At 41.2% G+C, this 144,179-nt stretch overlaps 5 protein-coding genes across 6 annotated transcripts; 4 read left to right on the top strand and 1 right to left on the bottom strand.

Annotated features, from left to right (window-relative positions):
• The first annotated feature begins 13,031 nt into the window (after nt 1-13,031).
• Nucleotides 13,032-29,649, top strand: LOC139301804 (uncharacterized). Its single transcript, XM_070925276.1, has 10 exons — nt 13,032-13,130; nt 13,682-13,927; nt 14,096-14,209; nt 14,752-14,772; nt 14,972-15,051; nt 15,440-15,536; nt 15,658-15,735; nt 18,430-18,672; nt 19,761-19,856; nt 28,605-29,649. Exons 1-9 carry the CDS (start codon nt 13,097-13,099, stop codon nt 19,811-19,813), a joined length of 966 nt encoding a protein of 321 aa, XP_070781377.1. The 5' UTR covers nt 13,032-13,096; the 3' UTR covers nt 19,814-19,856; nt 28,605-29,649.
• A 6,793-nt stretch (nt 29,650-36,442) lies between these two features.
• Nucleotides 36,443-63,406, top strand: frem3 (Fras1 related extracellular matrix 3). The gene is made up of 24 exons (XM_070917992.1): nt 36,443-41,471; nt 41,812-41,901; nt 51,440-51,586; nt 52,590-52,820; nt 52,963-53,088; nt 53,229-53,480; nt 56,276-56,425; nt 56,511-56,720; nt 57,196-57,393; nt 57,480-57,644; nt 57,761-57,943; nt 58,048-58,178; nt 58,683-58,841; nt 58,943-59,246; nt 59,330-59,461; nt 59,563-59,894; nt 60,580-60,772; nt 60,877-60,981; nt 61,315-61,442; nt 61,537-61,671; nt 62,076-62,202; nt 62,319-62,506; nt 62,598-62,744; nt 62,834-63,406. Exons 1-24 carry the CDS (start codon nt 36,443-36,445, stop codon nt 63,404-63,406), a joined length of 9,435 nt encoding a protein of 3,144 aa, XP_070774093.1.
• A 1,156-nt stretch (nt 63,407-64,562) lies between these two features.
• On the bottom strand, nt 64,563-73,187 carry smarca5 (SNF2 related chromatin remodeling ATPase 5). Of its 2 annotated transcripts, none has more exons than XM_070916264.1 (24): nt 73,006-73,187; nt 71,606-71,728; nt 71,357-71,523; nt 71,169-71,269; nt 70,962-71,062; nt 70,679-70,858; nt 69,803-69,958; nt 69,571-69,702; nt 69,373-69,441; nt 69,144-69,253; nt 68,785-69,011; nt 68,228-68,349; nt 67,925-68,077; nt 67,661-67,793; nt 67,360-67,508; nt 67,127-67,249; nt 66,914-67,021; nt 66,660-66,773; nt 66,443-66,565; nt 66,187-66,319; nt 65,970-66,088; nt 65,570-65,782; nt 65,370-65,480; nt 64,563-64,965 (listed from the first exon to the last, which is right to left on the bottom strand). In XM_070916264.1, exons 1-24 carry the CDS (start codon nt 73,075-73,077, stop codon nt 64,900-64,902), a joined length of 3,105 nt encoding a protein of 1,034 aa, XP_070772365.1. In that variant the 5' UTR covers nt 73,078-73,187; the 3' UTR covers nt 64,563-64,899. The 2 variants fall into 2 exon arrangements, with proteins under 2 accessions (XP_070772365.1, XP_070772373.1); XM_070916272.1 differs by having other exon boundaries at nt 71,606-71,722.
• Nucleotides 73,188-75,970: 2,783 nt separating this feature from the next.
• usp38 (ubiquitin specific peptidase 38) lies at nt 75,971-82,528 on the top strand. Its single transcript, XM_070918794.1, has 10 exons — nt 75,971-76,652; nt 77,945-78,080; nt 78,269-78,398; nt 78,627-78,728; nt 79,144-79,302; nt 79,413-79,606; nt 79,726-79,819; nt 79,919-80,025; nt 80,384-81,731; nt 82,361-82,528. The coding sequence occupies exons 1-10, from the start codon at nt 75,971-75,973 to the stop codon at nt 82,526-82,528; spliced, it is 3,120 nt and encodes a 1,039-aa protein (XP_070774895.1).
• Nucleotides 82,529-86,723: 4,195 nt separating this feature from the next.
• gab1 (GRB2-associated binding protein 1) lies at nt 86,724-134,858 on the top strand. Its single transcript, XM_070917608.1, has 14 exons — nt 86,724-87,051; nt 87,150-87,304; nt 117,817-117,945; nt 118,660-118,825; nt 121,878-122,103; nt 122,284-122,376; nt 122,848-123,533; nt 125,082-125,176; nt 126,302-126,602; nt 128,502-128,594; nt 129,868-129,961; nt 130,615-130,738; nt 132,792-132,917; nt 133,002-134,858. Exons 2-14 carry the CDS (start codon nt 87,233-87,235, stop codon nt 133,158-133,160), a joined length of 2,364 nt encoding a protein of 787 aa, XP_070773709.1. The 5' UTR covers nt 86,724-87,051; nt 87,150-87,232; the 3' UTR covers nt 133,161-134,858.
• The last annotated feature ends 9,321 nt before the right edge of the window (nt 134,859-144,179 follow it).

Genomic DNA, 144,179 nt, shown 5'->3' with positions numbered 1-144,179 from the left:
AGACATGGAGATGAATGGGAGAAGCCCTACATCCTCTCTCTGCTTTCTTTTTCCGACAAACTACAGAGGAAGCCCCTGTCTTAAATTCCCAGCCATGATGTTGAGGACTATACCCCCCACCTTACACACACACACACACACACACACACACATGCGCAGGCTCTCCTGGTCCCAGTAATCATGATGCTGGTCGACCCTCTGACCCAAGTGATGTATTTCTGTGCAGTGTGTCAGCTCCCTAAGTGTGTGTTCTGGCTCCAGTCTGGGTCGTGCATTGTCGGGAATGTTGATGAAAAATGACAGGCCATTATTACATGCCATGGCTGTCCCCTCCTCTCTCCCCCTGCCTCACCACTGATAGGGGAATACTTTTGAAAAATGCTCAAGCCCACATCGAAAACCACAGTCGCTACTTAAAAACGAAACTCCCCACAAGGTCCAACTGAGTGTTATGAAGACCCATTTTTCAAGAATTTTACGGAATATAAAATTGAATTGAATTAAAATTGCATCGCTTTTTTTGCTCAGCTACCTCCTTCCTCTCAGCCAGCCTCCTTCATCCTACTCCATTAGGTTTTTATGGACTCAAGTTTCTCTGTGGAGGTCATTGTAGTGCTAATGTTCTGCAGGGTGGGAAACAAAGCGCAGAGCATGTAAAAGAAGCCCTGGTTCCTGAGGGAGGAGATCAGGCAGCTGCAGGCAGGGGGTGTGAAGGTTTAGGTTACCTGCTCGCTGCCTGAACACACTGACTCTTCTCCTCATGGCTCAGGACCACCTGGGTAGCTGGCCCTGCTCCTCGAGGAATCAGATAGTGTGGATACAAGAAGAGAGACACACACAAAGCTAAATGATGATCACACACGCACACACATTGAGGTGATGAACCCACACATCTCCAGCATCCACTGACCCATATCTGCTGAGCACAACTCCCGGGGTCTCGGGTGGATGTCAAGAGGTGTGGTGGCTGTCAGTGACGGCTGACCCTGCACCAGTTCTCTGATATCTCCTGTCACACATCACTGCCCAGGAAGCACTTGCCTTTCTCCTCTGGTCTCTACACACTTCATCATGCTGTCTGACTACAACAAGGCTCAAACCACAGACCACTGACCCGTGTGTGTGCATGTTCATGTGTGTGTGTTGAGCAGCACTTGTGCAGCATGTGGATTATACGTAATCATTGATTTGCTTAATTCAGTGGATGAAGAAAAATCATTTTAGATAATAACAAATATGTCAACTAACATTGAGGTTCAAACTTCATTCTTGACTTTGGAAACACAAACCCAAACAAGATCAAGATCACGTGATATGATCGAAAGCTCCAGAAAGAGCTACTGAAAGGACCTTGACGTGAGATTGTTTTGGCAGCTGCTGTTACCAAGGTCAAGAATGAACTCAACTTTTAAGCCAACATGGACAAGAGGTTCTTTAAGTGTTCATAAAAAAACAAGACACAAGACAACTACAACTCCATGACCACTGGGAAAACTTAACACATTAAGAAAAAATAATAATAATAATAATATAAACATTAAAAAAACAATGTCATATATAAATTAGTACCTGGGAAAAATACAGTAAATTGTTTGGAGGACACCATACCATACATATATTTGCTATAACAGCCATACTCATCGGTACAGTTCAGGGCCTGAAGGCAAGGTAGTACAAATTTGGATTTTGGCTGAATCCATATCATACAAACATGCACTCTAAAATAGCAAACCATATTCTTACAGTAGCATGAGTAGCAGCTTTATGGAGCTTTAGAGCATTTCAGCTCATTGTTTAGCTCTCTGGATGCGACTTTTTTTTGTTTTGTTTTACCCTCACAGGCAGCTGTTTCCCCCCCAAAAAGATCTAAAAACCTACTGTTGGCGACAAGCTGGTAAACACAGTGGAGCATATAGCAGGTAAAGAGCCAGAACCCTCAGGAGTTGGAGACCACCAAAAACAGCGCTAAGAGAGTGAATATTGGACTTACATTCATCAGGTGGCCAGAAACCTCCAAATTAATGATAATGTTGTCACCATAACAACTTAAAAGGTGTTGATATGTCAATGCTGTGTTCACAAGTTGTTTCCACAGTCCACAAGTGGCCAAAAAAATCTGTTTTTGCAGATTTAAGAGTGAAGATATTTCTTGAAAGAAGGCTCAGAGGTGTTCCAAAACCTAAGACAAACCACTCTTTTTGATACATAATGTGTAATTATTTATTAGGTGGGGACATGCATAATTTTTCCCAACTAAATCATAATATTTAAAGTGTTTCTAAACTGAGTAATGTTTCACATAATGAGCAGCTATGACCATAATTGGTTGTAATGAAGAGGAGTATAGGACATGAATGGAGTGGAACACCACAGAGGTGGTATCTGTCCATATTGTAGTCCATATATAGCACTGTGTACATATGAATTACTTTATTTCAGTCAGCCATAATTTCCACCCATTTAAAAGAAGGAGTAGATTTTCAAAAGTCACAGCAGGCTGAGAATAGTTTTTGTCTTAATATCTGGAAGCATTTAGATGTTGTTGTTTTTGCTCAGCAAACACTTTAAAGTGGAACGAGAGCTGCGGTTGACCACAGGGGAATAAATATGGTTTCTGATCAGCTCGCTAATTACCTTCCACAGAGTAAATATGAGCAAAAAAAAACATTGTGAGCCACCCTGGCGTAAATGCTAGCTGTTACACAGAAATGTGGTCTTCAGATGCTTTATAATCTAAAGTGGTGTGTTAGAACTATGTGGGTTACTACACTCTAGTGTTCATAATGCTGCTGCAGCTACATAACCCAGCACTATCATCACCCCTCACTTCCCTCCTTGTTGACTAATGCCTTGTGCACTAAAGTTGATGCAGCCTTTTTTGGTGCTTTACACTGTATCTACATCCAGGATCATGACAGCTTCTGTATGATCTGTCACTGGCCTCAGACACATTTGTCACTCCCACACAGCTTTGAGTCTTCTGTTCCAGATGATTTTTACGTCTTGTTCGACTTTATTCTTCGTGACATGCAAATGCAGCGTTACGTAAAGGAGGTGGTGGTGAGAGACGCCCACACACACACTGTCTGTACTTCTCTGCTTGTCTGCCCACTGCAGTTCAATCACAATCTTGAAGTTTCCTGCCAAACCCCTGCTAATGTTGCTTTTGACCGCAGTCCAGTTTGGAACATGTGGACTGCGGCTTGACATCCACTTGCACACAGGTCAGTATCATGGGTCAGGATGATGATGTGCCTCTCGAGCACCTTCCTCTCCCCGTAATGTAATGTAAACAGATTCAAGTGTATTACACTGGGCTGCTTCCTGCAGCTATGTGTGTGGCATGCTGCGTACGTCAGCTGATGAGACATAAAGTGAGTCTGTTTGCGCAGTTATAAATACATGGACTGTGAATGGAAGCAGCCAAATTACCAAGGACTGTTTTGATTCAGCTGTCGGAGTGTGGCGTGGAAAACCTTGCAGAAATTGATTATGACATGAAGCTGACAATGACATGAAAATCATTTTTGGATACGTTATTGTTTCTTTGAGCATGGACGCCAGGACTGAATATGTATTGCAACATGTTTCCCCTGCAGATTGATTAAATCAACAAAGCACAAAAGTTCTGACAGAAATAAAATGGTATGTGTCAGATACAAATGGACTTCAGGCTTCATTGAATTTCATCCTTCCTTGTTTCCTCTTTATATCTGAAAGCATGAAAGGCTAAGTCAACCAAAAATGGTGGTGTTTGGCACACTTTGTTACATGCCACCCACCAAAGTCTGCCAAGAAAATTCAATGAGGAGCACTACCTGCAGTTTGCTCCTGTGTTTCGACATGAAGCTATCAGACAAACAAGCCCTGACAAACAATATAATACATAGTGTTTTGTCCTGGGATACTGTAATTATAAATATACAGATGAGCTACAAATTAAAAACCAAAGCAAAGTGTGTTAATGAGTTGTTGGGCCACTGCAAGCGGTCAGAACAGCATCAGAGAGAGCTGTCTAGACCACTCCATACCAAGTCCAAATTTACGTGCGAGTGTTTACACAAAGGTAAATTCTTGCACACCAAAGACGTCATTCCATGCGATGAAACAAAACTTTCAAAGTTGTGATCTTTCTTCTGAAAATGTGCTATCAGAAGCAGGACTTAAGCATTGCCCCTCAGTCTAGTCCACATTTTGTTTTGTGAATTATCTGAGTTATCACCACAGACTAAAGGCGCACGTATACCTCATTAAAATTCAGATGTAGATTTTCGCTCCTGCTCAAAACCCCTGGCTGCACATCTGGACATAATTTTTAATGGCAGATGATAATTTAATGATATTTCTATGATGAGAATATGAATAAAACAACGGAAGAAACAGTGTAAACAAAGCCTTGATTCTCTTAAAATCAGTCTTATTTCATCACTTAAGTTAGAGGTGAACGCTGTCAAGCTTCTGCTTTAACCAAAACTACCAAAAACTCAAATTGGTGCTACGATCAATCGTATCTTTGATTTGGAGTCAGCAAAGCCTAAAAACTCATTGAAGTGTATCTGTGGCGAGACAAAGGCAAAGCAAAGAGAGAAAGTGGCAGAGAGCACGGTGCCATGACCTGGAGGTCATTGGCAGTAGATAATCTGGTATGAGAACAACTGATAGCCTGTCAGTAATGATGGGGCCTAATGCTGGAGAAGAAAAAGGAGGAGAGCCGTAGAAGAAAGAAAGAAACCTACTGAGAACTCCCCTATGTTTTTTGTCATCTGTGTGCCAAATTAGGGTGAGAGGGGAGAGGAAAGGGGTTTGGGGGGAGGGGGGGGGGGGGCGAAAGAGAGAGTGCAGATGGACCACACTGACTGACTGGTTGGACTAATGTGGACGTTTTCTCTCCGGGGTCAGATATTTACTCCTAATTAGCTGGAGGAATGCGACGCATGAGAGCGGAACAGATACGTTACCGTTTTGGCCGGAATTTCCTCTCCTTCCGTGGCATGCGCTGCTTTAACCTGATTAGGTATGGCACTTATCAGAGGAGATGAAAGCACTCGGGGGATCGGTGACGCATTGCCGGACACCCCTGCTCCGCTCAAACTTCACCCCCATTTCCACCACGACCCTCCCCGTGGTCATTACTGGTTTTGCCGTGTGTCATGGTACTAGGAAAACTGGGTTGATGATTTACAGTAAGACTGACACCGTGCCCTCAGCGTGGCACTTGTTGCGGGACCGGATCAAAAGGAAGTTGTTGGGAATAAACAGGCAGGGGGACTTTCTATAAAAATGATTTTTATTGAAGGAACTTAAAATGAGATAAACAAGTTTTACGAGGTAGGGAGAGGGGCATGCTGTTGTCAGGAAGTGAGACAATTTCCAGTGTATGCACGTGTTGCAGTGCAAGTATCGAAACCTGGTGGCAGCGAGTCAGAGCAGATTTCGCGGTTGCACTCCAGCGCAGAGAAAAGCTTGTGGCAGCGGCAGGCCTAACTTCCTGTTAATGATGGATTAGAGGGCTTTAAATGGCAGATGAAGCTAGTTGGTACTGGCAGGCTTTGTGTGGTATAGTTTTAATCTGCTACATTTGTGGTTTTCTTGAGAAAAGGGGCAATCCTGACTTTGGCTCTTGGCAGGGATATTGTTTTCCAATGTTTGTTGGTGGAACACAAAGAACGATAATTGCAAGAAAAAACATATTTACTCACTTACCTCCAGTGCTTTGTTGCCGTGCCGATAGTTTTGGTTTTATTTGACCAGGTTTTTAGATATTGGGATTTGAGATTTATTCCACCACCCCTAATTCGTTTGTGGTGTTCACAACATGAAAAGACTGTTTCTAAAAACAAGAGTTTGTGAATTGTCCAGAGTAACAGGGACACAGCTTCTGGAAAGACACGTTGTTGAATTTTTAGCCACACTAGTAGCATGGCTCTGCCGGTCTGTCCACACTCTACATAACGCTTTGGTCCAGACTGAAATATCTCAACAACTACCAAATACCAGAAACGTGGTACAGATATCCGTGGTTCTCAGAGGAATTGCAATGGCTTTGATGATCCTCTGACTTAAGCCAGTAGCACTAATAGGTCAACAATTTCACTTATCCTGTAAAATGTCGCTGCACCTACAAAATTGATTGGCGCCAATTTTGTACAGACGTCATGATTCCCAGATGATGAATCGTCTTCTGCTACAGCCTCACAGAGCTGCTAGCGTAGCTGTAGACTCTTAATATTTCAAGTCTGTGATCACAACAAACACAATTCCATCCACCTCCGTTGTACTGGGGGTGGCAGCAGGGAGATAGATATCTTAAAAGCTACCTGGATGGATAGATACCACTAGGGGTGACAAAATCTATTCTTTTGTTATTTGGGTGAACCAATCCTTTAATGTGCAGACGTGAATACAGTTACTGTTACTGTCTTGATATGTGCGTGCGGAGGACAGAAATGTGTTAACCTTCATGTTGAGGAAGGAGCTGGTGGTCCTCCTACTGATGTGGTCCTGAATTCAGGCTAAACATGCTAAACCCTATTTTTCAGAAATCCCCAACACAAACAAAATCAATCACCAGCTGTCACACAAACCACCAGTGAAGTGGAACTCCATGATTACACACTTTACTTATTAGTGTCCATACGTAACCTTACTTAAAAAACAAAAGATCATGAATATTCCTTCGACACTAAATTGCGTATGTCTCTGGCCGTATGTAAGAATGGAAATGATGTCAGATTTCACTATTACAGCCATATGCCATATGAGAGCTATCACTTCTGAATGCAAGACCTACCTCTGCTTGTAGCCAGCGGCACATCTGTGCACCTTCTGTGGTGGGCTCTGCCTGTGGTGGGCTTTGCTTTGTGTGTATGAAGCAAGCAGATACACGACACACACACACACACACACACACACACACACACACACACACACACACACACACACTAAGAGACAGCCGCAGGTGGGCCCCCAAAGTGATAGCAACAACAAACATATTTTACTCTTTAATGAACGTTCAGAGCATATTCCCAAGTACTGATCATTTGTACCACACCTCCCGTACGTTATGTCCGAGCAGGCTCAGAGCATTATGGGTGCCTCAGTGCTGATGGCTGCGCTAATGACCTGGATGGATAATGTGTAATGTGTGTTACAGTAAATGACAATGAGGTCATACCCTCTAATTTTCATTTTGTACCCCACACAGAGCTTGTTCCCAGCTCCTACTACCACCACTATTTTTCCCTCCCTTTAACTCTCTCTCTACACACACACACATACACACTTACTCGCTGATGGTCTGTATTTGCTCAGGAGTTACTGGAACAGGCCACATTGAAGTCTGGAAGCAGAAGGACATCCAGCCTCACAGCCTCCAGGTCTCACGGTTCCACTGATTGACCTGATGAAGACCAAAGGCTCCAATCACTGAGTGTGTGTGTGTGTGTGTGTGTGCATACGGTATGTGTGTGGGCACGGCTGAGTATGCTTGCGTGTGTGTCAACACCTGACCACACACACTGTTTGGATGAACCATTATCATTTGCACATTAGACTTTTGAAAATGCTCCAGAAAATTCTGGGGCCAAAATCCGTCTCGTCCTTTCCTTCTGCTTCCTGCTGTCTTCTTTCTTTAATCCCACACAAGAAGGCCCACATCAATGGTCTGTCAAGTGTGTGTGCGTGTGCATGTAGGTGTGTGTGCGAGAAGATAGATACCAGTTGGTTTTATCTGCTGCCTAGGTGGCGCAGGACAGTTGATGGGATGCTGAAAGCCCTGGAGTCCTGCCAGTGTGTCTGAATTTAAATACAGCTGGTTGGTAAATGTACACTGTGAGAATGAGACTACTGTTTCTGTCCTGTATCCGCATGTCCTTCCCACAAGTATCTCATCACTGACTTTGGGGCTACACGTAGGCATTATTTTTTGTATTTTATCATTTCACTGGTACCTGAAACAACAAACCCTCCATCAACGCATCCCCTTGTATTTTTTAATACAGGGCTGTTTCCGGCCTTAACACCCACTGAAACCCAAAGATATGCATGTATTTACAGTGACATAAAACTGAAAAAAAGCAGCATTTGTGATGCTGGAACTGGTGAGTGTTTGGCATTTCTGTTTGATACATGACTCAAATCAATAATCGCTTATCAAAATGGTAAACCTTTCATTTTCTGTTCATCAGCTGATCAGTTGAGTTTGAACGTTGATTCTTGATCCTGGATGACTGAACAATCTCCACTCAAGGTCCACTTACTGATTTGTTCTGGAGTTTTTGATAATATCACTTTTTAAAAAAAAACAAAAAAACAAATCACATAATGAAAACTTTTTCTGTAATTGGTGAGATTTTCTTACACAAAATAATTACCATATTAATCAAAAGATTAAGTGATAGTAAAAATAATCATTAGTTGCAGCAATCTCTGTATCCTCTGGCTGACACCACTGTTCACCTCCTGTTTGTATCCCACTGCGCTGCTGACTAACTGGAAGCCAATTTTAGACCTGTCTCTACCACACACAAACATTTCCTCCTCAGCTCTTTATTTTTTACTATATTGCATCAGCACTTTCCTTGGCATTTACATTGCAATTGTTGCCTGCAGGCAACACCTTTGCTCTACTATTCCCATGGCTAATACCTATTTATATAGGAGTTTCTGATGTTTCGCTTCCCCATCAAACAAGGTAACGATGCCAATACTGTAAGCGGCTTTCATTCATCAAGCACACGGGCATCAGCTGAGTGATAAATCCACTCAATAGTGTGTGGGTGGTATGGGCTGCGTTCTCTGGGTGGTCATATTTGGGAAATGTGAAGTCCAATAAAGGTGTATAATTTGGAGGGCATTTTTATCCAGCCTATACCAGATGTACACAAAATGTCCTGAAGTAAACAGTGGGTTCAACTCTCTATGTTATATTTACAGGAATTATCTTTATAGTCCCTTTGGCAGGTAGGTTAAATTTAATTAATTTCCTTGGGAATTATTTCTTCCAGAAAATTACCATTTGGCAGCCCTTTGTGTTACTCAAGCTCGGGAGAAAGTCAAGCTTGTACCACGATGAATTTGTCTTACTTATGTACTCTTGTTGAAAACGCTGGGAAGGCAACGCACTCATTGTTTTGCTCAGGGTATCAGCGTTGGTTTCACTGTACGCAACCGGCTTATGGATCAGAGAGACGCTGAGAGAAGTGAGTGACAGAGGGCAGCAGGGAAGAAAGAAAGGAGCAAAGTGTGTTCTGGCTTCTTGACCTCTTAGCATAAGAAGTCTTCTGAGTTCAAACTCCAGTGATTACAAGCTGAGCTGGTATTTAAAGTACCCCCCTTGCCTCCCCTCCTCTTCTCCCTCCCCCCATTCACTGAGGACTTGTGAGCTGTGTGTGCATGTGTGACAATGTCTACGACTTGAATATAAGAGTACAAACCACATAAACCGGTGTGTGTGTGTGTGTGTGTGTGTGTGTGTGTGTGTGTGTGTGTGTGTGTGTGTGTGTGTGTGTGTGTGTGTGTGTGTCTGTGTGTGTGTGTGTGTGTGTGTGTGTAGGGGTTTAGTAGAGTAGGTGGGCAGGGTCAGGGGTTGCCTAGTGGGGTTCTGGAGCCGGTGGGCCTTCCCCATTGTTCAGGTTGGAGGAGCCAAAGGGGGGCAACAAGTATTGATGCCAAAGGTATTGCCTGCTTACGGTAGGGGGTTAGCAATAAGTGTGTGTGTGTTCTTAAATGTGTGTGTATGCGGACCTTCACTCCAGGAGGAACCCACAGGGGGCGGGAAAGGGAAAGTAATTACAGATGATATAGGACCAAAGGGAGGAAATTGATTAAAGAAAATGGGTGACCAGGAAGTAAGCAGGGATCTTTGTTTCCCCTTCAATTAAACTGAAATGTTTCAGTGGTCTCTCTCTTTGAGCTGCATATGGTGGAGCAGGACTGTGGGGAAAGAGGGCCAAGAGTGTGGGGGTTCTTTCTGAAGGGGGGGTTATAGACGTGATGTTGATGGATGGACGGACTCGCAGCACTCTCTACGGAGGCTGGTGATAGCCTCCATAAGCTACTGTATTCACTGTTTTCATCTGATTAGCTTTCTGCAGCTCACACACTCGAGGAATTAAAGGGTAGTTGCAGTGTATAACAACTTATTTCATGGTTTTGGCCATCAGTGGAGCAAGCATTAGCAAGTATCAGCTTGAAAATCATTAGTTCATTCACAGCTGTGAGACAAAGAACATCCGATCATGTTCAGGTGTACACTGACAATATACACAGCCACTTATCACTGTTGCTTTGCTCATGTCAACAGCTCCTTCCACCACCCCAACCTCCTCCTTATGTGATATTTCGTGTTGTTGATTTAACTAAGATTTAACATTCATGTGTGTTTGTTAAGGGGGATTAGTTATCCAGCAGCATCCTCGTGGTTGTTTGGATTCTTTGAAAGCTCCAGTGAAGAGCACAGCCTTTTCCGCCAAATCTGACTGTATAACCATTTGCTATAAATGGTCAATTCCTTGACTTTAAGTGTCTCTGGCTGAATTGCTTTTGGTAAATGGTAACATTGCGCTCACCAAGTTAATTGCTGAGAAGTAGAAATGTGGTGACATCACTACATTGAAACTTGGATGGGACAGGAAACACAAGCAGTCGGATTGTCATACAAGAGAATACAGCAACCTTTATGCAGAATGTTACTCTGACACTTGCTGATACAATATATTTTTGTATATAGCTCATCAGGGCTCAACATTTTTTTATTATCACCTTTGTCAAAGTTATATGTAGTTGGAATCAGTTGGACAGGTCTACACATGAACAAACTAGTCCATAAGCTTTCAAATTCAAACTGAAATCTAGGTGCTGGTACACTTGATCAACAGACTGTTACTATGTTTTTGTTATGTTTTAATTTTCGTTTTGTTTGTTTGGAGAACAGTATTGACACTGATTGGATTATCCTGATGATATAAAGTCAATTGAATTGGGAAAAAAAAGCGCAGGTTGATGAGCATGTGGAAAAAATATGTAAATGTTTTTTTCCCCAATTCACTGTATCCTCTCTCTCTCATTTACTGATGCTCCTCTGTTACTTGCTTGGCAAATGTGAGTATACAGTATGAATAGTTTTACAAGGCCAAGGGAGAAATAACAGTGAGGGGAGGTGGTGGGGGTGGTGGTGTTGTGTGGGGTGGGGGGATGGGGGGGGGGGCGTAAAGAAAGAGAAAACAGGTTGTCAGTGTGGTTGAACAGCAAAATAGCATTTTCTCCCTCGGGCTCAGCCTCCACAGATGTTTCATTCAGGCCCCATGGCAGGGCCACTCTAAAAAGTGCTCCAGTCCCGACACAATTCAGCCCCTTTGTGCGCTGAAGGAGAGAAGCTCAGCCCACTGTTTACTGCTCGTCCACCCCCCATCCCCCCTTGTCTAACCCCCCTCCTCATGTTAGCAGGCGGAACAATTGGGGAGGGCCTTGCCCAGAGCTGGGGCGGCGTGGCAGGTCAACAGAATGGGCTGTGAATCCTGTGCCTCTGAATCCTCCGGGTGGGTGGTCCAGCTCTCTCCCCTCTCTGTGTCTCTCTCACACACACACACACATAGAAACACACTCTCCTCTCCTCTCCTCTCCTCTCCTCTCCTCTCCTCTCCTCTCAGTGATTAGCTCATCCACCGGGCCAGGCCTGGTGCTGGTGCCTGGGCTCTGTGATGTGGTGATAGGTGGCCCAGAGAGGAAGCCAGGCGGGGGTCTTTCTTCAGGATTAGCGGACTCCCAGTTCCTCGACACTGCGAGCTGGTCCCGGACAGACCCGGTCAGGCCAGTCGGCAGGAGGGGCCTGCGGTGGCCCACGTGGAGCCTGCCAGTGACTGGGTGGCAGTTAACACTAATCCTGCTGCTGATTACCACTGGCATGGGGAAATAAACAGTAATAAATGAACCTACAAGGCTGAGCACACATACACCCTTAAACACAACTCCACCCACACAAGACAAGTAATGCTGACACACTTGACACACACACACACACGCACATTTACAAACATTCAAAAAGCGTCAGCATTAAAGATTAATTAAAGATCATTTTCATGATGGATTAATCTGCAGATAATGGGTCTATAAAATGCCAGAAAACAGTGCATAAAATGCTTGTTGTGATTTCCCAGAGTCTAAGATTCAAATTTTGTTTTATTCAACCGTCAACCAAAAATATTCCAATATGATGAAGAAAAGTATCAAATCCTCGAGAAGCCGCAACCAGTGAAAGTTTGGCATTTTGGTTTGGTAATTGATCTTAATAATATATTAATATCTTCCTCAGCCACCACACAACAAAACATACCATAATGTTCCCTTTTGCCTCAACTATATTATTACAGATCTTTGTATTTTGAAAAAAAAAAAACTAATTTCTTTTACAGTTTATCAGACGGGAAATACATTTCGGTAAAGTTAAAGTTAGTCCTACCTTCAGCAAGTAAAGAGGGCAACTGTCTCGTCCATCTGGCGTCTTTCTCCTTAGTCACAGCGACATCTAGTGAGCAGAAAGTAGTACTGACAACAATGGAAAAATTGCACCAACCTATTTTGTAACACTATCAGTTTCTCAAGAGCAAGACACTCAAATGATGATTATAACTTGCTTAGAGGAAACAAATTGAAAATATAAATTGACACTAAGAGGTAAATATTCCCCCCCGGGGATCAATAAAGTATTTCTGATTCTGATTCTGATTTCTGATTAGATAAAATGTGCTCTCACATGTGTTACAGCGGACACAAATACACCATGTAGTAGAGTTCTGTCAGTAACAATACACATCTGCTACCTCATATTGTTCTGCAGTGAGAGGAGAGTCTGAAGAAATGTTTCCTCTTACTTACACCATTTGAGCAACACTGTTCTCTGATGCACCCTGCTGTGGTCAGAGGCGTTGATCCTCTTTTAGGTTCCTTCAGAGGTATGCAACGCTCTGAAGCATTCAGGAAGAAAAGCAGTGAATGACAGCATCACCCTCGAGCAGAGAGCTTTGATATTTCACTGTATTTACAGTATATTAGATTTTGTAGCCTTTCCCACCTGCTGCTGCCATCAAACAAATTTACAATGCCATCCATCAGTCCTTTCTTCTTTATCCTGGGTGAGACTCTTTATTATTGTATTATTGACATGCACCTGATTACACTGTATCAATCATTCATTTTTATAACTAAAAATGTTTTGTTGTCAATATGAAAGTTTTTTCCTGAAAACCCTTTCTCGAATGTTTTGTCTGGGTTAAGGTGATTAATTGTAGATAGTAAAAATGCAATGAAAATTCAATATAAATGCTTTACTTGCTGCTTTACTAAATGTCATTGCTCATAAATAAAAGCCTGAAGTCAGAGTGTATGAGTAAAAGATCGTAAGGAAAACAGGGCCACACCTTAAAATACAGTATTTACATAGTTGGTTCCTTTTAAGGTTCACCGTAAAGAGAGCTACTGTAAGTCGTGCAGTTTGATTTACTCCACAGTAATGTTTGTTTTTGTGATCAATTCTATATTGTATATACACACAGACACAGAACAAACAGATCAAGAAAAACGTAAAGTAAAGTTAGCTGAATATGAACTTGATGATAACAAAAGTTTTATGCTTAAACTTTGGTCATTTTTGTGCTCACCTCTTGGACCGTATTCTCTCCTGCAGGTTTGGTTGTGGCTTCTGTCACAGCGGAAGAGACATCAACACACAGCGGGCTTTCCACAACTTCAAATGAATTAAACACCCAAACTCTTGGCAGTAACACATTTAATATGTCCACCACTGTAACACCTTCCACCTCCAACTACACAACCTACACCACCACCGGCACCAATATGACCAGTATCTCCAGTACCATGAACATCACCAAAACCAACAGCACCACCACACCCTCAATAACAAAGCCGACTGGTAAGAGCTATTATCTGAACTGTCTATTGCCGCATGCATGTACCCGTACGTGTTGCACTCCCCCAAAAACAGTTATGTCAGAGATTTATGTCTTCTTTGTTTTATGATTGTTCCCTGTCTTTGTCCTCTCTTTGTTTGCTTGAAGAATAACATGCTTCTCTGATTCAGGTGATAAAAATGACAAAGCCTCCCAAAGTACAAGGTCCACAATGCCCCCAGCCACACCTACTAAAAAAACAAGACCACCTGCCACCAAAGCAAAAGACAACCTCTACAACAAAAGTGAGTTGAGATTTCTGGTGAATAAACGATATTTTACAATTTGGTGTAAACCCTGAGTAGCTTGAGGATACATACTCTATGTACAATTACAGTTAAACTCAAGCCAGGCTGGATAAATGAAACAACTCAAATCACATTTATACATTCATAGCTTTGTGCTCTGTAGTAAGAACTGGCTAGTTATAGAAACACAGTTCCCTCCACCTGCGGTACACTTTCATCTGTTAAAATGTATATTACCTTAAAGCTGCATTAATCAATATTTTTAATAAGCAGTGGATCAAAGGACTACGTACTGTGAAAGGTGACGCTCATAGTGACAAACCCACAGAGAATTATCACCAGACTTGTACGGTGCATCTTCTAACTTTTAATCTGTTAATGCAGCTTTAAACCAGTTGAATATGTAATTAATAATGGATTGAAGCATGGAAGCAGCTTTCCCTCCTGATTGTATTATGAATAGAAGGTGACATCTGACTCCTCTTTAGCAGTCGACTTGTTCTCTTTTAAAATGTAATCCTTTTTTGTATTTCTTACAGGCGTCACTGGTGACGGCACTGGTGAGTTACATTTAAATGTGCTCCAGCACATCGTATCAAATGATATCAAACCACAATGTTTCTTTTTTGAGGTTGTAACTACACTGTAAGTTTAGGCATAAACAGTAGATGTATGTTTTTGTCTGGGGCCACATTGCATAGCCACAATGTGAGCAAACGTCTTCCTCTTTATAAACATGAGCTAAATTACCTCCTTCAGGCATTATCATCCTAGTTGTGATCATCTTCGTAGCTCTTGCATTTGGAGTTGCCTGCTACTTCGCACGGAAGAGAGGAAGGGTAAGCAGAGTAGCCCTTTGCATCCACTACCAAACATGGAATACTTCGACATTTCAACAATATGCTTATTTGCTTTCTTCACGAGAGTTAGCTGAGAAGACTGATTCCACTCTCTGGTTTGTTTTCTAAATAGGAAGCTACCGCCAGCAGCCGGATAGCATAGCTTACCATAAAGACTGGACACAGCTTGCTTAAAGCCTACTAATTAACACACTACATCTTGTTTTAATCCATACAAATACTGGAGTACAAGTTGTATTTTTAAAGACTATTTCTTGGCTTACTGCACCAGGTGCCTTGGTAGACAGATTTCTTCTTTGAACAGAGCCAAAGTTGTGGCATTAATGTGTGTTTTTCTATGTGTGTTCTGAATCCCCTCTTCCTGCAGCACTACTCTGTTGACTTCACTAACAGACCAGATGAAGCACACATCCCTCTCAGCACTATGGACCCTGAGTTGCCTGTTGAAACTGTACCTCAGAACGGTTTGTCCAACACTTACATCAACAACAATGTTACAGAGACGATGTCACATTAATCCAAACATATTGTGCCGCTCTGCCGTTGCAGAAGTATTATAAATCATGATCCATGTACACGTTTCAGGTATGCAAACCTTTGAAAGTACAGGAACTACTGCAAAAGAGCCAGAGGTGAAACCTGAAGTGCAGGAGGAGAAGAAAGGTAAGAACAAACCTGTGACTGATGTGTTTTGTGGCTAATTGTGTACTATTTTCCTTCCTCTTTCTTAAGATCAGTTAAACTGAATAAAAGGAAGTAACGTTCGTCAGCTCTCTACACTCTACATTAAAACCAAGATGCTGTGAGATAGTGTGAATGAGTCCTGCAGGCATATATTTAAACCTGAATAGGAAGTGTGTTTTGCTCCAGTATAGGCATTGTTTTGTCAGCCTAATATGAAATAAAAGAATTTTCGATTTACTATATATTATGCAACTTTAAAAACATAAAACCACAACATGTTAATCAATTGATTGTAAGCACAGTTTGTGTGAATTTTATAGGAAGTAAATCTGAAATTTTGCACAGCAGAGTGACTCACATAGTCTTGAGCAAATGAATTCAGATCAGTTAAGGACTTCCACAGTATATTTTGAAATGTCTGTGTCGGAAAGTGCATGCTCAACTGACACTCAACACTTCCTTACTTTGAGGGGAGACAAGCCGGAAAAGTGTCCTGCAGTACTCATGTGTGCCACTTGATGGAAATGGAAGCTAAGTTAACAAAGTGCAAGCTTATTCAGTTTGCCATAACTGCAGCTGACACAAATCCTACAGTGGTTGTTAAGCATGTTGTCATTTCACCATACAAAAGCTGATGAAAACATACCAAAGCTGTTTTATCCACATGCAGCAAGTCAGAAAATAAATAAATAATAATTCGATAATACATAATAAATCGGAAACTTTTAAAATCCAGATATTGGGTAACAAAGCCAAAATGTGTATGAATTCCTATGGATTACATTTATTACATCTTCTATAAATTCTATATTTCATGCAACGTTTTTAATTTGGCATTTGGTGCCATTTAGAGCAATACGTGAATGCTTGTTTTTGACATTTTCATTTGACTGAGAATGAATGAAGTGTTACTGTTTCACTCAAAGACATCTTCCCAGGCTGAATTAGAAAGGTAAAAGGTGCAGCTCATGTCTGGACCTGCCTGTCTGCCCTGGGCCACACTTTGTTTGAATGGACAGTGCTGATGGTCGCTTCGAAAAGCAGCTATACCTTTCTAATGGTTCTCTTCCTCTTTCTTCATGGGAAAGAAATAATGAAACTTGATGGCAAGAAGAACAATCTGATTTGGATGATCGTGACTGCTTGTCCAGTGAACTCAAACTCACTAAAGAAACCAGCCCGACGCTTGGCAACTTGTCAGTTCCACAATTACAAAATCTCTCTGGGGCAAACATTTCCAAGCTAATCGTCTGTAGCATCTACTATAGATGTTTCTATGCAAGATCAGACTGAAAGCAACCACAATTTAGTTTAACACAACAGCAACAACCTCACCCATCCCACACCCTTGACCTCATTCATCAAACCCACACAGTCTCCCCTAGTCACTTTTCCTTTGGGTTGGTATACTTATATATTTTTTTGTCACATTAAGAAGTTGTTTTTGCATCTAAAGTGGAAACTGCTTGAATGTTTGTGACTTACTCGTGTTACTGGAAAACAACAACCAAAACTTCAAGTAACTAGTATAACATAACTGGAAAATGTGACTAATAGTACCCAACCCTGCTTCTTCTCTCACTTCCGCATACTTGGCCAACTGACGTGGGAGTCATTGATGGATTGTCAATTTTTGAAAGTCAATTTCAACGTCGGATCACCAACATGTCTGACCACCAAGTACTTAAGTTGAAGCATACTGCTGACTTAATCGGTACCCAAATAGTAAAGAAACAAGATCTACAGACCACGCTAGCTGTGGGCAGCTCTGTGAGGCTGTACATCAGCGCTTTGAAATGCCAACGTCAGCATGCTAAAATGCTCAAAATGGCAATGCTAACATGCTGGTGTAATGTTTGCCTTGTTCATCATTTTGGTTTAGCGTGTTAGCATCTAGCATGCTAACACGGGTGCATTACATTTTCAGCAATAACTTTTTACACAACAAGTACCAACTATAGATCACATTTCCAGTCTCAGTACACTAAAGGAGAAAGCTAAGCTGACAGTCAGGTCAAGAGTCCACCTTTGATAAAGACTCTAGTCATCCGCCATAAACCAGACAGACATGACGATTCTCTGAAGACTGGAATGATGCCTGAGGAGCCATCCTACTCATGGCAGAATTATGTCTGCAACAACGGCCACCTTCCTCTCCCCTTCATCTCCGCTTTCTATCCACCTAACCCTGGGTCAGATAATGATGGGGCCGCCCTACTTTCCCACAGCCTCCAACAGCTGCATGGCTGTGGCTCATTAGAAACTGGTCAGTAATCAGCTGCCTCATTACCAACGTGGTGGCCCCTTCAAATGACTTCGCCCGGGAGAAACCTCTGACTGTCAGAGAGGGCAAAACCACTTCAGGCTATATGAGTGAAAATACTGTTATTATGTGGGTGCTAAACACACAACGCAAATATCAACTCTGCAATGTCATAGAAGTTTAAATGATGGAGAAATGTCTCAACAACATTACACAATTAATTTATTGCAGCTTAACTTCCTATTAAAAAGACATGACGTAAATGTTGGGTTTTTCCAGTATATTCCACTCTACTTGACTCTACTTGTGTGTTTTAATTCATCCGCATATTGTTTTCACTTACATGTGTCATGCTATAAGAGTATTAATGTTCTTGAAAACCGCTGAACCACTTTTCTCGTCCTCCACAGCTGAGGCAGATGAATCTGTTGTTGATCCCAGCGCTGAGTCTGCAGCTCCGGCGCCATCCCCAGACAGCTCTGAGGACAAACCCAAAGAGGACGTCGTTGAGCAGAGTCCTCCTGCACCTGTGGAGCCGAGTGTGGAGGAGAAAACTGACGATGAAGGCGACGTCTCCAACAAGACCTCAGTAGAGTCGCTGAAGGAGACAAATGAGAACAACAGCAACAATGCTGACGTCAGTCAGAAGAGAGGTTGGCATTTAAAGATTGTCCCCCACAAATGGTCATTGTCATTCCTCACATCTGAGGTGTTAGTTATTTTACAAACCTTTCACAGTCACACAGAGTTTACAGCATACACTCATCTACTGATTATACTATATGTGTTCATCCATTTAACACACAAAGAAGACAGCAGTCCTAAGCTACTCCTCTGTAGTTGTTGAATTTACTGTAGGACTGCATGGTGGTTATGTTGTCAGAATCGAGACAGCTTCTTTGCTACGTTTATATCTCAGTTGTGAGTTACTGCAACATGTCATTTCGACACATTTTCCGCTCATCGGGTGACAAAAAAGAGAACCTACAACTATGCAGTCATTCACTCCAGGTATATTGTGTATGCCCTCTTCAGTTGACTTTCCTGTGCAACACTAAAAGATAGCTTCAAGTCTATCTTAATATATTGCTGACATATCCACAGTGGAGTCATTGGTCGCTGTGTCCTCTCCATACTGGCCGTTAAATGATCCCTTCCTAGCGATGCTATATTGTTAGAGATGGTGTTCAAAATCCACAGTCCTGGATCTGATAAAAGATCAGCTAATATGAGGCTTCAGGAGTTGAGTGAGTAAATCAAATCAAGTGGGTATCTTCTGAAATTAGTCTTTTCATTACAAAACTCCCTCCTTGTGCTTCAGCAGATAATATTTTCTTGCTGAGTTGCAGTGCAGGGATAGTAACACAAAGAGGCAATTTCATACTGAAAAGACTGAAACCCTGGAAGAGAACCACCTGATTTGGCTTTAACTCTGACTGCTGAAGTCTCATATTAGCTTTAGATAAACCGTATAATGCATTTTTGTAAAGAAAGAGGACCCACATCTCTTACACAGGAGTCTAGCATTAGGAAGGGATGGGGTGGCTTCATAGGAGGAGCAATTACACTGTCATGTCAGTATGTCAGTATTGTATTAAGAAAAATTTTGACTCTTCTGTCTAATTTACAGTATAAGAGAGTAATCAGGTCACATTAAAGCAATTGGTTCTTGAGTTAAAATCATGATTCACTTCTCCGAGCCACCCACTGTTAAGCATTTACTTCTTTGTCTTTTGAACAGATTTGAAGTCGAGCAACCTCGTCTGGGACGTTCCTCTCGATTGTCCGGTGTGAGACATATTGCCTCTCTGCCCCTGTGCTGTTCTTCAGGAACTGGGTAAGACCACAGTGGACGGACTGCAGCTGCTTCACGGCTCAGCCAGCTCAGGTGTTAGTACAGGGAAAACCCCCCACCCTCAACTGCAGGTCAACGGACTGCGTACGACCACTGGGAGTGCTCTGTTACAGCTTCCCGTCCTGAATTCAGAAATTAAAAATAGAGAAGTCATAACCATTAAATCTAAAATTATAAAATGTGCTTGTCCCCAAAACTGTAAATCACATTGACAGTCTGACATCCAGTAGTTTATAAATACACACTGGAAGCGGCATCCAAAACTGAGCCTCTCTGCCGGTTGAAAAAGTCGGTATCACAACATACAGTTTATGATTCTTTCAAACTTTTGATTCATTTTCAGATTGATACATTTTGTTGTGTATTAAGTAAATATAGGTCTGTGGACAAAATAGTATTATCTTAAGGTCCAGGTTTTTTTCCAAACTATTAACTGCGTCTGACAGTCTCTCATCATTATGTTCCACACTTAGGTGATGACACATGATGTCAACTGGCCAAACTCAGTCCACTGATGAATACCAAGTAAGCTAGAAAGCTATAAACCTGGACTTTGAGGTTTTGGTTTTTTTTTTAGTTCAGTTCAGACTATTTCCAGGGTCAGAAATTAATCTTCATGCTCATCTATAGGTATATATAATCTAAATAATTATGAGAACAGTTGCTCCTTTACTTTATAAATGCAAAACCAACCGTTTTCTACAAAAATCCCTCTATTTCTGCTAACTTGAAACCACTCTTGGCTTCATTCCTTTTTTCCCTCTGGTTCCTCCTGCTCCATCTTCCACTGATGGATGAGATTCTTCCCACACGAGTACTAACATGGGCCCTCTCAGTCTAATCATCACATGCTTCGGGATGTAAGGCCCACATCTGCACCTGCACCTCCCTGTCTCTCTTCCTATCTGCTTAGAGACACTCAGGGCCGAAGCCTGAGGCCCGAGGAATTCACACTGCTCTTAACAGCTGATGATAAGCTCACATCTGAGACGCTAACCGCTCAGATGCTCGGTGTTAGCGGTCACGGATCATCTCCGTTCTCACAAAAACACCAGCTTCAGAAATCCCAAGCATTTCAATTTCAGCAAAGCCACTCAGTTCTACTTCTATATCTACCTGTTTACACAGTGAGTGGGTGTTCAAGATAAACTAAAGGCAGTAAGGACAACTGTGAAATCTTATAATAGCATTTATATTATAGTCATATCACTTATATTGAGCTTATTAAGCAATGACAGTGAGGACAGCATGCACAACACCAGGACCCTGAAACTGAAGCAGCAAAATGTAATTCAGCCATCATTAATTTGACTATTTACACCTGTGCTTTTACTACTGTGTTAATGTCAAAATGTCATGTCAGACATTCTATCTTTCATGATATTAGTGTAATGTGATTAAAACCTTTTTGCATTTAAAAAATGAGAAAAAATTCTAGATCTGTTGACTATTAGCTAGTCTTTACAGAACCCTTAACAAAGTGCTTTGGTTGTCTCTCACCTCACCACACACAGAAAGAAGTGCGCCCAATTTGTAAGCCCACCATCCATCCCATCAATCTTCCTTTGTCTAGTGTGTAGTACAAAAATGTAGCACTGCATCCATTAAGAAAAAAACCCATTGTCTGTGAACATTATCTAGGCAGCAACTAGGTTTCTCAACACAACGTAATTGGGGCAAGAACAGAACCACATGAACATATTTTCTTGAACGTTACCTTGAACACATTATTTCTTCAGATGAATGGCATCAAGCTTTATTTCTGTTTGACGGTGTAACGTTTACTAAAGATTTACCCAAAATAACTATGACATACAATGATATAGATTGCATGAAGTAAAAAAACAAATCTCACAAAACACAATGTAAGGTTATGGAAAGCAATAACTTGTGTACCTTTGTCTCTGTGATTTGTGGTTTCTAATAATACCTGTACCTGACAGCATGTAACATAATAGTTGTGCAAAACCTGCTGGTAAGCTGTCTCGATATGGTTTCAGTCCTTTTGAAAAATAACTGGAAGTGAAAATGGATCATGTATGAACACTCCCTGTATTCTAAGATTCAAACACGACAAAACTTTTCCCTGCAAACGACCATTCAAATTCCTACACATTTATCTTTAAACCTAAATCTAAGTTTTAGTTTTACTGGAAGTTAATTTAAAGTTAAAACCTGTTGTTCTGGATTCATTTTAGATTTAGATTTATTTGTCTGTAGTCTGGAGGTGATATTTAAACTCAATTCACAGACAACTGAATCATGTCCCTGGTAGACTGTGAGAAACGTACTTTGTGGCTCGCAATTTGAAAAAGAGAAGGGAAAAGGAAAAAGTGAACTCTTCACTCATTCCCACCTGGTCTGGGAAGTGATGAGCAAGCTGGAAACTGAAGTTGAAAGGCTGCTCACCATTCTGCAGTCGTGGATAATGGATATGAGCTGACAGGTCATAAACTAAACCAGCATAATTAGACCTGGGACTTCACTGTTATTTTCCAGTCGGAGCTTAGCTTTCATGTTTGATGGTTTATGTAGGAGGAAACTGTCTGCCCTGAGATGAATATTTCACAGCAAGGAGGAGGCAAGCGAAAGAGAGTGACAGGCTGACAATTAACGGTGCGAGACAAACAAGGCTAGTAGTTAGCTAGAAGCAGCGTATTTTATTTGCAGAGGCTCTTTTTGGAAGGGGCTGCTGGTTCAGAGACAGGTCATGGAGATGAGCAGGGTCAAGGATCTGAAGCTGAAGATTGTATTTCCGTTCTTCGTATGTGGCTTCTTGGTCATAAATGAGTCCTTATACTGTATGTCCTTTCGATTCTCGGGATGAACAAAGACTTGAGAGTTTTAGCTTTTTAGCTATTTGTCTCCTTTTCCTGCTTCCCAGTAATAGCAAAGGTAATTATTTCCTTGGGCAATATTGTGGGTGTAAACACAGATTTATGGTTGGCAGGATGACAATGCAGCTTGTGGTGAATGCAGGATCTTTATCTCAGTAATAACAGTGATGGGAAGCTTCCTGCTTGTGAGGTTTGATGTGGTTCAGATCGTCAGGTCGGCCATTACACCTGGGCAGCTTTACAGGAGGGAGGGACTGTCGGAAAACGCAGACTGACACTCCCTCCACACTAGGAGAAGGAAACAGCTGGTGGAGGCTGGTTCTGCCCCTTCCTCTCTTGACTTCCTACCACAAACCATCAAGTATTGGTCAAGAAATTGAAAACTAAAACTTGCAATTGTAAAGTCGTGAAGATAGCTATTAGACTTGCATCATTAAAGGGCTGCGTCTGGGGTACATGCTGTACATGCAGTTTTGAGGCTGACGACTGTGTGACTTTTTTCATGTGAAGATTTTGGTGATTTCCAAACATAAACTTGAGGATATGACAGGGTGGGTGGAGAAAAGTTTCTAGTGCTTAATGTGAAAACGTGTACTTGCAGTTAAAGTTAAGAGGGGCTCTTTGATAGCACTCTGATAGCATTTTAATCCAGTCCTAACATAATTAAATTATTAAAATTGAATGATTAAAATGACTCAAAAATAAGTCAGTGTCATTCAGCCTTAAGAGAAAAGGAGTGGTCACACAACACTGGACATTGTTTTCTTAAGCAATATTCTTGTGTAAATACAGGCTAATCGCGGCCCATATTGTTTCAGTAAAGTAAATAAGAGCTGAGATGTTATATCCAAAAGGAATTTCCAATAATTAGATAATTATTAGTTTCATATAGCAAGAAATAAAAGCATCAGCACGTAAACGTTCGTTCTCATCATTGTTTTGGGATACACAGCGATGCTCAGACACACTCATCCTGGCAAATATACACCAGCAGGCATTCATAAAAAAAGATGCATTTGGTTCATCAGTGTCAAACTTAAAAGCTTGGTTAGATGATATATGGGGCTGGACCACTAGTGTCAGTACAGACTAGTCAGCTCATTTCTCAGGTTTTTTGACAAGGGTCTTTTTCAAATGACCAAACTCTTTTTTTTCTCTAGAATTCCTAAATATGACAACAAGGTTGAATCTATAGTCAGGTCATTTAAAGGCTTGATTAACTGAATTAAAATGTCCATCATAGCCAATCATTCTATCAAGCATATCTGTTTTTGAGGAATGAACTTCCTTAATATGAACAGTATGGTATGTATTACCGTACAAGTCACAGTTACGGGGAAAAGTATAAAAGAAACTAAAAATTACTCTGTTCTAAAGAGAATGTTTGTGTTCATTGTATGTTTGGAAGTAATATCTGAAGTTGAAGCTCTTAGTTCGACATTTTGGGAAATATACTTATCCGATTTCTTGCTGAGAATTAGATAAGATGATGGAAAGTACTCTCATATTTGTATCTGGGAAATATGAAGCTGAAGCAGCCAGTTAACTTAGCTTAGCATAAAGATGAAGCAAACATTGCAGTTTTACAGAGGGCTTTGTACTAGACTATTTCCTGGCCTTTCTTTTTTCTGAACTTAAACTTTGATTGTTACTTCTTTAGTCATGAATATTTAATGTAGTGGATAAATGCTTAATATATGTGGCCAAGTTTTTAGGGGCTTTAAAGGAAATAAGGTTGTACTTGTAGTTGAATCCCTGAACATCTTTGGTAGAAACAGTTCAACTTGCGCATCCTGTGGCAAAGGTCAAGTTGAATAGGTCAGTTTAACTGTAAAAAATGTTTACTAGTCACTCCAGGCATACAAGTGATGGTTGGTGATGTTTGGCCTGTGACTTATGAGGATGCCATTCCCTTTAACGCCCTGTATAGCGTATTAGAAACTGTGCACTGAACAAAAAGGGGCTGATTGTTTTCCAAACAACTTTGGTGAGTTTGTTTTGAAACTGAGCCTCTCATGAGGTCATGGTGTGTTTTTGTGAGAAAAGCCTCAGACAATGACAAATGAGGTCAACCTGATTGTTTTTTAAACAGAAACCAATGCAGAACTTCTCAGCGTGATGTCATTTCACATGTATGCCTGATTGATACCTTCCTTTGAGTCTGTACGCTAACATTAATACCACAGGTTAGCTTCCTACAGGAAGGAGTTTCATGCCTCTTTCAAAACCAAAAGGTGTGTCTTCTGACTGCTTCGGTTCCTTGACTTGCAGAGGCTTCTAGGTTGAAGTCCTTTCCAAAGGTCATAGGTCAGACAATCCTAATTAAAGGGAACACAGTGACTGCAGGAGAATAATGTGGCCTCAATGTCAGAGTCAACTGGCTCACATTCTTTACCTGTCATTAAGCAAGTCTCTGCAGAATTAGATGTGCAGCGGCTGCTGTTATGTGTAGCCCAAACCAGGAAACATTTCAACAAAGACCACTGCACGTGACTTATTCTACAACATTTGCGAGAAACATAGAGGGACATGTGAAAATTTGCTTTTTGGGTGACCTAAATGCCACCTTAAAGTAGAATAGCACGCAATTTTTAATTCTGAATTCAAGGTGATTTCTATCCCGCTGCAGGAAACACACAAGTCAGGTCTTGCTTTTACTTTCCCTGATGCTCCAACCAACATCCTTTTATTTTAAGAGATCTCAAAGTATGCTAGGCCTTGACCTTCAGTATTTACACCATAGACATTTTACAACAAGAGTGTCACATTTTCTAGATTCTTCCTTTGTATTTCAGTTCAAACTTTGGCAGGTGGCCCACACAACATTTACAGGGCTTAATTTAGTAGTGCATGTTTCACTTCTTTACACCATGCTGCCAGCTCTCAACAAAGGAAAGGAGGGTGGTGGTGGAGGTGGTGGTTAATGAAAACAGTTTGTAGACAACACAGAAATAGTTCTGCAGTCACATGATGTAGAGTCACAGTGGGTTAGTTGTGAATGATCACACGCTTGACATTTTGTGATCTATCGACCATGTTGCCTCCATTCTACCTAGTTACTAATGTTTTGCCCTTTTTTGCAACTCACCAAGAGGAAACAGCTGTCTAGTTTATGTTGAAGTAATGACAACTTACTATAGTTAAGGAATTTGTCATGACCATGTGAACATTATGTTGCAGACCGTGTGTGTACAGGTTTGTAATCCCCATAACAAATCAGTTATTTATAGGTTAATGTGTAAAATAAGGTTGTATGCTTGGTTGTGCATTAACAAACTGAGTAAACTTTAGATATTTAAATTATATATGATTTAAATTCTGGAATTCATAAATCATATAAACCAACATAAAAGGAAACAACCACACTGGCACAGCAGTTCCTTGAGCTAAATGCTGAAGCTAACATGCGCACAATGACAATGATTAGCGTGTTAGTATGCTAACATTTAGCACAAAGTACAGCTGAGGCTGATGGGAATGTCATTAGTTTTGCAGGTGTTTGGTCATAAACCAGAGTACTGGACAAATTAAAATTTTGACCTGATGATGGCAAAGTAATTAGGATTCATTGTCTGAGAACCATGAATATCTGTGCAAAATGTTGCGCCAATTCATCTAGCAGATGAATTTACCCTATAGGGACTCTGAATATCTGCAGCAAATCTGATGGCAATACATCCCATAGTTCACTCTGACCAAAGTGGTGGACGGACGAACTGGTCCACCAACTAACATTGCCATCCCTAGATATCCACATGCCCAGATCCCAATGCAGCTGACTCTTTGAATGACCTGCGACTCCCCCAGAATGCAAACCCCATGAGGTCTACAGTTGTAGCGACAGTTTCCTCTCCTGTTGTCCTTTCCATGGCTGGTTTAAAAATTCCTGGCCTGGCTTTGTGCAGTTGGCAGGGTTGCTGTGATCAGGAGGCCCGCTGACAGACGTTCATTCACCTGCCGGTATCGCCTCCGGCATCGGCTCCACATTCCTCAGGCAGTGTCAAGCTGTCAGAGTCACACCGTGGCTTTATTACATCTCCATCTCTCATCATTCACACACAGTTTAAAGTGAGCTCAGGTGGAATCTCAGATGATGCTGAATGGAAGTTCCTAAAAATGTTAGACCTTTAGTTTCCTTTCATGTGATGCGAGTCGATGTGTGCACATATTTGATGTTGAAACATTCATGTGGAAACAACGAAGAACTGTTATGAAATCAGCACATCAAGCCTGATGAGTATCTGTTCCACGCTCTATTACAGAACCAGACAATGATGAGTCCAAGGTCTCAGATGGCACTGTAATAACCCAATGCTGTTACTCTAAATTTGATGAGGAAGATTATTCACTTTATTCACATTTGCAGTTTTTTTGCATCTCAACAGACTAAGCCACAGACACAGCGAAATTTATCAGCTTGTCTTTGTAAAATATGTGGCTCTAGAAGTTTGGTGACATAGTGCCTACTTGCAGGGCTAATTGGTTAACTGCTTCAGCTGGCTAACCGCTAACATGCTAGCGCTAGTCAGTACCAACAGCTCTCTCAGCCAGAGGAGGGAAAATTTAAAGTAGATGGTGAAACACAGCTAATAAGCTACGATAGCTCCCTCCATTTTGGATTCTCCGGCTCTCAAAGGTCAGTTGTGTCAGGATGTCTTTCTATAGTGCGACGGTGCAGCTGAAGCTGACGTAAAAAATCCACACCGATTTGCAGAGACTTTATTAGAATTAATTGATTTGTCTTTTTTTGAATATTCTAGGATTTTGTCTCTAACATGTTATATATATTTCCATTGAATTGTTTGGACTGATATTCATGTTATTATTCAGGAAACATAACCTTGTAGTAATCAATACATCAGTTTTGATGCATTTTACCGCTCCAGTTGTTGAGACTTATGGTTTTGTGCACGCCCCTTGTTGTGTCAATAGCCCCAATATTCATCACTTCACAAAATACATACAAGTTCAGTTCAGTGACATGATGTAATTTTCAGCTGTAGTTTGTGTCCTGTGTCCACCATCAGCGAAATTAAGATTTTTTTTCTGTCCACAAAGGGCTATTAGGGCCTCTTGTTTGCTTCAGATGCCAAATTTAGTGGAAGGCAGACAAAATAATTTACTTAACCTCAAATACGAGTTTTCATCAAGTGTCATTGTTTTACCTGAATGGCATGCAAGGACGGACACCCTTGCATGGGATTCAGTTGAGCATTTTCTTCAACACTACTAAATCCCTCTTGGAATGCCCGATCTTTCAGCAGCCAGGTTTCACTATAGTGGTCTCCACAGATCCCTATCTATCCCTGTGGCTCAACTCAGAATAGTTGTATAGACTAAGATCAATGTGAAGTCTTACCTGCAACCTGAGCCTCCGTAGTCACATTACTGGTCTAAAACCAAACTGCTTTATATTGGATGCAGTTCAGATTAACTCAAATTTGAGATTGTGGGGTTTGTGAGAACAAAACACCTCTTTGAAATATATGATTGAATGATTGTCAGAGTGCAATAGACCAGTTGAAAGTATCAACAGTTCCTTAAGTGAAGTCTATAAAGAGTAAAAAGAGCAATAACAGAAATAACTAATGATGTATTTATTGAGAGAAATATTTCCTGCTGTCACATCACCTCAGGGACTACACTGTTTTTTGCAGCCGCTTTATGGTTAAGCGTAAATCACATCAATAGATTTGGAGTAGGATTATGTCAGTTATCCTTTCCCTCAAACAGATGTTTCTCCATAGAGGTCAGAGGTCATGGCAAAGGCCACATAAACTTGGCCAAAGCAGAAGTTTCAAGTGGAAAAAGCAGGTGAGAGCTGGACACGTGGGACTGTGGGACAGCATACATTGTTTTCATTGTTCTGTGCCTTTTTTTTTCTCTCTTTCAGCTTGAAGAAAGACTCATAAACTCAAGCGACGGCAGTGGAAAAGGACACTTCTGTTCATACTGTGTGAGAAATCTAGTTGGCTAGCTTTTTCAAAGTTAAACATCAGCTTAGCTTTTTAAGTATTTTACTGATGACTGAATTTGTGTGCTTTACAAACAGTCACCAGTTACTGGATTTATAGACTAAATGTTAATATTTTTACAACGGTAACACTTTATATTAAGCATTTCTAAGCAGTATATAAACATATAATAAATTATTTATAACACCCTATAATGTAATTTTAAGCAGATATCAGTGTTTATTAATATGTTTGTCAACAGTTATAAGTCTAAGAAACACAGTTGTAATAATATAAATATGTCTTCATTGGAGAAATTACAATTGCTATCAAATGCCATACATTAATAAACACTCCAAAAATGTCGCTATAGCGTCTTACAACTACATTATAGTGTGTAATAAACCATTTAATAATGTGTATACTGCTTATAAATACTAAATAGGAGGACTTAAATTAAAGTGTTACCGGTACAACTTTACAATAAGGCACAACAGGGTTTGTAAGTTGTTAAATAAATAATGTAAATTAATAAGTGCTGTTATAATGAAGTGTAAATATCAGCATTGGCTTTTTTTATTTAATTTACAGGGACAATGCACATTGATCGACATCACTGTAAATGCCAGTGTTAATTTTCAACTGTTGTCCCTTGGCCTGATGTTAAATTAGTCATTAGCATTGTATATTCACTGCCGACTCCCCAACCAAAGATATTGTTAAATGTGGGCTCACAACCTGGTAACCTAAAACTGCTCTTTACACGTTCTTTACACTATATAACAAAATATTACAGATTTTTTCCAACAGTATTTTTGGTAAACTTTTGGAAAATACAATAAGAAAAAGAATAATATATAAATAAACAGGACAATATAGGATTGTCAGATTTGAATTAGTGTTTTTTTATTAATTTAGGATGCAATGATATTTTTGTAAACGAGGCGTTTTGCTTTTTCATGCTGTTCCCTATTAAACTTTCCGTTATGCTAAAAAATTGCTATGATGTGAATGTCATTTTAATGTATTAAAGAAAAGTATTTTAACTTTGTCCCATGTGTTTTTGGCATTATTTACCATTAGAAGGCAGTTATTTACAGTTTTTATAGTGGTCTTGATTAATCTTGGCCTCAGAAATAACTAAATCTAACCAACTATGTAGATGAGTGACACCAAAAGCTGTAGCTCTAAGGAGTGAAACAATCTGGACAGAATGAAAGTAAACCAAAATAACCTTTTAAATATCCGCCACATAACCTTCAACAATATATATAGGACTTTATCCACAACTTTATAATATATAAACAGTACATACAGGTACACACTGATGTATTGTCATAACTCACAGGTGCTTCATGTGCTCCTTTGAATTGGGAAAAATACTTATAAGGTCAATTAGCATTTGTTAGGTCCACCACACTGTATCTCTGCTGCTCCCCTGCTGACTTTTACCGGCTGTTCTTTTAGATCGCCCCCGACTCGTTTTACTGTAAGTGCAAACATGAGCTCCAGGTGCAAACACATTTAGTTCAAAGTGACAGTGTTAAAAGATCTGAGAGCTGCCCACATTCCTGGGTCAGTAGCCGGCTTTCTGATTTAGGAACCGGTGTTGTCTAGGAGTAGTAGATGTGCAGCAAGTTCATTAATGGTGCTAATTAAACCTTAAACAGAGACTTGGACAGAGGATGAATCATATTTTTGCGATGCTGTTTGTCAAACATTCAGTTCCATTTCATTCACTGTGGTTAAAGATCAAACAATGATCCGCTATTTAACACACAATAAAGCAGAATTAACTGCTGTGTGTGGTTTGAACTCATCACTGAAGGACTTGCCTATATATATATATATGGATCTAGATTCCTGTTTAATTTCATGAGCCATATAATATTTTTATAATTTCCATCTACAGTGATGTGTTGCCCAGTGTTTGGGTCTGATCCAGCTGCTATATCCAGCCTGTTTCCATGGGCTTCCGCTCTCCTTTAAAGACAAGTGAGAGCAGCGGCCTATATCAATCTGCCCGCAGGATGCTTTAATCCACCATTAAGCAGATGAAATGTTGCACTGAGCCTGCGGTGCAGCAATGACGGCAGGAGCGGATCTAAAATTTGTGCGCGCAACCGTCAAACCTGACCGCAGTCATGGACACCCTGCACCAAATCATCCAGTGCAGCAGAACACAAACCTCTTCCTCCTCGGAACTGGATCCAAATGTCTCAGGTCTCAGTATCCTCTATTTATACACTGTGTATATTTACAACAGGCCGGATGATTAGGATGCTAGCGCGTAGTGAAGAGAATCTTCTTCTTCTGCTATTCTAAGGAGACAAGGAGTTTATCAGGGGTGAGCCACCTCTCTGTCGTCATAGCTTGTTTTCAAAGAATCTGTCCGAGCTGCTTTCCTGAGCTACTTCACACATTCTGCGGTTGATCCTTTAAAATTTTCTCTTGTGTAACCTTTACATAGTCCGGAGTGAGAATGAGATCTCTATTGCAAGAGAGGCTAGCAAAAGTAGAAAACCAGATAGAAGACAAGCAGCAAACATAACACGTACAATCAATGCACATACACAAACAGCATCACATCGAAATAACTCTATATCTGTCTGTAGTTACAAGTTTAAAATCCCCTGATGAGATGAGATCATGCACAGTAGTAGTTCAGTATTCACCTGTGGGGCATCTGAAGTTAAAATTGAGGAGAAATGTAAAATGACTAAATTTCAATGAGAGATCCTTACAAATAAAAAGCACATTGTTATTTTCTTGTTGCTTTCGTGTCCCGGACTACATACATCATATAGTTCACAATGAAGAGGATGATAATTAAACACAAAGCAGAAAGATGAACTGCATCTCCACATTCAAGCACATGGCGTGACATGATGGGCAATTGCATGACGGTTTTCCTGTCCTCAGAGACCCAATACAAGAAAGGATGCAGGAAGATGAGATGAGAAAAACTGTTCAACTCCTCCCTCTGAGTGTCAGACACTCAGGAAGAGACTGGAAATCTGGACCCACTTCACCTGTTCATATACTACCTCACTATTTATTCTTAAATTTATTCTTAAATGTTTCAGTGCAATACATATATAGTCATACACTTCAGTGCTATACACACATACATATACATTGTTATTTTCAATGTATACATTGTATATATTCTTTACTTTATTGTTCACTTAAATATTGTAAATGTTATGTATATATTTTATTTTCTATTTCTTATTTTTATATTTTTTACATACCTTTAGTTCTAAATTATGCTACTATTTACTCTTGAATGGGAGCACGGGTACTGTACAATTCCCCCCCGGGGATCAATAAAGTATTTCTGATTCTGATTCTGATTCTAATTGATAATGATAAGTAATCAAGATAGCGGGGGAGATCTAATGTATGTGTGTGTGTGTGCTCATTCATTTGTACTGTGCTTTAAATGTGTTTAGCGGTTATTTTCCTACGAGCGTGCTGGAATTTATATAGTAGCTCTGATGCTGCAGATCTTTACCTGTAGTTGACCTTCTGTGTCTCTAGGCGCACAGACACACACACACACACACACACACACACACACTGACAGTAATACACAAGTACAAGTGTCCCGCACAGCTGGACTGAGCTGTTCATCAGTTGCATGAAAGAGTTGAGATGCTCTCGAGTGATAAGCGTTATGGACACGCTCAGAATGTGAAGAATGATCATTAAAACTGTTGCTTTTGTGAAAGGAAAACATCAATTAAAGCTTCTGTCAGTGGGCTCAGTCGTGGAATGTAAGTCATATTTTCTGACCCATTTTTTGAAATACATCAACTAGATTGTCTGAATTAAAGTCATATATTTAATTTCAGATTTCAGATTTTCTATGAAAGAAATGATGACAGATATGCAGTGTTTGTACTAACTGATCATAAGATTGTTGTGACTGTATAACCGACTTTGTTTGGTTTTGTGTCATATTTCATTTTCCAGCTGAAAGAAAAAAACAGACAAACAGACGCTAACATGCTCACTATGCAAATGTTTAGCAGGTATAATGTTTATTATGTTCACCATCTTGGTTTCACGTGTTAGCATGCTAACGTTTGCTAATTAAATACAAATTACAGCTGAGGGCCATGAACCAGCGATAAACCAAAATATCTGATAAATTAAAAATTTGACCTGATGATGGCGCTAGATAAAAAGTTAAACCCGGAAACAATTTGTCAACACAACATTGACATATCACCTTTAAGTTGATATGATGAACTTGTTAGTAAACAGGTGCTTATTTACACATCCAGCAGACATGGAGCAACACAATCATTCATTTGGAGTTGTGTTTGTGTCCACCAACTCCTGAGGAAAATATCTGGCTCTGTAGCTGTAGCTCTTTATGCCGCACTATGTTCTCCAGCTAAGCTGCTTGCTGCCGCCAGACAGCTGAACAATGAGCTGAAACTCTCTATAAAGCTCCATAAAGCCGAGGGGAGCTGCCAATTTGGTTGCTAATTCTCTGTAGGTTCGTCATTATGAGCGACCCCTTTCGCATTGCCAAATAGTTTTTACTCATTTGATATTGTTATTATGGAAATATTGCTGCTGTAAGGAATCACAAAAGTTATCACAAATCATCCTGAGGGGCACACAAATGTCTGTGCTACATTTCATGGCAATCCATCCAACAGTTGTTGAGATATTTCCGTCTGGACCAAAGTGAAGGACTGATTGACCAACAAGCATGGCTAGAATATAGCCACATTATTAACATGCTGAAAACATGACACACTATGAGAAAAGAAAAAGGAAACACACGTCTTTACTTAGGTACTTTATTTAAGGAAAACATCTTTCTAAAGAGCTTAATGAAAATGATGGAGATCTGGATCTGAACGTGGCTTCATCTTGACAGACGTAACAACTGCACCAAGAGGAAAGAAAACAAATCCTGTCTTCTCCCTGGGTGGCTGTTAGGGATACATGCAGGGATGGGATCCACTTGGGCTTTGTTTTCCATCTATCATGAGGTCATTACTGCCTGCTGTCATCATTAGCTGCCTCCTGGATGAAGAGTTGATCCCGGGCAGCAGTGCCTGGCCTCGACCCAACTTTCTCTCCATGTTTACCTTAGACGCTCATTAAAGTCATGTCATGCCTTTAATATCTAAATTGGACAAAGGGAAGCTAACGGCATAATGAATGCCATGCTTCTGCTCGAGAACAGACGGATTTCGTGGCTGTTTTACTTTCCTTATCGACCAATCACATATAGCCGGGGAGGTAGTTCCATTTCTCATTTGGCTTACGAATCAATATTAGAATTTTCTTTTTTAAAAGAGATTTTGGATTCATGATCCAGATCTGAATTTTCAGTCCATGGCTCTTGATATTTTGCAGTACACTTATTCACCATGGGAAGAATGTGAGTGAAATCCAGGAGTAAGAGAGTATAAAAAGCTTGGTGTGTTTGTTTCTATAGTTACACCCCGCAGTGTGTGTCCCCTTTTTATTCTTGGCTTGTCAAGTGAGGAGGGCAAGATTTATTTAAGGGATGCAATGAAAAGTGTGATACAGAATGCCTGGATGAATATGGCATCTCTGCTATTTGGCCCACACTTAAGGGAAAGGTTGCTGAGTGGTTCACAGTGTTGTCCTAAAAGCATTATCATGTCCAATAAACAGAGGAACTTTTACAGAATTATATTTTAAATTGTTATAGTTACATTATCAAATTAGACTTCATCTATCAATTTCTTATCCAAATATTTTCCTGCAACAGATTTTCAATCTTACATTCATGTGCTTAGAGAGAGATTGATCACAAGCACTTTTTATCATTCTCACTTGATGGATGTACAGGTGTATTTATCTATTTAAAAAATGTAGCTGGATATAAGATGTTGTCCTGCTATACAGTAATATGTCATCACTGACATCAGTGAGGATAAAACTGTCAAAAGTTTCAAAGATTTCATCCGTTGCGATTGAAAGAACTGTGTGAAAATGTCTCAGCAATGCACACGGGTCACTTCATCGAGTGTCAGGCCCAACTCAAAAGATGATCCATAAAAGGCTACTAGGTATTTTTATCTTAACATGACCTTGTGCACCATACTGAGTACACATTCTCACATTCTCACTGCATCCAGTATGACGGCTTGATTTCTCCATGCTGTGACACTTTTGCAGTGTCACTGCAGTTCTAAGCCTATTCAACATATTTTCTTCATAGAAAATACCTTTTCTTTTGTCATCAGAATCATGTTTCATATTTCATGAATATTCTTGGCAAACAAAAGATAACATCCACCGGCATCAAACATATTTAATTAGACCCTGTCATAATAAAGGAGATTAGATACTGTACGGTTTAAATCCTATATTAAGTGAATGCTTTACTGCGAGTGACCAATATATACTTTTTACAGTATTAACAACTAAGACTCGTAGATAGAGAACTCCCTGGACAAATCTCAAAGTATCTGTGCGGTATTTTGAGCTGTGTTGTGTTTTCTCTGTGTGTGTGAGACCCAACAGTGTCCATACACCTGTCCTGCCAGCTGATGTCAGGTTATTGTCCCTCAGTGTGGGACTAATGGCCACTCCGGTGCCGAGGTGTCCCTCTGACACGACCTCAGAGGCACTCTGCCTCGAGAGCAGAACATAAAAGCATTTAGAGGATAATTTCACGCAGGTAATGTGTATTGTCTGCTTGTGCTGATGGTGATAATAAACTTGGCTCTTTTTTTTATTGAAGCCTGGGTAAGAACTCAAATCCATGCCGAATGTATTACATTCTTTGTATTTAAACTAGATTATTTATAATATAGAACAAACAGGAAAAAATACACCACAATAATTAAATTACATTGTGCATGTTACCCTTTAACTGAGAGTTATAAGAGGTCGAGTTGTGCACTGCAGAATGATTAGAAAGGCTAATGCTGAGATGCCAAATTTGACCTTGACATGGAGACTTTAATGGTACTGTAATTAGTGATTACTTTATTCACATAATTCCCACCCTCAAAGCCCTTCATCCCCCTCTGAAGCAGTGTGTGAAATCATTCAGGTCAATGGTGATACATCAATGATGACTTTCAAACTACTGAATCAACTTCATACTGAGAAAAGTGTTTATTATCCACAAGGATGACTGTTTATAGCTTCATTGCTTGATTCAACTTATATTCACAGCATTTACCCATTAGAGGGCACCGGTGCCATGCACTCCAAAAATACAATCCAACATAAAGTTTCTGTACAATTACATTTTTATGTGCTCAGTAATTTACAAAAGTAAACCTTGAAAAGATCAAGGAATGATCTGTTGTCATATTTTTTTTAAATTTATTCTTAAATAAACTGTGAAGAATTAGAAAATACCACTGAATTAGGTTAAATTAGTTTTAGCACTGGATTTTTTTTTTAGTGAGAGAAGGGGAGGGGGTTGGGTGTTAGTTGGGGGAGCACTTTCACAGTCTTGTCCAATGGTCTTTCTTAAATTAGCCATGGGGGCAGGAGGCTCCCTCCCTGCGCTGACAGAAGGAGGAGCCTGCGCCTGTCACTGTCTACTGTTTCATTATTACCTGCACAGCCCTCCAGCATTCACCACACTTGTGTCTCTGTGTGGCCACATAGAAACAGAGAGAGAGACACAGAGGACACACTCCAAGGCCCAAACCATCACAGAGAGTTTTCTTTTTTGATGCTTTTTCCCCACTTGGGACAGGAATCTGCCTGCTGCTGCTGACTTGTAAAATAAATTGCAAGGCAACGAGCAGTGGATATGGCTGGTTGTCTGCAAAGTTCCCCACTCTGTCAAAAGTGGGAACTTTTGAGATGCCTTCTTGCAACGTTTGTTCTCTGCTTCTGTTTTGCCTCTGTAGACGCAGAGCCGTTTGACCCAGCTCACCTTTATCACCACAGATCTGGACCTAATGAAGACAACATCATCATCGCTAACAATGGGATCAGGGTGCCTTTTGGGAGGTCTGTGTTTCTGGACCCTGTGAATGACTTAGTAACAGAAGTGCAGCCTGGTGACCGTTGCCACATCACAGTTTTGGACAATGACCCACTGGCCCAGAAACCTGGGATGTTGACCCCTAAAAAGTTCCCCTGTTCATTTGGACCAGATGAAGTGAAATACACTCATTTTGGATCTCGGAGCCCCAGCAAGGATCGTGTAAAGCTGCAGCTTCGTTATGACTCTCAGACAGACACAGTTATCATCCCTTTCATGCTGGAAGTGGAGGTGGTTTTTCAGCAGCTTGAGATCCTCACCAGGAATATGCCCCTTAATGTTGAAAAGCTCAGTGGTGACAGCAACGCTATTGACAAAAAGGGTCTGGAGTTCTCCTTTGAGGACGGTGTCACACAGTGTAAGATCGCCACTCTGGTCGGCGCTGGAGGTCTTCCCAGGTATGGCAGTCTTTTGAATAACCCTTCAAATGGCCAAATGATTGACTGTGATGAGTTTGTGAAACAGGGAATTCGCTACAAGCACACAGCTAAGACTAACTCACCAAACAGAGACTATATTCCAATGATGGTAGAGCTGCAGGATAACGAAGGCAACACCATAATGCAAGAGCATTTCCAAATGATGGTTAGAATCAGAGAGGGTGCAGAGAATACCGCTCCTAAACCCAGTTTTGTAGCCATGATGATGATGGAGGTTGATCAGTTTGTGATGACAGCTATTACAAGTGACATGCTGGCTGCTGAAGATGTTGAATCTGACCCAGATGATTTGATCTTCAACATTACTACACCGCTGAGCCCTCAGCAGGGCTACATCATCAGCACAGATGATCAGAACCTGCCAATCACCTCTTTCTATCAGAGAGACATCAAAGATCTTAAAATAGCTTATAAGCCACCTTCAGAGGACTCAGAGGTAGAGAGGATTTTCCAGCTAGAGCTTGAAATTGTAGACACTGATGGTGCTGTGTCTGATACATTTGCTTTTATGATTGTGGTGAAGCCCATGAATACCTTGGCTCCTGTAGCGACCAAAAATACAGGGCAGCTATTGTTTGAAGGGCAGTCCCGAGCTCTCTCCAGCTCCCAGAATTTAGAGATTAGTGATGAGGATAACCTGGAAGATGTCAGAATAACCGTCGTTGATGGCTTAAAGCATGGAGACCTGACCATGCTCGGAGCACGCAGAAAATTCTTTACACCTGCCGATCTAGACGCCGGCATTGTGGTGTACCAGCATGACGGCAGTGATACCTATAGCGACAACATTATTTTTAGAATGACTGATGGCAGTAATGAAGTGGAGTTTTTGTTCCCCATCACTATTGCTCCCACTGATGATGAGCCGCCTATTATCAATGCTAACACCGGCCTGGTCCTATTCAAGAATGAAGTCATGCAGATCTCTCCGTTCATCCTGAGCGCCACAGATATTGATTCAGAAGATTCCACCATTAAGTTTATCTTGGAAGCGCCCTACTCCACTGTAGGGGAGCTTCTGCTAAGGCAAGTGGAGCCTCCCTCTGACCCGTCTCTATGGAAGTTTAGCGAGACAGATGAGATGTTTGAGCAGGTGGTGACTGAATGGTTTCAGCAGGATATTCTTGATGGAAAGCTGTTCTATCGTCACATCGGACCCCATAGCACGACCACTGTGATTGATCAGTTTGTGTTCCGGGTCCAAGATGATAATGACCCTCCTAATCAATCAGGCGAACACATGTTCACCATCAAAATCCATCCTGTCGATGACCTTGTCCCAGAACTTTTTCCTGGCACCACACTTCACATGACAGTCCAGGAATATGAGCTGACACACTTCAAGAAGAAATTCTTGTGTTATACTGATCTAGATTCAGACGACAGGGACCTGAAGTACACCATCATTAAGACCCCAACTGACACAGATGAGAACAATCCAGCCCCCTTAGGTGAAATTGTGCTGACTGACAGTCCTGACACTGTAATTACAGAGTTCACACAGGCCCAGGTTAATCACCACAAAGTAGCTTACAAGCCTCCAGACCAGGAGCTGGGCATCACTCCAAAAGTGGCTCAGTTCACATTCATTGTGGAAGACACTGCTGGTAACACAGCAGATGGACTTTTCACCATTTTCCTACAGCCAGTTGACAACAAACCCCCAGTTATCACCAATACAGGGTTCACTGTTATGGAAAGAAGTGCATATATCATCACAAGGAAAGAACTGCATGCCACAGACACAGATACAGATGATGAAAATATTATCTTCACCGTGACCCAGATTCCTGCATATGGGCAGCTGCAGTACTTGGGAATCGACATGTCAAATGGTGAAACATTCGTGCTTGAAGACATTGCAAATGGTCACCTAACTTACATCCATGGTGGAGAGGAATCCCTCAATGATGTCATTAAGCTTGATGTCACTGACGGTTTTCACGAGGTACCCATCACCATTAAGATCACCATCGAGCCAGTTGATGACGAGACACCCACAATTATGCTCCCAGACGGTCTGCTCGGAGCATCCATTGATGTACTGGAGAGCGGAGCAACGGAGATCACAACTAATGTCATTCAGGGGCGTGATGAAGACACAGATGACCTTGTGCTCACTTTCATTGTTGAAGAGCCTCCCAGGCTGGGTGAAATTCTGGTTAATGGTGCTCCCGCTGAGAGATTCACCCAGGAAGACATCATTAATGGAGCAGTGGTGTACGCTCACACGTCCGGTGAAATTGGACCGGTCAAAGAACATGACTCCTTTAACCTTACTCTGTCCGATATGTCAGATCAGTGGGTTGTTGGCGGCAACAAGGTCCAAGGTGTGACAGTTTATGTCACCATCCTTCCTGTTGACAGCATTCCACCTATAGTCAGTGTTGGAGAGCAGTTTGTTGGAGTGGAAGGGGAGAAGAATGTCATTACTCTGAACCACATCCAAACCGAGGATATCGACACTGACAATGACGATATCCTGTGTACCATCATCGTCCAACCAACATCTGGTTATGTGGAGAACATTTCTCCAGCCGCAGGCTCTGAGAAATCCAGGGCAGGGACAGCCATCACTGCCTTTAGCATTAAAGACGTTGCCCTTGGTCATATCCACTATGTCCAAAGCATCCACAAAGGGGTTGAACCTGTGGAAGATCGTTTCACCTTCCGCTGCTCAGATGGTATTAACTTCTCTGAACGCCACTTCTTCCCCATAGTCATCCTTCCAGCCAATGATGAGAAGCCTGAGATTTTTATCCGTGAGTTTGTGGTAATGGAGGGTATGAGTCTGGTCATTGACACACCAATTCTGAACGCGGCTGATGCTGACATCCCTGGGGATGAGCTGCACTTTGAGATCATCAAAAACCCCAAACATGGTACAATAGTTCAGCAGCTCAGCACTGGCACCATCCCTGTGGAAACATTCAACTTGGAACAGATCAAAGAGGCATCCAACATTGTCTATGAACACGATGACTCAGAGACCAAAGAGGACAGCTTTGAAATCAGGCTCTCAGATGGGAAACATAAAGTGGAAAAAACAGTTCTTATCATGGTTATTCCTGTTGATGATGAGACACCAAGGATGGCTATTAATGATGGCCTTGATGTTGAGATTGGAGAGACAAAAGTAATCAGCAACAGGGTTTTGAAGGCCACAGATCTTGACTCTGAAGACAAAGAGCTAACATATATTGTGCGTTATGGCCCGGGCCAAGGCTACCTTCAGCGTATCAGCAAGTTTGGTGATGTTTTAGGTAATATTACCCTTGGGATGAACTTCACACAGGACGAAATCGACAAACAGCTCATCCAGTATGTACACACAGGCCAGGAGGGAATCCGTGACCTGCTGAAGTTTGATGTCACAGATGGCATCAATCCCCTTATTGACCGTTACTTTTACATCAACATTGGAAGCATTGACATGGTCTTTCCAGATGTTATCAACAAAGGTGTAACGCTAAAAGAAGGAGGCAAAGTAACTCTTACCACTGACCTCCTCAGCACCACTGACATTAACAGTCCAGATGAATACCTCAGCTTTAGCATCACAAGAGCACCTAGTAGAGGCCACTTAGAGAGCACTGACCACCCAGGTGTTCCCATTTCCACCTTCACCCAAATGCAGCTTGCTGGCAACAAGGTCTACTACATCCACACCTCCGATGATGAAATGAAAATGGACAGCTTTGAGTTTGAGGTGACAGATGGTTACAATCCTGTCTTCCGTACCTTCAGAGTGTCCATCACTGACGTAGATAATAAGAAACCTGTCTTGACTATAAACAAACTGGTTGTGGAGGAGGGAGAAAACAAACTCATCACACCATTTGAGTTGACAGCTGAGGATCGGGACACCCCAGACAACCTATTACGATTCATAATCACCCAGGTGCCAGTGCATGGGCAGCTGCTTTTTAACAATACCAAACCCATCACAACCTTTTCCAAGCAGGATCTAAATGAGAACTTTATCAGCTATAAGCACGATGGCACTGAGACCAACGAAGACAGCTTCTCCTTCACTGTCACAGATGGCACTCATACAGATTTTTATGTCTTTCCTGACACTGTGTATGAGACACGCAAGCCCCAGGTGATGACCATCCACATCAACACTGTGGACAATGGTGTGCCCCAGATTGTGGTTAACAAAGCTGCTGCCTCGCTGAAGGTCCTCCAAACAGGCCACCTGGGCTTCCTGATCACCAGCAAGGCACTTCGATCAGAGGACCGCGACAGTGCCCAGAGAGCCCTGAAATACACTGTGTCGGAGGCTCCTCTGCATGGCTTCATCATCAACACTGCCCAGGGCAATGACAGCATCAAGACCTTCACACAAGGTAAGCTGATGTTACATCATTTAATTTCTCAACAGAGTTTTGAAAATGTAAGCTGCACTACATATGTTTATGTATTATAACCATAACTTATAATAATCGTCATAATAACAACTGTAAATTATATTTCTGTAATAGATTTTTCTAACTAATAAAATATTTAGACTTAGACTGTATAAAACAATCCTGAATGCTTCAAAACATGTCTCCTGTTGCCCATATCACTTTAATTGCAGCTTAAGGGCTGTAACTAAAACCTTGTAAAAATGGCTTAGTCGTCACAGTTATCTTACCTAACGTTTTCAGCTAACACTCTATATCTCTATATTTGTCACACTAACAGCTGATATTGATGACATGAAGATCTGTTACGTGCTGTTGGATGGGAGCAACGCCACAAGTGATATCTTCTACTTCACAATTGAAGACAACGGTAGGAATCCTTTAATATTTCATACTGACACCAAACTGGGGCCCATTACCGAGAAATAATTTGCCCGAAGGCTGTCCTCAGACTTTATCTCTCTTTTAATGGCTTCTTAAAATTGAAACTTCCTGCTCTCTGTCAATCTCCCAGGTGTTTGCATCACAAAGACTTAAGGCAGTTGGCCATGACTGACACCCAGTATAGAGCAGCCTTCTCTTTTCGCCCCACTGGAAAGAGTAGCAGGTTTAAAGGACAGGGGTCAGAGGGGACTTTAGCCCTGACTGTGGGTTGGTAAAAGTGAAAGAGGTGGGACTACCTCATGCTCTAAATTTTATTGTTAAAGAACAATAGGAGCCTTTCCCCCAGGGTACTTTTCTGAGTTTTCAAATGCCCCCTTTCATCCTATGCTTCAAGTGACACAATGAAATGTGCTTTGATTCAGTTTATGCTTTCGGTTTAGCCTCGAAAATATTCCATCGTTATTTAGTGAATGTTATGATTGTATGAATACTGGAAATTTCTGCATAATCCATTTAATGCAGTCAATAGACTCATTTACATTTCAAATTAGATCCATTCCTTTCTTTCCCATCTTACTCTTGCACTCCACTCATACGCTTTGGTTTTCAGTCTGTGTCTTTCCTGAATATTAGATTTCCTTATAGTCATACGAGCCTCACTTTTCGAATGTTATTAATACTTACAGGTATAACGTGACAATCTGGTGGTCTTCTCATTTTAAAATATCTGTGAACTTATCCTGTTTATCCTAAAGAATTCTCTTAAATGACCAGATATGCATGGTACAGACATGACGATATACTGTAAAAGCCCTGTGGCCTGTCACTTCTTACTCTTAGGTAGATTTACTCGAACAGCATTACAAATATAGCAAATGCAAAGCAATAAAATGCAACAGTTGGCCTTTGCTATTTTAGCATCAGCTATAAAACACAAAACAAGATTTGGAAATGCAATCAATGCAGCAGGGAAAGTTTAGTCTATAATTATGCTGGATTGAGGGCCATGTTGGTGATTATACCACCATCAACATCAGGGCCATTGAGAAGGCAGGACTGGGAGGATGTGTCTTTTTGTCAAATTACTGTCTTTCCATCAGCAAAGTGAAGCCTCTTATTAGCCTCGACTGGATCCCAGTAATTAACTTTTTCCCCAAACTGTAAGTGAAGTAGGTGATCATTTATTTTTAATGAGGGTCAGTAGTTCTGACATTGATTGCAATAGATCAGAGTCATTATTATTCTTTAATCTAGACTGTTCACCAGTATTGTAATTGATATTTTGTTACCTTACATTTGTGATCTATTAATCTGCTTGAAGCAAAGCTTGGTTGGTGTTTCTGTCTTTAAGTGGAGGTTTAACCACAGGAAGAGAACGCAAGAGCTTCAATTAGCTCAACGGCCCTTTTTGTTTGCTTTCGATCATTGTTTAAGCTTCCAACCAAGTCAGCTGAACCAGGTGCAGTGGTGCAGGCTGGGAGATAAAACAAAAACTGTGTTTCTGCATCACCATGGTTCACATGTAAAGGCCACAGATAGTACCGCCTTCAGCTCACACCACAACATACATGTAATTAATAGCATACACATATATTATTCCTCCTATAGATAAACTAGTAAACATGTCCTCACCTGCACACTCAGCACCACACAAACACACAGGCACATCCGGGAAAAGATCAAATAACAGATAAAAGCAATTTAAGCCACCCGGTGAATCACTAATGTGAAGTGTTGAAGAGGTGACCCCCGGGGGAGATGGCCTTATCCTGGACATGTAGGGACATGCAGGTGGAGAGCATGCTGATGGTCAGCCTATCTGCTTATAAATCTAAGTAGGTGAGCTGTTTGTGTGGGAGGCAAAAGTCCGGGTCATTAGAGATTTGCACCCAGGATTATCCCCTGAAAGTGGTCTCTGTCAGCACACTTTGTTCTAATATTAAAATGTGAATGAACTACTTATATAAATGTTTGCTCCACCATAAAAAATGTGATTCCAGTTCATACTTTTTAAGTTTGGAATGAATCCAAATAGTGGCGATTTCTCTGTTGTTGAGGATGTTTTTTGTAAACACACAGAGACAAGGAGAGACAGACAGAAAAGTAAAATAGTACTGAAGCTTTTTCAAAACTATTTAGCTAAGTAAGTTCTTATGTTTAACACAGCTTCAGTGTGACCTTGCTTTAGGAAATACCCTTTAAATGCACTGATACGGGCAGCTGCTTAAGGGTCTTAGCAGCCTGTAAATGGTACCTGCCACTACATGCACTGCACTGCTCCCTCGCAAATCAAGAATATACATACACACACACACAAATACACACAGTCCAAATCATTAACACATCCTCAATGAGTAGTACAGCAGTTACGCAAAGGCTCAAATGTTGCATGTTACATGTATATTTCTGCAACTGTTTATATGCATCTGCAGATACATTAAGATCTTAATCAGAGGCTTGACAGTGCTGTGTCTGAAGTAGCAATAGCATGTGTGTGGCCCGGCACAGCTGAAGTCGTGACTGTCGTAATAGTGTCTTAGTAAGAGGTCAGGAGTGGACATTCAGTTTCACACCAAGAGGCTCAGTGTGGCCCTGCTGGTCATCAAATTCCAGACTCTGAAGAGAAAGTTAGCGTTGCTCTATCAAGTCAGGACACATCGAGCAGGATTTTTGGCTTATGACCTCCTTGCAGAAATGTGTCGGAGGTGCATAAATCATACACGTGACAGAAACAGAAAAAACGAGTGAACCTGAGGAAGCTGCAATGCAAAATACGATGCTCACAGATTTGTGGGACGTGTACAACAACATAAATGAATTAAGTCAAACATATACTCCCATTGTGATTGAGCCTATATAGATAGAATTGATCATCATTTTATGTCATTATATATACATTTACTGTATCATAACTTGTAGCATGTTTATCATTATCCGGAAGACAAGTCTTTCCCTAATTCTCGCAAAACAGTTAAAATAAAAATAAACTTAAGTGTCTTGTCGTGGTGTGGCAGTGACCTCAAACACAAACTGTAGTTCAACCCAGTTCACTCTGTCTGTCTGCTGGGAATTTCTATTGGAAGAGCAATAACCTGCATGCAAGTGACCAGGTCAGAAACCCCCTACAGCCATTCAAAGTGACTGAGGCAGTAAATACTTGTTTTTACAAGTGGATACACAGCTCGCATATATCCTCGTCCATCAGGCATGGGCCCAGAGAGCCACAGGCTAAGAGAGGAAACCTTTACTTACTGTCAGACATGTTGAGACGTCTGTAGGTTTCTGTTCATTTTTTAGTCTTATGACTAGGGTAATATATTTATGTCAGATCTTTGACTCTCAGACTTTGGAGTCTTGGCCTTTAGAAACACTACTTCCCCTTGCCAATCTTATGTGCAAGATAGCCTGAGATTTCACAATAGTACTAATCAAACTCTACTGATTAACAGAGGAGAAGAAAGAGAGAAGAGAGCCTCTACATGTAGATAAGTTGACTTGGTCTCTGCGCTTTTTCCAATAGCAACAATATAGTCTTCCAGCTCTGGAGAGGGATCATAGACCCTAGTGGGTTTGAGTGTCATGTGATCATTCAGAGCCGGGAGAGGAATGCACTTCCTTGGAGACTCCAGACTTCAGGGCCACAGACAGAGCAGGGCCTGGAAGTGAAGTGGTATCCCGAGCAGACAGGTGTGTACGTGAGAGGGAAGGCTCCGGGGGGATCCCCTTTCAAAGCCATCCGTCACCCCACTCCCAGCTCCGCAGAAATCCAACCCAATCTCAGATAGCCCGATAACCTTCAGACTTCCACTGCGGAGGTGCCTGCTCTGGAGGGGCACTTCCCCAGAGGGTGCAATGATACCAAGAAAGGGAAAATGAACGAAAAAGAGCTTGGAAATGTGTACGTTTGTCTGTACTATAGATAGACTTTTGTGAATTTTCCTCAGTACAGTGGGTGCATCTGTTGTACAGTAGGACTGCGTGCTGACTGACACGGCCAAGTTACACCCCGACTTCCTAACTGTGTTTTGGGATCTTACATGTCACCCGTGTCAACAGTCACCAGGAGATTTACTGGCTAATGGTGCCACAGTCTGGGCCCCCTGTGACTAGAAGCTGAGGCCTCTTAGTCCCCCTCCACCACACCCCAGTCTGTTCTCACTCTCCCTCCTTCCCCTCGTGGCATTACTATTCTTTCGTTCTACTTTTTACCTCTTCTCCATTTCTTTCCCTTCTCTTTCCTCTCTGGGTTTTCCCCTATCCCTTTCACTGAACCGTGGTATCACCTCGTTCTCCGTTGTTCTTTCTCTTTTTGTCCTTTTTCTTCAGCCTTGATTTATGGTGGTTGGAGGGCTGCAGGGGTGGGGAGTTATGATGTATGGCTAGAGCGGTTATTCTTATCTGCTCTCATATGGCAAATCTGTTGCTGCCCCTGTCATTGAGTTACTCGCACTCCTTTCCTCATCCTTTTCTTTTTAGCCATGCTAGCGGCGTGGCTCTAGGGATGGTCGTTCAGTCGGTCCACCACTTGAGTCCAAACTGAAACATCGCAACAAGTTTTGCATGGATTTCCATTAGATTTGTGATCTGCTGATTTTGGTGGTACCATGACTTTTCGTCTTGCGCCATCATGAGATTGACATTTGTGGTTTTGATTGAAATTCCTTGACAGCTGTTGGATGGTTTGTCATGAAATTTGACACAGACATTCATGTCCTCCTTAGGATGAATTGTAATCCCTTAACTTTCCATGTAGTGAAGTTTGTGAAAATCTCTAGCCTTTTTGTTTAAGTCTGCTTTTCTCACATCCTTTTTCATCATTCAACACATGATGGATAAAGATTCCCATTATCACATTTGTTGTGTTATTAAATTTCTGTTGCAAGCATCTGTGTCTTCATGCCAAGTGTGGCAAGCAAGGGTCAAAGATGTGGCTTTCACGCAATGTTAAAATTCTGATTTGCAACATCCTGCAGAGATCACTGCACTGAACTGGAGCAGCAATCGAGCCACTGTGATGTGTCGATTTACAGGACATGCCGCCGCTGTCCGGAAGGGTTGATAAGAGTTATTAATACATTTAAACTTGCAGCATTCCTAACATGAATTATTTGGAACGCAGAGAGGAAGCTATAGCTTTCACTATTTGAAAAATCTCTTTCTATACTGATTAAGATGTTAAAGCATCAAAACAAAGAAGAAAAGTCATTCAAGTCAAAGACATTCTTTCAACTTTTCAACTTTTGACATCTCCATGATTTAATAGACCATACTTAAATACAAAACAGTGGTATTTAAATACCAAACATAGCTGACTGGAACATCCCCAGTATTTATATCAACAGGATGATTAATGAGGAAATGCAATAATGGAGATGCTTGTCACTTGATGAGGATATTCTTAGAAAGTTGCTCTTCCTTGCATCATGCTGGCAAACGTCAAAGCCTCATATTGACCTTCCTCTCCAATGATATCTCCGGGCCTGACCCACTATCCCACTGCATCTATGTATGGTGCAGGCAGCACTGCTGTGTAAATATGAGCTGATGAAGAATGTGCTGTCAGAGGACGCTGGTGTAGGGAAAATCTCAGGCTATAATGTCCTGTGCATGTTTTGGTCTTTTTGCTGAGACAGAATATTGGATACTTTAAATTTTATGAAGTCGCTGAGTCATCCTGTCATGCCTTCATTCAAAATGTTTCAGTTTTACAGCTTTGTGTTTTCTGACTGAGAAGTTCTACTTAAATACTGCACCAAAATACATCCATATGCCCCTTTGAGGCAAGCCACTAAAACAGGAAAACATCACCATACTTCTTTAACGTTCATTCCCCGCCCTTGTCAGTGATTAGCATCAATCACACTGAAGCGAATGTATTAAATAGCTGCTAACAGGGACATTTAGAAACACGTGCAGCCTATAAAACTTTTCATCCCAACAGAAATTATGATGATTGTCAGTTTTAAAAGCTAAGGGAAATGTGAGCTGAGCCAGGCAGCTACTGTATGTATTGGATTGATAGTCAGTCTAATATAGTTTGTGTGTCATAAAAATTGCGATAAATTAGACCATTAATCATGTCTAAAGTCACGTCAGAGCAGCTATTTTGACTTCTGTGTTTGAAGCAATTTTTGTTACGGGTAATTTAATTTGTCATTTTCTATTTTGAGCAAAGTTAAACCATTTTCATCTCTCTCTCTGAAGAACTCTGTCTGTGTTTCCCCAGAAAGTCTGGTATCTTGATTGTTTCTTGATTTGCTGAGACTCATGCCAGCTCCAGCCTCAGTGTCTGACAACATGTACAATAGAAGTCAGAGAAAGGGAGATTCCCCTCTGTAACGCTGGCGTGAACAATGTGGAGGCAGGCAGGGAGGCATGCTGTGGCGGTGGATCTGGCCCACCCAGACTGTGGCCTGCTGTCCCTCTCAGTTGTCCATCCCCTCAGCGAACAAAGCCGGCACAGGGAGGAAGGGGAACATTGGGGGGGGGGGGGGGGTTGTGGAGTACAGCTGTCGCTCTACTCCACATAATCTGGGAATCTGGCGGGAAGGAAGGACAGAGAGAGACTGAGTGAGATCTTTACTTTGACGCTCTTGAGCTCAACCAGAAAACTGTTGTACTTGTTATGTGATTTCATTTAAGTTAACAGTGAATTTGATACTTTGAAATTCCTTGGGAAGGCAGAGGAAGGGCTAGGAGAAAGAGACATATGAAACTGACATTTTGAACAACACTGACGGTAGTTATTCTGGACAAAAGTAGCCACCTGTACCGCTTGTACAGCAAAGAAACAGCACCTGTTGACCACACAGTGTAATAAACCCACTGAATGGACAGGGCGAGAAAAATGGGTCATAAGATGGCTATTCGAGCAATCCCATTACGTCATTTCACATATGTCATGTTACACCTGTGCCTCCAGGTCACATGCACATATCAGGTGGCACTTTTTTTCCAATCGGTCATTGCTTTTTCTTGTTTTGACCATATTGCAAGTCGGGCTAACTATCAGTGCTCATCATCAAAGACTATGAGAAATGAGTGCAACAGTATTGCATTTATCAGTCATTTTGAGTCTCTTTGTGCATGTACTATAGGTGTCTGTTATTCAGCACAACATAGTCTAACAGTCTATGAAATGGCTGTGCAATAGCAGTGTTCTCATTCATAAAAACCCCCCTTTGTTTTACTCCTTGAAGTGATGCAGAAACCTAAAGCTGCCTGATTGCTCAATGCCAAAACAGAGGCAGCTTTTTGTCTCTGCCCGTGTTCATTTGATAATCCTTGATGATAGCCACTGACTAAGCTTCTCCTCATATGAGCTCCAAATAGGGCCAGCTGCCAGGACACACTTTCTCCAGCACAGAAACAATCTGATAATTAAAGTTTGTCAAAGACTTTCCTTTTCATTTTGTTGCAGCTGGACATCAGGCCTCAACAGGGAGGTTTCTAGTTGAAATAAGGATTTGGTTCCTTCTTGGCTTAACAGGTTCATGACATGTGAAGCAGTGCAGATTGAGCAAAAGTCTAAAAGAGTTTATATACATTTACCAGAATACAGTTGCTGTGTATAGTTGTTTCTGCAGAGAATACAAAAAAGTCATACTGTATGTTTTCTAAATTGATCATTTTATGCATGTACTATATAAACACCTAAAGAATTTGGGGCAAGCAAAAGCAGACATGGTACATGTTTCCTGTATTTTTAGCCATGACTGTTGGAAACCTGAGCATGGAGCATGGAGCATGGTCGAGGGTAGCTGGTGCCCACTGCGCTCTGCTGCTCCATGTTGCCTGCCTTTCACCAGACGTAGGCTTCACTAGTCTGCGTGTGGAAGATGGCAGATAGAATAAGGGGTACTGCCATTATTTGAACTTACAGTCGTCTTCAGTCTATTTTCGTGGGGAGAAATGGGAAAAGGCCTTAATGTTTACTGTCCCATCTTCATATTTCCCAGGTAATTAATGCCAGTGGAGATGTGATGAAGTACTATCATTGTCTTGCTGCTATCAGTTCCATGTGAACATGCTTCTGCGTCTTGGTGAGTGTGGTTAACCCCTGTTATGACTCGGCCTGGTTTGGCTTCGGTGTTGACATGTGGGTTTGAGGAAGTGGCCCCCTTCCCATCCTGAATACCCACACTCGACCCCCCAGTGTTTTCATTCTCCCCAGTCACATAGCATAAAGATCGCAGCCTCTTTCTTCCTCACTGAGGCAAAACTGAGCTCAATGCTGGTTTATTGTGTGCAAAGACAGAAGCTCCTTGCCATTGTCCTCCGCACACTTTTTATTTCAAGCTAGTACGATGTTCTGTTCATCGTTGTTTTATAAGTTCAGGGACATGTGTCATAGATAGAAATACTGTCCTACCAAACTGCTGAACACTTCTTCTGACCCAAAGAAGCTCCCTCACTCCTCTAAGCGTCTTTAGCAGAGTTAGGTCAACAGGGCCACTGTCAGCGTGACCAGCCGTGCAAGACTAAAGAGAGGCAGCCCTCGCCAACTTCCCTGATCCAAAGAACCCACTGAGCTTGACCCATTTCACATCAAAAGTCACAGGTCACCAGGCTCGTCTCACCGAAGGATAAGATGTTAGGGCCTTTTGCCGCTGTTGTTAAAAAAACATTCAGATTATGTAGCACAACCCATAATCTTAAATATCTCTGAAGCAGCCAGTATCAAGTCAATGACCAAAACTGAGCTGACAGTTTGAGGGATTACACGAGTCATGAGATAGTATGGATTAAGGACAGGACTGGGTCTAAAGTTGTGGATCAGTGGCAGGTGACTCTGAGCTTTAGATGATTTGTGTAGAGCGAGGTGTGTTTTATGAGCATGGCCTCTCTCACAGATGACAGATAGGTCTTAAATCAACTGAATTAAATTGTTGAATTAAATTATCCAAAACTGATAATATGTACTGAATATCGTGCAGTTTGTCACACAAGAAGCTGTGGTAGGAAGGGATATAGTGTTTATGTGGCAAGTAGGTCACTGATGGAGCAAAAAGAAGCCTCACTGCTCTCTCTGGCCTGAAAACACCCTGCTCACTTTTACACTTCACCTTGTTCCAGAGGGAGAGCAACAGAGCGTGGACATGAGGGGGCGAGGCAGATTTACAGCTCATTAAAGAGCTCATTAAAGAAATAATGCTATGACAGAATTTTTCCAGAAGCAGAGCATGTAAATGTATGTTTGTACATGCCCTACTGAGGGTTGAGAGTAAAAGCATTAGGTAGAGGTGGATTAGAATCAGAGGAAATAAGACGTAAGGCAACTCTTCTTAAGGCCCAGTGATGGGAGGTTTAGGGAAGCCCTGGTATTAAGTTATCACGTTACCCATCCAAAATTAAAATGCCCATTTGATTCCTTTTATCCTTGAGCCCAGAGCAGATTGCAGTTTATATGCCTCAGTGACTCCTAACATGAACAAAGTAGATTGTTTCCTTATTGTACAGTGCAGCAGAGGAGGTCTTTCAAATAAAGTACTGGTGCAATAAGCTTTTTTTTTTCTGTCTTTTAGGTGGAAACAAACTAAAGCCTCAGCCATTCCGGCTCAACTGGTCCTGGATCTCTCTGGAGAGGGAGTATTATTTAGTGGATGAGGACGCCAAATTCCTGGAGGTGACGCTCAAACGCAGGGGCTACCTGGGGGAAACCTCCTTCGTCAGTAAGTGTTGACAGCCATTTGTTTAGCATCTTTCATGACATGTGAATGGATGTGCTTTTCATTGGATTTTAAAGTCAATGGATTAACTTCATATTTTATAATTTCATGATTAATAACTACATTTATATACTATACATATTTATGGATTATCTTCAGTGACTTTATCTTAAGTCTGAGATGATTATTATATTTATGGCTTAGTTTTCAGAGTTTTTGATTTTTTTGTTTCCTGCCAGCATCAGAATTTCTGTCCTATTTCTGTTGCCTGCAATACATTAATATGCAGGATGATGACACTACACAACATGCCCTTATTAAACTGACAATTTAACAAAGAATTATTGCCCCTTTAACTGTTTCCTTGGTCTGGATTATGTTATTTATGTGCCATTTCAAAGGCCAGCCTCGCTATAAAACATCAGCATAACCCCCCCCATTTAGAAACAATAAATGATACAGATGTTAAGGTGCAGGATGTAACAGATGTTACATCCTGCAGATACAGATGTTAAGGTGCAGGATGTAACCACAGTTAAACGTGAAGAAAACTTAAAATCAACACGTTACTAATAATATTGTGTCCCTAAAGGTGCCAATCTTTTGTCTTCTTGTTTGAATGGTGCTCCATTTCCTCTTTTGTCTGACTGAGAGCACATATAACCTTTCCTAGCAAAGGTCACAAGGAAATGTCAACATGCTGGTCTTTTTGGCAGTTAGACTTGCATGCAACAGATTTATAACAACACATGTTATCTCGCACACTGTCTCTGAAGATGCAAGAGGATTGTAAAGGAACAAAAACGCCTATAAAAAACATTATAGATGCAGATTTTATAAGTATGAAACCAAGACATTTGCTGGAAAAAAATACATGTATGTTGACATGTATCTTTACAGTATGTAAATCATGATGTGCATTGTTTGAATACTGAAACACTGGAGAAGCAATGGCCTAAAATAGTGCTCTCCCGACTTAGAGCTCAAAACATGTACATGTACTCAGGTATTGCCACCAAGGATGGAACAGCTGAGAAAGACAAAGATTTCCTTGGAAAAGCCCAGAAGCAGGTCCAGTTCAACCCCGGCCAGACTACAGCGACCTGGAAAGTGAAGATCTTCACAGACCAGGAGTTTGAGACCTCGGAGACCTTTGAGATCCAGCTGTCAGACCCAGTCATGGCAGTGCTGGAGTTCCCAGACACCGCAACAGTCGAGATTGTGGATCCCGGAGATGGTAGGAATCTAATAATCAAGTTATTTGCACAAAGTCTTACCACCCCAACCTTTTTAATTCAAAGTCTTATCTAGATGTATTATTGAATGAGAGCATTTCTTACTCATGATCACTCTTCATCTATGTTTCTCTTCCAAAACAGAATCGACTGTCTTCATTCCTCAAGCCGAGTTCAAGATTGAGGAGGATGTTGGAGAGCTGTTAGTGCCGGTGCGGCGCTCAGGAGATGCAAGCCAGGAACTCATGGTTGTTTGTTACACTCAGCAAGGTGATTTGTATTTATTGTGTTACCTTTTCCCTTTTGAGTCCTATCACTCCATGGTGCTAGCATCCCTCCCCACGGGTATAATTGAAGCTTCAAGACAAAGTTTAACTTCCTGTCCTCTCTCTGTTCCCGTAATTCCTCAGCCACGGCCACTGGCACCATACCCAGCACTGTGCTGTCCTATTCTGATTACATCACCCGACCTGAGGACCACACCAGTGTGCTGCGTTTTGACAAGGATGAGCGAGAGAAACTCTGTCGGATCATCATCATCGACGACTCCCTGTATGAGGAGGAAGAGAGTTTCAACATCAGCCTCAGCATGCCCATGGGCGGCCAGGTGGGCGCCAACTTCCCAACCGCCAAGATCACCATCTTGGCAGACAGCGATGATGGTGAGTGGAGTCGGTTTTTACCTTGACAGATGGATAGATAGTAGCAGTGACCTCGTGAAATTATTACAGATTACCCAACAAGTACAGAACCCAAAACATTTTGCCTATCTGCATTTTAAGATCATATTTCTGCAAGAAAGGAGCTCCCGTTTCTCTTAAAGCTGTTTCTTTCTTTGACCTTTGGTTTGTTTTCCTAGGTTATTTATGAAAACATGAGGTCAAGGAAGAATGGCATCATGTGCTGTGGTTATGGTGCTACTGAAATTCATAGTGGCAGGTGTGGATGATCCTGTTGCTCAGTGCCCCTTTGATGCTCTACTTTGTCATTTTGGTATCTGCACGCCATTAATACACCAAAGGTGCACAGTCGCCAAAACAAAAGCCCTGGATACTGTACTTGCCTTAATGGCTTTACAGTGCAGTTCAGGTCCATTACCCTTCCTGTGTCTGAGACTAACTGCTTTGTTTACACACTCTGCTTCATTTATCCACCATACTCTGTCTGTCTGAGTGTTAGAAACAAAGATAACAATAGACAGGTGTTGAGAAGGAGAATGGCGGCCTCAGTGCATGTTATGCCACACTGTAGCCTGTCTGACAGATAAAAGGGCTTTAAACCTCACAGTGCTCCTCGAGCGACCCCCCTGTCCTCATTGGCATTCAGGGGAGCTCAGGGGAAACCGAGGGCATCCCTTTGTCTGCAGGGAGTAAAAGGCAGGTGGTGGAGTGAGAGGGGCTATTGTGCAGGGAGTCCAAATGACTGGCATGTTTTTACTCTTTACTCTATGTTGCCTGTTTGGGTTAAAGATATTACTTTCTGCATTTCTTGAGAAAGAACGCAGTTACACATAACAAATTTGACGAATTGTAGCCCTCAGATTCTTAAAATCCTTGAAACCTTTCTTGTCTTTATTTTGCGACCAGTAATGCCAGACTCATTTTGTCGTACTCACATTCCTCCTCTATGTCTCCAACCTTTGACCGAGGCTAATTTCCTGGACTTGCTTGTTGTAGTGACAGACCGGCTCAGGGAGCCAATTTTCCAACCAATTTGGAAGAGGCATACAATTGAACTTTATGTATAAATAATCAGCGTGCATTCCCAGACATGTGAAGAGACAAGAGAAGACTCCTCAGTGTAAACCTCTATTGTGGTTCTACTTCTTGGTGGGTCCTGAAGTAACACCCCACCATAAATCTGGTTCAGTGTGTGTGTGTGTTTGTGAGTGTGTGTGTGTGTGTGTGTGTGTGTGTGTGTGTGTGTGTGTGTGTGTGTGTGTAAAACCATCTGCCTGCCTGAGTAAACTTGTGGCTTGGACTCTCGCCAGCATCAAGCCTCCATTGTTACTGTATTTGTCTGGTTCTTCCTCCCGCTGATCTTTAAGGATGCCATGTTGGCACTGCCCCCCCCCCCACCCCACCCCCCCATACAACCCCCCTTCTCATCCTCCCTGGTACTAAATAGCTGGCTTGGAAACTGAAAGGCGTTGAAAGTGTGCCAGAAATCCTTCCTTCAGCATCAGTTGTCAGTTGCAGCATCAATCAATGTCTAAATAGACCCATGCATCCCTGTCAGCCCCTTTATAAAGGGTTTATAAGGTGTAACTAATGGATTTAATAACAGTTAATACATCTTTTACTAACACTTGAAAATATGTTACAAGCCATTAATGTGGACAACTTTGGGGTTGCCAAGTAGTGAAAAATCCCTTGGTTTACCCCTCACTCTTTTTTGCTCTTCAATTCATGAGGTAATTCATAAGGATTCATCAGGATGGACTATTGCAAACATATTTTATTAATAACTTTTCATCATTTATAACTTGTAGGCTTATTAGAAATGAGAACCCCTGAACATTAATTAATAGACTACCAACATTTAATCAAAAATGTCTTGTTGATGTCTTATAGCTGATCTATAAAGAATTAGTAAATCATTTACTAAGCATTAATAAAGCCACCAGTTACTTTTACTAACTACTATTTACAAACCCTAATTTCTCTGTCTCTACCTTTTCTATTGTTTTTGTCAGTTAAGCTTTAGGTCTGAATTGGCAATTCTATCAGTTGGCCTGTAAGAGCACTGGCAGGACAGAGTGTGGTGAAAACACGCTTTATACAGAAGTGAGGAGAGATGGATTGACAATGTGTTCCAGGGGTCTGAATTCTTGCCCTCTGCCTTTGCAAAATGGATGGTTGCCTCTCTGTCTCTGCCAAACCCTCACCATCCTTCTTATCAGCTGCTCTATCATCAGAAACTAGGAACATCCCTTCACTCGTGCACACACAAGCACACGCATTATTCTTCAGATGAATCCTCAGCCCTTTGGCGTTGAGTTCAGACAGAGCTGTCTGGATTTAGATAAGTGGGGGAGGAAGGTTGAGGGAGAGCAAAATGAGAGGGATGACAGCTCTCTTCCTGTGCTGAGTCAAAAATTAGGGGGTTTGTTCGGCTTTTCATGACAATTTGTCCCTGAACCTGATCGCAAAGCTGCAAAACATGTCGTATAAATATACTCAGAAGTTAACCACAAACATCCAAATGTCCAGGCTCGACTAAAAGCTTATGTTGCTCTGTCTTTCAAACAAGAGACTTTTGTTCTGACAAACTGCAAAACTGATGAAAATGCAATATTCAGATAGTGGTGAAATGTCATGATAAATGTATTTTGTGCTGTTTTGGCCATTACTTTGGCCTGATTATTTCACTGAAAACGTACTTAGGGAATTTTGAAGCAGCACTATGTCTTAATCATTAACCCATTGTACTTTCCTATTATTCCCAAATCCCACAGAGCCCTCACTGTATTTTGGGGAACCTGAGTATGTCGTGGATGAGAGTTCAGGCTACGTTGAGGTGAAGGTCTGGAGGACAGGGACTGACCTGTCCAAGACGGCTACTGTCACCGTCCGCTCCAGGAAGAGCGATCCCGTCTCTGCTGAAGGTAAAATCAGCTCTTTGACAGAATCAACAGCATTTAGTCATGATTTTGCGTCACAGTAGTTTACGTTTTCCTCTGTATCCGGCAGCTGGACTAGACTACGTTGGCATTAGTCGCAACCTAGACTTTGCTCCTGGAGTGACAATGCAGACATTTAGAGTGACCATTTTGGATGATCTGGGTCAGCCGGAGCTGGAGGGGCCTGAGACCTTTGACCTGGTGTTGCGGATGCCCATGAATGCTGTGCTGGGAGAACCAAGCAAGACCACCATCACCATCAATGATACTTTCACTGACTGTGAGTGTCAAGCACACATGCAAAACCTAATTATGTATAGTATGTCCAAACCTACAGTAACGTCACTGTATATTCTATATGAGATGATGAGTCAAGTTCTATGATTGTTGGCAGTTTTTTAAAATACACTGAATTATAATAATTTACATACACATTATTATTTAGTGTTTATAAGGATTACATAAACCATTAATACATGGTTCAAAACACACTTTAATGTAGTTGTTAGAGGAAATATGATTATTTATTTAAGTATTTATTGATGTAATATAATAAAGGATCTAGTAAGTGATAATATAAAAGTATAAATCTTTTGTAGGTGGGTTTCAAATATCCTGGTAAATGTCTTGGTATGGGTCTAAAGTTGCTTTTGTCCATCTATGAATAACTGATTGAATTTAAGATATCTATATTTCGGCTTATAACAATGTTATAATACTGTGTAACTGTAACAAGTTGATTTCTGTCTTTGCAGTGCCGAAGGTTCAGTTTAAGGAAGGAAGCTACAAGGTGGATGAGTCTGACGGGGAGGTGACAGCCATAGTGTACCGCAGTGGAGACATTAACATCAAGTCCACGGTGCGCTGTTACACTCGCCAAGGCTCTGCTCAGGTCATGATGGACTACAGTGAAAGACCCAATACTGACGCATCAATCATCACTTTCCTACCAGGTGTGACCTCCCTCTCCTTCTTAATGGGTTAATGGTCCTCTATATCCTGCAGCGCTCATCTGAGAATGTTAACCATTTTCCTCCAGGTGAAACGGAGAAGCCGTGTGTGGTTAGCCTGATGGACGACTCCGTCCACGAAGAGGATGAGGAGTTCCGTCTCGTCCTGGGAACTCCCAAGAGCAAGTCTCCATATGGAGCTTCTATCGGGGAGCAGAAGGAGGCGCTGGTCACAGTCACAGATGGGAAAGACAGTATGTACTTAACCAACATGAAAAATATTTTAATCACTGTTTGTAAGTTTGAGCAAAATAATATGTCTGTGGTGTTTTTGGCTCACGTGTAATTCAAAATCTTCTTCCTGTTCTAGAGCCCATCATCCGTTTCTCTGAGATCAAGTACAGCGTACGTGAACCTCAGGTCAAAGGTAACATGGCTACAGTGAAGATTCCTATCCTGCGTGTTGGAGACACCTCAAAGGTCTCAGTGGTGAGAGTCCACACCAAGGACGGCTCTGCAACCTCCGGGGAAGACTACAACCCGCTGTCAGAGGGTAAGAACCTGGTTTAGTGGCTGCATAGTGCCTCTTGATATGAATATATGTTGGAGCTATATATGTTTTTGATCATTGCTCACTTTTCTGTCTCTGTGTCTAAGATATTGAGTTCAAGGAGGGCGAGAAGGAACACTTTGTGGAGATTGAGATCCTGTATGACGGTCAGAGAGAGATGAGGGAGGCCTTCACTGTACATATGAAGCCTGATGACAACATGGTGGCTGAAATACAGGTGACACAAAGGCCACACAGCACACACGCACAAACAAATATAAGCCAGTAGCAAGTCCAATATGTGCACACGCACAGTGCTGCATATCTACACACGTGAGCATACGCCCTGTCATGTCAGCCTGTGTTAAAATAGCCAGGCAGCAGCTGGCAATGCTGTCAGCACGCCCGAACCACAGAGTCTTATAAAAAGCTTTTCCCCCTGGAATGAGATGCTGAGGGGAATGTCCCAGCAGAGCCAAACAGTAGACAAACCTATAAACAGAACTGCGACATTCAACCCATACACTCTACATCAGGCATGTCGCGCTCACGTGACAAACAAAATTCAAATATGCTAGTTACCAATATTTAGAGGATAGAATGAAATCTGTTGGAGGAATGGTGAAAAGGATGTTACTTATAGATTTGTTTTGAACCAAAAATTAATTTTGCATCTACACCTCACCAACATTGGTTTAGGAGTTATCTAAGTGCGTTATAAAGTCTTTCCTCTTCTTGCTAGATGAACAAGGCCATTGTCTACATTGAGGAGATGGACAGTGTGGCAGATGTTACCTTCCCTGCCGTGCCCCAGGTGGTTTCCCTGCTCATGTATGATGACACAGCTAAAACCAAAGACAAGCCCCACCCACCCAACGGATACCCTGTTGTGTGTGTGACGGTGAGTGTAACGCTTCTGCTGCTTTTGAGAGCCACATACACACAAACACCTCCGGATTTCTTTAATTTTTCAGTTGCCATCTGTCTTGTCATCTCTTGTAGGCTTGCAACCCGAAGTACCACGACTTTGACAAAACCGGTTCCATCTGCTCTGCGGAGAACATCAACGACACTCTCACTCAGTATCGCTGGCTGGTCAGCGCCCCCACCGGGTCAGATGGAGTGACCAGCCCAATGCGGGAGGTGGACACCAATACTTTCTTTACCAACACCAAGTCCATCACTTTGGATTCCATCTACTTCCAGGCCGGCTCCAGGGTTCAATGTGCAGCAAGAGCGTTCAATGTCAATGGAGATGCTGGCCTGGAGCTGTCCAGCCCCATTGTTGCGATCAGCAAGGAGGAGGGTGAGCGAAGGACTGATGGGACATGGGGGACTGCCGCAAGTTCATGCTCGGTATTGAGTTAACTGACTTTTAACTCCTTGCAGGTATGTGTCAGCCTCGTATCGCAGGCACTGTTGGAGCTGAACCTTTTTCTGCTAAGATCCGCTACACCGGTCCAGATGACCCAGACTTCCCCAACCTCATTAAACTGACAGTCAACATGCCTCACATGGATGGTGAGCAGTAAACATTTGTTGTAACCATTGGTATATAGTCATTATTGTTTAGTAATCTAGACAAAGAGCCAGAAAATTAACAAGCTTTTCACTTTCAACAGGCATGTTACCAGTGATCTCCACAAGACCTCTGTCCAACTTTGAGCTCACCCTGAGCCCAGACGGCACACGTGTGGGCAACCATCGCTGCTCCAATTTGCTGGACTTCAATGAGATCCAAACCGGCCATGGCTTCATCACCGATGCAACAAAGAACCCTGAAATCATTGGCGAGACTTCACCCTACCAGTACAGCGCGATTATGCGCTCAGCCAACTCCCTGCGCTTCTACAGGAACCTCAACTTAGAGGCCTGCCTCTGGGAGTTCACCAGCTACTACGACATGTCAGAGCTGCTCAATGACTGTGGAGGCTCCATAGGCACCGATGGACAGGTGACTACAGAGAATCAAACATTCTTAAGGCAAACCAGCATTCATTAGCGGATTCACTCCCAGGGTCGAAGTAAATCCATGAAAATTCTTTATGCCAAGTTGAACTTAAGTGAACTTTGACATTCAAATATGTGCCATTGACCAATTGTAAACTGTGTTGACAGTGAGAGTCCAAAATGGAGGAAGCTATTGTTTGTATAAGCTATTGCTTCTTAGCTTTGTTGCATCGTCCACTTTTATTTTACTTCTTCTGTCTGGAGTATGAACAGCTCCACAAAAAAGGAATGGTTGCAGACAGTTATGAGGCAAGAGGCGATGGTACAAATACATATTTTGAATGAACTCTGTGAACTGAATTGTGCCCACAGCTAACCGGCTTGCTAACTAACAGTAACTGACAGTTGTTCAAAAACTCTTTATTAAATGAAGTGATGTACAATCCAGAAAGATAAAAATGCAGGGATGAAACGGCCGAGTACAGAGGAAATGGGAAGAAGCTATTGTGACTGCTAGTGCTAGCATGATCCCGGCTGGCTAGTTTGTTACTGGTTAGCTCACCAGCTAGCCCTGCGCGTAGTCTCCAAGCTTGTAGAACCACATATTGCTTATGTGACCAGGCCTTTAAACTTATACAGAGATACCTCCCTCATTATCCTTGACAACGTCTGATTTGTCTCTTATTTAGGTGCTGAACCTGGTCCAGTCCTACGTCACCCTGCGTGCTCCTCTGTTTGTGTCCTACGTTTTCCACTCCCCAGTGGCTGTGGGGGGCTGGCAGCACTTTGACCTGCAGTCAGAGCTCAAACTCACCTTTGTGTATGATACAGCCATTCTGTGGCAGGACGGCATTGGCAGCCCACCTGAGTCTGAGCTACAAGGTATGTTCTCAGACCAGTGCTGCTCACTGCTGGTGCATACAGAAGGGAAGAAAATGTAAGTCCATATCTGAGGCGCTGAAAAACTTTGTTCTCCATTCTCTTAGGAGCCATGTACCCAACCAGTATGCGTATAAATGAGGAGGGACGTCTGGTGGTCAACTTCAAGACAGAGGCTCGCTTCAGGGGCCAGTTTGTTATGTCTCATCCAGGTAAGAGAGAGGCATCTACACACACACACACACACACACACGAATCCCCTAAACCCACCCAATGTGGTCATTCTATACAACGGCCTCCTATTGGATTACTGTGTGGCCCACATCATCTCTTCATCTATTTCTGGAGTTCCACATTAGGGGTCCTTCCTGTGTGAAAGTGCCAGAGGTCATTTCAGCAAATGTCAAAATGACCCTGAGAGTTAGGAAGCAAGTGGCACAAACAATCTAGTCCACTCTATAAATAAAAAGGTAGACACCGTTGCTAGTTCTAGTTTGGACAAAATGCAGCTTTAAAGATTTATGACTGTACACGTTTGTTTTCAGGAACTAGCGTGACATCCATGGTGATGTGTGCTGACCACCCAGGGCTGACATTCACCCTCGCCCTGGTCAGGACTGAGCCTACGTACAACCAGCCCATGCAGCAGTGGAGTTTTGTCTCAGACTTTGCCGTAAGTGCAATCAAAACTTGCCAGCTGGGGTGAAATGATCATCAACTTCATAGACAGTGTTAACATCGTTCCCATGTTTCTGTGTGACCTCTAGGTGCGAGACTACTCTGGGACCTACACAGTGAAGCTGATCGCCTGCAGTGCATCACCCAATGGGGAGTTCAGCATCCCTCCTGTCTGCCACCCAAGAGAGCCACTTACGTTTGACATGGACATTCGCTTCCAGCAGGTTAGCCTGAATATCCTGGCAAGAATACCCTGGCATTATTTCGTTCTGGATAAACAATAATCAGGGCCAAGAACAGCAGATCCTTTTTAAGATGACACTGCAAATAGACCATCTTAACAATCATTCAGACTTAACATTAATAACATTAATAAGGTTTACTTGTTACTAAACATCTTGAAACAAATCAGAATGAACCAGTTCAGGAAGATTCTTCTTCCTGAAACATGTTGATTTGCCAAGAAAGCAATTTACATCATCTCACCCTAATGATAGCTTCTCAGTGTTACCAAATACAACATTTACTACAAAATTACTTGTTAAGATGGGTGTTTTTGCCATATCTGCCACTTTCATTAACACCCAGAATCTGCTCTGCGTATGATAACCCTTGTTCTGTGCTCCAGGTGAGTGACCCCGTTGCAGCTGAGTTTAGCCTCAACACTCAGATGTTCCTGCTGTCCAAGAAAGAGTTGTGGTTGTCCGATGGCTCCATGGGCTTTGGAGAAGGGACTGATGCTGCTTTCTCAGATGGTACTACGACACTGCCACCTAATGGATTTTAGTAAACATTACAGCTGATGACCATTAACCCTCTGAGAATCCCATGTTTTAGTCCCACTTACCATTTCATCTGTTCTTTGCTTCAGGCTCCATGATCTACGGCCGTGTGATGGTGGACCCAGTCCAGAACCTGGGCGACTCTTTCTCCTGCAGCATTGAGAAAGTCTTCCTCTGCACTGGAGCAGATGGCTACGTTCCCAAGTACAACCCCACCAACAAGGAGTATGGCTGCCTGGCAGATGCTCCCTCTCTGCTTTACAGATTCAAGATCCTGGTAAGATACAATGAATCTACGAGGACAGTGGGGTGTTGTGGAAGACAAAAGAAGTAGAGGTAATTTCTCATTTCTGTGTGTTGTTCTGCAGGACAAGGCCCAGCCAGAGACTCAAGCTACAGCATTTGGGGATGTTGGTTTTAAAGCCACATTGGCTCAAGACACACTTGGTGGTCTGCCTTTAGTCAGACAACCGGGATCAGATGGCTTCACACTCTCCTCATCTCCACTTTTCCAGGTCTGTATGATTCTCAAAATACAGTATATTCATGTAGAGCAACACATACATAGATAAGGAACAGAGTCCAACATGTGTTTCTTCTGCAGGTGGCTGCAGGTCGAGAATGGTTCATCCACACTATTTACACAGTCCGCTCCCGAGAAAATGCCAACCGCAACATTGGCAAGCGCAGTGTGGAGTACCTGCATCACAGTGTGTCCTCTGTAGAGCAGCCCGAGACCTCCAACATAGCCACCCTCCGTCACCGCCGTGCCGCCCCTGCTTTCTCTGACTCCGCTCTGACCGAGGACATCGGTGTTGAAAAGAACCGGGGAACCAACATCCAGCACATCGCTCTGGACCGAGCAGACCGCATGGTGGTCAGCCAGCGCCAGCCCTGGTCCCCTAATAACCGTGAGCCCCTCCTGGAGCGCCCCTTGCTGGAGAGTTCTGGCAGAGAGCCGGCTAACACCTCCACCCTGCCCATGTTAGTGGGGCTTGCAGGTCTGGTACTCCTCATCTGCCTCATCGCCACCATTGTCATTCTGCTGCTGCGGCGCAAGAAGAGGGAAAAGAAGACCCAGTTCCCTCCTTACACCACCTCCTCTTCTTCTGCCTACAATGGCTACAGCCAAGGCCCAGTGGGCATGTGGAGCAGCTCAGACAACTCTGAGGTCTAGATGTGGACCCTGCTCCACCTCAACACCTGCCCCCTATTAAAAAGACTATGATAGTCTCCTTCACCATTGTGCCTTCAAAGCCCAACTCAAGTAGCACTGAAGAGAGCCCAGTACAACCTGTGGACAGCGCAATATGTCAGTGTTTGGGGCCTACATGCAGAGAATGCACCAGAGTTTTTGGAGTCTTACTGATCTCTGATGATGGTTAGTTCTTGCAGTAATGTACTGTAGGTTTCTGCCTTTTTTGAATCATGGATGTATGTAGAAGCCCCTCAAAAGGATTCACCTGCTTCATTGGTTGCCAAGTTGTAAAATATCCCGCTTTATCCAATGTTTGCAAATGCATGAAGATCCCAGTTTAGTAAAAGCAATTATTTCACGAGTAAATGGCAAAATCGTTTAAATTTCATGAAAGAAAGTTTTCTATGTTCCTCCATTAAAAATAACTAGTTTACCAAGTTTTTTTTTTTTTTTATAACTGTAATTCACTGTGTTCCTTTTGTTTTGTGGAGAGTAGAGCAAAGTGGAGTGAATGTTAGTTGAAGCTGACCTTAATGAATGATAATGTGATAAATGATTTTTAGTATTGATATTTCACTGTTGTGCTTTAAAAAGCCTGCAGTATACCTGCCCACTGCCTCGTAACAATACCATTATGGTGTCATTGAAAGGGATTGTAAATGTCATTTTAGTCTTTTGAGAATGCAGATTTTTTTTTTTTTTTTACATTTTCAGGTCAATGTGGCTGAAATCAGATACAAAACTATCTGTGTACATAACAATGTAGGACTATGAAAAAACAAAAAGGTATTATTACACCCTGGTGAAACTTGAAAAATTATGAACTATACGTCTTTCTGGTTTGTTGATCAAGTCCTGAAAAAAACAAGTGCAGTATAAAAGTTATAATTATTCTTCTATAGGTGACAGTATATTTTAATGTGCTAATTGTTAGTAGACTTTTATGGCTTATTCATTTTGTTTCAATTTCAAGAGTTTGGATGTATGTACACTTCAACTGCCAAATATAAATGTCCTTTTTTGAATCAGTGTCTTATTTAGTGCACACATTTTTTTTAAAAAAGGGGAAGTTTATTTGAAGTTCAAAAAGACATTTTCTACTTCACATAAGAAGATAAAAGAACAAACATTTTCTTAAAAATAAAAAGGGTACATATTGTTTCAAGCAATGGAATGTGGTACAACCAACAGGCATAAATACATTTATTTCAATTTAGTACTAGTAAAAAAAGGACTAGCAAACAAAAAACTAAACCAGCACAGCTGCAGTGTTTAGGTAAGTGACAACAAGGCAGGCTTGTAAAGGAGCACTTCCTAAATCCTAATACAACGACATCAGTCCATCAGAGGGTTTTACACAGTACATTATCACAGCCTGCAAAACAAACACAGACACTAGGACTAGCGATACCGGAGCTGGCTGCCGTTCTCCAATTCTGACACTACGCAGTAGATTCACGTTGTGAACAGCTTCACAACTTGAGCTTTTTCCGGCGTCCACGACCATCTGGGGTTCCCTCTGACTTCCGTTTCTGGGCCTAGGTAAGAGGAGAAATTGTTATTGAAGACTTCACAAGCAGCGACATAAAAGTCTACCAGACAAAAACAAGAGCTAGGTAGCAAAACTCAAAACCCATAGTGCCAAGAGTGTCACTGAACACATTTGTAGTCTTTAATTTAGACATGTATTTTGGCAAAGTTATTGTGAGTTTAGACAAACAAGCAGACGCAACATTACATATGAGGACTTAATAAATAAAAGGGTTTTGGGTAAAAACATTTTTATTCCAAAATGTAAGGTATCAAAAAATGTGCGCTCTGAAACCCTGAGATCAAAACATTTCAAACAATACTGAGCCCTAGACGAATATTATTACAACTCAGTTAGCATCATTAAACAAGTGGCTTGCTTCCTGTAACATGAGATGGATTTGAAACTTACTGAGCCACTCTTTGGTCCCCGTTTCTTTTTCTCAGCCTTCTCCCTCTCCTCCAGCTCCATGTTCTCTCTCTCTATCAGTGTAATCAGGGTGTTACATCGCCTCTGGAGCTCCTACACACACAAGACCAAACATTTAAATTTTCAAAACATCATGCACAAAAACAATACAGGAGAAATAGTAAAAAGAAGCCAAAATTTACCATGGCAGTCCTGGATTTGAGGAACCAGTCGAAGCGGAACTGAGGCGAGTTGCGGATGCACTGACGTAGCTCGTCGTACACGCTCTCCTTGTCGAAGCCCAGCTTGTGCAGCATACAGATAAGGAAGCGGTCCTCCTCCTCTGTGTAGTTCTTGCCTTTGTTGGTGCCATAGGAGATACGGAGCTGATGGAAGGGAGCCTTGTAGCGACCAATCTGGGTGATGAGATGAGAAACATATTGAGGGGCCTTTAATTAATCAAGAAGAGCCGATAACGTGATGAAGAGATAATTAAGGGATTAGAAGATTTAGTGTAAGTGTTTAACACAAGGCTTAATGAGATAAAGCTAATTAGGTGATTTAAACAAGAAATGAACATCCAAATGGCTGACAGTCAGCAACCTTTGAGTCCAGTGCTTTCTTAATGCTAATCCTTCTCTGGATCCTGGCCTCTCCTCTCTCTATCTGGGCCATGATCTTCTCGATATCCTGCAGCTCATTACAGCGCTCCCAGAATACAGCTGGAGGAACAAACACAAACAGGAATTCACTAAATATGCAAAGAAGTCAAAAGTTTGGGTTTGCCTGCGGAATAGAGGATAAGTTATAGTATAATTACCAGAATATTCCATGACTTCCTCCGGGGTTTTTCCCTCAACCTCTCTGGCGATGTTCTCAATGTCGTCTCTTCCCCACTTCTCGTTGGCTTTGATGAACTGGTTGAAGTCACGTTTGTTCCAAATAGTAAAACCCTGCAATGAAGGTACAGTTGATCAAAATATGCACAGTCAAGATCCAAACCCAAAAGTCAGTTCATTTTAACTTCTGGCATCTTAGCTATTAATTGATTTGTATTTAGTGAGAATAATCAGTACCTGTTGCAGCAGGTTCTCCTTCTCCTCCAGTTCCTCCTCTGTGAGAGCCTCAGCCTCATCAATCTTACCCTGCTCTTCTTTCTGGAGCTGGGCCGAATTTGGCATGTCTGGATTACGGGGAACCTAAAAAGGACGCAACCACAGACTGACTTAGAGATATTTCTAAAGACATTCCTTCTCCAATCAAATTTGGACAAATAACAATATATCTTTGTACCTTGTAGCCTATGGTCTTTCTGTAGAACAGAATTTCCTTTTCTAGAAGCTCAAAAAGGCGTGGGGGGAAGAACTGGAAGTCCTGGACATTTGGCTGCTTGGGAGGACGAGGAGCCTGGGAAATGGAGTCAAACAAACAAATGTTATGCCATAAGTAGGATAACACGCCATCCATCATAACAACATTGTAATTACACATTCTGTTGCATTAATGTCTTGTGTCCTCATGGTGTTCGTAGACTGATCCGTCCCTACCTTGGGTGCTTTGGGCTCACTGACTCGCAGAGCTTCTCTGAAGTAGGCATCCACAGCGTAATTGGCTTTCCTTTCTCTCTTGGGCGGCTCGATCCAGTTGGTAATGACCTGAATGAAGAAGCAAGATGGGAAACATTCCAACAACATGAGCCTTTTGAGTCTTTACCATAAGACAATTTAAGACTGAATACTGGTGTCGTCAAGTCTTTTTACCTTTTTCTTCTCTCTATAATCTTCTCCTTCAAATGTGTACACGCTGCTGTTCTCGGTGTCCATGGTGAAGTTTCTCAGAGTGCTCTCACCCAGTGAAGACAGCTTCTCCTTCATCTCCATAGTCTAGCATATGACAAGATCAGAGTGTTCATTTCAAGGCAAATTTAACTAGAAAACTACAACAAAAAAAGCAAGCATTGTCCGTAGATTTTCTCTAATGCTTCCAAACTCACCTTCCTTTCACCTCTCTCCAGGATTGCATCAATGTCATCATCAGTGATCTCGCTCTCTTTGGAGGCAAACACATGGGTGGCACCGTGGCGGATGATGGACAGCATCTCATCCTTGCCCAGCTTGTTTGCGCTTGGGTCCACAAGTCTTCCTGTTAACCAAACAGAAGATAACTTAGCGGCTTCTTCAAAACTCTAATCTCCTATTGGTGTTTTCAGTAATGTACCAATGTTAGATTCATGAGATCTATTCTGTACAAATACCTGAATTATGGCTACTAATAAGACCGGAGAGATGAATTACCTTGCTGGATGACAATTGAGTCCAGGCGAAGTTTCATCTCGGCCCTCTCCACAATCCTCTCCTCCACTGTGTTTTCAGTGATGAAACGAAAGACGCGTACCTGCTTCTGCTGACCAATCCTGTGAGCTCGGTCCTGAAATAGAAAGAAAAAACTAATCAAGCCCCCTGCATCAAAGTTATCCAGAACCCACGTTCATTTTTAGGGAAAGAAACTATCAGATCCTGTAACTCCTTACTACTGAATAAGGGATAGGCAGTACTAACCATGGCCTGAAGGTCGACTTGAGGGTTCCAGTCTGAGTCATACAGGATGACCACATCCGCTGTAGCCAGGTTGATACCCAGTCCTCCAGCCCTGGTGCTCAACATGAAGATGAACTTGGAGCTGTTGGGTTCATTGTAGGCATTGATAGAGATCTGAAAACACACAAGAACACGTGAAATTTACTTTAAAAATTGTTTTAATTTATTTTACTAAACTAAACTTTCCTGAGGAATGTCTGACGGTAATCAATCGACCTAAATCTCTCATATGATGTCCTGTTCTACAAGATGCAAGCACCACACCTGTCTCTCCTCGTGCGGCGTCTGGCCATCCAGGCGACAGTAGCCATAGTTCCTCCACATGCAGTAGTCCTCCAAGATGTCCAGCACCCTGGTCATCTGACTGAAGATGAGCACACGAGAACCTGGAAAGAAGGAAAGATGGTAGCTTCAGTAAAAGGAATGTATAACACACAGTACTTTAACTATTTGAAATAATCTATTATATGAATGTACTGTGTGTACTACACGTTTCCCTCCATGCTGATCTAGTTTTGACATAAAAAACATTAGTCTACGAGTATACTACACTACTTAACTGTATATAAAAAGTAGTTAAAAGTAGCTCCACCTCGCCCTGCTACAACAGTAAAATGCTGCTTACACATAAGATAGTTGTGTTGGTACTTTTAAAGTAAGTAAAGGTTTTGAGTACTTCTTCCACCACTTATGAATAATAAATACAGGTCTTGTTATTTTAGACAGTATCTTGATATTCTACATTGTAAAGATTCTAATAGAAATACTATATCTAAATGATAACAAACTCTCCTGAAATTACAGCATGGCCATCTACATACCCTGCTCCTTCATCTTGGGTAGCAGCTTGTCCAGCACCACCATCTTGCCACTGTTCACCACCAGGTGGAGGTCAGTTGTGTAGGGGGGACCAGGCTCGGCCCCGTCGAACAGGTACGGGTGGTTGCAGCATTTCCTCAGCTGCATGAGAACGTTCAGCAGACGCATCTTGTCCATCTTACCCGCCGAGTTCAGAATGTCAATGTCCTTCATCAGGATCTTTGTGTACCTGATGGGTTGTGAGATGAGTTAATATCACATACTCGTGCGCAACAATGTAACATCCATATCCAGGTTATTTGTACAACAGAGAAGCTTAGGACTCATTTTAAGCAAGTAAAGCTTAACCGAGGATGCTTACCACTCTCGCTGCATCTTACTCAGGCCCACATACATCTTGATCTCTTTTTTCGGGAGCAGAGTCTTCTCGACGTCAGCTTTTATACGACGAAGCAAGAAAGGGCGCAGAACCTACACAAACAAAATGGCAGGTTAAAAGAGTGCTTTAACCCAAATAAAGTAACACGTAATACGCCTTAAAATGTGCGGAGATTAGTTGGAAGTTGACATGAGGAACATTCAATACGTACAGTGTGAAGACGTTCGACCAACTTCTGATCACCCAAGCAGTTGTTTGTGTCAAACCAGGAATCAAAGTCCTTTGGGGAAAAAAATGTAATTAGTACAAGAATACAGAACACTTTTCTTCTAAATAAAAGACAAGAAACACATCAGTACAACTCGGTGAAATTTCCTGTTGGTGTTGTGCTTTTCTAGGTGATTCTTACCTCTGCTGAGTTAAAGACGTCAGGCAGCAGGAAGTTTAGCAGAGCCCACAGTTCGTGAAGGTTGTTTTGCAGGGGGGTTCCCGTCAGCAACAAGCGATTGGTGGTCTTAAATTCTCGCACAATTTCTGATAGCTATGGGAAATAAAAATGCATTGTAAGAGGCTAAGTGTTTCTAACATGTGTAAATCCCATTTTACATGTGTAACCCATTTTACTTCAGTAGCTGTCCGACCTTTGATTTCTCATTCTTGATCCTGTGGGCTTCGTCAATGACCAGGTATCTCCAGTTGAACTTCTTGAACACTGCCTTTTCAATGATGAGCATCTCGTAGGATGTGACACACACATCCCATTCTCCAGGGAGCAGCACATCTCTGATCAGGGCAGTCTTAAAATTGAAGGAAAAACATAGAGTTTTGTTTTTTCAACCAGCAATACATGGCATGTCTGTCCCTGCAAGAATTATAATAATTCAGTGTAGTTTTGGATAGACAACTACCAAATAAATCAGTTATTTTTCATTGGTGAAGCTAAAGCTGGCCTTAGCCCTCAGTGACAGCTTGTCTGCCCCAAGAGGAATCTTGTGCATGCTGTTGACAATTGTAGTGTCCCCTATATACACTACACACATCCAGTACTCACTCACTATAACCCACCAGGGGAACAAATCAAATGATCTAAAGTGTTCATAAATAATACTGGAGATCAAGCTGGTGCAATTTGGAATGCATGTAATTTACCTAAATCTTGCATCTGTTATTTTGGTTTGGGGCCATATCATTAAACCCAAACCAGAATCCAATTTCATCATTTTCACACGCACACAAAAAAAAATCCCAATTCAAAGTGTACTATTGCTATGATCAGCCGGATTAAGGTTTTATGTACTGCACTGACGTGCTCAAAAATGTTAATTCAGCACAAAAAAACCTGACTTGCGAAATGAAAACTGGAGCTGCTACGCTAAGATGGTTAGTATGGTTGACCAAACTAAATTCCCCATTGTAAAACGAGCACATTGAAATCAAGCAAATAGGAAGCATTACAGAGTTAAGTATCAAATCACTGTGAGTAATTCAGACAATCACAATATTCTGACACAGCCTACCCTCTCCTCTCTGTCTCCAATCAGGCAGACTGCACGGAGTGAAGGCACCCATCTCTTGAACTCATTCATCCAGTTGTAGAGGGTGGACTTGGGCACCAGCACCATATGGGGACCCGGGATGCTTCTGTAGTGCTTCATATAACCCAGCAGGGCTATAGTCTGTAGAGTCTTCCCCAAACCCTGAGAACAGAGAGTGTGAGTGAGATGGAGGAGAGATAAAGATAAAACTATTTGTCACCCCCTTTAAATGTAGAGGGACCAGTTTTGTCTCTGCAGTACTGACCATTTCATCAGCGAGGATGCCATTGATGCCATTCTCATACAAAGAGATGAGCCAGTTCAGACCACGGACCTGATAGTCTCTCATTTTTCCTGTTTTGACGTCTAGACGAGAGACAAAACCCTTAATCATCACATCTGCTCATCATACATATATGTATTTGTCATATGCCTTCCTCTCAAGCCTAAATAAAAACAGGTCATTACTTACAGGAGGGAGAATCATCAAAGCGTGTGCAGACAGTGGTAGTCTTGGTGCTCTCACTCAGAAGCTCTTCATCCTCCTCTTGCTCTGTGCGGCGATGGCGGTTGCTGTCAAACACAGAAAAAAGAAATAATATGTCATGATCACAAGGGGAGTAAACTTTCTAAATTTGCACTGTGTGGACATGTACTCACTCTCCGGCGGAAAGCAGGACCTGTTTCTCATCTTTCTTGATGCGGGGACGTCCTGGCTTCATCTTCAGTGGGGAGGTGGGTGTCTTCTGTGCGGCTGGTTGGATGAAATGAGCAAACAACTCTGTTTGCTTCAAAAGGTACTCAAATCTGTTGGTCCGGTCTGTTTGCTATATACACAAGGAGACAGTCTTGTTAATCTTTTTATCCAAGCCATGTAATGTAAGCTATAGAAAAAGAAAAAGTACTTACCACTTTCTCCTCATACCCCGGATTAGAATCTTTAGTTTTGGATGAGGAGGGGGATGCATCTTGTCCATCAGGCCCAGCATCTGAAGATGACTCTTTTCCAGCATCTGAGGAATCAGACTTCTCCTGAGGAGAAAAAAAGTAAACAGAAAACAGTCTTGTTTAGTGGCCTCCTCTGAACAGCAGCAGACAAACTGCCAGATCTGTTCTGGGATGCCCTGTGGACCCCATAAAGGAAGTGGAGGAGAAACACATGATGGAAAAACTCTGGCTAATATAAACGACAAGTCTCAACCTCCCCTATCCAAAATCATAAACACTATGTGCAGCTACGTCACCGTGTGTTAAGGAGCACTACTACAAGTCTTTTGTCTCTTGCTGCTATCACCACTGTTCTTAGTGGGCCAAAACAACTGGACTGCAACCACATTACTCAACTTTTTGCTCTACCGTCTTTATGTAATTAGACAAGACACTTCACCCACCACCCAATTTGATTCCCTCAAGTGCAATTTTCGTATTAAATGTATTCTTTGGTCCTTATAAATCTCTACTCTTGTCTCAATGCACGTTGTAGTTACTATACCTATTAGCATGTACAGTATTTATTATTGTTATTTTTCACACTTTATTTTGCGTATAGTAGGTGCTCATAATGTAGTATTCTAGCTTTTTAAGATTACTTGTTTACACTATGAATCTGTTCTTGTACTTACATACTGTAACACTTCAGTTTCCCTGCATGGGATCAATGAAGTTTGTTTTTATCAGATCTTATTTTAAATGCTGAGCTGCACATCTGAAACACCCTTAGATTGTGGGGTATTTTAATCAAAACTCAACACAAAATGCAACGGAAGCCAAGTTACAGGCTGGCAGCGGCTTCCCTCCTCGGATGCAAAAGCCATTGCTGCACTGTCCCAGTGAAAACAAAGACGCAGACGGGGCAGCTGAGCGTGGTGCGGTTCTTTACTTGTCTTCCCGAGGTTTCCCACAAGCCGGTTACAGTTGTACACAACTCGACGAGTGAATCTGGCCTGAGTTTAAACAAAAAGCACGTTGGAACTTTTAATGTGGTGGTCGATGTTTGGCTAGCGGGGCTACACTAATCGTATGAGCGCTTGTGAAACAGGCTGGCCTTGTTGCTTCTCTGTGCTGTGACGTTAGCTTCAGTCCTGAGTGGATGGGACCTAGCTACTGTTGTCGTGAGCTAATGATAGCGCCGCCGCTAGCTAACTAGTTAGCTCAAACAGCCCCCATTAACATTGACAAAGTGAAAGTGTAACGTAGCGGAAGAAGTGGGTAAGGGACGATGGTTTTCAGAGTTTGAGACTTGTGTGACAGGTCTGTGAAAGGTGTACGGGGTGCTGTGCGAAGACAATGCCCATTTTAAACCATCTTACCTCCGCTCCTCCGGCTTCTTCAAGTTCAGCCTGCTCTTCCCGCTGTTCCTCGCAGTTAGCGCTTTCGGACATTTCTAACGAATTTCTTCCCCGATTCAGATGTATCGTCCGTTATTTGGTGCCTTGTGTGATCCCGTATCAGAGCCGTTGAAGATTTTCCGAACTTTCTCACGGCAAATGGGAACTATCCTGTTGTGTATAATGAAAGACACACCGGTTGGTCACAGGCAGCACGTTAGCGCTTGGAAGATTTTTCTCGAGCACCCGCGTACACAGCACTCTATCGCGAGACTTGGTTACGCTGCCTTCATCGACAGTTGGATATTTTGTTGTTTATGTTAAAATAGCAATTTTGTCAGTTCCATTATTATAGTAGTAAGCTTGCTGGGCCGCACAAAACACTTTGGTTTGGTTAAACCAGACCACATTGTCAGTCTAAAAGTTAAAAGAAATCAGTGCATATATCATAAAATGACTTGATCTAATTCACAGTGGAGATCATTTAATTGCATGCAAGAACCAAATACATTCTCCAAATTGTGCACTATAAACAAAACGATATGCGAAGCTGAATGAGTTGAAAAATGGAGTTTGTTACATTTGCCAACAAGATAATTATTCCACTAGTTTGAAGTCTGAATTAGGGCTTGGTTTTAAAAGTGACATTGTTAATACATAATTATTACACTTCACAGAGTACATTTTTACACATCTTTTGTATACATTTTAAAGATGTGTTTCCTGTACATCCAAAGTAATTTGTTACAATATATTAACATTCCATCAGGGAGTGACTCCCCACTTGTACCAAAAAAGACCAAAAGCCAACTTCAACCGAGACGTCAAGTGGTTATGGACGAGGATAAATTGAATGCAGCACATCAACAGTACAGAAACGGCTCAGAAGTGCCCATATGTCTTAATGAGAATTTGACAACATTTAAATCGTATAATTCAAAATGTTCAAAAAGATCGTTCACCAGGAACAACTGATTGCATTACTCAAAATTCAACAACTGCGTAACAGGCAATGTTAAGACGAAAATTGCTTCAGTCAAGGGTCCTACCAACATCTCTGTCCATAGGAATGACGTCGATGGAAGGTTAATCAGCTGATTCACAGCGATCAAATGAACCAAAATATCACGGTTTTATCTGTCAAAAGACGTTCAACATCTACCGACAATTGACGATATTCTGGTCAGACAAGGTTGACATGCTTTATTTGGGTAAGCACAGATCGTAAAGCTTCTCTATCACGCTATAACATGGCGGTATTTATGCTAAGTCAGTGGAACCGAACGTTACTCAGCTAACGTCAGGCCTGTTTGGTTGCTTTGTTCGGTTTTTCGTTGTACGAGGATGTTAGTAAAACTGTCGCTATGGAGCGGGAGAACTAGCTCCAGAGGTTTAGTTGTTTTTAGCATTCGAGCCTTTTTTTTTTTAACTACCGGACGTATAGATTTATCCGTTAAAGTTAACGTTACAGCTAGCGTTAGCAAGCTAGCCGCCTGTATACAAACAACAAGCACAGATAGCGGTTGGTCGCCATTCTCATGAAGTGGCGAGATAAGAGGGAAAACATCAGATGTAAAGTAGTAGTAGATCCATTTAACATAGTAATGTTTTCGTTTTCGTTGGTTTGCTGTTGTTACGACTGATCGCTAATAGATGAATCAGTGTGTTCATCACATCACTGAGGACATTTTCTTAAATACTAAAATATCCCGTTATTGTTGTCGTTACCCGTCACAAACCTCCGTAGAGAAAATGATGGCCAAAACGGAGACAATTCTGTGACTTATGCCATGAAACCACCTTAACTATTAACTTAGCGTTACATCTGTTTTAGACTTTTTTCAGTCCTCTAATATTTAGGAAATATTCAGAAGTTTTTCACGCTAGCGTTTAGAAAATATGCAGTTACTTCATCTGTGTATACTTCAATGTGGCTCACTCTATAGAAATATGATTACTGTGTAATAAACAACCTATTTTGGTTTAGCTACATTTTTCCATTCACAAGTTTAAATTGGTACTGAAAACATTAGTCGCCTAATCAACAGAAAATGATACTACTACTATTTCTAAAAATCATTGGAGTAATTTTTCAAGCAAAACATTTGCTGGTTCTGTCTTCTTAAATGTAAGGATTTGCTGCTTTTCTCTATCTTTTATCATTGTAAATTGATTAAAAATGTATCAAATTTTTTTTTATATTTATGAAATATTGTCTAGTTAGTTTCCAATTTAAATTCAGTATTCAAAATTTGTTGTGTTCTATCATAGCGCCAAGCATTATATTAAAGCTTTTTTTGCCCTGTCTTCTGCACTGCACAGCTGTACACAAATTACTTCTGTTGTATGTTTGTGTAATATTAAAATGCCCAGTTGTCAAATGTTGTGAAGCACCTTTTTGCCTCAGTAGTCACAGTAAAGTCTATGAGCTCTACATTCCAGTTGCAGCACATTAAAGCTGAGTACACATGGTCCACCTTTGAAAGCTGACAGTCTGTGCACTCAATGAAAGTGGACAATGTGTGGACTTTATGCACCAATAGGCTTCAACAACAGATATTTTGACTTGTCACAGTAGGAAAAGCACAGGTGTTACAAATAACGGTAGCGGTGGCTCTGTTGTATACGAAGATCCCTGTTAGCCTTGACAGTGATCCAGCGTGCACAATACCAAAACCCTGAAACTAAAGCATCTAAGTGGAATTCAGCTGTTATTAATTATTGTTCTTTATGTCTGTGCTTTTCCTCTGTGAAAAAGGTCTGTCAAGGATTGGACCAGACTCTTGATATTATATTTTTAATTTAATTAAAACAGAAACGCAAACTGATATATTAAATGCAGCTCGCACATGTATTTTTTATTTATGAGTGTATTGAGTATGAGTGCAGAAGTTGTGTGACCTATTTAGTTAATCATTTCCTCAATTACCCTCTGCAGACCGTCATCATGGACAAGATTTTGGAGGGCCTTGTGAGCTCCGATCACTCAGTTCCAGTGAAGAGGGCCATTGTGAAGAAGGTAGTGGAAGCAGCAGAGAAAGAGGTGACTGAGGAGCAGTGTCAGTCGCTGTTTACTCTCACCACCCGCCTCATCTTGCTTGGTGAAGATGCCTTTCAGAGGCAGATTGGCTTCCAAGTTTTGGATGCCTACGCACGTTACCACCGCCCAGAGTTTGAGCGTTTCTTCAGTAAAGACTTTGTCCTCAGTCTTCTCCAGCAGGGCTATGTCCAGCTGGACCGCAAAGACCCCACCATTATAGACTACATTCACTGCTGCCTGCGGCTGCTCATCAGCTGCCCCTCGGTGCTCGAGATCTTCAGCGTGATCCAGGTGGAGGTTTTAAGGATGGTGTGTGAGCGTCCGGAGCCTGCCCTTTGTGCCCGCCTGAACACGTTGCTGTCAGACTTTGTGCAGTGCATCCCGAGGGATAAGTCGGGTGTTTTGTTCTGCCAGCAGCTGGTGAGGACCATCAGTTACTTCCACTGCTTTGCCAGCCAAGAGCGGGAGCTAAGAGAGTATGTAGGTCAGGTGACCAAGGTTAGCACACTGCTGCAAAACATCTGGAAGGCTGACCCGGCCACACTGCTTCCTTCACTACAGGAAGTCTTTGCCATCATCTCTTCCACAGGTGAAACTCCTTTCCTCCTTCCTTCTTTCCAAAATGCCTGTAATACATGGGATTGCAGTTAAAAGGAATAAAAAAAGTATTTTATTTCATACTTGAGCAAAAACTGCCTTTATTTTCCTATGAGGTACGTGGAACCTGGAATAGTATATATGCCCTAAAGAAGCTTAAAATATGAACATGATTTTTTCATAGATTTATAGATGTCTGCCTGCCAATGATGAAAAAAAGTATATTTGCATTTGGCAGCATGGACCCATGACTTATACCCCTTCCTCTATAAATCTCTGGCATTAATACCAGGGTTTTTAGAGCATGATTGAGCACCCGAGAACAGTTGCCTTGTTTCATTTAGTTTTTTCAGTGCCCTGCCAATAGTTGACTTTGATCCCTTGGCTTAGTTCTCTCCTTTGTATAGGTTGGATGTTCATCCAACAATATTTGGTATTATTGGCACACTGATGAATTTCATTTTGGAGGTAGTGGCCTCATTTTACACTATTGTCATTGCTTTGAGCAATTGCCTTCAAATCCACTGATTCAAAGAGTGCATTTTCCTCAAGGGCAAATTCTGAAAAGCATTTGCCGAGAAGATGTAGTTGAGTTCAGATAGTTTCAGCTGAAGTCAAAGCTGCAGTTCTTTTGTTGATGGTAAATTTTAGGGATGTCCTGAGCCTACTGTGCAGTGTTGCAAGTGCCTGACCTGTGGAGCAGCACAAAATAAACAAACAGCACGCAGCAGTTTCAATTGAATAGCCATACTGACAGCATGCGTCAGTGAGCGATGCGAGCAGAGGTGCTTTGGGTTAAAAGGTCACTCTACCTCTATTTCAGGGACATTTTTCAGGTAAACTGTGCTTGTAAAGTGCTGCTGTATTTTGTTCATGCTGGGGGAGTTGCTGTCATAATCCTGTCCCCAACAACAAATCCACAGACCCATACTCCTCTCCACAGATATTACACAAACACTATAGGACACTACACAAAATATTCCAGGAAACCATCAAAGGAAACCTGTGATTCAGGACACATTTTGTTAATGCAGAGCTATTCAGCTGTCAAAGCAATTTAGATATGATTATTCATTTTGAAGTAGGCTTACTTTAGTGTGCTCAGCGCAGCTGCATTATGTATGAAGAAATAAATATTGTACTCCACTCAGGCAGATGCTGAATACTGAATATTAAAGAACTTGGATCTGGATCGGGGGCTAAAAACGTAATTTACACACACAATGTGAAAAAAGTGGGTTTGTGTGATTATGTGCTATTTCTACTCTGATGTATTTTTTTCAGACCCCTCCTTTGACCCATCCATTGCTCTGGCCAGCCTGGTCCAGCACATCCCCGTCCAGATGATCACAGTGCTTATCAAGAGTCTCACCACAGACCACAATGTCAAAGACGCAAACATGACTAAAGCACTCTGCAGGTAACCTCGCACATCTAGTTATCCAGGTTGAAAGGCTTTTGCAATGTGTTATTTTAAATGATTTGTTATGTATACAAATGATGATGCATTATGGTACATAAATCTGAATATTCAATACATGTTGCCTATATCTATAAATACATTTTTGCACATTATTTACTCCCCACGTTCTTCTTCTCTCTATCCAGGATGATTGACTGGCTTTCTTGGCCTCTGGCTCAACATGTTGATACCTGGGTCATTGCTCTACTGAAAGGACTGGCTGCAGTTCAGAAGTTCACTATCCTCATAGATGTCACTCTGCTTAAAATTGAACTGGTTTGTAGCAAGAACTCCTCATTTTGATTTATTATGGACCTCAGGAAGATGCAAGGCAGAAATTGCATGCATCTTTTAAAGCTACACAGATGTTGCAGTAATAATTAAGCTAGATTGCAGCAATATTTCTTAAAGGTATTTTACCTAGGGCTGGTAAAAAGACTCACTTGACTTATTGCAGCAATTCCCCAGTTTATATAAATGTATTCATATTTTTTTAATCCATAGGTATTCAGTCGTCTGTGGTACCCCATTGTGCGGCAGGGGGCGCTCGCTGTGCTCTCCCATATGCTGCTGAGTTTCCAGCACTCTCCTGAGGCCTTCCATTTGGTAAGGGATCTCCTGTCTCCTCACAGCCCATTTCCCTCTCATATGGCCACTTTATTGTTTTTCTCATTTTCTTCTCTTCTGGCTTAAATTACTTCAAAGTTGCATAGACTTCTTTTCCCAGAACCCAAGGCTCGGCGCCGCTCTCCCACTAATGATGTGTGAAGCACTTAAATGCTGAGCAATGGCCCTTGAGTTGGCCAATTTCATTAGTATCTAAAAACATGAATTGTCTCGAAAATACTCAGCAAATGAGACTGAACCCTCTGTGGGGTTCCTGGTGTGCAACTCCCCTCTGGCTGACCGTGCTGCAAATTAATATACATTATATGATTAATATTAGCAGTACCTTCCAGCGTTTTCAGCACCACAATGTGCTCAACATTTTTCCTCGTATCTTCATCCTTCACTGTTCCAGGTTGTTCCACATGTGGTGCACCTAGTCCAGTCTTTGAGGACAGATGGTCTCCCCACCAGTAAAGCTTTCTTGCTGCAGTTCACTGAGCTCATACACTGCATGATGTACCAATACTCCGGCTTCCCGGACCTCTATGACCACATACTAGAGGCCATCAAGGTAAAAGCGTGGGGTACACCTCATACTATATAAATAATCAAGAGCTTTAATTTTACTTGTAAACTTCTTAAGTGTGTTCTGTATCTAATCATTTCAATTTATCTTCTCAGGATCTCCCAAAACCTGGAGAAGAGAAGATCAAGTTGGTGTTAAATCAAAGTGCCTGGACATCCCAGTCCAACTCATTTGCCTCGGGTCTTCAGAGGCAAGTTGGAAAGTCTGAGACGGGCAAGACTGGCCTGGTCAACCTGGGGAACACCTGCTACATGAACAGCATCATCCAGACCCTCTTCATGGCCACAGAGTGAGTTGTATATGCAAGCACACACACACACACACTTGTTGAATTTTTTATATTTGTATATTGAAACATTAGGCATAAATCTGGACGTCTGAGGGTAGTTAACTTTGTTTTTCTCTCAGTTTCAGGCGTCATGTTTTATCATTACATCTAAATGGTTCCAACACACTCATGAAAAAGCTCCAGCTGCTCTTTGCTTTCCTTGCACACACTCAGGTTAGTATTGTCCTGTTTAATAGATATTACATAATATTATTACTGTTGACAACAACAACTAATTGCTTTGTGTGTGTGGTACATGTCTGTTTCCTGCAGAGGGCAGCATATGCTCCCAGAAACTTCTTGGACGCATCTCGGCCTCCCTGGTTCAATGCTGGCTCCCAGCAGGACTGTTCAGAGTACCTCAGATTTCTTCTAGACAGGTACAGTCGCACTCCAAGCAGATTGGATGAATCAATAGTAATAATAAGGTTGGGTCAAGTTAGTGTGTCAATTTAATACACATAATTGCTTTTCCTTTATGGTCCCCTTTGCAATATGCATGAAAGAATAGGAAAGAATATATAATGTATCAAAAAATGTCAATAAAAAAGCCTTGCATATAGAGCATTGTGAGTGTGCATGATTGGGTCTTACTGATGTAAACTGTACTCTCCTTAGTCCTAAATAATGTGACTGGGGGCTTATTGTTTAGAGAGAATAGATGTGGTACAAATTAAAATCAATGCACAGTTGTACTTTCTCCTCTAATGTTGAATGTCACTGTCTCCTGATCTCAAGGTTACATGAAGAGGAGAAAACACTTCAGGTCCTGGAATCAGCAAAACCAAAGGTTGCCTCCCCTGTTGACACAAGCAGCAAAGACCCAACAGGCCAGACTTCTCCAGAGGAGGGGGAAGAGTCGTCTTTAAATCCAGCAGAAACCAAACCTGGGAATGACGGGAGGACTTTGATAGAAACAATGTTTGGTGGGAAGCTGATCACAGGTATTCGCTGCATGCAGTGTAACTGCATCTCTGAGAAAGAAGAGCGTTTTACAGACCTCTCCTTGGCCTTCTGTCCTTCTGCCACCTCTCAAGACAGCCCTCAACCTGAGGGGCCCTCAGAGGAGCCCAAGGTTCTCTGTCAGGGATCTGTCAATGGCGGCAGTGAAATTCCTGAGCCAGGCTCGGCCAAAGCCCCGGCTAGCAATGTCCATTTCGTGCCAGTGACAAATGAGCCTCCTCTCTCTGTGCCTGACCTGGTGAACTATTTCCTGGCTCCAGAGATCCTGGACGAAGAGAATGCCTATTTCTGTGAGAAGTGTAGCTCCCTCCAACGGGCAGAGAGGACCTTGAAAGTGGTCTCGGCACCTGAATACTTAATCCTCACCCTGCTGCGATTCTCATACGATGCCAAATGCCATGTTCGGAGGAAGATTCTGGACAATGTCACCATCCCGCCACTCATGAGACTTCCTGTGCATGCCCCTACAATGCCTACACAATGCTCCTCCTCTACCTCTTCTCCTCTGCAAGTGGATTCTCCTGAGAGCAGTGAGAATCTGGCCAAGAAGCTCAAACCGTCTCAAAAAGATGAGGAGGAAGAGGAGAAGGAGAGGATAGATGGAGTGGAGCAGATAAGTAGAGGAGGAGAGATGTCAGTCCAGTCAGTGCCCTACGTCCTCAGCTCAGTGGTGATGCATTCTGGTATATCGTCTGAGAGTGGCCACTACTATTCCTACGGCCGTAACATTAATGGAGCAGATGGTACACAGCATCCAGCCAATCACTTTGCCCTCAAGGAGAGTTTGGGGAATGGCCAGGCCGAGTGTAGCCTCTCCACTTGCTCGGCTCTCTCAATTCCACCTGAACAAGGAGACACACTACCTAATAGTGGCCAGGAGGCAAGGGATTGGCTGCTGTTCAACGATAGCAGAGTGACATTCTCATCCTTCCAATCAGTGCAAAACATTACTAATCGATTCCCCAAGGACACCGCTTATGTGCTCATGTACAGGAAACAGGAGCTACCAGGGCAGAGCGCAAATGGAGGACTGATGGCAAATGGAATGAGACTGAGTCCTGAGCCTCCCCTGCAGAAAGAACTACTGGATGCTATTATTAAGGACAACAAGCTGTATTTACAGGTATGTGGGGGTGAGCAAAAAAAAATGCTATTTAAACTGTCAGTCCCTATAAATCATACCAATAAATGCAAACCAAGTGTGAAGTGATTAGCATTAGAGCAAGTATTTAATCTGCTGCTAAGAGGTTCATTGGATATTTTGGCTGAAACACTGCTTATTTTTCATGAATTACATGCATTTAACGTATAACATCATTACCACTAACCCCTCTAAGTGTGAGGTTATTATGAACGTCAAGCACTGTACAAGATTCTCTCAGGTGGAAAGAAGCTGTGGGAAAACAGACTGTACTTGTACAGATAACTAAGAGCCTGCAGAGTATAGGATTTCTTTTTTTGACTGAACTTGAAGCCAAATCTGAACTGTCCTGTTATAAGACGTGAGGTGTAATTTCACGAGTCATTGAACTGTGCTGTGTTGAGTTGACGTCCAGCGCACTTGTGTAAGTGCTTATAGTAAATCACCTCTAGAGGGTGCTGTAATAATGTTAAGTGACAACGCTGTCAGTCACATAGAACACCAATGCTAAATTAACTTTTTGCCATGGCATAGCTAAGGTATATGTTTTAGTCCTGTTTACACAATAATCTAACTTGGAAACATTTCTCTTTCCTCCATGCTGTCAACAGGAACAGGAGCTCAATGCTCGGACCCAGGCTCTCCAAGCCCCTTCATCCTCCTGCTCATTCAGGCCCAACGGTTCAGATGACAATAACCCTCCAGGGAGCTGCGGCCCGTCTGGTGGAGGAGGAGGGGGGGGAGGGGGATTCAATACCATTAGTAGACTGGTCTTCTGAAAGTAAAAAATGCTGCAGGAAACCCAGATGAACTGGCTCGATGGGAGTTCTGAACTGATCTTATTGGAGCCTGAACTGTCACACCATAGATGTGCATATAACCTCATAAAAAGAGCACTGAAATGATCCGAACATGTACACACACACACACACACACACACACACACACACACACACACACACACACACACAAACACGCACATACTCACACATCACACACACAGAGCATCTGCTGATTCTGATCTTAGATTTGATTTTGTGTCCTTGATTTGACTAAAATAGTTTTTATACCACTGTTTGAGTCATCATTTAATACATTTTAAGTTATTTAGATTTTTTTTGTGATCTTGACATTGTAATCTTTCATTAATCCTCCCAAGTTTCAAAACTTGAGGTAGGTAACGCTCATTGGTGCAAATGTATCCTCTCCCTTAAGTGAAAGAAACATGGCTAAATATAATTTGATATTATAGAAATAATGTCAATAACCATTAGTCTCCTAATAAACTGTTCATTGATAAGTATGTAAAACTGGTTCAGTCTAGAACATGTTGTGTTTATAATATTACCTCACACACAAACATATGCAAATACATGCATGTGCAGTGCACAGTACAGAAGAAAGCATTCAACTGTAAGATAAACAAGACTTTTTTTGATTTGTCATAGTTCTGAACACACAGCTCACAACCTTTTGTTTACTCTTCTGATTTGCATGCAGCTTTTCTTCACAAGCTGTGGAGTTTGATTTTCAAGACATTTGAATCCTTTTTGATGTGTGCTTTGGTGTTTTATAGGTTTCATATCCCATGCAATAAATGTACATATGACATGAAATACCATTCTGAGTAATCGTGGAAAATTGAATATTATATATGGGCAGTTTTCAAGATAAAGGCATTTTCAATATGAATATTTAATGCTGCTCTCCCACTAACAGGTAGCGTGACCTACAACTAAATTGCAAACTGCTTGTTTAAACACATTCGACAACAGTTGATGGCATATTTTAATGTATTCCTCTGATTTGATCATTCAGGGAGACTTTTGTGTTAATGCTGATTTTATGTGCCTTTTGATATTTAATGCAGATTTTTGAAGAGGAATTTGTCAGGATATACACCTCAGCTGTACTGTGTTAATATTCATAAAGGCTTCACCTTTCCCAACCGTAAAAACAAAATCAGTATTTGTTGTATTGTCTTACTTAACTGGGTAGGTTATTTATGGTAAAGTTATTTAAAGTGGTATGTTGGTAAAGAGGTGAGCAGATGTTGGGGACTGAATTATAAATGTAATGGTTAACACATGATGATACAAATGTTGAAATATAAGATATCATGAAGATGAAAGGCCATTAATAAATACTCAATTGAACGATGGCAAGATGAAGCAGCAAATGGTTTCTGGAAACCTTCAATTAATTTCTGTGGAAATGAGCCAAACACCAACGTTCTGAGTATTTTGTTATGCTTAAGTGTACCTCAATGTCTGTGTCACCTTACGTGTCACATTTACATAATTCCATGTTTCCACTGCAGAGAATACATTGACCACTAAGATACATATCCAGTACTGCATCTTGATACATCTTAACTTAAATAGATCACCTACTGTACATAATTTATATTCTTGCTTGCAGAATATACAGACATTCTCATCACCAATGCCAGTTTGCTTTTTGGAGCTAGGTCTAAGTGTGGCAAGGTGGATTTGAAGCTGCAAGTAATACATTTTTATATCCCTTAAATGCTTGGAAAGGAAAATGGTTAAATGTTGAATTCAGTATGTTATTGATACTGTAAACCTCAAGAATTCCACTCAAAAACATGTACATTTTTAGTATGCAAGTGACTTTGTTGATTAAAAAAAAAATGACAGAACTGTACGTTGTTGCATAATTCATCAAAACAAGCATGTATCATCCCATTCTTTTGCTTTGATTGCAAAATATTTTTGCACAAATGGAAGTCAGTATACACGAAGCAGTGACTGAAAAGGGAACTGGGTAATCACATGCAGTCACATACTGTGCCCACAGTCATGGGACAAATTATGTGAAATGAAATGTGATAGCAAGTTATTTGCAAAGGTGCCATTTATTACTAATTAGCAATTGATATGGTTAAAAACACGGCAGTAGTACTAAAGCTTTCAAAGGGCATTTGGAAAAAATCAATGATTCTCAATTATTAATCAACCAAACCATTACACTTTTCTCCTCACTTTTGTTGAAATGCTAACTCTTGGGGATGGTATGATATCTTCTCTTTAAATGTCATGTCATATTAGGATTGTATAATATTTACACACGTTTTAGGTTTTTATAGTTGCATACAGTATGTATGCATTCATTTGGCATGTACCGGCAGTAAATAAGGTCTGGTCTGTTCATCTTGTGTGGGTACAAATGAGTTATGCACTGCGACTCTGATCCTCAGTTGTACACATGGATACCGTGGAGCCCACAGCAACAAGAGACAACATTAAAGACACAGACACAAATGCACAGCCTCTTAGACATGCCCATTTCATAAAACCTGATGCATCAAGAACGTGGCACGTCAGCTATTTGATGTTGTAACACTCTTGGACTGTAGTGCTAAATTGTATCATGAAAAATAATTCCTTAACTGGAATTGGTGTATCGTGTCTGCAGCCTTTAATTGCTCCCTATTTCTTCATCAGTGCTGTGGCTGTTGAAAGAGGTAATGTGCCTGTACAATGGCAAAGTCATTAATCATAAACCAAAAGGGAACATCCTTTGAGGGAAGTGTTTACCATTACAATAGCATTCCAATAAGATTCCTCAAATACCATTCTGAATCGGAGGGAAGCACATCTTTGCCAGTGGATTAGACTAGTTATAGATGCTCTGCTGAGCCCAGTATATTGATCAGATATGGTAAACCAGATCAATATTTGACTTACAATCATAACCTTTTTCTTACCACTGTGGTGTTGGACAGTAGCCTATAAAACACCCACAAATCTATCTATCTTGGAATATAGCTCAAATAAAACAAATAATCCTTTGATTACAAAATATATTTGATATATAGGTTTGAAGTTTCGAGGCCATGTTAACAAGTAAAGGCACTATATTTGATTCTATAAACATACTTTATGTACAACCCCTTTTCATGAAAATACATTTCTAATGATACCAAAGATAAATGCCATAATAGTACAACTAACAATATATCAGTGAGTTCACTGTTGTTCCTGCTATCCTACTAACATTGCATGATTGATGATTTTTATGGCGAGTTTTCTTTTGAGAATAAGCGCGCATTATGGACGGTGTAGTTCAGACGTGCAATGCTTTCTTGGGACCTTTCGGTTCACACAGAGGTGAGTCGTTTCTTTGTCTTTTCTTCAACTGTCTGGGGCCACTTTTTGTGTTCACCCAGAGGCGCATATAGCTCTATTACATCATGTTTCATCTATCAAACCGCCCTACAGTCATCTGTTGTTTTTTGGGAGGGAACACAAACGATTTTCGAACTACATGTCCCATGGTTGGAGCTCTACAGTTTTCCCTGCACGCCGCCGCCTCCCCATGTCGTCCTCCAAACTAGTATTAAAGCGAGCGGAGCTACACGAATGTGACGTCCGGTGGTAACTTTCAAAATAAATGTTCCCAATGACGAACTATACGTTGAGGGAACACGTTGAAGGAACATGTTGAAGGCACGCGTTGTGCATCGTAAACATGAAGATTACATTGCGTCAAGATAATGTAATCCATGAATGAAGATACATTTGTTCTAATAAAAATGTCGCTTTTGCCAATTAGCATAACTAGCCACAACTCTGAAAGGTTAGACAAATGAGCATAGATAGTCAGGGCTGCCAAATATTAATCAATAACGACAGAAATAGCACCTTTATGCGCAACTTAAAATGTCCGTTTTAGACGTTAATATCGGCACGATAGCCGTTAAAACCAACGTTCTCAACAAACTGAACATTTACTTTGAAAGCAGAATCCTTAAACTTTCGGTCTGTTGCCGTTATGCGTGTTAGCTTGACGCCGCCATGTTCCAGAGGAGGGTGAGTTGAGGGAAAGACGGAGCTACCCTGTCAATCATAATTAAGGAACCATGGGAGTAAACTGGTAGGGAAGCTCGGCGGAACCACTGTGTTTACGGTGAAGATTGTTTTAATTTGCGCAGAAACGACAACAATGCACCGGTACACTGTGGGACATTTACATCTGATCACGCCAACTGGGAATCGCTCCACTTTGACGGGAATTAGCATGAAGCGTTAACATATAACAACAAAAACTTAGCGACTTTCAGTTGCCTGCGCCTGTTTTTTGCCCTCACAGCGTTCCAGTTTGAACAGAATACACAAGTCACCGTTGATATTTGTACAAAAGGCGGTGCCGCGGAGGTTTATATGAACTCCAAGCTCAGGATATACCCGTTTATTTGACTACAACTCGTGGAAAATCTGGTCTGTGCATTTCAGAGAACTGCCTTGTCGGCGAGTCGACTTTCGAGGAAGGAGTGACGGTATTTATCGCTCTCTAAAACACAAAAATACAACATTTTAACTTTTTTATATTTCAACTTCACCGTTTGAGCCTTGTGTGAACGTGTTATTTTTTCAGGTACAAGAAGACACTCCCAAAAACAAACGAAGCCAAACAGAAATCTCAGCTCAAACTCCAGGGAGAGCAAGAAAGGAGCAGATATGAGTGGGGGAGATGTGGTGTGCTCAGGGTGGCTGAGAAAGTCTCCTCCTGAAAAAAAGTTGAGACGTTACGTAAGTGCACTTTATATCATATTTGTTACATCGTAATAAAGTATCCCGTTAAACAAAATGTGCCAGCTTTTCCCTGGACACTTTTCATGTGCACGGTTGGATGGCATGTGTAGGCCTCATCTTGTGTGCATTTCAACAAATAAGTTTTGCCATTTTCTGAACCTGAAGCGGTGTGTGACTTATCTGAGCTCAGTTTGCCTTGTAGTCTCTTTCAGTAAGAGTGACCTTACCATGAGTTAGCAGATAGGAGGCAATTGTTTTGTTTAAGGACCCCTTCAACAGCTATGGGTCAGAGACTTTTTCATTATGAGACTGCCTCCTTAATGGCTCGTTTATGCCACCACACAGCGATCCAATCTTGCAGCATTACCTCTGAGGATTTGATTTTCTTGGACCAATAACACAGTATATTGATTACCTTGGTCGAGTAATGCAGTCACACTATTTGTGTCAAAGGTGGTAGATGGTCACGCCAAGGGTTAAATGATTTACAAAACAACTGCAGAATACATCAAAGGATGACCCCATTCCTGCAAATTTCAGTGCAGAGAGTTGTCAGATGTGCGTAATGAAGTGTTAGAGTAGTTGTTTGTCAGAGGTACTATAACTATTAATGTTTACCACCCTATGTTTTCACTCTCACATGCATCATGTCTCTTTCTCATCCATTCATTTTTCACACTGGCAGTGAATTGTCACTGTTGTCTGTGCGATTCTCTCTGCTTATTTGTTGTGCACTTGGAAAACATTGTTATAGCCGACAGCGCTGATGCAAAAGCAAATACCTTCAGTAGCACACGTTAGCTGTCAAGTCTACATGCTCTCCTTGTGGATCAGTGGATATATCCGTTATTGATATTTGAATTACAGGGCCCGCAACTTGAGAGGAGGGATGTTTTCAGAGAAACCACAGGTCCAATGAAGTGTTTTTTCTGAAAGCAATGAAACTAAAATCTACCCAGAAAGACAGGGTTTTTACAGGGCTTTCTCACATTCATAACTGAATACTTTCTGATTTAATGAGGAGGAAATCAAAATCCTAGTTCACAACCAAATTGTGAGCATTTTTCTTGGGTTAGTGTCTGCCTTTGTAAGTGGTTATCACTCACAGCTTCATAACAGACCAGACATGACATCTTATTTACCATTTGTGGGAAGAATTAACCATTTGTTGTGTAAGAGGTCACCCTGATGTACAGTATGTGGTGCTGAGAAGGTTCCCACTTCAGGACGTTCTCACTTCTGCGTCACTTGAGATAATCTCCAAAACCAAGTGTTAGATGAAATGACCCAAAGTATTTCTTTCTCTATAAGTAAACAAAATGCTGGTGGAGGACTTAATTGTTCTCAAGGGGATATGGCAACTAGCTGCTCCAGTTTTATAACTGACTGGACACAGTAGCATAGAATAGCCAGGAGGCCATCTCACAGCATGTTATGAGCAGCATGGGAACCGCTCTGATGATGGTTTTATGAAGAAGATTTTGAGAGGTTTACAGCTGATCAGCAAACTACATTACTGTTTGTTTTTTTAGGCAACCAACTGTGGTCTGTTGTTCGAGAAGCTTTTTATTTTTGAGAAATGTTTTGTTGGGAATCAATGGTTAGCCATTACAAGCCATTAAGTTAAACAAAGGAAACATGGGAAACCACCACCACCCCATCCCTGTTTTGACTAGATTTTTATTATTCATTGTTATCGGTTATCAACTGTCAATATCGGTATCGTTCTCTAAAATCCTGTATTGGTTGGGCTGTATATGTGTGTTTGGGCCCAAATGACCTTTTTCTGGATTGACAACAATAGCCTTCAATATGAAAAGTAGAGTTTGGTTTGTCTGATATTTGACATATGGTGAATAATTATTTGTTTTACCTGAAGTACCTCACTAAGCAGAAGTGAAATCACAAAAATGTAAACCTTTTCCCATGAGCTGCCTAGCATTTAATGCGATCTAAAAATACTGATTAACACAAAAGTGGGTGGTTGGTGCAAGGCTCCCCCTCCCTGTGAAAGGTCATGCTTGGTCACATGAGGCTTTGTAATCCATGGAAGTGCTGACTATCCTTTTTTTGGCGGATGACAAATTGCTCAACTGGTACCTATCTGGGAACTCGCCACCAGCTGTTAGAGTTGATGTCCAAAATATAATAGAGAAGTTGATTTTTCTAAAATAGAAATCATGCTGGTAATGAAGCATTGTGGTTTTAGGAATTAGTGGGATCATTTTAGGGCTGAAACTCGGAATTGTTTTGGTATTTCAATAATCTGGCGACTTTTTTCATTTGAATCCAAGTTAACTACTTTTAACTTTACTTCCTTGGATGACACAACATTTAGTGTATTGGTACAATGGTCAGCTTACTTTTTAGCTACACTGCTAATGACCCACAACCCTTAGTTTAGTAGTATATTCTTAAATGTTAGCCTTAGGCCAAGGTATTGTTATGGACATTTGATAACAATACCTGTACCATGTCTGGGCTTCAATACCAACATAATTGTTTTTACTTCTTTGCCTAATTAAAATCAAGCAATTGTGCAGTTAGACACATATCTGTGGTTGTATGCATATGAAGTTGGATGTAAATATGTGTTGTGTGTGGTGGCGTTAAAGTTATGATGGCCTGTGATTATCGCTTTGAATATCAGCCATAGTAAAATCTTGTGGTTCTGTCAGATGATGCTGTCTTCATGTCTCTGGTACATAGGCTGAATCAGTGGCTCCAAGTAGTGTCTCTTGGGACAAAGTCTTCTATCCTACGGGTTTGTTAACTGCATTCACCTGGGATCACATCCATTTTAGATTACAGATGTGCTTTATGAGGATATGAATACAACCTTTCTTCTTTGTCTCTGTCATGGAGGCAGTGATAGCAAGGTTCTGTAAGGCAGGGACACAGGCTGTATTCGGAGCTGTCTACTACAAACTACCGACAAATGCAGAATGCAGTATGTACTACATACTGCATACTGCTTTTTATTGTAGTATCCAGTATGAAACTGTCAAATCGATTTTTATTTTGCAGTATGCCAGGCCAGGCTGAGCCGGTTACCGGTTTTGGAAAGTGGAAGTAATAATCATGGTGGAATTATGCAAAACTATATGAAAGTCTTTTAAATTAGGCCTTGTAGATCTAATATGACTGAAGAGTCAGTAACTGGATTGCTTATTTCTTACCTCAAATTTGTTCAGAAACTGATTTTGGTGGACTGCTAAGGTGAAATATGTGAAAATGTATGTAACGTTAATGGCAAACCACCGCCAGCAATTTGGAATGTGGGACACAGTATGCGAGGTAAACTGGTCTGATGCACATGATCAGTATGACGTCTGGGTGTTTTTGACATAATGCATATTTTGCGCTACATTTTGGCCTAATCAGTATGACATTACAATTACATCCCCACAAATATCAAACTGGTTTAAAATTATTATCAATTACTGCAGAACTTATTTTAATCAAGGTGTCCATTTGGTTGTAGGTTAAATAACAGATAGACTAGAACACATTACAATAGTATGTGAACATGCCCCCACACAGCTCTTTTATAAGCCCCTTCCTTCTCCAGACTGAGCAGCGGTAGTCTAGAAGCCGGGGCCCCGGCTTACCTGATTAACCACTCTGGTCAAAGTTTGCCCCTGAGGCTCTGCTCCTGATTGGTGGAGCTCAAAGGTGAAAGCAGTTCAGCAGACCTGCCTGCGTCTGAGCAGCCCCAACCATCGTGAGCTTGACACATGCTAGAAAATGTTGCCTCTCTTTTCATTACCGATGAAGTAAGTGTGAGGAGGCAATATTCAAAATCTCCAGATTTTGGTCCCTTTAACCCGATGTTGACCAACCAGGTGAGGTTTTATTGATGGACCAATAGAATATTGTCATACTGCTGAGTCATGGATAGTCTGTATGAAACAAAACATGGACAGTTGATTTTGGCTGTCTCTGATTTTTCTGAACTTATATAGCTTCCTTGTGACATAACGCTGCAGTCAATGTAAATTATCATTATGCATCAAGACAAATGAGACATATTCATGATCTTAGTTTGATTTTGTGAAAACGTACTATTTTAATACAAACAGCCCTAAAAGAGGATCAGTGTTTTACTGTTTTTTCATCCTTTCTGAGCGACAGATTGAAATGGGTTGTTTTTCTTTTGTCTCTTAAACGACTCAATCAACATTTAGTAAACAGAATACATACAGTATTTACAATACAGCCTTAGTGGATTAATTCACTGTTACAGGCAGACTTCTCTGAGAAAGAGTCAACACTTTCTGGCCATTAATGTCTCATTCAGGGGCAGCATGAAGGTATCTAACCACAATTGCTTTTGTAAGACTTTTCCCAGCCAGAGTTTGTCATAACTGTATCCTCTGTGGTTTTCCATTTCATTGACACTGCATTTTCCATCTGGTTCTCCTTTTCCTCTTTCATTTTCTTACCTTTCAATCTGTGAATTTCTGTCGAGGTCCACTTGTAAAAACCTTCTTCAAAGGAACAGCTTGGACACTGGTGTCTTCACGACATCTGCAGTGTGTTATCAGAGGGACCCAAGGAGATGCAGGGATGAAGTTGCAAGGTTGTTTTCAGCACCACTCTATTAAGAGATAGTGTGCATGTGACAGTACGTTGCCACATCATATCATTATATTAAAAAAAGAGATTATGTGTCACTTAGAAGAAAACTGAAACAGGATTAACAGTTAAGCAGATTTCTGGTATGTCTACTATGGACAACAAAATGTACACGTCATTACCAAATTTCATGCCTTGGTGAAAACATCTTGTCACTTGTCAGTGAAACACTTGTAAACATACAGACATTAGCAAAATTGGATTGGTGGCCGCACCCCTAATGTCACTATCAGTAAGTCAAGTTCATATTAATTTAATTACAGCAACGCATCGCTGCCACCATGATAAAAAAAAAATCTGCTCAGTTTCTTGTTATAATGACAAACTGTGGACTGCTTTTGTTTTGTATGACTCACTTAAATGTGCATTTGCACCCTTGCACAGAATAAGCGGTATAGATCCAGCATACGTGTTTCTTGTAAAAACTGAATGGTTTTGTATCTAGTAATAACCAGAAAATATGTCATAATAACATGAAAAAATAATTTAATAAAAACAAGAAAATTGTCATTATAACATGAAACTGAGCAAATATGTTTTTTGACATGGTGACAGGATACAATGTATGTATGTATAATCCATTATAATCTGTGTAGTCCATTGGCATGTACCCACTGGACACGGATAAAGATTTTGCTTTACACTTTGTCCAGCCCTTAATAGGGCCTCAGTGCTGTAGCACAAGGCTGCTGGGTAGACCGGAAGAAGGAAAATATTGAACTCTGAAGGTCCTCCTCTGATGGCTGTAAAGGGAGACTGAGGACATACTCCATGCTGGTCTTGAGTCCTCTCAGATGGGGGGGGGGAGTGCATTTACAGTATACACCACTGTGGCCATAATCCATTACTTCTGTCTGTGGCTGACTGGAAACAATTGTCATTTGCAAAGTAAGGAGAAATATCTATGCAACAAATGTGACAGTGCGTTCAAACGAAAACAAAGGCATAGCTCTTTGATTAAGTAGAGGATTCATTAAATCTGCTTAGCAAGTGGAACAGAGAACAAACACTCACTTTCTGCTTAACCCCCACCCCACATGCTTGAAGAAACAAACAAACAAGCAGCTCGAATGGGATACAACAGAGGCGTACTTGTGCAGCATTAGCCTCTTAGGCTAACAAAAAAAACCGCCACGACGACACAGCTCTCCATTTGGAGCCAGCAGCAACTACTATTGTGTGATCTGCCACAGCTTGAAATGGATTGCATGTGCCATTAATTATTTAATGTCCATTACAAACAAATAACCATTAAATATTAATATCTGTGCTACTACAATAGTTATCCTTACCGGCCCACTTTTGTCCCAGACACAGACTATTGTCATTGTGTCATACATAGGCGTATCAGTTACATCATAGCCAAACTGTTAAACCAGTATGGTTTCAAAGTTAGGCTGTAAGGACTCACAAACGTATGGTAAAAATCTGATCAGTGGATTCCATAATATTTACGACATAATTTAATCAGCAGAGCATAGATTGAACTTGCTTGTTTTTTTACTTGAAATCTTGTTGTTGAAAAGATCTGAACCGGTGTTTAGGCCTTTGTTTCAAAACACAATAGAAGTGAACATTGTCTTCATTTACTTCTGGATATTTATAGTGTAGTGTAGTAAGCCTGAAATCATGTCATTGCATCACAAAGGAAAACACAGCCACAAAAACAAAACAGCCAGTAAGAGCAAAGGCCTCTGAAAGTTGGCAGTGCATAGCATTTTTCTGGCACATGGTAAATATCTCACCAGTCTTTTGCAGCCTCACATAAGTGAGATTGTATTTGAAATGTTTAATGAACATCAGACCTATCTCTATTTTACAGTCGGAGAAGGGGCTGTCCAGTAAAAATAAACCAGCCAAACTGATCTATTTTGGATATTTCATTGTCTCTGTGTCTCTCTGTGAAAAGAACGCATGTGCATATTTCTGTCTTTGTGCATACGCAGCATTTTAATTGTGAATCTACGCAGAGTTTTGTGCATCTGGCCCCTGATGTCTTTGTGTCCCTGTTGCCATGTGGTCGCCAGTTTGCTGTCTTGCTGTCTTGCAGCATTTGTAAGTAGCATCTGGCAGGATCTGGTTGTCTGCATCAGAACAATACAGATAGTTTGGAAGGCACAAAAGTATATCTGGTCCAGCTTTCGTGGTAACTGTCACTCACTTATACATTCCTGTCATAATAGATCATCTCTTGTTTGTCATGTAAGTATTTAAGTAAGTAAACTACATACTTTCATGCATAACCTTCCATGCAGATTCTTGAGCATCTTGGGCATCGTGGTAGTGTTTACCACATTGATGGCACTATTTGAATTACGTTATTGTATCCTTCTTTAAACTTAATTTGTTGCCTAAGTGGAGCACTGAGATTGTTGGATTCAGTTGGTGGGTCAAGGCTGACATGCAGCATTTTGTAAACAGATGTATCTGTTTTTTGCCTGGTGCAGCTGTTTACTGTCCTATGTGCCAAGTACACCAGCAGCTCACAGAGTGACTGTAGAGAACTGGTTCTCATGCAGACTTGGTTTTCCTGTTTGAAACTTTGGAACAGATCCTGAGTTGCGTTTTCTGTTGGAATACGATTCTGTTGAGTTTGTAAAATGATCCTTTTGTGCTATTCGTCACTGTGCCAAGTCGAACAGTTTCAAGTGCAGCTATTATTAAATGCAGATGGCAGAAACCTCTCAACCATTTGGCAAGGCTAATTGTACACACCATCATGTGTTATTTCCATTTCTTATGACTGATCCGAATGATTATCATACATTGATGTCACATAGATTCAATTTAAAGAGTATTTTCTGAAATCAAAAGCCTTACATACTTGCTTTACATTGTTCCTCATGTTTCAACTAATGACACTAGGCAGTAAAAATAGTACGTGTCATAGGGCTGCTTTCTATTTCCAGAGTGTAGTTGTACTCTGTCTTGGACATAGAACAGGGCTAATAGGAAAACACAGATGGCCAAAGATGGTCTACACTACCCAGAGAAAAAGGCTACAGAGGTCTCTGTTCCCATCAGATTAGTGTGTGTGTGTGTGTGTGTGTGTGTGTGTGTGTGTGTGTGTGTGTGTGTGTGTGTGTGTGTGTGTGTGTGTCACCCCCCCCCCCCAAACGACAAACAGAACTTGGGCCAAATTTATGATAATGTGCATTCCCTGAATTCTTGCAAAGCAAGGGGAAACATCTTCAGGACTAATGGTGTAGGACTATAAATATGTATGCAGTGATGTGCATGCTGGGGTATACCACAATGGTGATCAATAACTCTGTCGTCATTGTTGAGGAGAGTGAGGAGAAAGCAAACGGGATGAGAAAGACCGGAGTGCTTCTCAAAGCAACACCATTAGGCAGCCTCCAGTGAGAGCAGCTCTCTGTTCTCTCCCTTTCTTTCCGTTCCCAGTGCTTCTTGGCAGGCACAGACAGCAGGAATGTGAGGTTGTTCTGTGCTCCTCTTTGCTGGTCTGCTGGGGTGTGAGCGCCTGGTCCGGTGCTGCTGCTGGCTGTTCAGCTTAGGCTAGGATGGGCTGGACTGCACTACACTGCAATGCAATGCACTGGCCGATTGTTGTTTCTGCAGCACTGGGAGGGAAGAAGAGCCGCTCCCTGGTGCCCCAGCAAGGCATGGCCGCCCCTTCCTGTGTGAGACGCTGATGGCTACCAGATGGCGGGTGAAGAGAGAGGAGGAGGGGTCCTATACTCTCTCCCTCTTTCTCTCCATCTATCCTCTCTGCCTTTTATATTGTTATTTTCTGCTCATATCTTCTACTTTTCTCCTGCCGAATTCTTTATCTTTCTCTGCCTCTTTTGCTCCAACAGCCAATTGTTCTCTTAATGAAGGAGGATGGAAAGGAGAGTGATGGTGAACCTGATTTTGCTGGCATCAAGGGTATATACCATGCTGCATTTCTCTAAGTGTTACATACCCTGAGACACAAAAGATGTCACTATGACTCACTTGTGATCAAGTGACTCACTGAAGAGTCGTATACTTTGAAAGCTTTTCATGACGCACACACAAAGTCCATAACATTGTAATATTGAGCTTTATGGTCACTGTAGCTGCAGTCACCATAGGGGTCTGCACACACCTGTAAAGCAGCAGCTGGGGTGTTCATGTGGTGCTTGATGGGCTTCAGCAAGAACCAGTTAGCAGTTACAGCTCACCCTGAAAGCCTGCTCCTCACCAACAGGAGGCCCTCTAAACTCACTGCACGTAGAGACCACTATTACCTTAGCTGAAGCTCCAGGGTACATACATGGTCACACATGACTTAACGCACCTGCTTGATGAAATTAGCTCTCACAGCCTTGTTTGGAGGTTGCTGTTTGTACTTTTATGCAGCTTCTCCCTGAAGTAGTTTTAAAGATCTTATCTCATGAAAAGACTTGGAGAAGTTTGGCTTAGATGACAAATAAGCAATATTGTGTTTCTCAATTGATCATTTCATTGTAGGCTGTCTCATGAAGCAGGATTACTGTATAAGCAGGATAGCAGTATAGTATAATGAGAGAGACCTATTTCCAAGTTCATGTTCAGTAAAGTTATGGCGATAAGGATTCAACTAGTAATTATTTTCAGATTAGATTAGATTCTCAATTAATCCATCAATTGTTTGATCTATGAAATGTAAAATGTAAAAAAATGTCAATCACAGTTTCCAGGTGACATCTTCAACTGTCTTGTTTTGTCTCACCAGCAGTCCAAATGTTATTCAGTTAGATATCAGATATGCAGTTTGATATCATATATAAGAAAAACAGGAAATACTCACAGTAGTCATACATAGTTGTAATTCTGTGTTTTGAATTTGCATGTGGATCAAGATTGAATCTTGGCAGTGACACTTGATGTCACAAGTTACATTTTGACTTGATGTTATCAGTCTAACTTTGCCTCAGGGCTACAAATCATGGGCTGGAAAAAATATCGGCTAATGTCATATTTATGATCAAGTTAGTCAGACAAAGAGAGGCTGTTGCTGCCAGACGTCTTGTGACCTAGGCCTTTAAAAAAAAATCTTCCTCTTTGTGGGGTAGTCCAATTTTTAGATGGGTTTTTTTTCTTTTTTTACAAATGAGATATTAACAAGACATTTTCCACTGTGTCTAAATGACTAGTTGTGTACCTAAGAATGAAATGGCAGATGCAAGATGCAAGGTACCAGATAATTCCCAGGAGGTCTTACAGATGATTGGACATGTGCTGTCTCTGTGCCGATTCTCCAGGCAAGTTTTTAAAAGAGACTTACTCAGGGAGCTGTTGTTGTACTCCCCTGCTTAATTTGAGCCCTTGGAGAAGTTTAGTGCTTGAAAATGTTGAATGATTTGAGTGATCAGGTTTGAAAGCAACATTTTGAAGGTAGAAATATGTGCAACTATCTGTTCACATTTAACTCCAAAGGTTCACCTGTCATTTCCCACACACACAAACACACAGATGCAGCTGGCACTCTAGTTATGTGGTGCTGTGTGATCTGACCCTAGCCGCTGTGTCTGCAGCCCCTTAATATAGCCCACTGCTGTCATGGTAGTTTTTGCCTCTCTTCTCTTGCTCTGTGCTGTGTGTGCACCATTATGTGTGGATGTTTATACCAGCCTGAGGACAAGCTGACTTAGACAGGGTGTTGGGGTGTTAGCCTGGAGACTAGATGCGAAATATTGCTACTGACTTGTGTAATTTCCCAAGTTACTGTGACTCAGACAGGCCCTCAATAAAACAGATACTGTCTGTATCTAATCGCCATTAATTTGTTAATTTGTATTTGGCTTTCAAACATTTTTTGAATCTGTTTCATTGTGTGTTTTAGAGTAGGAATCAGAAATGAGAAGAAACAGAAATGGACAGAGAAAGATGGATGGCTCTTTGCTCTTCACCACTGGTCCTGTTGTGGCCACCGTCCCTGATTGCATTAGAATTACTATGGTGCTGCCTGATATCTTTGGCCTGGCCTCAAGCCAGAGGACGTGGTTAAACTCGCACACATGTACACACACGCACAAACGCAATGAGGGAGAGACAGAGATACAGCAGAGACCCCTGCTCTCAGAGCATTCGTTTCTAGCCTGATTGGAAGCTGAGAGTCTGGACCTCCTCCTCCTCTTGTCCACCTACTTTCTTGGCATTTCTCTCAACCTTCCCTGGCACTGTGCTCTTCTTTTTATGCTTATTGCGGGTGTGTCTTAGAAACCTGTGGAATACCTTGACCAACTTTGTCTCAGCTCTAAGCCCATGGCATTTGGATAACCAACTACAAGCTGTTTGAAATCCAAGCAGAGCTCAAGGTTGGTGACTTGTATTACTTGACTTTTGACTGAAATATTATAAGATACCAAATTCCCTTGTATTTTTTTGGTTATAAATGCAGGCAACCAATCATGTTGGTGAATGAATGATAGCTCTCTCAACATCTGTGGTACATATAATGACTTACTAGTTAGTGCACTAGCTGTTCTGTAGTGGTGTTGAAATAGGAAAATCAGCTTTTATATTAAATCTCAGAGACATCTTAAATCAGAACTTGTGTTTCTTGACCTGTTTTTAAAACTTAGCATTTTTTGGATGTGATTTGGTATGTGTCATCAACTTAGTATCTGCCATGTTCTAATGTGACAGTTTTTTTCTGAACTGTTATGTACACATTTGGCTGGACTGCACTGTTTGACTGTGTACAGGCCAGTAGGAGCTGAAAGGAGAATTGTTTAAGCCCCTCTCGTCAGCGGTCAAGGAACAGCGTGATCATGTGAACCAAGTCTGCCATGCCAGAGGAATGTGTTGAATTCTAACGATGCAGCTTTGACAAGTGCATGTGACTGTGCAAGAGCTTAGATTGGTGAGGGCAGGAGAAGCAAAGGCAGATGGGATGAAAACAGGAGAGGAAAGAGAGCAGGTAATCAAAAGAAAGAATGCGATGGATAAAAGTGCCAAGGTTGTGGAGGAGCAAAGCATGCAACATTTTGACCTCCTGCTTATCTGGAAAAAAAATGTTAAAACTGAAAGACCAAACAACAAGGAAACACAGAGGGAATGTGATAAATGTGTGTTTTGGGGAGTAAAATATCCTGAAGTCAGATGAGCCAGTCTTTATCTCTAGTGCAGCTTTGGTTCTCATGGCTGAGAGTGGGCTGCCATCTGCACTCACAAACCGTCCTCAGAGTATGCAGATTGAATAGGGCACTGTATGAACAAGGGTAATTAAGTACATTGAGTCTGGGAATCATTTTCAGCTGAGATTCCCATTGGTTATATAAAGGGGCCATAGTAATTGTGGTGTTAATGTATAAGTCAGGGAGTGGCACTGAGTTTAGTTCATTAGAGGAGCAGTTTAACAGTCAGGTACTTGTTCCTTCCATCAGCAGCTGGCGTCAATTGACCTAGAAATCAATGATCTCATAATAAGCTGTTTTCATTCAGTCATTTTCATGCATCAATGTGACATGCATTTCCTTTGTCTGTGAAGTGGGCAAGAAAACGATTTTTAAAAAGCTGAAAAAGAAAGATTATTGATGTGTTTCCAAAATGTACAAAAACTGGACCGCAGGGTATAAGCACAATGCACATGATGGATGCACAACCTCCATTTATCCATGCCCTAAGCTTAATGCTGTTTCCTACTCTGTAGGGTAATAGGTAATGATTGGTGACCTGGATTTTGACCTTGCCAACTCAAACCTTAATACTTTGTTCAGCAGATGGAAGTTTATTCTGTAACTGCTCACTCTGCTAATGCCTTTTTTTTTTTAGATTATATAGTCTTTCTTTGTAGTATTGAACCATTGAATTAAGCTGAATATTGTAGCTTTAGTAGTTTGTACATGTGCTTTTCACCACCATTGGCTGTTTTTTTAGTGGTGTGTCATCCTCATGGGAACCAGCTTTGTATTTGAGTGATGTGTACAAATTTTATAGCTTCTTAGCTTTGTTAGTCATGGTGGTTTTCTCATCTTGTACCATTTGATTCTGCTGAAGTGATGCTTCAGCAAAATACGCAGTAAAGGAATAATGATACCAAACACTCAGAGCAGGTCTACCTTTTTCAGCTGTCTGGCACATTCAGTATATTGTATAGAATCTGAAGCATCCATCCTGCTGTCTCACTTTGTGACCTGTTACCTTTGCTTGCTGTTTGCTGAGAAAATATGAGGGGAATGGCTCCAAACATACAAGTATTTGAGTATCAGCCTTTTGACTTATTTCATTAACATCACCACCAAAAATATATACCATGTTACTCCAATTTGTGTGTTTCGTTTGTGATCTCATCATTTTAAAATGCAAGGCTCGTTTTTGTGTGGTTTTGAGTTTTCTGATGCAAAAACAGAGGGAAGCTGTGGTCAGGGCTTTTTGTGAGTTGGGCTTTGTGGTTGGTTAAAGAGGTTAGAACAGTTTATTTTAAAGTAGATGGATCCTTAAAAGCAGTTAATGGATAAATATGGCGTTAACAGTGGGTCAAAACCTGCCTTTTGGCCTCTCTGCAGGCAACAGTACATGCATTAGACGGCCATAAAACTTAAAATGCATGAATGTATAAATTTGTTCGTAGGGCATGACAGAATGGGATGAATAACACAGTGGTTTATAGACTGAAAAGGTTAGGAAATTAAACCTTGTGAGAGAAGCTGTGTGCGCAAGAGATGGTGAGTGCAGGTGAGTTTAGTACAAATGAGCGCAAGCTGTTGGAACAAATCTCCAGGCATGCAAGCACACACCCACAGAAGCCAACCCACAGCTAAGGAGAGAGGACATTTTTTTTTCTAAAACGCTGACATTGTTTTTGGGCCGTTTGCGTAATAGCTGAGTTGGGAAAATATTTTGCATTGTTACCTTTGCTGCCTGTATTGGTGGCTTAAAATGAATGTGTACGAGGGATTCCACACATTCTTCACTAAATGTGAATCACTGTACAGGAACCGCACAAGGGTTACACACACACATACGACAACTCTGAGGTATTTGTTCACACCACACACATTCCCTTTCAACTGAAAGTGAAGCAGTATCATCTGAATGTGACAACAGAGAGTGGAGGTGTGTACCAGTTTCAGGCGACTGGCTGAAAAAGGAGGTGTGTCTTTAACTCAACAAGCCTAGGCATGCTCAACAGCTCAGCCCGTGAAACAGGACACCAAACACGGTTAAGAATAAGCAGGTTGTATTTCTGATCTAAGAAAGACAGCTTATCAAAATATCATTTGCAGCAGCTCCTGAATTCATGACAGCATTCACTAATTCCCTTTGAGTTTCCCATTAAATAATTTAATGGACGGGAATAACTGGGAACCTAAATTGTACTTGAATCTTGTCTCATCTCCTGTTTTGCTGCGTAACCAGGCACCACTTTTTTGAATGCAACACCACTTGCAACACAGAAGTGTGTATCAGAGTCCATTTCCTTATCTCTGTGTACGGCATCTCATGCCATTTCCTAGTGGACAGACTCTTGCAAGAGAGGAGCTAATTAGATCATGTCTAAGGCAACCTCTCACTGGCCACTAAATGTGATTTGGAATAATTTTCATTGGGCTGATTGGATTAGACTACTGCTGCTCAGTGCTTGGATAAGGATCGGTTTTGACACACACACACACACACACACACACACACACACACACACATCCAGCAGTATCCAGCTTTTTTTATTTTATTTTATTGAATTGTAATCAACCAAAAAACCTTCAAATATAGAAACCACACTTCCTGTTGCTTTATTTCTGTATACTGCATATAAAGAAAATTAATATGAATATGGACTCATTTAACAAATAAGCCAAACACTCACACATAAACACACATACGCCCACACACTCACCCACAGATGCTTTTCGGGCCTGTCTATGGAGAAGTTATCCATCTCACTATGCAGTGGGCCCCCTACAGGAAGCCATGGGACCATCATGAGTCTGCCGCTCAACCCACGACCTGCTGTAGTGTGAAACCCTCTGCTTCACTGAGAGCTGCAAGGCTGTGCCTCTGCAGGCTCTTACTGAAACATTAAATGTAAAAATATCTCAGAGGGTCCACCATATCAATCTATAGATGGCTTTTTGGCATATGGGCACAGCTTGTTGAATAGTGGCTGATATTTTTGGTTCTGCCCACCTATCTTGGGCTGGTGTATCGTAGGTGTAGTGTAGAAGCAGTGTGCAGTGGGGGTTGGGGTGGGCAGTTGTTGCCAGGGGAGGTGGTGTGTTATTTTCAGTCCATTGTGTCTACTTCCTGCGGGTCAGGGGTTATTGGAGCAGGGTGTTGCAGACTTTACGGAGTAAAGAGGAGGGGAGGGAAGTCAGCAGGGTAGGCAGGAAAGTGGCCAGACTCACTCGACAACAGTGGTTGGTCAGCAGCTTGCTTACCTTGCTTCTCTTGCAATGTTTCTTGTTTTTATCCGCACAAAGCTTGGAATCTTTGGAACCAGGTAAAGAGCCATGAATTGCATCTTAATAACCAGTGAGCTTGTCATTTATCAGTTAGTATTGATCATTTTACAATATTGTAAAATGATGTAAGTATCAAACGGTTATTCTACATCAACGTCAGTGTGGAGATGTTTGTTTGGGGCGACAGCACACCAAAAATACGGAAGACAGGAAGTGGGTGGCTTGTTAACTATTAATAACCTGAATGCCACCTTAATGTTGTTGTTTGGGGCATTGCGTTGTTTAGAGCATGTCTAGCTGTTCTTTGATTCAGTGTTACAGCATGATTAATCCTTTATTGAATAATAGAGAAATAACTGCGGCCGTAAAATAACAGCCTTAAAGAAAATGGTTACAATGGAGTGTATGAATAACCGTCCACCACAAAAACAAGTGCTCCAAAGGATGATCAGGCAGGCGTACGCAAAGAAATGGCCACCATGAGTGCAGCCACTTCCAGTGAGTGCATTGGCAGCTTGTGTGCGAGAAGAACTCTGACTTTGTTTGCAATATTGCATTTTAATCAGAAATCTTGAGGCCACTGCAACCTGAAAGAGTGAGCAAAGTTCATTCAATAAGCATAATTACTTTGACTTCTCTCCAATTATAATTTTTAAGTATAAATATTACAATAGTAGACATTGATTCCTACAATGCTTTTCACCAATGCCTGCTGGTCTGTGACAAATTATTATGACGAGCAGGTAGCACACCGGATACAGTTTCCTTCAAATTTGGGCCGGGCCATATATCAAAATTATGGTACACAGGTGAGGCAGAGGCAAAACAGTCGCCCATCACTGTAGACTCTTGCAGTGGTATCTCTGGTTTGGTCATTTCTTTTCCTGATGAATACAGTTGGCAGTTTGCAGATCCAGACCTTGTTGCTCCACAATGCACTTGTCTATAAAATAAGTGATTGTGCTAGTTATTTCCTTTCTTCTTTCTTCTGAGTGATAACTGCAAACGAGGACATGTTTAATTGTTGTTTTAGTGGAGCTGCTGCATCTATGCTGTCTATAAGCAGTAGATTGCTTTGTATCATTTCAGACCAAAGGGGATCATTTGTGATTTGGGATCTCACTCACAAATTAATATCAAATAGGGATTCTTAACCACTCCAACACCGGTCAAAAAACCTGCTGTAAAATGTGAGCAAATCATCAACTTTGGTTATTGAGTTTTCACAGTGCAGATGTGATTCCCTCTCTGCTTTGTACACTTGCAGCATAGATGGTAATCAACCTAGCATGTATAGGATTCCCTTTAGTGAGCATCCAAAGGAAAGACTTTCACTTCACTGATCACTGTCTAGTTACCTTGTTTGGGGGTTTGAATCCAACCCCCAGTTTTCTGGACAACTTATGAGACATTCGCTGTTGCAGCAAATGTTAATATAGAAAAAGTTCTAAAGTTAGCTCCCGACCGACCCCCAAACACAACCACAGTGACAAAAGGAGGCAAAACAGGAAATCTTTTTGCCCAGAGTGTGTGTTGGGAACAGATGACCAGGAAGATAAAAAGCGCTAACAAAGTGGAAACTTCCACTAAGGGATGTTATTTTGCCTTGTGTGTGTTTTTTCTCTCCTTTTCTCTGTTTCACAAAGCCTCGTGTTTCCTGGAAAACACAGTAAGAGGCAGTTGGTTTAGTTTGGATGAAAAAGCTAATGCTGTGAGTGCTGAACAGTTTCCTACATTATACGTAACTACTGACGCTTGTGTGCTCCCTCAGTCATACATGATGTGAGGTTGTGTTAATGTTTAAACGTGCTCCCTGCGAGTTAATGCTTTACCCCGTGAGCACGGTTTAAGTTTGAGCGTAACCTGTCTGAAAGCTGTGTAGTGAGGCCAGGGGGTGGCTGTTTTGTTGAGGGGGGCTCATTGCTATTGGAGGTGGCAGATGTTAAATGTGGTTGGTAGAAAATTGATTGAATCATCCCTATTTTCTGGAAATAAACAAGACCCACTGCCTTCGGCCACAGTGCAGAACTACTGATCGCTCCTTCACTTCCTCGTGCTCTCCTCTGCTACATCTTCCCCACCTTCTCCCTCTCACTGACTCTCTCACTTGGTCTTTCCCTCCCTCTGTCTGTGGATACTCTAATGAATGATATGGAATGATTACTTGACTGAGAGTTCCTGGCCCCGCCCTATGAGAAAGAGTTAGTACAGCAACGACAGCAATTACACAGTTGCCTATCCAAGACATTGGAGCAGTACTGTGGTTCTGGGCTGTATGGAATAGGTACAAAGGACCATAGAATTGCTTGATGAGACTACTTTTCCAACAAAGCCTCAGAGAATATATTACCTGCTGTTGAAAATTTCGGTAAGCATCACTATTCACTAAGTTTTGTGGAAAAAGCTAAAGTTAGATAACAGTTCTAAGTTTAGACCTTGTTAAATTATTCCAGAATGGGCTTCTGTGACAGGGTGGTTGTGGTTTCTGATCTCAGCCAGAATATTTGGTTTTTAATGTAAAATAGTTTTAAAAGTCATGACATTGTCTTGTTGTTAGGTCACCTGTGAAAGCCCATAAATTAAGAACACCTGTTTGCCTTTCAGACGGTCTTTCATGAGAATGTTGGTCTTTGTCTGCGCTGTTTGCAAAGATAGCAGTATGACTACCAAGGTCTGTGTTCTTTGGACAGTTACCGTAGATTGTTAGGGCTGAGGTCAGATGGCGCCTGGCTGGGTGAGAATTTCACAGCTGCACATGAAAGAAGAGCGACTGTGGGATGGTAAATCGAGGGGAAAAAGTGAGGGATTGTGAAGATGATGAAAGGAGAGAACTGGCTTGTTTTGATCATAGGTGCTTCTCATGGATCAATATGCTGTTGATGAGCATGCATATAGGATGAGCATGTTGATGTGTCCTACACTCCCCAGGAGGAGCTCTCTATCTGGACACAGCTGCTGAAAGTTGGTGTTTATAAAAGTTGCTTTCACTTTCTGACTTCGAAGCATTTGGTAATATCAGATAGTGTTAACAAAACTGGTCATAAACTGGGCTATTTTTATCACACACAAAAAACAGGCGCCCATGCACACTGTCTTTACATTACACAGCAGATGTCAATTCGCCAGTTTATTTCTGGCATAGTAGGAATGCACAAGTGTTACCTCCATGGTATATGCCCAGCTGCATAAAACCAGCTGCTCTGTTTTTTGGTATGGAGCCCTGTAGCCTGTAAGGAGACTGGTGCTGGCTCACATTGCTACACCAGTGTCTGTACCGAACCCCATTACCTTGCTGTCTGGTTGTGGAATAATTGAATATTATCATTTATAATTGTTTCATATAATTTTATCTTGAGGAAATTCTCATGTTGAGATATTGTGGTTCATATCTGTTGTGTTTAAACTAAGGATTTATGAATAAGTTGAATGTTTCCACAATCTGTTCCAGCATGAGATTTTAAGTACTTAAGAAAACATACAATTTTTTTGGAAAATCATCATTCATCTCTTACCATCTGTTATCTACATCAAGATAATGCTGATAATTATTGCTATATTCATTTTGTCCATGTTGTCCGCCCCTATTCTGCGCTATGATTCAAGTAGATGCATCAGACAGAAAACCATTTGAGTTTTCAGGACTGAAATTTCCCAGCTGTACACTAGGACAATGTGCAGCCATAGAATGAGAAAGCATCAAAATCATTAGAAATGATTGCTGCGTATAGTCCTACAAAATCCTTAGTTATGTGTATGTGTTTGTCGTTACTCGTCATTTAGTCTTGTTGTGATAATCTATCTATAATCTATTGTGATAATTTATGCGAAACATAAACTAGTGTATACAGCCTTGGTGTGTTATTGCAAGGTTAGTCATTCGCAGTCCATTAAAAATGGATGTCTAGTTTCAGAGGAATTCTGGATCTTGAGCTTTGGTTCTTCTGGAAGAATTGAGACTTGAGATTCTCACTGTTGTGTCTCTGACCTGTGTGGGAAGATGGGGCGCTTGCACACAAAGCAAGGATGTGATGTTTCAGTTTAACAAAGATTTGTTCTTGTTTTCTCTTGGAGAGGAGAGAAATGAAGAGGTTGACTCTCACATGGGAGCAGCGCTATGCTGTGGACACGGATGATAATTGATAAGTTCAGAACCAGTTGGGAGTTACAATTTTAGCTGTGGGTGTTTCTAAGATGGACATGTAAGGGTTCAATAGGACACACACAGGCACACCTAAGCTAGTGTTGCTGTTACTTCAGTCTGTTTGCCTGGGTGGTCCTATCTTTAGCTTGTTCTCATTTTATTTCTCTTTGTTAATTTCCTCTGCTGTCTTTGGCCTCAGTCCTATGATGGGAGTACTTTTACAATAGTTCGCTGTTGCCCCAGATGTGGCAAAGCATTATTAGAGAATGAAATTTAAATTGAATTTATAATTAGTTGGACAAGATAATCAAATCATTTGCCTTGTTGATTTGATAGAATAATTGCTCATTTACACCTCTGTTGTTTAGAGCTTAAGGCTGCTGTGGTTAGGACTAAAAAGTAGTTTAAAGTACTTATGTTTATGCAGGTACAGTCTGCAAAGCTCTGCCCGGCAACGTCGCTTGTCTTTTTGCTGAAGAGTGTGCAGTGTTACGGGACATCATCATTTCCTCCAGCATGTAGTTGATAAGTCACTGAAATGTTAAGATAACTACATCAAACCTGCATGCTAAGATAGAATACAAAGCAGAGGACTGGATTGCAAAGCAGTGTCTCAATATTGGGTGGAAATTTGGGCAAGAGCTCCCTTAAAATTGTATGCACTCTGTAAGCCCTTCTTATCCCTGGACTTAAAAGACCTCCAGTCACTGACTAGGTATCTTTGCAGCATTAGCAGAAGTTTCTGGGGGTCAGTGGGCTGCCAAGGGAGAGCCTTTGTGAAGCAGGCATGTAGAGGAAGCTGTCCATTCTGTGGCATCTCTGACCTTTTTTTATTGAGAGTGCAGATGGGAAACAGAATCATAAAGTCTCCACAGGAAGCAGAGGAAGGCTGAGATCCAGGGAAGAGGATGGAGCCTTTAGATACAACGCTAGAAAGAGAAACACAAGGACAAGGATTTTGTCTATGATTATGAGCTCTGCACAGACTTTCGATTAGCAATGTAAATGAAGAAAGGAATATTTCATTGCTGTGGGGACAGGACTGATTGTAAAGCCCCTAGGGGCAGATTTGTGATATTGGGCTATATAAATACTATTGACTTACTGTATGTTCTCTTTCCTCCTGCTGTGTGTGTGTGTGTGTCTGTATCTCTCTCCCCTCTCAACCCAACCGGTCGGGGCAGATGACCGCCCCCCCAGAGCCTGGTTCTGCTCGAGGTTTCTGCCTCTTTAAAAGGGAGTTTTCCCTCACCACTGTCGCCAAGTGCTTGTTCATGGTGGGAACTGTTAGGTCTCTGTAAATAATATTATAAAGAGTATGGTCTAGACCTGATCTAAATCAAAAGTGCCCTGAGATAACTTCTGTTTGGTGCTATATAAATCAAATTGAACTGAAATGGAATTGAACTTGACTTGACCTTCATTTTCACTTCTAAATAAGTGTTTGATATTGTGCACTATTATTATTTGGTTAAACCGGACTCGTTAAGAACCTGTGTGATCTCTCATGTTGCTCTGTGACCTTCAACCTAACAGCTGTGTCAGGCAGGGTCACAACATCTCTGTGGTTTTGCAATAACCGACAATTGTAACATGAGAACAGAAAATTAAATAGCAATTGAATAATAGTTGATCGTTATGGTAGAAAAAATTATGAAACATTAAGAGCCAGATTGTAACGGAGTGTTTTGTTGGTAGAATTAATTATTCCACTGTTATGTGTTGGGGTACACTCCCACTTAACTTTTGTAAACTTAACAGACACCCTATAGTCTCCCCAAGTCCCACCCCCACTCATTTAGCAGTGGCAGTTGAGAGGGTCTGGGACAACCTGATTACATAGAACAGGAAGTCCGAGGAGGGAGAGGTCACAAACTACAGACCCTCACACACACTGCAGCACACGATAAAGTCAGAAGGCGCAAACAACAACAAAAACAACACAACACTTGCTCGTTTACTTTCACTAACAGAAATACTAGAAGACACAGAATGAAAACAGCTCCTATGGATATACACCTTGCAAGGTAGGCAGGCTGCTTTTCACTCAAGCTTTGAAAAAATTCTGTCATGGATAACCTGCAAACATTTGTGGAAATATTGAATAGCCTTTTATGTTTTTGTCATGCTGAGCTTTATGGTGTACTGTCTCAGTCTTGGTGATGACGGTTAGTGTTTAGGCTAGAAGGTTGGCCCTGCAAGATAACTGGAAAACTTTCTCCTGCAAATCACATGCATGTTTGCGTGTCTCTATGCAACATTTACATTCCTACATACAGGAAGGAATAATGATCCCATAGCACCCATGCTGTGGGATCATGATAAAGTGCTCATTAGTTCACCAAAGCTAGTTTAGAGCCAGTAATGTGAATTCCCATTCGATTTTGGATCTAGTTACACAATTTCTTTACCTTTAGAAAAAGCAGAATATTATAAATGGTATATTTTAAAAGCCAGTGTCCAAAGGACAGTTCAATTTACACTGCCTGGGCTTAGTTTACTTTAAATTTAAACATGAAGTAAGAGGATTATTGTTATGCAACAAGCAAAAATGGTACACAATGTCTGACATGGATTGAATGGAGACAAAGTGTAGAGATGTCAAAATCCTTAGTAATGTTTATATAGTGATATTTAAGCTGCCACTTTGCAGTTGTAATCATTAAAGGAATACAGATTTTTTTAATAGAATCTCTTGCGTACCGTCTTTCCTCCCAACTAATTTTCATCAGCTGCATACTGGATGCTCGTCTTTATTGGAGATTGTGAGTCTGTGTGAATGGTAGGGAATCAGCTGGTGTGTGACTTCAGTTGAGGTAGTAGCCTGAAGTATCTCAACCAAAACAGCCTGCATTAACAGATACATTATTATTTTTCTAAACAAAATATTTAAACATACTGTGTTTCCAAATCCTCTGGGATACTTTTAGTGTCATAGAGGACTCTTTTACTCTGTGTTGTTTCATTGGTGTTGTAGAAGTACATTTTTGTTTATTTATTGTATCAGTAAATGAATAATTATTAGTAACACCAAGATTCAGTATAGACATTTGTCTTCTAGTTTTGGACCATAGTAATAGCTGTAGCACCAATGTGTGCGCCTACACTAGTCCAGTCACAGATAAACATGAAGACATCTGGAATTAGTTCTAGGTTTATGTATATATGGATGGATCAGCATGCTTGTTCAGGTGGTATTAGACAGACAATTATTTACTTTATTGATTGTGGATAGAGTAGTGCGCTTCCCACCTGCTATGGATGTTCATGTCAGGTCGAGCAATGCATTGGGTTTATCTAACAAGCCTCTATCATGCGAGACTGTGATCTCAACAGAACAAATCAAGAGTGTTTACCTTGAGGTTAGAAACTGGTGGTAGAATTGGCCGAGTATTAACCACTGTCCAGAATGCATGACCTCTTCCAAGGAAGTCCCCTCTCAATCCAGCAGGCAGAGGGCTGATGACGTTGGCTGAACAGCCTCACTTAGCCAAAGGCCATGCACTCTTACTTGTATGTTAACTGCCCTCTCTGGTGCTCAAGGATGTAAAAATAGCTGTTTAGCAAGAATCCCAGTCATGTCCCGCTAACAAAGACCGACTTATACAAGTTTCAGCACTAAGCATAGAGGAGCTTTTGTGCCTACCCTCCTTCTCCTTCTGTAGACCTCGTCACCAAGGCTGTGAGCGCCAAAACCTCTGACGCTCTTGACACTCCTCTCTTAGAAAAGCCTTTGTTCATCATAGTCCTACAGTCCTGATAGTGAGGCTTAGGGAAGCACTGTGGTCTGCAAGATTGCATATTTGTTTACTGCATTTGTGTCAGATTGCCGTGTCATGGAAATATTTTGTCGTTTTGTTGCTTTTCTGCGTCAGCAATTGCAATGATTTAGTATTCAAGTATTTGCTCCAAAATTTTTAAATGTCACTCTCTGAAATTCATTCCCTGATTTTTGTCCCCCCAAAACTCTATTTATGGTCAAACATGACACGTGACATGAGCATTTTACAGCACAAAGGGAAAGATGGGTTGAATTTCTTTCTTGATTGCTGAGGAAACTGTGTTTTGCTAAAGAAAAAAAGTCAATCATGATTTCAGACAAAAAAATGAGTATTCCTGTTTTGGTGTATCTGTGGTGTAGCCTTTCACTGACTCATCCTTAATCATAAAACATTTCCAGGTCCTGTATGCATATCGGCACCTGTAGAACCATTTGTTCAGGTACATGTTTAAATGTTTACCACTGATCCATTTTAATTTTGTGGACTGCAGCTATTGCAACAAATCAGATGAGATTAAAATGTCCTCTCATACAGCAGTAAGTAATGAGTTTCATGTATATTTTCCCACATGAACGCTGAGTAAGATTACAACACCTGATGCTTCATTTACATTTTTCTCACCTCACTCTAAGCGTCCTTATTGCTTCTAATGAGACGGCCCTGAAGAGTACACAGATAAATACTGACTCACTGGTTACTGTTATATGTTTAATTTCCTGCTTGAGAAAGATACACTGTGTGAGTGTAAAGCCAATGCAAGAAAGATTTTTTTTATGTCACATCAACTGACCATGAAGGTGGTCTGTTTTCTGTGTGTCCATAAAATGTAGTTCTGTGGTGATTTCTGGCAGATTAAACAATAGCACATACTCATTTGTTCTGCTATCACCAAAATCTTGACCTTCTCTCCCTCGTCTTCACCCTGTGCTCATCCTGCGCCCTGTCTCTCCCTCACTCTATCCCTCGCACTGTGTTTTTCTGAGGAACAAACAGAGAAGCTGTCCTAGTCAGGATGAGTCAGTGCAGCTGGGGTGCAGGTCATTTACCCACAGCCCACTCAGACGGGACAGATGGTCCGGCCACTCTCATGCTGCTAAGTGCTAACTATGCACCCAGACTCTGTGAGCTAAGCTAATGCTAGCACATGGGTGAACTGGAGAAAGCTCAGCTCATGCTATTAAAACATGGATCCACTGTATGTAGAGATGAATAATGCACCAGAGTTTTAGCTATGTATCATGGTATATCGAATCTTCAGTCATTTAACTGTATTATTTTAGATAGTGGCCTAAAGAAGCATAGACCCCTGAGTGCCTGTGTGTTGGGATTTATGATGATGATGATTTCGAGGACTAAAACTGCAGTAGAAACTCCAAACTGTTGTTAACTTGCAATTGATGGGTAGAGTGTTCCTCTGTAACCCCTTATTGCCAAAAACAGGAAAGTATATTGGCAGTGTGTTTGCATGTTGTCTGTGCAGAAAATGCCATATGTGAAGTCATAGAGTTGAGTGTAAAGTTGAAACATTAAACCTGTTTCACAGTGAGAGTAAGTCTGAGAGTACAACCTTTAAGATAAAGTGTTGGCAATCTCTTTAGTGTCCTTTTAACTGCCCTACAATTGTCTTTGGTACATTGCATTAAATGTGCAAAGCGGGCACACGCTGCATTAACATCCGGCGTACATGAACCAGTTGAAACACAAATGACATCACTAGTGTCAAAAAAACAGCTCACCTGGCCATGTCCTGAAGAGACAGTCTTGTGTAATGTCCCAGCTGCTGTTGCTGTGGCAGAAATATAGAAACCCACATGCCGGGCTCAGTATCATATACCATTAGAGATATGGAGGATGAGTTTAAGTATGCAGTTTAACAGCCTCTGATGACAGTACATTCGCATTAGCAATTAGTGCACTGCAAGGCTTTTTAGGCTGCATTAAGCTATCTAAACCATGAAGCACAATTAGCCTTTTAAGCGCAGTAAAACTGGAGCTGGTGGAGCTTGAGTGGTGTTGGCAGGATGGTTCACCAGCAACTAGTTTCACATATGTAGACTAATAAATTAGATCATACTCTAGTAATGGGAGACTGATATGGCCACACACTTTTATTTTTAGCAGCTGCAGGCTAAAACAGAGCTTTCCACTGTCTCTTTGTTCATATCTTACTGCATTTGGGAGTCTTGCCATGTCGTTAATCAACACACAGTGGTGCCATATTGTCTCATTCGTTTCTCTACTAGTATGGATTTTGGCATGGCATGGTACCAAGCAGGACTTTTCCAGTGTCTGATATGGGGATGCTATGGCTCACTTCATTCTTTATAACTGGCAACATGAATAAGACATGTCAAAGAATGGACAGATGACTTATGGGATAATGTCTCTATTGCTGCCAGTCAGTGTCAAAAAGGTGTAGTTCAACACTTATTCTGACATATTCACCATACTTCTCTTTCTTGCTGAGAGTTAGATAAGAGATGGATACCACAACATTTGCCAACAAATGGCTGTTTTACGAGGGGTTATGTGCAGGAATAATTCTTGACCTGCTGCTGGCTGTAGAGACAGACATGAGAGTGAGTTCTCATCAAATGTTCGACAAGAAAGTGAATAAGCTAGTTTCCTATTTTGAAAGAAATGATTTAAACTTATGAAACTTATTTCCTGTACTCATACTGTGCAAGCATTAGTGATGGGACAGCTGATTTCGTCCATACAAGGTTTTTGTTTTTTCCATTTTCATAAATAGGCAGATTAGCAGTGTCACTTTGGAGTCTTCTGAGACTGTTGGTTTAATCGCCCTGTGCTTTGTGCTCCTGACATTGTCTGGGCCTTCTGGATTGTTATCAAAGTGTTTGATATTATAAGTGTTATTCTGGCCAACTTTAAGACAGAAATTTAGAGGGATATGTCCTCAGACTACACAGTGTGGAATGGTTCATTACTAGTGGGTGACTGGCAGTAAGTAGGCATGATTAGAATTTGGGGCCAAAGTACCAGAAGCTTTAGTGATAACATGTCTAACAAAACCACTGTCCTCAAGGGCTCTTGTATTGTATTGTATTGGATTTCACTGTGGTTCATAATGTTATGTCCACCTCCAGCAGATTCTGAAGTTGGTGCTGGCTGATGCAGCTAATCTCTTTTCTCTATCTTCTCCTCTCTCCATTATTGTCTTTCTGAAACCACATTAGGCATATTTTCTCCCTCCTTATGCACTTCACCTATTTCTCTCCCCCACCTTTGCCTTTGTCATACTTTAGTGATGTTGGGTCAGGAGGCCTCTGACGGCAGCGTGACTCCACTCAGTTGGCATCTCCTCCCAATCCACCCACCCTCCCTTCCCCTGTCATCGTCTTAGTCAGACCCTCAATGCCCTCTCTGTCTGGACCCCATAGGCTGTTGGACCTGGGTGGTCGAATAGAGGGTGTCTTCCTGTGTCTCACCCTATCAGAAGACACTAGGATGCTTGGAGAAAAGGGGGAGGGGGATAGAGAGGGGCTGGCGGGGACAGCTGCCATGCTTGGGGAGCCCTCCCCATCCCAGTCCAGTATCGTCCCATGCCGTCCCATTCCCAACCCTGGGGCAGTGAACACTAGACTCCTACAAGCTGAAGTGGGCTCTGTGATTGTTGAGTGAGCTGAATGGTTCAGAATCTGTTGGTGTATTAAGGAAGACTTGAATGGATGTATATGTACCTTGCAGTCATTAACGACTGCAATCGGGCTCCGACCTGTCGGGATTTAGCCATTAATTCAACACAACACTGGCTACAATGGAATACACAAAACAAAAATCAGGACTAGATGCCTCATCATGTTCTTCATGAGCCTTAACAGGAGGTATGTAATGGTGAACTACTCAGTGTTTGGCAAAAGTCATCTGGTCAAACTGTTCCAGTGTGTGTTTGTGGCATTGGGTTCAAAATACTCTGGTGTGGTTTGGGTTCTGCCATGTTGATATTCGGTGTGTTTACACACACTTCAAGTGATGTGAAAATTTTTTATGTGATTATATTATAAGTCAAATTATTTTGTTGGCATAAGTTTTTATTTGTAGTAAAATAAGACTTCTGGTGGAAATCGGTGGTGTTGATGTGTTTCTTTTAGCCCATTCACTCTCAGTGATGCTGGGTCTTGTAAGGCCACGTGAACGAATAACCTAGTGTACTTAATCGAGTCGAGATGATTGATATGTTGGAGGATGCACTGCTACAACTTAAGTAAATCCAAAGCCCTACTACAAAGTGTGAAACAAATACTAAAATAAATGTGTCCGTTTCCTCATCTGAACTGGAGATTTTTAAATTCAGACACATTAGCACATTAGAAAAAACTGTGTTGTCTCACTACAAGTGCCTGCTCTCCCATTGTTCTGTCCTTCCAATTGCTCTTACAAATAGAACACTTCAGGCTGCAGTGCATATCACAAATACACTTTAAATCTGCCTGCATTGGTTCAAAATATGGTGCGAGGTAGAGGAGAAATCTGATTACTGAACAGCTGCATGTACATATGGATTTTACAGTAACTGAGTTATTGCAGTGCATGTAAATGTGCTCTCTGACTTCCTGCCATAACCTGATTTCTCCCAATTTCCTGATGTCTTGTGTGCACATAAACATAGTAAGTATGTGTATGCATGTAAATGAAACACACCACTTGCATCAGGTGAGAGAGGCTCTCTATGTGTGTGTAGCTGTGCTGGTCTGGCCATTAGGGAAGCAAAAAATTGTGTTATGCCGTTTCTTATTCTGGGTAGTGTTTGTTTTTATGTACGTGTTTGGTGCTGAATGGATGGTTCACATTAGTGGTATAAAATGGTGCAAGTGTGTATAATTGTGCATGAGGAAAGCTGTGTGAAAGTCCACAGATGGAGGAGAGATGCTCAAGCTACCACACAGCTTGTCGCCCTAGAACTACTACTGTCTGTAACCATGTTAATGTGGCAGTGCAGAAACGGTGGATGCAGATTGTCTTCATGGTTGCTCTTCATTGAGTCATTGGCCCTTAACATCCTATCCAAAATGTGACTATCCTAAACATTTTTTTGTGAATTTCCATAGTTGAAATACTTTAGAATATAGAGAGATTAATAGAGATTAATACATTTTGACCTGTCTTGGCCCATTACATCTTTTGTATTTGTATTTAGTTGAACCAGTCGATTTGATATATTTGTTTGAACTTTTCTGTTATACTTATACTTCTTGTTGTACTCTCTATGATAATTGCTTATTCTTGAGTAATTGTTTTTTGGGATACAGAGTGTTTTTCATACAATATTGCTTGTACTGTAGTCGCTTTATAGAGGCACATTTTTATGATCTCTAGGTATCAGTGTTATCAAGTGCTGTTCTTGGAGCAGTTTGATTTTTGATTGTGCAGAAACTGGGAGGTATCAGTACAGTGTGTGAATGTTGTAAGTGTTCTCCACTCTGTTTCTTTTTATCTCTTAACTGTAATTGGCCTGTTGCTGCCATGAATTTTAAAGGGAACTCCATGACTGTTGGGCAGGTTTGTTAAACAGGTCTCACTTCCCTGTGTCTTGAGCATGTACAACTTACCCAGTTGTCAACACTCTCACCCTGGGCGGGCCTGGCCTCGCTGTAACCTAAGCTCTTGGTCCTTCTGTTCCCTACAGGGTAACTTGACCCAAGATTGCTTTGTCATGTGCCAGAGAGAGGTCCCCTCTCCACACCCACCGTCTTTGTCTGACCAACAAAACACAGACACATCAGTGTTGTTTTTGCACATTTATTTGTGGCTAAATTTGGTATTTAAGTAGGCCTGCCTCAAAGGATGTAGGTTTAATAGGTTTAAGCCTCATTTGGACTGTGTGGGTGTGTCTGTGATTATGTAATGCCATCCTTTTGAACTACAGTGTGTGAAACGTGCTGCATGTGTGAGTGCAATATGTCAGTGTGGGATGTGAATAGTGTTCTTTTTGTATGTAACCGTGTGCATTATTAAATGTTTTAGTGTTTTTGTCCATGTGATTCCTGCATGTCCTTGTGCCTGCAGTTTAAAATCCTGGGGCTTTGCAGGTCTCCTTGTTTCTTCATTCTGTTTGTGGAGGGAAAGGTCTGATGCTCTACATGCTGTCTCAGTCCAGGGCTTGGCCCACTAACAAAGGACACCCTGTAGATGGAAAAACAGCTAAGGGATGAAAAGACCCAAGGCCACAGAATTAATACGGTCAAAATCTTACCCCAAAACAACAACAACAAGGCTTGAGTTTGCATTCCTCACACTCTGTTGGTATGCTTCCTGATCTGTCTGATCTCAGTGGTGGTTGTTTGTGTACCGGCTCTTGTCTATCATTTCAAACAGCACTGGGAAAGTTTCTGGTATTCATTAGATCATCTGATCTTTTAGGTATTACACTATTCGGTTGGTGAAACTTGTGCTAAGTGTCCATACATACTTGCCCCAGCTTAAGCAATAAAAGGAAGTGAATGTTTTTATGTATAAATCCCTTATCTTATGATACAATTCAGCGAATGCTCAGACAAGTCTAGCTAGTGTTTTGTGGAGAACCTATTTTGAGCACTAAAACAAAACATTCAGCCTAACTGCCATGACTCAGCAAAATCAAGAGTTCATGACCTCCTTGAGTCTGCATTTAAATGAATCACTGCTGGATATGTTCTCTAAATAAAACTACAAACACCATGAGGTGGAAAACACAATCTAGAAACAGGATAGTGTCATTGTTGTGCCAAACTTATCCTGCCTCTGGCTCCGTATTTATTTTGAATGCCAGAAGAGGCTTTTCACTCGATCTGATTTTTTTTAAACAACAACCATGATATGACTGCTACGCATGATATGTAAACAAGTTCTGAAGCTGTATGGTTTATGTTGTCTGCCAGTGAAATAGCTCTGTATTTTGAATCACAATCACACAGGGGGATTTTATTAATCTTTCTTCAACACGGCCTCAATAATCTATTACTAATATATGAAATTATCCCAGATAAGGGATGCAAGCGGTGTCTGTGTCTATCCCATTAATGTACTTGATGTACTATGTAAGTATTTTATTACTAAACTGTCCTTTATTCATGTACACCGAGTGAAGTCATAAATCTCATCTGACTGCGTCTTCTTTTTTTCTTCTCTGCCTTATTTTAAACTCTTTTGTCTGCTTTTTTGGTGTCTTTTTTTCTTCTCTGCCTTATTTTAAACTCTTCTGTCTGCTTTTTTGGTGTCTTTTTTCTCACAGACTACAAATCCCAATTGAAAGGAAAGGCTTAATTGTCTGTTTCTCTTTATAGATTTGGTTCTTCATCCCAATCAGGGTGCTAGACCAAACTATGTGGCTTTTGTTCTGGTTATCCCAGACATATTTCTGGTTGCCGGCCTCTTCCCTCTGGCTCTGAGTATTCTTCAGCGAGGGCAGTGCAGCTGGTGGAGAATGCACACAGAGACACAAGCTATGCTAGGACACATTGGCTAAACTGGAAAAATAAAGCATTTGGCCAGCCTGTGGTCAATTGGAAATGGAGCAGTCATTGTGAGAACACATATATAACCTTTGGCCTCATTTCTGTGCTCACCCTTCAGGCATGGAAGAAGCGGTGGTTTGTTCTTCGCAGTGGCCGTCTGACAGGCGACCCAGACGTGTTGGAGTACTACAAGAATGACCATACCAAGAAGCCCATCCGCGTGATTGATCTCAACTTGTGTGAGCAGGTATGGTTCCTCATTACTATCAGCCTGCGTAAGAGCCCAGTTCCAGTTTCTGCATATGTGATTAACTCTTGAATAAGTGCAATTTTAACAAATCAGTTTATGCCCCTCATGTAATCACGTTTTTACATTTGGGCCATTTGCAGTGATAAATGACAACATTTAAGACACAGATTTAAGCCGCTTGTTTCCTCAAAAATAAAAGTCGAACTTTTTTTTGAGTTAAACTGTGGCTTATTTATGTGTAACTTGAATGTAGTCACCCATACACCAGTTTAACATGTTTAGGTGAGTTTTAGATTTTAGGTGCTACTTACTAGGGCTGCAACTAATGATTATTTCCATTTTAATTCATGTCCATAAAATGCTTAATGTGATGTCTTCAAATAGCTTGTTTATTCAGACCAACAGTCCAAAATGCAAAGATATTCACTTTACTATCATATAATGCAAATAAATTCAATAAATTCTTACAATTGAGAGGCTGGAACTAAGGAATGCTTTGCACTTTTGCTTGAAAAATTAACTAAATGGTGAATCAAAACAGTTGCTGATTAATTTTCTGACGATCAACAAATCGATCAGTCGACTGACAATTTCAGCTCTACTACTTATCCATTCATGTTACTTTCTCTCTGATTGGCTGTAAATATTCAGTCGTCTACCTTTTCTTGACTGATGCCATATTAAACTAAGACTTGTTTGTTGCCCCTTCAGGTGGACGCTGGGCTGACGTTCAACAAGAAGGACTTGGAGCACAGCTTCATATTCGATATCAAGACCATCGACCGTGTCTTCTACCTGGTGGCTGACACTGAAGAGGAGATGAATAAGTGGGTTCGCTGCATCTGCGACATCTGTGGTTTTAACCCCACTGATGACGGTGAGGATTGGCATTTGATAGTTGGATACGCATCACTGCTGCGGCCCATTAATATTGCTTCAATCTGTGAAGTTTTACGTCACCATGACGGATTTCACACAAACTCACATATCGTAGATTGTGTACATTTGAACAGACATCTCAGAAAATTTGCTTTGAATTCCTTTGTGTTTAAAGAATCTTTCTTTGTAGAACAAACCTGAATTCAGGTCACTAGAAGTAGAAGTTTTGGAATACATCTGAAGTGACTGAACTTGTATGCTGTTACCTTTGTCTCTGAGGCTGGAGTCAGTGGTTGCATTTCTAATAGTACTATAGCTCGATTAGGACCAGCAATTCTACTGTATTAAAATCTTCCTCTTTCTCTCTGAAGGAGTTAGGTGAACCAGCTGAATGTGCCAGAAGACCTCTATTCAGCATAGTTCTCAGCCGAGGTCTAATGATCCATGTGTTGATCCATGTGTTGTGTTGAGGCTCACGTTACCCTTGTTCCCAGTACTGGATAATCAAAGCATTGTGTGCCTGTCGGTCTCACTGCCCCTCTTTCGTTCTTTCCCTCTTATCTGGTTCTCATTCTCTCTCTCGTTTGCATACTCTTGTTTCCCTCTCTGTCTTTGAGCCTAATTTGAAGCTTTGCTTTTTGCACCCCCCCCCCCCCATGCTCCTCAACTAAATGTGTCAGCATTTTAGTGGGATGAGAATAGGCATAAAAGTTGCACTAATTCACTGTCTGGCATATCACGCCGCTATGATTCTTTTAGGAGAAGAATGTACTTTTCAAACCTAGCAACTTAGCCACTGATTATGCTGCTCCAAGGTCATCCTCTCCACGGTATTGTAACTTTGCTTCAACCTCTGTTACATAGCTAGTGTTGCAGGGCAACCCTGATAACAACATTCATTCTTCAACAGAATCATTGGAACTGGCTGTTAAAACCCTGATGTGCAAACAAACAGTATGCCCATTCAAGGAGGAACTGGGTCTAAAGACAAATATCCTTGCAGATAGCCTTCCTGACACTTCTTATTACAAAAGAATGTTCCTGGCTCTCCCTTTTACATTTGCTTGCACTTCTCTGCATGTGAGACCCAACTCCCACTCTTCTGTTGTGTGTGGCCATGCTAGAGTGCTTCATGGCTGGGCAGATATTAGAGGAGGGGAACATTAGGAGGGCTGGGGAACAAAGTGTAGGAGGCACGGATGAGTATGAGCAGAGGGGATTTTCCCTTTTCCTGTGTGAATCAGCACTTCAACAAACAAATGGGGAAAAGGGAAGAAGATAGCGGAGGAGAGAGGAGCAAATGATGCACTGTAACGAGAGAAGTGTACTTTCAAAAGAAGAGAAAGAGGGGACCTTGTGCGAGATAAAACCATGTCAGTTATAGAAGAGAGTGGGAGGAGAACTGTGAAAACTGAGAAAAAAGTAGAAAGATGTGGAATGAAAACAGATATATTTCACCAAGCATACGCATCAGCCATGTTGGCTCCCAGTGCAGTACAACAATCAGCTCGAGCAGAAGGGTTTCAAAAGGACTCTGATATTTGAAAACTCAGTGTGACAAAGCAGAGACCTTGAGGAAATGCTGTCTCAGAACGAGTGTGTGGGTTTCTGAAGGCAAACACCGTATTCAGACTCTCTAACAAATTAAGCTTTTAAGTGGGTTTCATTTGTGTATGTGTTGAACATGAAAAGAAGGATGACTTCAGTGACTGCAGTGTGCTTCAACTTGATATTTGCCATCGGTGCCAGTGTTATTTAGGGAAGCTTGTCACACATACATCACACATGTCACACATATATCATGTCCTTCCCCTCAAGCTGGACAGTGTACTGTATTTGAAAAGGCTTAATTTCCCACAGGAAAACCACCCAAGTAGGAAGTGAGGTTATAGGTTATTGTGGCTCATTGGATCTGTTAGAAGGGTGTTTTAGCAGCAGGCTACCAGCTTCCATTTGGGTTTGAGTTTAATAAACAGCGTAAAGTGAGATATTCCAAAGAGATATCTGAGATCTGTCCTCGAGTTGTTTCATCACCGTGAGCCTACACACATCAGCTGCTCAAGTTCAGACATTATAGAGACGTAAAGTTGATGTAGTGCCAGTCAAAATGCTACTTGTTAGACTGTTACATTGGAATTGGGTTGCTAGGAAACAGCTTGGGGCCAAGTTTACTCTGCCAGAGTTGACATTGGCAAACACAGCTTACTGTTTACTTTCTGCCCAATATCATCACTCACCCACATTACCTGCACTGTCTCAATGGGCTTTACGGGTCCGCAATAGGAGCAGTTCCTGACTTCCTTGGATGACTTGGGGTTCAGTGGGAGCCATAGGTTAACAAAAAGTTGGTACAGTTAGTAGAAATACAAAAGTGTACACCACATAACAGTGTGGTTATAATCCAGCATTACGCAAAACAAATGTAGTAAATCCAGTATAAGTCCAAAAACGAAGTGGAGTCAGTAAAATGAGCCCACTATGTCTACTGGATTTAATGAAATCCATTCAGAGAAATAAGCCCAGCTGATTTGATGCTTTCCCCCAGCTGGTGAATATCTACCTTCAAACTAACATCAACCTGATGCTTTACAGTGAATATCTGGCTGGTGATCTAATGTGTGGGCTTTGTGCTGACCTGATTAATTACCCCAAAGACACTGTACAGTGTGTAAGCCTTATCATTCATTCACTGACATCTGCTGAGACAAGTCTGACAGATCTTGATGGCATCTCGTCTTTTGTGATCAATTTAGTCACTAGAGTACAGTCTGAACAATAATTTAACTTGTGCATAATATGGTCTTTGCTGTGCAAAGTGGCACCTCTGATTCCCCCCCTGAAGGTTAAGGCATTATTACATAAAAGTATATTCATTTTTCTGTTGTTATTGGAGGTGATCATTCATTCAGTGGTAGTGGCCCACCTAGGCAGCTAGGGAATACCCTGCATCGTATTTGACCTTTTAGTGTTTTGAGGCACACTAAAGGAGATAACACATAAGCATAAACAGTCTTGAGAGGAGTTAACACCAGCCTTCTCGTCTCCTGCAGAGGCAGCAAAAGCTGCTCACCAGTCAGCCATCAGAGGCCTGGTGGTGGATACCCCCCCACATCCAGCCCTGGGTAATATTGTTGGTCCAGCAGCAGTGCTGTCCAGTGTCCCCCCTCCATACCAGCCGGTCAGTGTGCGACACCTGGACTCCCAGTCCAGTTCAGAGGAGCCCCAGGATTACCTGTGGCTGGTCAACTGTGAGAGCAAAAAGCCTGAACCCAACAGGTGAGTTGGTTTGTGTCCGTGTATGCTTATATTGTATGTATGAGTCTCCATATTCACTGTGCTGGAGTATTATACTGTGACAGCAGCTTCTCTCTGTACATTTTTCCAGCCCATTTATTCTTTTTGTACATTTCATCTGTACTGCCACTCTCGTCCTTGTCTCTGCTGTGTGGTGTGTAGCTCTGTGCAGCTTCACTCTCCATTGGAGGGAGACCAGGAGTATTTGCTCCTGGAGGAGTGTGAGAGCAAGACTCTTCCTCCCCAGGCTAGTCTGTGAGTGGCCAGCCATCCAGCTGGAACTGCCTGCTTGTGTGGAGTGCAGCACATGTATTTAAAAAAAAAAAAGCATGACAGATCAACAGACACACACAAATACTTCATACACTCTGCTGTAGATTTAAATGGCTTCTGTTGATGATTGTTAGTGCTGGATTTGAGTTTGAATAAGAACAGAGTCAGTTGTACTTTACCTAACACTATATTGATTTTGTCATTTCCTGCATGTCCAGAAATGACCCAACATCTATCGAGAACCTCGAGTCCTCCACACCAAAACGACATGCAAATATGGCAAAGATACCAAAGACTCTAGTGATAAGAGATGTCTGTATTTAACTTAAGGTTACTAACCATGGCTTGCAGACAATGCTGTGGAGACTTAACGTGACTGATTGGATTTCTTGGCTTCCCTAAATCAATTATGGATATTTAATTCTCTGGTGTATATGTTTATTGTCTTCTTAGAGCCCATGCTGAGTGTTCCAAGTCTACCTCTTCAGAGACAGACCTGAATGACAACCTCCCCTCTCACCGCACGCCCACATCCTCCACCTCCTCAGCTAAACACACCTCGCACAACGGCTTCTTCCCACAGCACCCGGCCCCTGCCTCCGCTTCTTCCATCTACGACTCGCCTCCATCACGCGGTGCTTCACTCTCAACTGACAGCGGCCTTTACCACCTTCCTCGCAGCTACTCCCAGGACACTGTGCTGCTCCCAAAGTCAGCCTCCTCCCCTTTGGCCCATCCGGACAGCGGGGACGGCTCTGAGCTCTACGTCTTCAACACACCGTCACGGAAGCCCTCGATGGAGACACAGATGCGCAACCTTTCCATCAGTTATGATATCCCACCTACACCTGGCGCAAACTGTACATACCAGGTGCCCCGCACTTTGTCGTCATCCACAGGGGTCGGAGGCTCAGAGGGTGGGGGAGATGTAGTACCTCCTCCCCGACCACCCAAGCCTTCACTCAGTTCCACCTCAGGACCGCCACCACCCCCTGCTGAGCGTTCACCTACGGACACCTATTGTGTGCCTCGCTCAGCGTCAGAGACGGACGGAAACTACTGTGTGCCTACTAGTGCTGGAAATAAGGCTTTACGCAGCAACACTATTGGCACTGTGGACTGTTCACGAATCCGCAAAGGTTTGTGTCAGGGAGAGTTCTGTTTTTTCTTTTTAGTTGTTGGAGTAGAAGTTTCATATGCATTGGAAAATTGCTTCATGATCTCGAAATATTTAAATCTAAATATAATGTTTAACAGGACACACACATTTATAAAGACACTTTCCTTCCTTTTGACCTTTATTGGCTGTGATATTTTTCCTTAAGTAGGCACGTTACAAATGGCCTTGTAAGGCTTTTGCACAGCTTTTATGTGGGCATTTGGTACCCTTTTCACTTTCTTTTGATGGATGATAAGAGACATCACCAGAGCTCTTGGCACGTTTTTTTCCAGCTGCAATCCCTATTTTCACCTTTACTCTTCTATCTACAATCCATTAAAATTGTCAAAAGCCTATCAGACCTGAATACAGAGCAGACAGTTTTCTGCAGATGTCTTTTGGGTTTTGACGTTGGTTTGTGCAGCAATTCCAGTCACATACATCGGTTATAATACACAGTTCTAACATTTAAAAGCAAGAAAGATACATTAAGAATCACGTTTGCGTGACATGAAGAGAGAAACTTGTGGAGTAAGGATGGACTCAACATAATGTAATCTTCCACCTTCTCCTCCCTCTTGTGGTGACAAATGTCATTACAGAAGTATTAGTGACAAGATAATTGTTTACAAAAACCCAAGAGAGTTTCAAGTCTTTGGTGAAACTCAGTATTCAGTCTTAACTGTGCTGAACACTTGTTAAAGCTGTCAATCTAGCAGTCATTGCACAATTAGTGAATATCCCAGGTTCATCAGATGGTGCGTTGTGTGAATTCACATTGAATGGAGTTGAGGCTGTTGTGAATATTTCTCTCGACACGAAACTGGGTTGAAGGATTTATTTCTGCTCTGCATCTTGATGGCTGATAAACAGGCCAGGATGTCCAGAGGTGTGAGGGGATCCAAAGTGAACATACGCTATAAAGAACAATTGAATAGGAGTAACAACTTAGGTGAATTACTAAAAAAAGCACAGGATTTCTTCTGGCCCATTTGAAACTGTATTTTTGTTTATTCGGGGGCAGTTACAGTATTTCAAAGTTACATTTCTCATTGTAATTATTCCCCGTCATGGTCTTCCTCCACTTAGTCTTCCTCAGCTCACACCCTCATTTGCCTTGCAGGCTTTTCCTAGCACTGCTGTGGTTCTTGTGGCCGTAAGTGAAATGCATTAGCGACTGCATCAGTGCCTAATGAGAATGCAAAAAACGATAATAATGGGCTACACAGTAGAGCCCGTACATATAGCTTCTGAGCTCTATCCCACTGAATATAATATTCTGTACACATTCATGAAAACGCATACAGTATTTTGATTAGGCTTCTGTCGTGTGTTTATTTTTGGGGGGGATTATGTTATAGCATAGATAGGGTTGTAAATCAGCATATAGCTTTGATATAGGAAGTGTAGGCTAATATTATGTAAAGTGCTCTTCATTTACTGATAAAATCATTGAGTGTTAAATATCTACTCTAGTAAACGTATACTGCAATTATGTGTATATTTGGTAATTTTATTTGTTTTGCAGATTTCGGATCCCAGGACTGCTATGACATTCCTAGATCGTTCCCCTCGGAAAAAAGCTGCTCATTTGACTTCAATGAAAGCTTCAACAGCTACTTTGTAAGTGTTGTTCCAAGGTTCACTGGTTTATAAGCTCTCAAGCAGTGGCTGACTGCCTAAAGGGAGGTTTTTGTGTTTTGACTGTGGGTGTTTTGACAATCTTGATTGTTTGCTGTGTTAATAGAGACATAACATTTTCAGAGAAAATGCAATTTTTCTGCTTACAATAAAGTTAAGACTTCTCTCAGCTGCTTTTACAATACCCAGTACTCACTGCAAATGCTGCATTCCTATCTCTGCCTCATGACGCAGCATCACGCAGTAGAGATAAAAAATCCCAGGGTGGCAGGGAAAGCCATCCATGTATAGTATGGTATTCTGTTTTCTTTATTGCTGCCCAATGGGATACTGCACTGCTACATAAATAAGCCTGCTACATGCAGTGTTCCTGGATAATTTCTACATTTTCTTTTTCATTCAAGGAAAGGATTTGTGCACAAGCACAATTTTGCATGTAGGTGACAGTCAAAACAATGGCTACAGTCATATGTAATAAGAAGGAGAAGCATTTGAATTATTAATTGGACTGTTAGTCCCCAGGCTACTGCAGCAACGTTTTTTATTTTAACTACTTTATTTTAGAATTTCATTGTGGATCAAAGAAACATACAGTATAGAATTGATACAAGTCATACTGTAGCAGTGACTTATTACACTGCTAGATTTATACAAAGACGTTGAATTAAACATGATAGCAGTTGATTACTGTTATAATGTTTGCATTGACATTTGTTGATTATTTCTGTTTCTGTTTGATTCAGATTAGTCTTTATCATTCTAGCCAGCAGTTTTGCTTCTGGCTAGATCACTCTTTAACATTAAGGCTAGCAGTGCTGCTGGATTACTGCTGGCCTTTGTCTCCTGCTAGATTGATTTTCTGTTTTCACAGCCTTTCAGAATTTTTCTCTGTGTATATCAAAAAACAATATCTAACAAAATCTAAATGTGTGTACAGATGGCTGCTCAGTGTTTTGTCTGTTAATGTAGTGTTAGACACCAACTATTTTGTAAAGACATTGTTGAACATTTTTACTGTTCCCCTGTGACCTGAGTTTAGAGGCAGCCTCATACCAGCCATGTCTATCGTTTGTTTGTGAACTTGTGTGTATGCCTTGTTACCCTCAGAAAAACAAAGGAATGATGCCAGTGGGTAGCCAGTCCACAGAAGAGGTAGACCAGAACTATGTGCCCATGAGTGCCAACTCCCCGTCACACCACCACTCAGGCAGTTTGTCAGAGCCAATGCACGAACCGAACTATGTGCCCATGACCCCAAGCACCATGGAGTTCTCCTCCTTGGGAAAGCAGGTCCCCCCACCCGCCCACATGGGCTTCCGCTCCAGTCCCAAGACCCCTCCTCGCAGGCCAATGCTCAGTGACTGCCAGCCCCCACCTGTGGACCGAAATCTCAAACCTGATCGCAAAGGTGAGAGGAAAACGGGTGTGCATGCATGTGTAGCTGTGACTTGATTCAGGAATATTCTGTAGGTTTGTTAAGTTCTTGCTGTGGGGTTGATGTGTGTTGAAGTTTATTGTTGCATTTAACTTCCTTCAGTATGCTCAGTACTAATACAACAACTGACCGTGCTTTGTCTCAGACTCATCTGCTACTCTCACAGTGCTGGCTCATGGTCATTAAGCCATTTGTACAGAATTCCATCATTTCCAACCATTCTCAAAGCAGTGTCTGTCTTCATCTTACTTTAGTTGCAATTATTAATGTGGAAAAATATTTTATCTCAGTTTGTCTCCCTTGGTTTATCTGGTGTATTAAATGCCACCATCTTCTTCTGCGCCTGCCCTTGACCAGCTTATTTCACCTCTTGATGAATTAGTTTAGTGCCTGCTACATCCTCTTACATCCAACACAGTAAGCTCCTTGTCGAAAACACTTTTGTTCCGAGCTCAAGAGGCCCTGTAGACTGTTTTGGAGGGGGCTGGTCCCTGTGCCATGGAGTGACCGAAGCCCGGAGTGGTCACCTCCGTCCCCTTTGTTCCCTTCATCTGAATAGAGCTCTTTGATGAAAGACCTAATAGCTAGGGGAATTGCAATCTGGATTGAAAGGCTGAGTAATGGGCTACGAGAGAAAGAGAACTGAAGGATGTCAGGGATACAGGGAGTCATCACGTAGGCAAACCAATAGCCAGGGCTGTCGCTAAAGAAAATAGGACATGTTATGGAGTTTTATATTTCCCAGTGGGGAATCCTCCCATGCACAACTTGTTTTTTTTTTTTTTTTCTGAGACCGTTGAGCCAGTCATCTCCAAATTTGGCCTGCATCATCTGGGGGCTACCATGACTAAAAGTTATAAAAAGATTTTTATTACTCCAAATTATCTGGCTGCTATACTACAGGCCAACCAGTTTCAGTTTAATTCATACTTAAGCTTATAGCTAGCAAAATTTAGTTCGCTTGGCTACTTGGATCTTTGATTTAACTTACTTGGATCTGCTATTAGCCGTATTTTGTATTAGCACGTAGACCAGCATGAAGCACAGGGAATTTGGAATCTTTTCAGCAGATGTTCTTGAATATTAGAAGTACTTTTCTTCGGTTTCAGTCTGAATATCATGAACAATAGTGAGTAACATCACTATTGAGAAGCACTGACATGAGATATCTATGTTTTAGGTAGAGAGTGTGGGTAAACACATGCTCCTTTCCTTGAATATAATGAATTTCTTTATTTACCATGAGCCATGCAACATTCCTCTGTACTGTGGACTAATTCAACTCACTACCAGCTATGTTCATCTTCTGTGCACTTCTCTCTGCTTTGGTTGTCTCAGCTGTATGTCGTGAAGGCTTTTAACATCAGGCCAGCAAACCGCTTTTACTTTATTAACACTATGATATGAGATTGTGGCAGGTTTAGGTTTTTGCTCTTGTCAGCACTGCGGAAAAGTGTTCTGATCAGTGTGTTAATGTAAACGGAGCTACATTATGAGCCTCGTCAGTAAGTTACTCTGTTCTGCAGATTTGTATGTGCTCTTCTCAACATGACATGATTTCTCAGTGTACTGTCAGTGCTTATACACAGCTCATCGTGCATGCACAGCTGTGATGTCAGTCTTTGTGTGGGAAGCCGTGGTGCATGGAGTGAGGTGCATGTTGGGCAGTATGGGTCTGTTGTTGTCATGACAATCATCCTCTTGATAACTGTGCTGCACAAAAAGGTGACTGGGTGTACATGAGGGTGTAGTTTTGTTGTCCAGAAAAGTCTCGTCTTTTGCTTTGCATGGCAGGGCAGTTGTTACAGTAGGGCTTAACTGTTGTGATCACCAAAAATTTCATAATGAGCAAAGTCTTCTTTCACCAATCAGGTCAGAGTCCTAAAATAATAAGAGCAAAAGGTGTCGGTTTAGAGCGAACCGACTCTCAAACCGTAGGTGAATTCCCGAGGGGACGACGCAAGGGTAGGTACTCCACACTGAACTGCCACTGTGTATCTGAAAACTTTCCATTCTTTGACCTGTCCAAACTCTACTTCATCTCGACTCTTTGCATGCTGTAAGTAGTGAACTGTGGGGTTTCTCTTGTTTCTCAGGCCGGTTGGTTCTATAAGAGATTAACCATGTGCAAACCAGAATCAATTAAACTGTACCTTTAATACCTCCAGAGCTACCCAAAAAGGTTTAAAATATAACATGGGTGTCAGAGCTGTTGCATTAATCCAGTCTTATTATTTTAAATCCCAGCAGCAGGGGAATGAGTGTGCACCATATGCATGGTGGATTGCACTTGATTTTCACAACATGGGTTTTAAAATAAACTGTTACTACCACCTAACCTAAACATCCCCTCACTCTGGTGTGACTACTTACAAGCAGTCAACCAAATAACTTACTAACATTTCTCTCTCCAAAGACTTCTTTTTGTGATTTTGTTTGCAGTTTCACATATTGTGCTTCCAAACACACACGCAGATGTAGCAACCACAACAGAGTTATTGTCACAAAAACACTCACATGGCTCTGGAAAGTAGGAGATAGTCCTTCAGGAGGAAATTGAACAATGATATCATCTAATGAAAGGGAGACTCACATAAATGACCATATCCACTCCCCTGCTTGTGTGCATACAGTATGTGCTGGCTGTGGCTACCTTCCTAAAGGTTTTAGTGACAGAAGCTGTGGGTAATGAGAATTCATGGTGAACATTTACTGTATAGTGAGTTGCCATATTAGGCTCTGATAACATTTTAGCTGTTACATTGTACGCAATTTTGCATTCTACATAAGGCCCTTTCCGTTTTTATTATTTTTCACCCTTTTATAGGAAACAGATTGGTTCAAACTACTTTTCACAGATTTAATGTCCTCACACCTGCAGTTGTTGTTTTCCCTCTACAAAAGTCTCACCACAGTTTGCAATAAAATAAAAAATTGTGAAACTAGAGCTGAACTGCATACTTTTGTATTTTCTATTTTATATACTTTTGTAGTTTTCAGCTGTTTGTTGTTGTTCAAAATAAGCACTGATAAATTCAGAGAAGAGCTGTAAATGTACAATGTACATTCATTATGCAGTCATTTGTTCCAGTGTTGATCTCCATTAGAAATTATTTTAGGATTATGAACACAGGTTGATTAATTCCACATTGTATTCAACTTTTTATTGCTCTTGACCTTTGTCAGCCGTACATGCATGCAGCTTAAGTGTGTGACTTACTGGTATGTGTACCTTCAGGAAAACCTGCTCCACTGGAGATTAAACCACTGCCAGAATGGGAGGAGCCCTGTACGCCTGTCCGCTCGCCTGTCACACGGTCATTCGCTCGGGAGTAAGTATCTGAAATGTCCTGCAGCATTTGTCATAATTCTACAAAAACTGCTAACAACTAAGGGTATGTTCACACTACTCCGCTGTCCTATCAGCCCTCTTTCTATTTTTTAGTTTGAAGTCAAGTGGGGGAGGCTGTCAGAAGAGGCACTTGGCCTCACTTACTAGGAGTGGAATGCTTTTCAAAGTTGAGAAAAATGTCACTTTTTAGAGGAGCGTAAGGCACAGGACAATAAAAATATATTGCTGCTCTTCATCTCCAGGTGTCTAAAGCAGCTGATGTCGTTATGGAAACAGAAACACGAACAGTTTGTTTTGTAGGATAAAGGTTATTTGGTGTGAACATTCCCTTTTGTAGTGGATACTATAACTAAAGAAGTAGGCACTAACACTTCATGCATTACTGTAGTCATTTTGTGACCAAAGTAGCACCACTCATACAAACCAGTCAGGGATATGCCTCAGAGCTACATTATACTGAATGCAGTTTGTTGGCTTATCTGGGATGAGGTCTATTTATGTGCTTTGTGCTGCAGGGATTCTTCTGCTGCAGTGGTTTGTTGCTGTGGCTGTTATGTCTGTATTATATTTTGTGCCCAGCAGAGACTGCATTTGCCTGTAAGTCAGTGTGTAAACATTGTGAATGCTGCTCAGTCTCTCTAGGTTTCCAATGCCAGCAAGACCCCCGTCAGTGCATAGTACGGCCTCCAGCACTGACTCCGAAGACTGTGATGAGAATTATGTAGCCATGGACTCTAATATGTCCACAGATGAACCAGTATGTAACACACAACTATCCTCTGATATAAGAAGTTGCATGATTACGTTTTTGATTACTTCTCAAATCACAGACGATCAAAGCTACAGAAAAAAAGTTTTTATCGTGATGTGTTTTTTTGTGGTTTGTTGAAACTATTTTATATCATTATTATATATGAAATCTACAAAGACAATTTTCACAACAGAGGCACCATATATACAGTACAGAGAGTTTGTATGAGGCAGACAAAGTTTGCACCTTGCAACCTAGAATGTTAGGCTGTATTTTCTGCACAGAAAGTATTAGAAATCCCCATTTCCAGTTCTTGCTCCTCTCCCAATGGCATACATTAGTGTGGACAAATTACTGGTTGCTGCAGACGGACTCCTCGCCCCCTCCAACTCTTTTCTTTGCAGTTTCCTCTTGTCGTGCTGCTCTGCTTTCTTTATTCTTTATTTTTGTTCTTTTGCTTTTCAGGTATTGTGTTCTTTAAAATGAATGCTTGTTTCGTCAAATCAGTACCCTTACTGTAGTTCAAAAGATCCTTTTTTGTCATTTGGGCATTGGTTGTATGGAATCAAGTTCAGGTGTCTTTTAGTCTTTCAGTACTTTCTGCAGAAACAGGCACAATTGGCTGATGTATCCAGAATAATATTGGGTACATCAGCCATATATTGATGGGATAACATTTCTGTCAACTGGGATTCTTTCTCTTACAGTTTGGGTATTAGATGTTCCATTTTCCTATGTTCTTGCTGTAACAATTTGTTAACTTTTGCTTTGATATTGTCTGCTGACTTCCTGTTCTTCCAACACTCCTGTTCATTTCTTTCTCCCTATTCCTCATTTCTCTGGCCTCACCAGGCTCTGGCTTCATCCATTTTCTATTTTCCAGCATTTTGTTCTTGACCATCTGCTGTTCTCTTTTTTTCCTTTGTCACTACGTCCTTCTCACTCTGTGTAGAGAGGAGTCCTTCTACTGCACAGTCCCCATCACCCCTGTAAAGAGGGAGGTGGAGGAACTTGACACCATAGAGGAGGTGAGCAGGGTTGCCAGGTTAGACATGCATGGCCTGCCCTGTCAGAACACCGGGTTACCAGTTTCAGATGTTAGATCAGAAATTCAGCAAGTACATACTTTGCTGCACTCTTATTAGTACCCAACACTAGCTAGAAACTGTGGCTTGGATAAACAGTTTGCAGTGATTTGTATATATTATATACCGTCACTTTCCTTACAATTAGTATGTCCTAGTTTTGTCACCATCCTAGGTTTAATAAATTCACCCCACTTGTAGTTAGAAATTAACACTACCTATCGGTCCAACATGTACCTAAGTGTTGTCACAATACCAGAATTTTGACTTTTTTTTTTTTTTTTACTAATGCTAAAGTGCTTGATCCTTGATGTTAAGACACAAAGTAATGTCACTGAACCACTGCTTTATTCAATATATACCACTATACCATAAACTCAAACTCTGTAATCTGAACAAGTACCAAAACCCTTTTCAGAATTCAAATGAAAATATGTAAAAATCAGAGTTGCTTTGTATAGGTATTTGTTTTTCATCGGACAGCTTTGAAGCAACTGCAGTTTTGGCATGTTGGGTTGGTTCCCATTTTTGTTGGCTGTATCAGTGAAATGGTGCATCCATGCTTCAGCAAACAAACCTTTCCAGTCTGGTGCCTGTCAGAAATGGGACCAGCTAGATGAAAAAGATGTTCACTGATAACACAAATCAATTCTTATAATGATGATCAACTTCATCTAAATAGTACTATAATTCACTACTTTCTCCAGCCACAACCAGTCCACAAACCATCTGTACCTGTATATGCACCCTTTGAAGCTGGTGTTGAATGCAGTTTGGGCTCACAGACGATGCTTTGTGAAAATACCAACTTTTTGGGAAATCAAATAACAGTCAAATCTCTTGCAATCTTAGCAAACAAATGTTGGTTATTGTGACAATGCTAGATTGTATCAAAACATGAGCTTTGTTTCACTGTGACACTGCCTCAGTGTTCCTCTTCTGTCAATAAAAGTATCCTTTCCTGGCTTATGTAGAACATGAAGCTTGCACCCATTCCTGTGGATGGTGGGAGCAGCCCTATGGTGAAGCCGAAGGGAGACAAACAGGTGGAGTACCTGGATTTGGATCTTGACCAGGGCAAGTCTACCCCACCTAGGAAGGTAGGAATTTATCAACCCCCACATCCTGAGGCATGTGTTAGAGGAATTTTTAAAACCGACCTTTTGTGTATTTTTGTTCTTCAGATGAAAAGCAATGGAACTGGCATGGCAGCGTCAGATGAGCGTGTTGACTACGTGGTTGTGGACCAGCAACGGACACAGGCCCTTAAGAGCACCCGGGAGGCCTGGAACGATGGCCGCCAATCTACAGAGACAGACACCCCTTCCAAAGGACCCAAGTGACCCTGTTGTCCCTCCAAACCCCCAAACCTCTGGGCCTTTAACACTAATTTAGGCTCTGGTTTGTGCTTTGGGACGGTCCAGCTGTCACGTTCCACCTTGGCAAGATCCTTAGTGTGTAGGGGCCAGTGGAGCTTCATAGCCACTCAACTGTCTTAGTTTACACTGCTGTCAGGCCTAGAACAGCACTGTGTGTACAGTTGTAGGAAGGGGTGTGAGCCAGGAATAAGCTGTATGCAGTATGAAAGCAGGTGGAATGACTGGACTTGTCATTGGGGTTTGACTCAAACAGACTCAAGAACTTTGAACATTCACTGCCTCCTATATTGGATTAGAGTTTTTTTGTTCTGTCGTTCACCTTTCAATGGCCAGTGGGCTGATCCAGAGTTAACATTTCCTTAAATTATAATGCTGTTTGATGTTGTTTTGGAGTGTATGTGAAATTACTTGATAACATGATCACAATACTTTGTCAATGCAACACTCTACTAGTTAGCATAGCTGGTTAACAGTGTTGATTTTTCAGTTTCTCCTCTTTGAGCGGGGTGAAGTTTCCTTGGACACTGTTCCCAGGTCAGTTTCTTCACTTAACTATGGTGGATGGCCGAAACTGACGCCGATCTGCGTTTAAGGCAAACTTCAAACCTGATTCCTAAGATAACCCAGTACGACAGAATTTCATAGTTTTATTACTTTTTTCTTTCAATGCAAAGGCAGTTGAACTTGTTCATTTTACATGTAACCAAGTGCTCAATTTTAAGCTTTGGATTTACTCAAGGTTTAATCCACTGAACATGATTTTATTTCCATTTACTTTGTACATGGAGATGCTTCAATCTGTTATAATGGAAGTGCAAAGACTGTACAAAAGTGTTATGTATATAAACAGGAAAAGTGTCCTTTATTTGTATGGAATATCCAGCGTGTTTGACTCGAAGGTATGTGGATTCTGCAGGGTAGAATCCTATGCCTGTCTTCGGTGGTATCAGGACTTGTGATTAGTGAATGAATTACTGTGAGTTTTTAAAAGAACGTGACAGGTTTTCTATAAGTTATGCAAAGGTATCAAACTTAGGCTAGAGAGAGAGAAAATCAGGTACTCTTTATAAATGCATACTAATACAACTATCCATTTCTAATTTATTTCTCAAGGTATTTCATCAGGTGGATGTCATGTCCACTTTTAGCTCAGTATTCTTGATTCATATGGAGGAACATTTGCTAAAGTCTGTTAAAATGCTTAGTTTGACAAGCGGCGGTCAATTAGTTTCACAAGTTCATTGATATTCCTCATTTCTCTCTCCTCTTAGGTTTAATTTATTTCAAATTGAACTGGCATACAGTTTTGGGAAATTGACATCCTTGTGTAGTCAACTTGATACATCTTTTATAGACAGTGCAAAAAAAACTTTGTCTGCATAGATCTGTGCTTTACTAACCTGTGAACTCTCACTCAGAGGTCCCAAGCATGTGCTACCACAAGATAAAATCATTGCTGTACATATTTTGCCATCAATTAGATTAACATGTATCATTTGAAAAATGTGCCTACTAAGTCATCTTCATTCTACTTCACTCTTTCCTTATTGCAGTCTGTTTGTGATATGGACTGCAAAGCTGATGATGCTTTATCTTTTTTAATGAATCTCGACAGAAAATGTAAATTTTAAAAGTGGACTAAATAAAATCCAACCTCTTATGCATGTGTTGTCTGTCTTCAATATGATTTCCATTATGATTGGGAAGTCAAAATGGAAAAGAGAAGATGAAGGAATAGAATAGGAAGTTAAAAAGAAAGTAAGATTCGTACCTGTGCATGCGAATGCTCTTCTGTTTTCTTTCTTTTCAGTCACATTCGGAGTGAAAAATTGATGATACCATTCCGCAAGCACGTAACTTCCAGAGCGAGTTTAAAATCTTTAAAGAAGTGACGTTACACAATGCAGCAACGGGATTATTTAATGTTTCACTTGCACTGAAGAATCTGGAAATATCTTAAGGACAGCGGTAAGTGTTGTTAACACATTGTGACTTGTAGTGTTAGCATTATCTCATTAGCTAGCTAGTTACAGCTTTCACATTATTGAGTTAGCTTAACTAACTCCTTGACTCCAATGCAAGTTAGCTAACGTTTATGAGAAGTCTCAAATGTAAAACATGAGAGACTCACACTGAACCTCCGTTATCATACAGTATTGTTTTCTAGGTTTGGTGAGGGGTCATTTTCTAATTAACTCTAACTAACTAAAAGCAATACATTGGCTGTTTTTCTCAAAGGCAGTGACTAACGTTAGCAAGCTAGCTTTCATCGGTTGGAACTTGACACCTGCTAACTGTCGCCTCCACCCAATTCGGGCTGTGTTCATATACTACGCTATGTTCGTCTGGCCAGTAAGTTAGTGTAAATATGTATTTTTAACCACAAACAGACAATGTAGGATACAATACACCACCCATGTTGCGTGTGTGTGAAACAGATCAGCCCTGTGTGAACTTTCAAACTGCTCTGTGTGTTGAGGGAGTGGGTGAGTGATGGTGACATATTCCCTTGTCAGTCATTCTCTAAGGGACCATTGTTTTTGAAAAGGTCAGAAACCTTAAATCTTAAACTCCACCACAGTGATGAGTGCAATACAATATCTGGAAAGTTGAGCATGAGGGATTGTTTTTGACTTTGGAAACAGCAGCTTGACAAAAAAAACACTGTCAACGTAGTGCTTAATTGTTTCAGAGGCTTGGGTCACGTGACAACAAGTCTTCCTGCTGAGGAAGACTTCGAGATGTCACTCCAATTATGTTGGACCTTGTGTTGAGAAGTTGTGTTCACAGTAAACTTTACAGATGTAGCAGTTTGTTCCTCCAGTGTAAAATATATACTGCTGAAGTGTGAAAGGAACTACAGTAGTACTCATCCAAGTTTCATTGAATCTGCTTTAAAGGAGACTTCAGTGTATTTTCACCCTTGGCCTTACTATTCCTCATTTTTGCTGCAGTTGTCACCGTAGAGCTTTATGCAGCTCATTGTCTTGGGAGAGATGCCCCCAAACCAACACCTCAGAATAGCAATTTAATGTATGAGTCACCTTGCACAGGAACCCAAACCTTTCACTCATTTCCTGATTTTAGCTTGACTCAACTGACCACTAGATGGAGCTGTTGTTTGAAGAACTATATGGCTCTCCTTTGCTTACATGCCTTCCCTTTTGCCCACACCCCTTTCAGTGCAGTCACTTCTCTTGACGTCCTCCTACCTGAGGCTCTGCAGTGCCGTGGCATTACGTTCACAATTTCTTCACCATGAACTTGACAGGCCAAGGTGCTGTTTTCATGGGCTTCTGCAATGAGGCTCTGGACCACCAAGGGCCTTGAAATCCATGAGTTTGTAATTAAGATGCTTTTCTTTTTTTTTTTTATTCATATGTGGCTCTTTTCAATACAGTATGTACTGTGAGAAAATTCACTAGTGTTTGCTTTACAGGGTTTCTGTAAGGAGTTATTTGGAGTTAAAAATTTGTATTACCTTCTCATTTACACTCTGTTTTTATATGTACTAACCAAGGATCAACATTATAAATAAAATATAAAGTTTAGCAAAATACAGGGGTTCTCATAGTGCTGTCCAGAGACCCTCAGAGATTCCTGAGTGGATTTCAGATATTATTGTCTTTGTTGGAAGATACATAGGGGTGAGCAACAGCTGCAATTAAAATAGTTTTATTAAACCAACAGTAGTTTTATCATGGATTAAAAAAACATAATCTACTTTGAGGGTTCATGACATTAAAATGTTCCAGAACCCAAACAGGTGTGAACCAGGGTGCATGAATGTATGCATAGTTTGTGTTATCTCTACAAAGTCTGTCCCATTTTAACTTTGATATTTGTGATGAATGTTTACTTTGTCTTTGTACTTGATAAGCTATGTAACAGCACTCATGAATCACACCCTCAGCTAGCTAATTATAGATTTATGGATTCAGTACAGGCCTCTAGTTTGCAACATATGGGCTGACTGGCTTCACAGTCACATTTAATCCCATAAATCTGTAGTACAGATCATGAGATATACTCCATCCTACTTAAATCTGTCTTTCATTACACTGGCTGTATGTAACCTTTAATCTCTCTGCAAATAACCTGATTAAAGGTCATATTGGAATAGGATTATAATTGCTACTGTGACATACTGCAGATTGTAAAATGTTAAATCGGGTGGCTTCATGCTTTGTTCAAATAGAATTTTTTACATTTTCACGTCACACTGTCAGATGTGGCTGATGGGATGGCAGGTTAACATATGGCAGATGACAGGTGTTGACTCATTTCTTTTTCAAATTGCTACTTTTTCATTGCTCCAATGAGTGGCTGGTTCGCATGCTTGATGTGTGAGAACTAGATTACTGATAATGTCATCATCTAGGCCTGTGCCAGGTTTATTTTCATCTCATACATTTTCATGGGGACATCTCCTCATCTGTGAACATGTATTCATGTCTGCTTATATAAAATTATACTGTGTCTTACAGATAATTCAGCTAACATTTACCACTTTCTCGGTTCTCCTTTTGTTCTTCTGAAACAACGTTCAAAAACATTATAACTGATAGAAATGGAAAGTAAGAACCACAAGTCCAAACCCAAAGTGAGGTTACTCACCCAGTTAGTGGATAATGGCCCTATTTCCAAGAAACAATATGTTGCATATTATGTCCAAATCAGCTTTTGTATTTAAGTCTTAGTGAGTATATGAAGATGGAATCATTTCATCCTTCATTCACTTAAAAGCTTTAAGCTGTTGTGAGAAAAGCATCATAACCAGGGAACGTTTGACATTAAAATACAACTTGAGCATGCTCTATTTGTTTACACGTATGCCTCTATCTACACAGTCGTAGCTGTGTGATGGTGCAGCCTGGGGAGCCTCTATGCAGTATCTTTGGCAGTGTGTGAGTAATGGAGCAGGGAGAGAATCTCTGGCTTCTTAACAGGGCCAGCAGAATAATTATGAGGCGAGCTGAGAGGCTGTTTCTGGGCAGCAGGGAGCCTGTGAGCTTTATTGGGCCTAACCTGTCTTCTTGGACCTCTGCCTGGACTGATGGGAGCGGTCTGTAAGGTGGCCTGGGGTGCTGTCTTGTGGGACCAGTTACTGAAGTACAGGGACAACTACGGTGTGTTTTGGCCTAAATGTGGGTGAGAACAAGTAAACCATGGATGTAATTTTCAAGCCAATTTAGGGAACTGTGTAGGTGATGCTCAAAATACTACATCATGCCTGCTTAATTAGCACCATTAGTATGAGTGAAAAGTCAGCACTATAGACATCAGTAAATTATGCAGACGCTTGTCATATTAATGGGGAACACACTACAAGCGTTGAAAATGAATATTCCTCAAGAGACATGTTTGCCCTAGTAGGCATCTTTGGGCTGGCAGTGCAGTTAATTGATGGGGCTGTGGCAGCTCCACGTGTCCTCTGCTGGATGCAGCTGCAACTAAAGCGCAACTGATAACGACACTGTTTCTAAATTTCCTCACACATATCTTTGGCATTTCTGTCCTGCAATTTATTGTTACTTATTGGCTTACATACACTTAGTTAGGGCTTCATCAAACGATAATATTCATGATCAAAATTGTTGCAGATTATTTTTTTGTCGATCGATGAAACGACTAACCGTTGCAGCACTTAGTTACCAGTTTATTAGGTACGCCTAACTAAAATTTATGCAGCCTAACACAACATCCCTGCAATAAATCCCACCGCACCGTAATGTTCAGTTTTCGTTGAAACTGCTTTAGACAAGTGTTAATTGAACTTTATGGTTAGTTCAAAGGCTTCATTTATATCAATGAGAGTAGACTAAATATTAGAAACACCTCTCAGTACAACACAGTACAATTCAACAGCACCACCACAGCTAAAACTGAACATTACAACCCTTATGAAGGCAGCATTTATTGCAGGACTGTTAAGACTGCATTCGTTTTAGCTAGGTGTGCCCAATAACTAGCAAGTGAGTTTATTCGCTGATACCAATATATCTGTGATAAGCCAACACCAGATGCTGTGAAGTGATGCTGGCTTTTTCAGGACTGATGCAGGGAAGGTGTAGCTTTAATTGTTTTTCCTCAAGACAGTTGAGTCAGTGTATATAGGTCCGTTAGCACCTGGTTGTCTCCAGTAACTTTTACTGTGACTGTTATCCTGGAAACACTATTTTCCAGGTTTTAACCTTAACTTTTGTTGCCATGCTCTTTGTGTGGGTCTTATCTCTTTGGTGGATGTTACACAGTTAAATATTTTGTTGACTTCACTTTTTATTCTGCCAATATTTCTGACTGACTGTTGGTTGAACTCCACTTCAACTTACCTGCCTCTCTGAATTAACATCCTGAATTTTGGATGTATTTCTGATCAAATGCATCTCATTACAGTACTTCCTGGCAGCCCTGTATTGAGTCATCTATAGTTCTGTTTACCGCATCTGTCGCACTCCCTCATCTTCCAATCCTGGCAGCAGGTCTGTCATTCTCTTAACCCTCAACCCACCCAGTAAACCTCTCATCTCACCCGCATGCCATCTACCTGTCCACTTTTGTTTCTCTCGCTGCCTCTCCAGCTTTTCCTCTTTCCTCTCCGTTTCAAACCTCTAATCACATTAGGGCCGAGCCAATGCTGGACTGAATCTAAAACAACTCACAACATACCACCAGTGCTCAGTGAGGCCAGATACACCATCCTTTTTTTGTTCAGTCCAGACAAAATCAATTCCTCTTCCTTGTCCAACTCTTAAGTCAGCCATACAGCAATATCCTCTTGACACGTACCTTCTCAAAGTACCATTGTAGCATTGATAGAGAGGGATAGGCATTATGAAAAAACACCTGTGGTGTTTAGAGAGCAAGATGGAGGATTTTTTTGTGATTTTGTGCATGATTCTATGTGAAACTAAGATGTTAAGTAGATGGTTGTGTACATCTGCTTAAATATTCATTACTCTGTTGTCCACCCTTGTCAGTGCAGATAAAGATACTGCTGTACATGAAGACAGAAACATGTTTTCTAGTTATGTTTTCTGTGTATTTCCAGATCAAAGCAACCTTCCTCTCCCCTGTTGAGTCCCTATCACTCAGCAATAACTTGGCCTCACCTGCCTGCCTGCGCCCTGTCTTTGACATTATACCGTGGATCCCACTTTCTGGCATCGGTCCAGAGAAGAAAAAAAGTGAGTGATTTTTTTCAAACACCCCCCCCCCTCTCTCTTTTTCTGCCTTGCTCTCTCACTCTCACCAAAGCTGGCTCTAATCAGATTTAGCGAGGGCTTGAGGATTGAGTTTTTGTGTGTGACTCCAATGTCATCAGCAGAGATTTGGAGCAGTAAAACCATTACTGTATTGGAGAGAGTGGTAATTGTATTTAGAAAGCAGGATTCAATGGGAAATCGTAATTCAGCTTATGATTTGCGTCATTTTCCACTCCACAGTTTCACTGCATTTATTGCACATTTGTACAGGTCCATTAACTAAGCTGATGATTATATTACCAAGGATATAACTGCTCAATTCTAATGCTCCTGATACTAACTATACACTGCATAACGAGGTACTATTAATTTTTTAATAGCTTAAAGAATTTGCCTGAAGATAATACTAAATTCATTCCTCCTTATAATGCACCATTATGCTTAGGCTAACGTCAGTTACCCCATGCACAATGGAACTACATGTTGCACAACAGTTCAGTGATTTATGAATAGGATTTTGATAATAGTGAGCATTGTAGATTATCTGCTTCTTTGAGAAGACTCAGAGATCTCCCCCCTAGATGAGAAGTTAATGTTAGCACAGTATTAATTGCTGGGGAAAAGGGGGCCTCAGTTGCGCATACTAAGATATCAATCTTTGATTACGCAGCTGCCTGAAGATGGCATGGTATTTTCTGCCTCCAGAGCGCTCACTGTAGGTGTCCCTGGACTAAAATATGGGTTGGCTGCTTGAGTCTGGTCTTGGATGTATCTGGATATGTTTCTGACTCTGTCTTCACTTTCTGTTTTGTGGTGTGTCAGCTGTTCATCTGTGGAGCTGGTTGTCTTACACAGCATCTTGGAGCTCGCCAGTCTGACAGAGTGTCAGAGGGGCTTGTGTCACATTATTGTCAGTAAAAATCTAAGTCAGTATATATAAGTTATTGAAAAGCCATGTCTGTAAGGCTTGTCGACTATAAGAAAACTTGTAGTTAAGGAAAAATACTAGAAAGTTCCCATTGGTAACATACTTTATAATCTAGGAAAATTCATTATGTTTTGATAATTTAGATGCTATTTATGCAGATTAGTGAAAATGTCAATTACTGTGAATAAGGAAGTCCATCCCCTTGAAACTCTACTCGCTACTCTACTGGAATATACCACTCATGTTTAACAGGGGCTTGCTGGTGAGGGACACTTGACAGGAAACACAGCTAAGTTCAGCTGGTCTGTGTTTTTTCCAGTGAAAACAGCTATCCATCTGTGCAGTAGGCCTTGTCAAACGTTTACTGAGAATCAGCAATTCGCTTTGAGACAAGGCTGCGTTTGCCATTGAAAGGGAGTCTTATAAGCTGTAAGAGCCCATTGAAGCAGTAAGCAGGCTTTGATGCATAGTGATATCCTGACAGTTGCTGTCCCCTTCTCATTTGGTTTCCATTGTCAAGACTCTAAACTATTCAATGTATGGTATCTGTGTACATTTTTCCTTCTCAATGCCATATTTGATATTTACAGAAGAGATAAATGCAGTAATAACTCAAAATTGTAATCTGAGTAACTTGCTGCCTCATTGAATAGATCCACAGTCTCTAGTCATAATTTTGCCTCCCAAAGGAGTTTGAGATCATTATCTGCCTTTTTGAGTTCAGATATTGATCTTGTTAACAGCTGAGTTGCCTGGATGTTCAGTATTTCAGTTTTCTGCTGGATTGTATTCATTCAGTTAAACCAGGGACAACATAAAAGGCACATCAAACTTTTATGACACAGCAAAAATGCATTCATCTCTTTTTAATAGTGTATTTTAGTCATATTATAGATAGTATAATATTATTATAAATTAGTATAATTTTCCCCCGGGATCAATAAAGTATTTCTGATTCTGATTCTGATATCAGATAATGGCTATAACTGAAACCACCATGTAAAGTATATTTGAGCTCTTGTTACTTAGTTGATCAACAGTTTATGTTGAGATTTTGTTTTCATCTATCTGATCCTAATGCTTTAAATGTAAAATGAATACTAACTTAAACCCTCAAAACCATAAACTTTACTATTGCTAATGTCCTGAAAGTACTATGTATTATTTAGAAGCACTTCAATGTCAGGGTTTTCCTTAGGTTTCAGGAGGGCTCTTATGTTATTTGACTAAAATTTTAGACTATTACCATTACTATATTTATACAAAAAACCGTCACAGGTTGTAATCTTTCACATTACACTCAAATAATAGCAAGAAAAACATACCCTTCACATTTTTTGAGTTATCCCGTTTGCCATAAGAAATAGTAATCACAAACTAACTCTCAGTTTAAAAAAAAGAATACACTCAGAACGTTGATTTATATTTTAAATATAAGCTAATATTGTTTCTAGAGCAGCATCAGTGAAGTTTACAACAGAAAAGTCAATATATACACTCAATAATATCTCAGTGGAAACAAATCTAAAATGTCAGTAAAATAAATAATGTTCCTGACATCAAAATACTGAGTGAGTGAAGTTTAGAAAGAATGAAGAACACAGACATCGGTCAGTATCAGTCCTTCCTCCTGTCCTCTGTCCTCCTCCCTCTGCTGCTGCTGTGATTCACTGCCTGCAGGTACCGCTTGTAGAGAGAGGAGGGGCTGCTGTCTCAGCCAGTTGCTAAGATTACAAGCTAAGATAAACAGTTAGGCTAAACACAGAACGCTTTCGCTTTAGCTTGTTCTTAACAATTTGCTACAAGCATAACAAGCGCAACGTGGTTCTGTAAAACAACAATTGCGGACAAAGCAGGTGGAAATATAGTTTTTCTACTTTTTCTACTTTATACTCTTGTTGTTGTCAACTCCTGGTTCACCTGGTTCACTGTCTCCATTGTGACCTCTCTGCTCTGCTGTCCGTGCTGTCCGCTCTGTGTGTGTGTGTGTGTGTGTGTGTGTGTGTGTGTGTGTGTTTGTGTTTGTGTTTGTATATGTACATGTGTATAGGAGCTGAGTCCCACTTTTTTCATTTCATTTGGCTAAGGCGCTGTGAAAAATCACTTGTGTTTAAGTGTTATAATGGTAGGGAAAACCCTGAATGTACTTTAGAAGGACTAGAGTTTTTCAGAAACATTTTTATTTATAATTCTAAATTGCTTAAATGAAGATGAACTTGTTTACTTGGATAATTTCGAGGGCGCAGCACTCACAACAGTTCATTGGGAAGGCCATAACCTGGCCTTTCTGAGTGTACTGCCACATATTTACAAAGAAGAATAGCCTGGGCTAAAATGAAACCTTTGTTGAGCTCTAGACTGCAGTCTATGGACATCAATGAAGTGGACACTATTCATTCACTATAAAGCACTATTGATTTTTCCAGCCATGAAAATAGGTAATAAGAATAAACAATTGTGTGCACATTGTATGTAAGGTATGTAGATCTGTTTATTTTATTCTTTGGACTTTGTTTATATGAGTTGAAAAACTGAAAAGAAAAGATAGTTGATGCACAGGAATGGACTTCCATTTGGAAATTAGTTTCACTCATCACTATAGCACATTGAAGAGGAAAAACAGGCCGTGGTAAACAAATGCTTTGACCTCCTGCTGTGCACATTGTTAAAGCTTGTGTCCAGGGTGAAATTAGTTTGAATGATGATAAACTCTGTTTGAGTTGAGTACAGATAACCCTTGTTGGCATATTTAGCACATAATGAAGGGGTTGTGACCTTAAACCCTATGTTCAGCCTCTATACTGATTGGATATGCCCCACTCTGACACAATAAATCACAATATATGTACC

The sequence above is a fragment of the Enoplosus armatus genome, chromosome 2 (genome assembly GCF_043641665.1).
Source record: "Enoplosus armatus isolate fEnoArm2 chromosome 2, fEnoArm2.hap1, whole genome shotgun sequence".
In the NCBI taxonomy this organism is placed as follows: domain Eukaryota; kingdom Metazoa; phylum Chordata; class Actinopteri; order Centrarchiformes; family Enoplosidae; genus Enoplosus; species Enoplosus armatus.
Note: the sequence above shows the minus strand (reverse complement) of the source record. Positions and strands in the feature narration are given on the sequence as shown.

Excerpts from the sequence above, each read along its gene's own strand:
- LOC139301804 (XM_070925276.1), top strand. The coding sequence starts at position 13,097 with ATGCCATCCATCAGTCCTTTCTTCTTTATCCTGG. Across the intron at positions 13,131-13,681 it reads TCCTTTCTTCTTTATCCTGG|GTTTGGTTGTGGCTTCTGTC; the intron begins GTGAGACTCTTT and ends TCTCTCCTGCAG. Across the intron at positions 15,537-15,657 it reads TGAAACTGTACCTCAGAACG|GTATGCAAACCTTTGAAAGT; the intron begins GTTTGTCCAACA and ends TACACGTTTCAG.
- frem3 (XM_070917992.1), top strand. The coding sequence starts at position 36,443 with ATGGCTGGTTGTCTGCAAAGTTCCCCACTCTGTCAAAAGTGGGAACTT. Across the intron at positions 41,472-41,811 it reads CATCAAGACCTTCACACAAG|CTGATATTGATGACATGAAG; the intron begins GTAAGCTGATGT and ends TCACACTAACAG. Across the intron at positions 59,247-59,329 it reads TGCGATCAGCAAGGAGGAGG|GTATGTGTCAGCCTCGTATC; the intron begins GTGAGCGAAGGA and ends AACTCCTTGCAG.
- smarca5 (XM_070916264.1), bottom strand. The coding sequence starts at position 73,077 with ATGTCCGAAAGCGCTAACTGCGAGGAACAGCGGGAAGAGCAGGCTGAA. Across the intron at positions 67,250-67,359 it reads TGGAGAGAGGTGAAAGGAAG|ACTATGGAGATGAAGGAGAA; the intron begins GTGAGTTTGGAA and ends GTCATATGCTAG. Across the intron at positions 65,481-65,569 it reads TCAAATCCAGGACTGCCATG|GAGCTCCAGAGGCGATGTAA; the intron begins GTAAATTTTGGC and ends TTGTGTGTGTAG.
- usp38 (XM_070918794.1), top strand. The coding sequence starts at position 75,971 with ATGGACAAGATTTTGGAGGGCCTTGTGAGCTCCGATCACTCAGTTCCA. Across the intron at positions 78,729-79,143 it reads CTCCTGAGGCCTTCCATTTG|GTTGTTCCACATGTGGTGCA; the intron begins GTAAGGGATCTC and ends TCACTGTTCCAG. Across the intron at positions 79,820-79,918 it reads CTTTCCTTGCACACACTCAG|AGGGCAGCATATGCTCCCAG; the intron begins GTTAGTATTGTC and ends TGTTTCCTGCAG.
- gab1 (XM_070917608.1), top strand. The coding sequence starts at position 87,233 with ATGAGTGGGGGAGATGTGGTGTGCTCAGGGTGGCTGAGAAAGTCTCCT. Across the intron at positions 126,603-128,501 it reads TCTCAAACCTGATCGCAAAG|GTCAGAGTCCTAAAATAATA; the intron begins GTGAGAGGAAAA and ends TTCACCAATCAG. Across the intron at positions 128,595-129,867 it reads CCCGAGGGGACGACGCAAGG|GAAAACCTGCTCCACTGGAG; the intron begins GTAGGTACTCCA and ends GTGTACCTTCAG.